We start from the raw sequence: 121,896 nt of genomic DNA, 5'->3' as shown, positions 1-121,896 counted from the left end.
TTATTATGGCATAAGCTTTTGTGGGCTCGATTCCACTTCATCCGATTCAAGAGTAGGACAAGGACAGCCACGGTGCCTCTGGAAGTTTGTCTGGTCAGGAGGAGCCCAGAGCATTTCTGTTTGCCGAAATATAAATACCCCGAATGTCTAACTATAAAATAAGTTCAGTCAACAAAACAACACATATGCAATTTTTAAGCCTCTTTCTTTTTTAAGTGCAGGGGGGGTGACAGATAGGGCTTCCCCCTAGAAACAGAGAGGCCTGGGCAGCCGACTATCAAAACAGTCAGCGGCATCCCCTTGCTGGTAAATGTCTTGCACTTCCTCCGCAGCAACAGCGAAAAGTTCACGAGGCTGAGCGCAGAATAACTTCTCCTGGGGGAGACAGGCCACTTCAGACTGAACAGACTAAGCAAAACTCACCGGCAAGATAAGTATATGATTTCTCTGCTTTTGATGATGGGCAGTTGAAATCGTTGGAAAATAATGAATTAACTTGTGATATGATATGGAAGTCCTGCCTTTGAATATTTAGTCACACGTGCAATTCCTCACGCGATTGCAGTGATCAAGAAACGAGGTTGGATGTTTAGGAGGAGGTCCCAAGTAGATGAAGCTTCCATTCTGTCCTTTCTAAATGGCAAAAATGTATGCTCGTACACATATACCAATCTAAGCGGATCACAGGGAAGACAGTACCTCTTTTCGATGGCAATGGGCTAGGACAGGGCTGAAATATCCCCACGCTTCAGCCCATGAAAGAGAAGAGACCTTTTAATGCCACAGATCCAACTGAATGACTGATGCGATCTTCTGGAATCCTATCAGTACATTTGCAGGTCCCCATGACAAGCTGATGTCGTCCTTTATTAATTCCGTTTTCAAGTATGTTATTTATTTTTACCCGGTTTCCACTTGTGATTTCAGACTTTTTAAAAAAGCGAACAAACAAACAAGACCCCCATGGTCTTAAGGTTTCTGGTTTGTTTGTTTCGTTTTAAAAAATCCGTTTACTCAAATTTAGTTTGGTTGCTTTTTCCAGTCGCGACTTCCCTAAATAAATTTCATAGGAAATAAATTATGAAATAAAGTTCATAATAAAGTTTTGATTGCAGATATACTAATTTCAACTCCCCCCAAATGGTCAATACCTATTCAGATTCAGAAAAAAAAATACTTCCCAAGTCAACCAGAAGCGGGCAGGTCGGAGGAAAGACGTTGCTCTTGAGCGCCACATAGCGGACTCGGATAAGTGGGCCCCAAACCCCAAGCAGTTCAGCTCGCCCCCCGCCCCGACACACGCGCGTCTTGGCCTGGCCTGACTTGCGCGAAGGGGAGGGCAACTCTCCCGATCTAACAGCAACAGCGGCACTTTTGACGGTGGGTGGATTGGCGGGAGTTCAGGTTTGGGGAATTTCTTTCCTTTATGACGTCTCTAGGCCTATGTATTGGTATTAAAGATCTCGATCCCAATATACCCAGATTAAAAACTTTTTTCTTTTTTTTATCGGCAGCAACAAAATCTCAAAAAGCGTTTGTGCGGCCGAGCTGGCCACCCGGATTTTTCCCCAGGTCGACCCAATCCGCAGCAGCGGCGGCGGCCGATGCCCCGGCGTGCCTTCGCCGGAGAGGCTGCTGGCAAGGGCAGGCGGAGGGCGAGCGCACGCGACACCCGGCGACGCAGGGCGGGGGGCCGGGAAGGGAGCCGGCCGCGGAAGCTGCCCCTCGCGCGGTTCGCCGCGTGCTTCCTGAGGCGAGAAGCCGCTCAAAGGAAAGCTCGCGCGGGTTCTCCGCTCTCCGCGGCTCGGCCCCTCACCGGCAGCCCCGGTCCGGCGGTGTGAGCGTCAAGGCTTGGGGCAGGGGCGGAAGGCCAGCGGGGAAGGCCGTGAGGGATCGGGCGGGTTTCGTAAAGAGCGCGGCTCCTCCTGCACCCCGAAGTCCACCCCGCTCCGTATGCTCGCGCAAGGCCCTGGAGAGGCACCTCGCTTCGGCCTCCGCCCACGCGCCCCCGGACGGGTCAGGCGCGCCCCCTGGACCGGAGGGGGGGAGGGAGGGAGTTCCCGGGACAACCAGATGCTCCGCAGCTCCCTCAGCCCCCCCAGCTCTGCCCCCTCCCCCCCTCCTCCACGGTGACCGCATACCCTGCATGGTCGCCATTAGGCGCTCCGTCAGGCAACCAACCATCTCCCCCACAAAAACGAGGAGGAGCTGCTGCTTTCCGGGATCAAAGCAACGCGCTCTCCCCGTGCATCGACAGCCAAGTGCGGCCGGGCGGAGCCGGAGCTGCAGCAGTTGCCGGACTTCCAAGTGATCTCCGCAGTGATGGCCGCGCCGCGCCGCGCCGCGCCGCCCCCAGCCCGCCTCGCATCCTTCGCAGAGCATGGATGCGGTGGCCGCCCTCCGAAGACAGGACCTGCCCGCGAGGGAAAGGAACGGCCCGGCGGGCGGCGGGCGCGGCGACCCCTGCTCCCTGCTCTGCCCCGGAGCTGCTGGGCAGAGGGGAGAGCCGGTTCGGGGGCGGGGGCGCTTCGAAAGAGCCGCCGCCGCCGCCGCGCAGGGCCGCGCCCGCCCCGCCCCGCCGCCACGGCCCCGAATGCGCCTGCCTCCAACCTCTTCCCGCCCGCTCAAGGACGAGCGAGCGCCGCCGGCGCGCCGCTTCTTGCGGGCCGGGCGGCCGAGGCGCCTTCCGAGGCTCTCGGGCGCGCCGCTCCCAAAGGCGCGCGGATCCCGTCCCAGGGGCGGCGCGGCAAAGGCCGGGGGCGGCGGCTGCGCGCGCGCGGGGCGGGGCGGGGGGCCAGCGGCGCCGCCCCGGGGCAGCGGCGAGGAGGGCAGGCGCGCCCGCCGCGCTGGCCGTCGCTTCCGGCCCCGTCCGGCCCCGCGCTGCCCGGAGGGCCTCCTGCGCGCATCGGTCCAGGCGCCGGGGGCTGGGACTGCCGAGCGGAGGCCGCGCGTCCTCTCCGGCTTTCAGGCCGAGCCGGCCAGACCTCCCGCGGAGCTCGCCGAGGTACTGAGCCCGCTCCGCGGCAGGGCTCGGCGCCTCGGAATGCTGCGCTGGCGTGCGGGCCGGCGCCGACTGAAGCCCGGAGCGGGGCCGCCGCCCCCACGAAGTCGGGGCCGCCAGCCTCGCCGGGGGCTGGGGCTGGGGCTGGGGCTGGGGCTGGGGCTGGGGCTGGGGCGGGCCCACCCGCGCCGCGCCGCGCCGCGCCGCGCCAGGCCAACGGGCCCGGAGAGGCCGGCGGCGGGGGCGAGCGGCGGGAGCGGCGGCCGAGCGGAGCGCCACCCGGGCCGGGCGGCAGGCTCGCCCCCCGCCGCATGCCGGACGCCCCGAGCGCGCCGGGCCCGCTTCGCCCGGCGGCCGCCCACCGCGGCGCCCTGAGCGCTGCGCTCGCGCGTGCTGCTCCCTGACCTCGTGTGCGCGGCGACCCGGCAAGGGCGCGCGCCTCTCGGCCGCCCAGAGACGGGCTGCCGCCGAGAGCGGGGCTAGACCGGCCAGCCGCTCCGAGCGATCTGGGAACGCGCTGCGCGAATCGCGCAGGGTCGCATTCGGGGCTCCGGAGCTCACCGAAGATCTCGCTCTTCCCGGCTGCCGCGCGGGGGCCTGCGGCCTCAGTCTCAGGCCGGTGCGCGAAATCCGCCCTGCCCCGGTGTCTGCCCTCCCCGCGCCCTTGCACAGGCTGCGACCAGCCACGCTTGCCTTCCCCTCGCCCCCGAGGAAAATTGGTGGGGGGGGATGTTGCTCCCCCTCTTCAGGTCGACGGGAGGGGTGCCGCGGGGAGGGGCCCTGCTCCCTACAGGATCCCGCCAGAGAGGAGGCACGAGGGCCCTGTGGGTGGCTTCGGCTCAGCCGCCGCCTCTCAGCCTTGCCCACCACCCAGGGGTGCTCTGAGGATAACCCATGGGCACAGCGACCCTGGGCGTATGGGACACATGGTCAGCTTCAGCGGAATGCTTTGTTCTTGGGGGGGTGAACTATGGGGCAGCACACCGCCCCCCTCGGAATGGCAGACTCCCCCCCCCAGGGGACAGGCCGCGCCTGTGGCTTGCCGCCATCTCTTCCCAGCCTGGGCAAGTGAGCACGCAGCAAGGGCAAGGCAGGGTCAGGTTTACTGTCGCCTCACTTGTGCACCAGTGTTCCTGCCAGGGCGGCCGCTCCAGCTCCTAGGAACCAGTACTGCCCATCCAGCCAAGCAGATGGCAGCCGGGCACTGCGCACCTTCCGAGGGATGGATTGCAAGGACTCTTGTCTGCAGGAGTGGGGTGGCAATCACCCCCCCCCCCAAGACAGAACAAGAGGTGGCTGCCCCACAAGGGATCAGGGGCCAGGGCGGGATCCTCCGAGGGGTGTGGCATCTGCCCAGCCTGATGCCAACGATGCTGATCCAAGGCTAGCCCAAAGGGCTACGTATAACGGGGAGGTGCGAAGCCATCCCCTGAAATAGTCAAGGGGGTGTGCCAGGCGCAGTAAGCCTGCATGAAAACTGTGTTTTTGAAAATCCTTAAGGCAGCTACTGGCTGCCTCTTGGCAGAAGTGACCAGCTACAGGCACAAACTCGGAGCCCGCCTGCTCCCTGGAAGCCTGGAACTTCACGTAGAAGGGGATTCGACTGGGAGGATAGGCACACTCAAGAGCACACCCTCTGACCAAGTCCCTCCCACAGAAGATCTCTGAAACTGCCTGGGAATGTCCTGCTGCAGTTCTAATGGCAGAGGAGACACGGGCTTTGGAGAACACCGAAGTATGTATCCTCAGCGCACCATCTCTCCCCATAGAGCACTTCCTGCTTTGGGCAGAGCGGTCTCCAGAACCCACCCTGACCCTCTGGAGCCAGGTGCCCCAGTCCTACAAAGAAGATCTGCCTGTGCAAACAGGCCTCCTTACATGCCACTTGTTGGATGTGCATCAGCTGAAAGCAATGCGGTGTGCAGTGAGCAGGAGTGAGCAGACTTTGGGCTTGCAGGATCTGCCGGGTTGTTTTTTTACTAGAAGCCCAAGGTACACTAAGCAGAGCTAGCTGCAAAATAGGAAGGCAGGGCAGAGGTGGTGAAGCCAATTGCATATTGCACCCCAGGACCCACACGCTCCACATGCAAAGGCACACCTGCATCACTGAGGGAGCAATCCCGTGGCCCGTAGGCATCGTCTGAGGGGCCACAGTATGCCGAGGATTCTCCCATCTGAGGTCGGAGAGAGCACTCCAACCTCGGAAGGGGGGATCGGAGATCTGACCCTTCTCCCCCACCCCCATCGCAGCCGGTACAGAAAGAACCATGTTGGCTGCGTCCGAGGTCAGAAAATCCACCTTGGAGAGGGGGGAAAGGGGGAATTCTGGTGGGCAGGGAGGGGAGGGGAGGGGAGCTTTTAATTTTGATTGTGTGTGCTGTTGTTAAACCCTTGCTGATCTACTGTCTGCGAACCACCCAGAGGTCTACTAGTAGGTCACAATCTGCCTTCTGCCTGCCCCAAGACAGATCATCTACACTGGTGGTCTATTTCTGGGCACAGTTCAAAGTGCTGCTGGTTATGACCTACAAAGCCCTACATGAGTTGGGACCAGATTATCTGACAGGTCACCTTATCCCCTAGGAACCTGCCTGTCTTTTAAGATTCTTGCATGAAGTCCTTCTTTCTGTTCCACCAACATCTGAACTTAATGTTCAGGGTCTTCTCAGTGGGTGCTTCCAGGCTTTGGAATTCCTCCCAGGGGAGGCACATCTCTCCCCATTTCTGATGACCTGCTAGCAGGTAGGTCTTTGGCCTCATAAGCTTACTGTTTATGGCCACTGTAAGCTGCTGTTGGTTTTATCAGTTTTATTGATTTTATTGTGTTTTACTTGTCTTGTTTTTATTATTTGATTGTTATTTTGGGTTGCATCCACAGAATAATAGTAGGGTTGGAAGGGGCCTACAAGACCATACAAGAGTTGCTTGCCATGGGACCTTACTTATCTTTGTTCTGAGTCTGTTAAAATTGCCTTTCCTAAAATCTAGGGTATGTGTTTGGCTACCCCTTGGCTTTTGCTTCCTTTAGAACCAAGAACTCAAGTATAACATGGTCACTTTCCCCCAGAGTTCCCGTAACTGCTACTTTACCCACTAAGTCATCTCTGTTGGTTAGGATCAAGTCAGGAATAGACGATCCTCTAGTTCCTTCCTCCATTTTCTGCAGGAGGAATTTATCAGCAACACAAGTCAGGAATTTCTTGGAGGGGCCATGTTTTGCAGAATTCGTCTCCCAACAAATATCGGGGAAATTGAAGTCTCCCGTCACTACTACATGCTTCCTTGAAACCTTGGCTATTTGCTTTTCAAGTTTCATCCTCATCTTCTCCTTGATTGGGTGGGCGGTAGTAGACTCCGACCACCAAGTTCCTTTAATTCTTTGCTCCATTTATTTTAACCCAGATGCTCTTGATGGGGCTACCAAGCTCATCCTCCTGTATTTCTGTGCAGAGATATGTATTTTTAATGTTAGTCAAACTTAAGTCCCATTCATTTAAATAGGTAGGACGAACATTGGATACAACTGGAGTACCATTTGGAGGAAAGGATTAACAAATAAAGCAATATGTGCATTTGAATGCACCTCCTATTCTCAGCCATAGGTCCTAATTCAGTAAAAGAAAAACAGTAGAAAGCCTGCTTCTGCAAGAGGACCTGCTTGGTTGGATTGGAGTGAGGAAATGTGGGGTGAGGGTGGAAGTAGAGAGGAAACTTCTCCTTTTTGCTTGCTCCTCTTCTCTGCTCTGAGAAAGTGCTTAATTTATAGGACACATTCCTTTCCCAGGGAATTGCGTAATTATCATTACACAAGTATGGTCATACAGGGAAAATATAGCAACATACAAACCATTTTTTCCTACATGTCCATACTTACGTAATGATAATGTTAATATGACAGTGGCCAGAGGTTCTGATTTCTCTGGTTCTAAAAATATCTTTTGTATTAAAATCCAAAGGTCAGACTTGAACTTGTTCTGCAAGTGAGAATGCTGCATGCTTACAGACACTCCTCAGTTACTCGAGGAGCATGATTCACACATTACGATTTCAGTGTGTACTTCTAAAAATGGAAACTGTCTATGTGACAAGCAGGTGCTTTGGAAATATGCACATCATCCATAATTGAGAGAACCAATATATGGTTGCAGCTCTCTGTCGAGCGTACACTGAATGTCAACGCTATGCTTGCTATGTAATGTGTGGAACAGTGCTAAGATCTGAGCAATAATGAACCATTTGAGAGCAGTCAGTGGTTCCCCCACTTCAGGGGTGAACAGACTTCAGGCTTGTCATATCTGTTTTGTTTTTTGCTTGTACCAGAACCCCAAGATCCACCAACCAGACATCAAACTTCAAATTAAAGAACAGGGTGCCTCTGAGCGCATTCTGTGCATAGGAATTTCTTTTTAGTACCAGAACTGAACCTACAGTCCCTCCACATAAAAGTGTACTCTTGGTTATCCCAAGCTTTCTTCATTTTAGCAGTCCATTTTAGGTGAAAAATAATTTTGTTGTTGCTGTTAAAAATTGGGAGACAGAAACAGTTGTTGATCTACTGCAACCATCCAGAGATCTACCAGTAGATCCTAACCCGCCTTTTGCCCATCCACTTTGCCGGGTGATTTATCAGAAAGCTCTGTATTTTAGACTATACTGCCGCCTGGTGATCGCTGCAAGCAACAGCTCCCCATCTCCTGCACTGCTGCAACCAATGCATTCTGACCAAACACATAAGGCCAACATCACAGAAGATCTAGGGCTGTAGCCTCAGGGAACAGGTCCTTGTCTAACAGAAACTTTTAGAAGGTGAGGAAGAGAGGTAATTTCCCCTCTCATCTTTGAATCAACAGGCAGCATTAGAGAGATTCAAATGCTATGCCAGAAGGCTATCCTATGGTTGCAGGTGTATACAATTTTTGGTACATGTTTAGAGTTTCAGTATGTAAACCTGGCAATATCCCATCACAGTGGTAGGCAGTAGGTGAACACAACTGAGGATAGCAGGCAGGGCTTCCACCAACGCATCAGTACAATGTATACAGACTAGCAGCTGTTGATCACATGGACCAGGCCTTAAGTAGGGCAAATGTGTACACTGCGACTCCATGGAAGCACAAAATGTGGCAGTGGGCTCAGAATTCAGGGTCCCAAGAACGTGAGCTTTCACGAGAATAACAACAAAGAGAGTAGCTTCCTGGTGCTTATGGCTGCAAAGATACGCTTCTCAGTATGTGGGCAATTCGCCTGCTGAAATCTCAGAAGGTGATGGTGGAGCTTCAGTGTTTTTGCCTCCATATGAATACCAGAACTAGTAGTACCCCAAAATAGCCAACACAGGACCATTATGCAAAAAGAAATTTTGCAGATTTGTATAATGTATACAGATTGCAGTTATTTTTCTTGGCACATAATTCAGTTTTCTGAGAATTTTATTTGTAGTGCTCCAACTTACTCCTTGTGCCAAAACTGTAGGGATAGAAGCCCAATACACTCTGTTCATTTATGTGTTCATCCACTGTTTATGTGTTCATCCGAAAATGTAAGAGCTCTGCAAGAAAGCCAGAGACTTTACTATCCAGCAACCAAGCTTGAGGGGACTGAGCCATTCTGATCACTGACAGCCCCACTGCCCTGGATCATCATTTTACACAGCAATGGTGTAAGTTTTATGCTATGGCTTCTTACAATGATGTTGCTTTCAAAATCTGCAATAATTTTCTCCAAGGACACACGTATCAATTCATTATTTTATTAGATTTTCACTCTACCCTCCTCCAAAGTACAGAACAGGATACATCGTCCCAGTTCTGAGTAATGCAAATCCACACCAGTGTATCCTGCGCTATTCCGCCGTTCAGCCAGTTTGGCTTGCCAAGCCAGTGCTTCAAATAGTCAGGCAGGTGTTTGCATGACCTGCAATGCTCATAGGTCAAGGTGCTTTTTGAGCCCTTTTTGAGCATCGGCTATTGGGCAGTATAGAAATGAAATGAATAATTTTTGGGGTGGAGGAGCTCATTGGTTGTTGGGAAAACCTTTGACAGCTGCGCAGGTGGGCAGGGCCAGGGTGGGCAGGGCCAGGGTGGGCAGGGCCAGACTCCCCCTGCACGCATGGTGAACTTGCACCCTGCGTGAGAGCAGTTTCCCTCACAAGCCCCTGCTGTAGCCTCCTTTGCCCTCTAGGGTGTTGCCACAGTGTGTGCTACCTATCTTTCCTTGACTGGGAATTCAAGGACTCCATCACTGAGTGTTTACATACTGCATCTTTAGCTGGTCATATGCTACTAGTTAGGATTTAAAATCTGATTACTTTCAAACCTATTTCCCTGCTCCAACTGTGCTCCTCTGTTTCTTTGGATTCTTGCCAAATGTCAACTGAATGTTCCTAAAATAATACCTCCCTTCCACTTGTTATTTGTAGCTAATTTGTTCTTATGGAGATGAATCTCTTCACTCCAAATCTCTAATGGTCTATTGATCAGTTATCGCCAAAATCAGAGAATATATAAACATGCATCCTGATTTTGGAAGTAGAAATTATAGGCTCACAGGGAAAGGACCACCACCAGGCTACATCACATTATAGCAGTATATATGCCATATAATTTAAAATCACACTACTGTAATGGAATTTGGGGACATCTAGCACTTACATTTTTGCCATACAACATATGGGAATAAAGGATGTGGACTAATACCTCTTGCTTTCAATCATCACACAAAATTTAAATGACTTTATTAGTTTCTATAATTTTGTCAGTTCAGTGATTGGTGCCTGTTGATTGAGCAGGAGAAGGTTGCCACTGTTCCATTATCATTTCTATCTTCACAACATCTCTAGAAAGAGAAAACAGGCACAGTGGTTCTCTCTCCACTGTGCTCTATAGCAGTGGTCTTCAAAGTGGGGTGCATGCCCCCGGGGGGGGGGGCACGACACAATCCACGGGGCTGCACGATACCCTGACGAGCTGCCATTGTCTGCAGTGATGGTGGCAGCAGAGGCAGCAGGACGAGCCGGGAGCCGGGAGGGAAGCTCCGTGGCATTCCTCTCTCGGCTCTGGTCCTATCCTGCCTCTGCCACGGCCACCGAGAGCAACTCCACCAGTCTCTGCCAGGCACGGCAGACGAAGGTGCAGTTGCCTGCTTGGCCATGGCACCAGAGCAGCTGCCATCCTGCTGAATTCGCTCCAAATTTACTGACCTTTTCTGTGATGAAACGTGGCTGTCAGTAGTATGCTACCTAGCAGATACTTTTTGAAAAAATCAGCAGACTTAATCTGTCCCTTCAAGGTAAAGGTGATGTTTCAACAATGAGTGGGAAAGTAACTGCTTTTTGAAAGAAACTCGTGCTACAGAGAGAGCATTTTGAAAATGGATGTTTGGAAATGTTTCTGTCAGTATGTGATTTTGTTGCCAAAAATGATGTGTGTCGCCTATAAAAACTCCCATATTTGCACACTTAAAAAACAAAGAAACGGAATTTTCTAGCCTGTTTAAAAATCTTCCAAACACAGAGTTTCAGTGGGTTTTGAACCCATTTGTTAAAAATATAGAAATGCGACACCTTCCGATTAGTTTGCAAGAACAACTGATTGACATCAGGGAAGATGGACATTCACTAGCTGAATTTCAACAAAAACATGTGTGTAATTGATGGATGGGATTGAAAAATGAGTATCATGATTTAGAAAGCGCAGCCAACAATGCACTTCTCCCATTTGGATCTATGTATCTTTGTGAGGCGTCTTTTTCAGCTATGACAGCCATTAAAACCAAGTATCGAAATAAACTGAACTTAGAACCAGACCTTTGAATTGCTGTATGACAAAGCATTAAACCAAGATTTTCAAAAATAATGAAGCATCTTCAATCACATTGCTCTCACTAAAATATATTTAAAAAATTAGTGAAAGCAAAAAGGTTTTTTTAAATAATATTTTAAAAATAATTTATTTTATTTCATCTTAACCTCATCCTTTTTAATTTCTATTTTTGTGTATGCTTATAATGTACATAATACATCAGTACAGTAGTACATGTATATTGTTTATAAATACATATACATATATTGGGGGTGCGTTCTCAAAAATCTTTTACTGATGGGGTGAGTGATCAAAGAAGTTTGGAGACCGCTGTCCTACAGCTGTCAGCCTCTAGCATGACATTTATATGACAATACAATAGGTGCAAAAATAGCTGGTGAAGATCATACAGTACAGGGAAAGCTCTGATTTGTTTCTAATGCTTTGCCAACTGTCACCTGCACACCTCATTCGGCTTTCCACATTTGAGACTGTTGCAGTAAATCGATGGCAGTCAATCATGACAGGGACATCTTTCTACAGGAGATGATCTTTGACCACAACTGTCAAAGCCAGTTAGCGAGCCAGCAATGAGTATCATTCTATTTTTGCAGGAAGCTGCGAAGGTTAGGCATCCTCGCACAGAAGAAAGAGTTCAAGTCCCCCCGTCCCCCCACAACACACACTTCACTGAGCCTGGATAAAGACCTCGTTTATCTTTGGGACACAGACAGTCACATGTGAGTAAGGGTTGCCAGAAGATCCAATGGAGACCAGGTGGGAGAAGCTGTGGCTACTTCATTTCCCATTTCATCTGGGATTTTGAGGGTACACATACATTCCTCAGGATATGACTTTGCATTGCTAGTAAATATGAGGATCTGAGCGCAAAGGGACCCGGGGCTGGTGTTGAACGGCGCACACATGAAATCTTAGCATTCCCTTGTGAAATATCCAGAGGCATGGAGCTGATCCTTTCCCAGTTGTCCCTTCTGTGTATTTTGGAGGAGTTATGGGGCACATCCATGCATTTCCTACATGCATATGCTCTATTACACTGAGATGAAATGTATTGTGAGTTCCCAGCAATCTGCATTTGAGTATAAAATGTAGCGTGAGAAGCTACCTTATGCTGCCAGAGAGGCAAACCAAAGCCAGTGGCGGGGATGACACCTGTTCTTCAGACAGCCTGATCGAGAGCTCAGGTTCACACAGGAGTTACTGAGAAGTCTATACAGACTTCGACAGGACATGAACTGGTGACCGCTGTTTGCACACATTCATTTTAGAGGAAAAAACAGATTCCCAAAGCAGCACAGTCGATCAAGCAGAGGTTGTTTTTGGGTCAGATCAAATACTGGGGGAGGGGGGAGCACATAGGGGTTATTGTTTCGTTTGGACTTCTGCCTTGTATTGTGTTGTACGACTGCCTTATTTGGCTCTCTGGAATTTCCCAGCCTGGCCCCATTAAGTTAACGTATATGAGTTAATGATCTGGCTACAAATCAAAGACAACCGGACGGCTTCCAGCAAGATAACAGGGTCAAAAAAACCAAGATTGGACTCAAATAATGAAAGCTGCCAGCTGCTTTCCCTTCAGGCTAGTGCAATCCCACCAGTCTTTTGACTTCCCAATATACAGGGGCTGCAAGTTCTTTGGCTTTTTCTGCTCCGGTCCATAAAACTTTCTCCAGGTAAGATCTGTCTGCTCTTAGTCTCTTGAATTCATTCCTGATTGGTGCAAATTTTTCAATTACTGCCTCTGCTACCACCGCCTTGTAATGAGCTGTATCAAGGCCAATGCTCTGGTGTACAACTTCCTCTTTGCTGAGTCCTGTTACAGCAGAGTGAATGGTCACAAGATTGGAGACGCCAGGGCGGTGATCTGGGTCATAAGTCACCTCAGAGGTGAAGTCTGTGACAGCCTTACGAAATTTCAGCTTTATTTCATCGGGACTATCTGTTATGCCCACTGTGGCTAAGTTCTGAGAATCTGATTTTGACATCTTGGATGAAGGATCTCTGAGGGACCTCACCTTCTTTGTTGAAGCTAAAATCAAGAGAGAAGGGGATTACACAAGCGAGCTAATTACACACGTGAGCACTGCAGCGGCTCAGAGACTAGGCTATGTAGCAGGGACCCCGTGCATCAAATCTCACCTCCACCATGAATTCACTAGGTGGCCTTAGGCAAGCCAAACCCGTTCAGCTTCACCCCCACCCCCACGCTGAAATATGGGGATAACACTACTTTTACCGACCTTCTTTACAGGGTCGTTGTAAGCATTGAAAGGTAATGTGTGAGGCCCTTTGCACATCTGAAAACACTACACGAATGCTGGCTATCCTGATTATTATATCACGGTTCATTGAGTACCCCTCGCTTTAATGATCAATTCCCCTTCCATCCCTGAATATCCAGCTCCTGCAATCCAGCTCCTAAAGTCGTCAGTCTCTTTATGAAGGCACCGTGGCCATTTCTCCTCCCATGTACAAATGCCTGTAAAGATCACAAGTTTCTCCTTTGCTTTTCTCTCTTGATCACAGTGGAGCTGTAGTGCAAGGCAGAGCTGCGTTTTCCCTAGAACAAGTATTACGCAGACCAGCCCTCTCTCTGTAGAGCACAGTCTTATCAGGCAGCCCAGTTTTTAAACATAAAAAGCCAGTTTCTTAAGTGACTGGATCAGGCTGAGTTCATGTCTATCTTTAGTACAGCCCCCAATAACTCCCAGCGTTACCACCACATTTGCTTACTTATAGCTGTGCTGCATCTACTATTTTTTGCTTTCTTTAGCAAAAGTTTTAAAATTTATTTTAATATAATTTTAAAATATAGTTTTATATTTTATAATTTTAAATATAAATTACACATATAATAAGAGCAATACAATACTACCAGAACAAACAATGAGGTAGCTCTTCTCTGCATTTCTAAAGTATATGGATTTTCATTTATATATATTATGTTTCATATGCAAAATGCAAAACAGTTATCAATAAAACTTCTTCCCTATATATACATATAGTTCATAGTAATTAAAAACAAAATTGATTATTTTGATATATTGCTTTACTTTTGCAAACATTAATAAAGCATGTTGAGTTTTCTGCAAATAAGTCTATTCTTTGTCCTTTTTCTGCTGTTCCAATATGTGTTAATTTTGCCCAAATCCCATATTTTATCCAACCATTCATCCCTTGAAAGTATTAGTTGCACTCTAGTCTTTTTGTATAAAATATTCTTGCTGCAGACAACAACATAAATATGTTAATTCCTTATGTTGTTGACTAATAAATTCATCCATAAAATTAAGATGATGAAGGAATCTAATAGGATTTTGTAACTCAGTATTTTCTCCATAGTTTTATTAATCATTCTCCAATACTTCTTTTGTTCCCAAAGGACATTCCCAACATAAATGCTGAAAAACCCTGTATTTGTTTCTGGCATTTTGAACAATTAGATAATTCTTATTTATTTTAACTGGTCTCATATACCACCTTGTCATCCACCTTGTACAGATTTTCTCTGATTGACATGTTTAATGAAAAGTGTGACCCTTACTCCATAGGTTCTCCCATAGCCCAGGTGGGGAGCTCATGGCATCAGCTCCTGAAGAGACCTTCAATTGTCCTGAGAGAACTATATTCTGATGGAGGTGGCGGTAACATTTGTTGTTTGTTTCAATATTTAAAAACTGTAAAATAAATGCCTTGGCTGCCTTGGCAGAAAGGCAGTATAGAAATGTAATTAATTAATTAATTAATTAATTAATTAATATTTCCATTGGAATATTCTTTCCAATACTTTGTGGCCACTTAACCGTGCATTCTTTAACCAACTTCTGATTTTGTTTCATATTTTAAAGGTAATTTATAAAGCTTAGATAATGTTATTTATGTCTCATTATTAGTCTTTCAAACTGTTCTTTAGCAAGATTTTATTACCTTCAACAGCTGAAGATTACATTATCCACAAACACTTATGCCATAATAAATTTGTTCATCTTTAAGGTGCCACAAGATTATTGTTGTTTTTGAAGATTCTCTCAAAAATGTTAAGTCAGATTTCAAAGGCAACACATTCTGTAAGGACATATGTTCTGAGCATAGTTTTAGATATTAAGAAAATAGACAATAAAATTGTTTTCCCATCAGCAAAAGTATATAGTATTTTACTGGTAGGGAGTCTTTATATAGCTTTCATGGGCCGTACAAAATTTTCACAACTGGCTCAATGAAATACACAGTGTTCTTGAGAGTTGTGAGTGCTGCTGAAAAGTCTCAGACATAGTAGAAGTAGAGGCTATGTCTAATAATAAAATAGTAGGTACCTGAAATGTGACCTATTTTTTTCAGAAAGCTCAGTTTCCCAGCATCAACCTCCTCATTTACTTTGATATTTGTTATTCCCTCTGCTCTTTCTTGTATAGATGCTTTCCAAGCAGATTCACTTTACTCAACTTTAAGCCATTTGTGATAGGTTTACACTTCTTACTCACTCAAAATGGCTTTGGGCACTGGAAAGAATTCCCCATATTTCTTGTTGAAACGGCGGGCCGTATCTTGGGTCAACTCCAAGTGAAGGACTTGATCTTCTCCAACAGGAACATGTGTTGACCTTCCAGTAAAGAACATATATAGGTGTGTATTCACATCTTCTCACTCAGATTATTTCAGCAGGACTGAAGAACGAATGCTGAAGCGAGCAACTAGATGTATTGGTAGTTTACACATTATAAACAACACTAGCTACAATCATGGGATGATAGCCAACATTGTACAAGCAGACTTCTGCTCATGCAGTGGAACTTTCTGTTCTCTTTCCCCCTGCAGCCTTCCCAAAATCTGCTACAGAGGGTCTCCCAACCCTTCAGAGCAGATCTTGGAGTGGGCAGAGGGTAAAGGGAATCTGCTTTGCTGATAGATCCCATTCTGTTAGGGGAAGATGCTAGTTAAATACCACCCATAATGCCCACCAGATAACCTGTCAGTGAGAACATGACATGGATTAACTAGCAGACCAATGGACAATGACACCCTCACCAGGCAGGCCCAAAGCCCTCCATTCCCAGCCACCTCAGCTATTCATTCCCCTTTGTTATATCACAGCGACTTTCATTTGCAAAGAAACGAAATAGGCATTCTTACTTGTAAAGAAGAATATCCGCAGCTTGAAGGATAGGATAGGTGAACAGGCCAACTGTTCCTTCATTCATTTGGTTGGCATTCTTTATCTATTTGCAGAGGGAAAGAAATCATATGTACATTGCTAATATCTTTATTTTTTTAATTCTGGACAAAATAACTGTAATTATGTTCTTTCATAAACAAATATGTGCCATGTTGCATATGGAGTTAAAAAAGTCACCAAACAAGTAGTTAAAACTTTATTTACTGCATGTTTCCTTTAAAATAGATACAGCATATAAGAAATGCTCAATACCCAATTCCCAGACAATATGATTATTAGACAATGCAGAGGAGTTTGTAACTGAGGGCAGCATTGTATTGCGTCCATGCGCCAGTGGGACCCACCACTAGCGCAACAGGGAGCAACAGAATGAGTGGAAGTGTAGCAGCAATATCGGATACTGCCCTGAACATTCCACTTTAGCGGTCTTGTATATTATATAACATCTAGGCTTTTACGCACCCTGAACCTAAGCAGATAGGCAGGGCCACCATTTAAAAAATAAATAAATTGTGGCTACAAGTGCAGCACACAAACACTGACATATGCTTCTGCATCCTGATTGGAAAGCTCCACATTGGTACTACATCAAGAATTAGAATGGGAAATGAGTGTCAGCTCATTGGGACAAGTCCCACTATGAGGGGGAAAGGGTGAGTAAAGCAAGGCTGCCTTTTAGCTCCCCCATTTTTTAAGAGGCACCATTTCAATTTATTGGGCTATGGGGGTTGGAGGAGAAGTCAAAAAGATTTCAGTGTGTGTTGTGCCCCTGTTACCACAGAAGCAGCAAACTCAATCCAGCACAAAAAAGTTATGTGCACACTCTGAAAACGTCACAGAAAGATGATGCCAAGATTGTGTTTGGAACTTTGATTTGACAAAATATTGGATAAAACCTAGTCCTGCAAAAGGAAAAATTTAAGGTTCAATGAAGCCCTGTTCCTCCACTCACTCCCCACCTATGCACACATATGTGCACAGGCAGCACAACAGGCCATTGGGGGCAAGGGGAGGTCTGTCTGTGCCTCCCACAATCCCATCTAGCTCTCTCTACCCTTTGCTTGGCACAAGTTACTCATGCTCCAATTATGAATGATTTGTACTGAATAGAGGGGGAGGGCTAGATGGAGATATAAGAGAGACCTCCTTGGCCAGTTTAGCTATGACGTACTCACTGGAACCTTACCTTCCACTGTGGAAAGTGTTGCAGACGTGGCATGCTTGTAAAACACCCCAGGATCCAGCTGAGTTCTGTATGTTCAGGCACCTGAAATAAATAACATATGAAGTTATGTGTAGTGTGTTTTTACGTAAATACAGCATTAGTAGAGAGCCCCACTTCCAAACAAGGCAAAAATACCTGAAGCTACCACACATGAATACATGAAGCTACCTTAGAGTCCTAGTTTGGCTGTCAGGAACATGCTATGGGCTCCCTGCTTTGTGGTAATCATAGCTTGCCTGATTCAGATATTGCAACCAATTACAGTTACTGCAAACTAGAAAGTGGAGGGAATCAGCATGCACAAGAAGAGGTGCACAAATTCGTAAGTCCACATGTTCTCCACAACCAAGCCATGATTTGTCCATGGCATCTAAATCAATCCATTGGTCTATCTAGCCCAGACGTCTACTCAGACTAACAGCAGCTCTCCAAGGTCTTTCCCAACCATACCCATGAGCCTTTTTAAGTGGAAGTGCCAGGGATTGAATCTGAGACTTACTGCACTCAAAGCACATGCTCTACATTGAGCGATGGGCCTGTCCCCAAAGTAGTGTAGGCCATTTGCAATAGAGAAGCATTTCAAATTCCATACTACAGTTTGTCTTATTTTTTCCTAGACTGTCTTGCTATTCTGGCCCATGGTGACAATGATACATCCTCACACTTTTCTTAACCTTCCAGGCAACACTTTGAAGTGTCCAAATGTAGCACCAATTGTTGAAGCACACACATGGTGACAACAAAGCAAGTTTCAGACATGACAGAAGTGAAGACAGGCTTGGGGAGATAAAAGAGCCAGGGCAGTTCTACAGCTTAGAAGCAAGACAAGGATCTTAGCCAGGGCAAAGGCAACATGTTCACAAGAATCAAGGCAAGATTCAAGAATCAAGGATCACACACATGCTTCTCCTGTTGGTGCTCTGAATAGTCCCAAGGACTCATGAAATGATCTATGCATGACTAGACAGTTAGATGTCTAACTAGCCTTTCAATGCACATGTTGTATTATTTTGAGGCCAGCCCTGTGTTCCAAATCTTTAAACCCAGGAAATCCTCCAAACAGTGGAAAGTGAGACACAGGGACATGACATACACATTCCTGTACTGTAAAGTCAGTTCTTCATTTCCCCCCAATCATTGTCTGTCTCATTATTGTCAAAGTGCCTCCTTCCCCTTCCCCTAAGGGAAAGGCAAAGTTTTCTGTTTCAAAAGCAACTGTGAAATTGCATTCTAGTCTACCAAACTAACTAGGATGTTGATCTCAAATGCAAGATTCAAATCTAGTTGGAACAACTGCATCGTTCTCTCTCTCCGAACACACACCTCCTAATATTTGATCATGCTGCCTAGAACCACTACTCAAGAGATAATCTCCACCAAAAAGAATGCTAACATCATGCTTTGTACAAGCACTGTACACCACTTGCTGACAGCTGGTCCACGTGAAAGATACAACTCAAACTGCAGCAGTTTATTACTAAGTTCTACAAAATGTGAAGTAGGGCTGTGCACGGAACCCCCGATTTGCTTTGGAAGCCAATTCAGATCTTCTGAATCTGCCCCGATTCGCACCCAATCCAACTTGCTTCAGATTTGGATCTGAATCGAGATTCAGATATCCAAATTATTTGGATTTTACATTTTCCCATTGACTTGCATTGGAAAACAGAAATGACCATAACCTTTTCAGTTTTTACGATAAATACATGAAATTTGGGGACCTGGCAGCCCCACTGGAGGTGAATGAACCTGCCAAATTTCAGAGAGTTTGACTGGGTCATTTTTGTGCTAGTCTCAGGTAAAATTTGATTTATTCAAGGAAATCTCTCAAAGCAAAGAGCTATAACTCTTCAGTGCTTCTACAGAAGGGCATGAAATCTGGGCACCTGGCAGCCCCAGTGGAGCCAAACTTCAGACAGTTTGGTCCAGGAGTTTTTGTGCTACACATGCATAAAATTTCCTTTTCTCAGAAACAAAAACAAAAGATAAAAAAACTGCCAGCCACACAGGGGATTACATTCTAATCAGAAGGTGTTTAAGGTGGCAATTAGGAGGTCACTATCACTACTCTCTGGTGTAGGCTTTTTTAAAATGCAAAAGTACTTTCCTTTTGTCTTTCTTGAATCTGCCACTGACCTGAGGCTCTCATTAAGGAAAGAAAGAAAAGTTAAACATCTCTTTGGCTGCAAATTGCAATACACATTACCTGGAAAAGTCACACTGACTGAATTCAGTGGGACTTATTTATTAATTGCACTGCTGTGATTGCACTGCTAAGATGAAGCAAACATTAAAAAGATACATATAGCCTAGCCTGATCATATTCTTCTTATGGTCATTTGACGTACACAAGGGGAAACAAGCAACAGGCAGTGTCTTGGAAAATCAGCAAAAGTGATGATGCTTCATATTATGTGTATTGTGTAGTGCAGTATATACTGGACTTTGTATTAGTGTACTGCTTTCGCCACACACAGTTTGCTTGTGCACAGTAATGTGTATGGTGCACTCACACAGCATGCACACACACGACCAAAAGAAAAGCAGATACAGAAAGAAAAAACTACCTACAAGCTATGGGGTGAGGGGAAGGGAAATAACACAAAAGCCTAACAGATGAGAAATGCCTCAAAGAATGAGGTATTCTTCGTTTTTTTATAAGAATAGAGAGAGCTGACTCCAGCAAAAGAGATCGTTACTTTGTTGTGGTGCTGGAGCTTGAGCACCTCAATGACGCCATGAGCTAAACCGTGAAGGGACACCCAAGATGGGAAGGTCATGGCAGAGAGGTCAGACTAAATACGATCCCTGGGGAAGGCAATGGCAACCTACCCCAGTATTCTTGCCGTGAAAACTAAATGGATCAGTACAACCAGAGATATGTCGGTATACCAGCGGATGATGGGACTCCCATGTTGGAAGATGGTCAAAATGCTACTGGGGAAGAACAGAGGGTAAGTTCAACTAGCCCCAGATGTGATGACGCAGCTAGCTCAAAGCCGAAAGGACGGCTAGCGGCCGACGGTGCTGGTGGTGAACGACGAATCCGATGTTCTAAAGATCAACACACCATAGGAACCTGGAATGTAAGATCTATGAGCCAGGGCAAATTGGATGTGGTTGTTGAGGAGATGTCAAGATTAAATATAGACATTTTGGGTGTCAGTGAACTGAAATGGATTGGAATGGGCCACTTCACATCAGATGAGCACCAGATCTACTACTGTGCACAAGAGGACCACAGAAGAAATGGAGTAGCCTTCATAATTAATAATAAAGTGGCTACGTGCTAGGCTTGATAAATCCAAGGCTGGAGTTAAAATTGCTGGAAGAAACATTAACAGTCTCAGATATGCAGATGATACCACTTTGATGGCTGAAAGCGAGGAGGAGCTGAGGAACCCTATGACGAAGGTGAAAGAAGAAAGTGCAAAAGCTGGGTTGCGGTTAAACCTCAAAAAAACTAAGATTATGGCAACCAGCTTGATTGATAACTGGCAAATAGAGGGAGAAAACGTGGAGGCAGTGACAGACTTTGTCTTTCTAGGCACAAAGATTACTGCAGATGCTGACTGCAGCCAGGAAATCAGAAGGTGTTTACTTCTTGGGAGGACAGCAATGACAAATCTTGATAAAATAGTTAAGAGCAGAGACATCACACTGAAAACAAAGGTCCGCATAGTTAAAGCAATGGTATTCCCCATAGTAACCTATGGCTGCGAGAGCTGTACCATAAGGAAGGCTGAGTGAAGGAAGATAGATGCTCTTGAACTGCGGTGCTGGAGGAAAATTCTGAGAGTGCCTTGGACTGCAAGAAGATCAAACCAGTCCATACTCCAGGAAATAAAGCCAGACTGCTCACTTGAGGGAAGGATATGAAAGGCAAAACTGAAGTACTTTGGCCGCATCATGAGAAGACAGGATACCCGGGAGAAGATGCTGATGCTAGGGAAAGTGGAAGGCAAAAGGAAGAGGGGGCGACCAAGGGCAAGATGGATGGATGATATTCTGGAGGTGACGGACTTGACCTTGGGGGAGCTGGGGGTGGCGACGGCTGACAGGAAGCTCTGGCGTGGGCTGATCCATGAAGTCATGAAGAGTTGGAAGCGACCGAACAAATAAACAACAACAACAGAGAGCTGAAAAATGGGAAGGGAAGGAATAGTAATTGAGAAGGGCAAGGAGCCAAAAAACAAGCAGTACAATGCAAGGAAACAAACTTTTGGGTTAAAAGTTCAGCCCAATTAGCATCTAAAAGTTCAGCACCAATTAGCATGTCACTTGCCAAGGCTCAGTTCCCCCCACCCAACTCCCCCTCCCTTGTCTAGCAAGTTGTTACATTTGCTCAGACAGGCTATCTGGGCTTCAGAATTGTCAGAAGCAATCCAAAGCACTTTGGATCCCTCCAAGCTGCTTCGGACCCGCTTTGGATTCAGACCAAAGCAATCTGAACCACCCCAATCTGCTTTGGAATTCGGGATTTGGATCCCGAAGCAGTGCACAGGCCTAACATGGAGTAATTGGTAGAGGCCAATTGAAGAGATGCTTCACATTCATTAAGGAGCAGCATTAGTGCTGGATACTGGCCATTCCAGACAGTGGAAGGCAGTGGAGTGAACGTACATTGGCCTCAGGGGTGCACACTCATCCCAACACTTGCTGCATCTGTTCACAGATTCCTCAGAGGGTTTTTTCAAAAGCGTCAAATACCTGTAAAACTTGTTTGACCACAACAATAGTGGGACAAAGTAAAAGTGGTTTTATTATGAAACCAAGGCCTACAACAGCAAGAAGAGAAGAGTAGTAGTGGTGGGAGACTCCTTGCTGCGTGGGATCGAAATCCAAGAAGATCCGTGGACTCGGCAAGTATGTTGTCTCCCGGGAGAACGGATAAGAGACATGACTGAAGGGTTGCCTGAACTCATAAAGCCCACTGACAGGTATCCCTTTCTTCTCATCCATGTGGGAACAAATGATACCAAGCAGAGCTACAAAGAAGTCACGTCAGACTTTGAAGCTTTGGGAAGGAAACTCAAGAACTTTGGGGCCCAGATAGTTTTCTCATCCATCCTTCCAGTAGTTAGAAGAGAGATAGAAAGGGACAGAAAAACACTCCGGGTGAATGACTGGCTATGAAGGTGGTGTCGACGAGAGAGATTTGGATTCTAGGACCACGGGCTATACTTCCTGGAAGATGGACTGCTGGCAAGGAATGGGTTGCACCTCACAAAGACTGGGAAGAATGTGTTTGGCCACAGCATGAAGAACTTTATCAGAAGGGCTTAAAATTAAATCGTAGGGGGAAGGGAGACGTAAAGTTGGGGGTAACAATGGATGAAGGCTCATGCACCGCAATGGAGAGAACAGCTCTAATAGCGCCCAATAATAGTCTTCAGAAACATGTAGGAAGAAAGCCAGACCATGAAGCACATGGTCTTAGAAGTCTATATATTGATGCCCAGACTATGGGAAACAAACAGAACGAACTTGAACTCTTAATACAGGAGGGAAATTATGACTTGATTGATGTAACTGAAACTTGGTGGGATGACCCTCATGACTGGAATACAGCAATTGAAGGATATAACTTGTTCAAAAAGAACAAGAGGAAAAGAAAGGGAGGTGGAGTTGCACTATATGTTAAAAAATACATATCTCTGCACAGAAATACAGGAGGATGAACTTGGTAACCTCATCGAGAGCATCTGGGTTAAAATAAATGGAGCAAAGAATTAAAGGAACATGGTGGTCGGAGTCTACTACCGCCCACCCAATCAAGGAGAAGACGAGGATGAAACTTTTGAAAAGCAGATCGCCAATGTTTCAAGGAAGCATGATGTAGTAGTGACGGGGGACTTCAATTTCCCCGATATTTGTTGGGAGACAAATTCTGCAAAACATGGCCCCTCCAAGAAATTCCTGACTTGTGTTGCTGATAAATTCCTCCTGCAGAAAGTGGAGGAAGGAACTAGAGGATCGGCTATCCTTGACTTGATCTTAACCAACAGAGATGACTTAGTGGATAAAGTAGCAGTTACAGGAACTCTGGGGAAAAGCGACCATGTTATACTTGAGTTCTTGGTTCTAAGGGAAGCAAAGGTCGAGTGTAGCCAAACGCGTACCCTGGATTTTAGGAAAGGCAATTTTAATAAACTCAAAACAATGGTAAGTAAAGTCCCATGGCAAGCGACTCTAACGAGAAAAGGGGTCCAAGATGGGTGGGAGTTTTTAAAAAAGGAATTTCTAAAGGCACAATTACAAACCATTCCAACAAGAAAAAAAGGTTGAAGACAACAGAAGAAGCCAATGTGGCTTCACAAAAAGCTTAGAGATGACCTGAAAATAAAAAAGCACACATATAGGAAGTAGAGAGAACGCCAAGCAACAAAGGAAGAGTACAGGCAGGTAGCACAGAATTCCAGGGATGGCGTCAGGAAGGCTAAAGCTGAGAACGAGCTGAGGTTAGCGAAGGATCCTAAAAGCAACAAAAAGGCTTTCTTCAGATACATGCATACTAAAAGACAGAGGAAAGAAATGGTGATTCAGCTATTCAATAAGGATGGCAAAATGATAACAGGTGGCAAGAAAAGGCAGAAGTGCTCAGTTCCTACTTTGGCTCAGTCTTCTCCCCAAAGAGGGTCTATGACCCCCCTGGCAAAGGTGAAGTGCAGGCTGAAGGGGCAGAATTGCAGCTTGAGACTGACAGGCATATTGTCAAGGAATACCTACTTACTTTAAATGAGTTCAAATCTCCAGAGCCAGATGAACTGCATCCTACAGTAATAAAGGAACTGGCAGAGGAACTCTCAGAACCACTGTCTATTATCTTTGAGAAATCATGGCGCACAGGTGAAGTGCCAGATGACTGGAGGAGGGCTAATGACGTCCCTATAATCAAAAAGGGTAAAAAGGAGGAACCTGGGTACTACAGTCCAGTCAGTCTGACAACAATCCCTGGGAAAATTCTGGAGCAGATGATACAGCAATCCATCTGGAAGCACCTTGAAAACAATGCAGTGATTAGTCGAAGCCAACATGGATTTGTCAAGAACAAATCCTGCCAGACGAATCTGATCTCATGTTTTGATCAGGTAACCTCCCTTGTGGACTGCGGAAATGCTGTGGACATAATATACCTTGACTTCAGCAAAGCTTTCGACGAAGTGCCCCATGATATCCTGATGAGCAAACTAGCTCAAAGTGGGCTAGATGAAACAACGATCCGGTGGATCCACTGTTGGCTACAGAATCGGACTCAAAGAGTGCTTATCAATGGGATCCTCTCAAACTGGGAAGAGGTAACAAGGGGGTTTTGCAGGGCTCAGTCCTGGGCCCAGTGCTCTTCAATATCTTTATTAATGACTTGGAGGAGGAGGTGCAGGGAATGCTGATCAGATTTGCAGATGACACAAAATTGGGCAGGATAGCCAATACCCTGGAAGAGAGAAACAAAATTCAAACTGATAGACCGGAGTGCTGGGCAGAAAACAACAGAATGACATTTAATAGGGATAAATGCCAAGTTCTGTACCTAGGAAAAAGAAACCGAATGCACAGTTACAAGATGGGGGATACTTGGCTCAACAACACTACAAGCAAGAAAGATCTTGGAATTGTTGTCGATCACAACCTGAATATGAGCCAACAATGTGATGCAGCTGCAAAAAAGGCAAATAGTATTTTGGGCTGCATTAACAGAAGTATAGCTTCCAAATCCTGGGAAGTACTAGTTCCCCTCTACTCAGCACTGGTTACGCCTCATCTGAAGTACTGTGTTGAGTTCTGGACACCACACTTTAAGAAGGATGCTGACAAGCTGGAGAGGGTTCAGAGGAGGGCAACAAAGATGATCAGGGGACTGGAAACAAAGCCCTATGAAGAGAGACTGAAAGAACTGGGCATGTTTAGCCTTGAGAAGAGAAGACTGAGGGGAGATATGATAGTGCTTTTCAAGTACTTGAAAGGATGTCACAGAGAGGAAGGCCAGGATCTCTTCTCGATCATCCCAGCATGCAGGACATGGAATAATGGGCTCAAGTTAAACGAACCCATATTTTGGCTGAACATCAGGAAAAACTTCCTGACTGTTAGAGCAATACGACAATGGAGCCAATTACCTAGGGAGGCAGTGGACTCTCCCACAATGGAGGCATTCAAGATGAGGCTAGACAGCCATCTGTCAGGGATGCTCTGACTTGGATTCCTGCATTGAGCAGTGGGTTGGACTCAATGGTCTTATAGGCCCCTTCCAACCTTACTGTTTTACGATTCTATTATACCACCTTCAATTCTATTAAAAACCATTGTCCGTCTCCAACATGAAATGCTAAGAAACAGCTGGATGCATCTGTATTTTGGTTGTTTTCAAAGGGGGATATCTAACTTGAAGAGGTTCTATTGTATCTAAAGTACCTCTAGTCTTTTTCTGCACTGTGAAGAAGCCACACTTTCAATCGCCCTACACTTTGGAGTTTTTGCATTACAAAGAAAGGTTGCTTACCTATAACTGAGTGGCCATCTGCGTGTTTACACATATGGGCTCTGTGCCTATGGAACCCCATTCAGGAACCTTCTATAGCTGAGCAATTTTGGCAGGAACCCACCTCCACCATCCCAGTGCACATGCCCAGAGAGCATGGTCCTGCCACTTTCCCTCAGTTCCATGAGACCACCATGATGCCACAAAATCAAAGAGTACCACCAGTTTCGGCACAGAGGAGGGGATGGTGGGTGAGTTGTGTGAATGCAAAGATGACCACTCAAAGAACTACAGTTACAGGTAAACAATCTGTCCTCGTGGTCTCTATGCAACACATAAATGGGCAACTGGCAAGCTAACTTAGTGGTAGCAAGTAGCTGCCTCCAGCAAAGACCGAAGAAAGAACCACCTGACCAAACGAGACAGCAGCTTGTGCACTGGAATTTAATTTTTTTTGTATGCAAATTTTACTGAATTTCAATAATATTAACAAAACAAAACTAAAATAAAATAAAAACTAAAATAAAACACATTCCATCAGGATTACATCTTCTTACCATACAGTTATATTTTAATGGGTATACAGAGTTCACAGGTAATTCTTGTTGGTTCTACTAGATGTTTTAACAGACAGGATTATTCATCTGTTTTCTTCCTTATAAAAGCCATAGGGTTTTATAGTGCGAGGGAATCAAATATTGATGTTCTGTTCCGTTCGTATATGCAAAAAAAGTCAAACCATATCACATGGAATGAATCATATTTGCTTTGACCCCTGGCCACCTTCAACTTGTGTGGTATTTTTTCCATTATGGCAATTTGCCAGACCATAGCATACTAATACTCTAATCCCCGGAAGGTGAATCTGCCCTGGAATTTAATCTATGATGATCATAGAATCATAGAATAGTAGGGTTGGAAGGGGCCTACAAGGCCATCGAGTCCAACCCCCTGCCCAATGCATGAGGGAAGGTAGAGGGTTGCAACCATACAGCAGCATAGTACAGGTCCAGAATTGGAATGCCCTGTCAGAAACAGTGTCAACATAGACAGCTTTTAAATAGAACGTGCCCGTACTTTCATTACTCCTGTAATGAAAGACCTGCAAGCCAAATAACTTGCACCACCCATACAGAGAAGAAATTGGAAGTCCTTTACGCTGTCCCTCATAACAGAAGAGCAGTCTGTAGGATTTCTGAAATCCCTCCGGACAGGACATGTAAAACACAAGAGCTCATCTAACATCAAGGCAGTGGAGAGGCAAATCCAAGGGAGTCGTTGGATTCAAGGAAAAGGTGGTTAGCACAAGATATTGACTGAGGTGGGAAGCAGATACCACCTTGTACAGGAAAGCCATGTCAGGTCATAGCACAACCTTGTCTCAATGAAAAATAAGGTATGCTGTTCCATGTGGAGTTCACAAAGCTCACTGGATTGACAAGCCGAGGTAATGGCTACTAAAACACCATTTTCCAAGTCAGGAGGTGAAGGTCACTGGTCACCAACAGCTCAAAAGGTCTAGACATGAGTGCCTTCAGCACCACGGAGAGGCTCCATGCTGGTGTCGGGCAAGTTATGGAGACTCTTGAGAAAAAGCTTGGCCAAAGACAGTGAGAACCGTGGGATTCTCAATGACAAATACACCTTAATGGAGGAAAAAGCCACGCCCTTCAAATGGAAGGAGGGGAGAAACTGCAACAAGCACCAAAACAGATCAATGCCTACGTTACAGGCATAACTGTCAAAACAGTTCTACAGTTCTACTTAGCCACATATGATTTGTGGGATGAAAGCTTTCTGGTCGCCTCTAGCATTTGATTTACATCTTGTGGTACGGTGGCCAGATCCGCCATGCCATAAGTCAAACCGTGTGTCGATCTGGATGACAAACCCTGACCCAGTCCAATGTGAGCAGATCCAGGACATGGAGCAACAGCAGAAATCCCCTGCAAGACATTCTAAGGAGGAGAGCAAACCATGGCTGGCAGTCACCATGGCATCAGAAAAATGCAGTCCACATGTTCCCAACAAATTGTGACAAGGACCTGTGTGCTCAGAGGGAAAGGTGGAATGATGTGAAGGAGCATTAAAGGAGCACCCCAGCATTAAAGAAATGCATCTCTCAGCAATCCCACATCTGGTTCAGCTCTACTGCAGGGCTTGCGGCACTGGCAGCAGTGCACCCTGGCAAACACGTCCATTCACGGGGGCCTGCTTGTCAAATAGAGGAGAAACGGGAGGGGCAAGTGGAGGTGGTGACTGCTGTAGTCGCTGCCATCCATCCAAGCAGTTTCTGGACACTGGCAGCAGTGGTCTCCTAGTGTGACATGTGCTTGAACATGCAAATGCTAGCACACTGAACATGCAAATGCTAGCACACTGTCAGATGGTAAGCACCCCCACAGTTAGTGTTCGAATCCAAGATGGCCCCAGTGAACTGGATATGTTGGGATGTTGGTGTCAAGTGCAAGCATAATGAGCAGTGCCAGAGCAAGGTGGTGGGTGAGGCACACCAAAACTGGCACCATCAGGAGCCAGTTGTCAAAGTGCAGGTATATCGAGATCACCTGGAGAGGACATGGGCTGTCACAAATAGCATGCAGCTTGTTATTATCCTCGGCAAGGTGTTCAAAAAGAGTGACAACTGTCTCCCACAGAAAAAGGTTGTACCAGGTCATATATAGCTGGTAATTAGCGACCATTAACCTGAGTGTCGCTGAGAACACAGCTTGCGGCCCATAGCATCCAGTTTCCTGCCCTCCTTATCTACTGGAGCTGTATGGACCTTCTGGGACTTTCCTTGGGGAAAGTTGGAGACAGGATGCTGGAACAGAAAACCACACTCTTCCTCCTTCTGTATTTCTTGACAGAATTGGATGAAAATTGCAGCGCTAGCTGTCCCATCTGAGGGGATCAAGCCTGCCAAATTTCAGAATGATAGCTGCAGGAGTTTTAGTGCACAAGCAGCCTTGACATATAGGGGTCTCCAAAAGAGATGCACTTATCCCTCTATGTTCCTTGTGGAGCATTGTTCTGAAAATGATAGACACCCTAGAGGTATCCCCAAGTAAGAAAACTGCAAAGCTTCAGAAGGATAGGTAGAGCGGTTCATGTGGCAGGGGAGTCCTCATTTTTTGGGAGGGGGAGTAATATGTTTCCCCTTCCCTCCCCATATGGTTTTTTCAGCAATCTATATGAAAATGGGATACAGCGCACAGATGTTGCCAGGCAAAACACCTGCCGTGTTTCGGAAGGATAGGTGCACAGGCTAGGGAGTTACCATACTTGAAAACCAGTTTAAGGCTTTTTAAACAGTGAAGCCTGGTGGCATTGGAAGAACATCCATCTCATAGTCCCACCCTTGCCCTCCCCCAAAACACAGAGATTGGAGCACCTGATAAAATGTACTCTAGGAATAAAAGGTGGAGCTATCAGTCACTTAACCTTCCGCACACCATCTCGCACACCATTTTAGAGAAACGAAACTTAAAAGACACTAGATTTGAAGGAAAGTTTCTGCAGCTCCCATGTCACTGACAACGAAGCCTCATTCTGGAGTGGCTTCAGTTTTGCTGGCTTTGGAGGGAAGCCCACTTTGCCTAAGGAAGCAACAGAACCAGAATGAAGTGCTCCAATTCTGCTTAGGCTTTGGGCTTCATCTGAAACTGACACACATCCCTACTGGTCAGCCTTCCCAACAGAATGGTGAGACATATGAACACAACATAAATCAGCATAGCAACAGTAGTAAAAGAGAAGAATTAATTTTACAATTCATGGTTATACCTCACTATCATTCTGGTGCGACAGCATCAGGTTTCACATGAGCAGTTTCAGTGTTAGCCACCAACCAAGTAAACACTGCAGCATTATGGATAATAGACTGGCCTTCCCCACTTGATAAAACATTTGATTTAATAAGGATTTTAATGCGTTGTGTTCTTGGTGGTTTCTTATATTTAATATGAAGCCTCTGAGAACAGAAAACAACAATCCCCAATCAGGCTTGCTGATCTCAAACCCTTGTCCCCAGAGCAAGGTATTATTCAGAATTTAATTCTTCGTAAAAGCACCATGCTGAACTTAAGTCAGTATCTTAAATCACTGCTAAGTTCAAAGTTAAGACATAAAGCTAGGGCAATTTAAACACCAAAAGTAAGAATGTGCAAAATTAACACTCTAAAAATAGCTGGCACTGACTGATGGCAGATGGCAATCACTAGAAAAAGATTATATACACAAATAAACATTTATGATATAACTAACCACTGAAGGAAAACTAAGTGAACAAGAGGAAGTATCCACTACTGATGGGAATAGAGAAAGAAAAAGCTAGAAAAATTTGAAATTGTACACAACACAAAATAGAAACAGTTTAAGAAAATATTGTTGAATACTTGTGAATGGGACTAGAACGAACATGGTTCGAAAGAGGCTTATTTCAGATGATACTACAAATCATGCACTCTTCCCCCTCAAGCATGTATTTGTTGTTGAATTATGGGTTGTTATGTGGAACCCTGCACTATGGTTTAGCTATGGGTGGTTAATAACCCATAGTTAAACCATAGTGTAGGGCTCGCACCTAATGACAACCCAGGACCCATACTTTGTGTTGTTGTTACATGCGAACCAGGTCAATGTCTTTACATTTCTACAACTATTCCAATTAAAACAGCTCTATAATTTAACACTTAAATCACATTAAGTGTGCTTTAATTTTTTTACTCAAATATTTCAGGTCAGATACTTGTGGTGTACTGAGACAAAAAAAATATGGGTAGTTTTTATTGTGGTGTACTGAGACAAAAAAAATATGGGTAGTTTTTAGCTTTGTTGTTTACTAAATACAAATAAAATAAACATGCCAAATTTGTTCACTCTAAGGCATCAGAAAATTTTCCAATGCAAACTGAACGTTTTCTGATGCAAATTACCCTATGAAAAGAAACCTAATTTGCACGGGGTAATTTGCATTGATGAACTTGAGTACACTCCTGGAGAGAGCGGAGGACAGGAAGGCCTGGCGTGCTATGGTCCATGGGGTCACGAAGAGTTGGACACGACTTAACAACTGAACAACAACAATTTGCATTGACTGCTCATATATGAGAACATTTTTCTATGCAATAATTTGCATAGGAACATTTTCTGGAAATATGTCTATTAGATTTTCTGATTCACAGTTTTCCGAAAACCTATGTCACTAGCTTTTATATACAAGTATTTGCCGATATTCAACCAGCAATAGGCAGAAGTTTTTATAGTAGTCAGAAAGATGTCAAACCATACAGTCTTAGGAAAAAGTATTATCTAAGTTGCATTTGTAATGAACAAATAGATATAGGTTCTTTACCAATCACACACATTCTATAGAGTTTTATCCACAATGACAAATAATAGACTAACAGTGCAATCCTATGGATGCCTACTCAGATGTAAGTGCCACTGAGTAATACAGGATTGTGTCCTAAGTCTGAAATGCTACATACACTTACCTTAAAAGATAAATAAATCAGATTTTTAAAATTTAAATTGAATGTTTAAAAATCCTAAATATTTATAAAATACCAGATTTCTCTCAAAATAGCATAGTTATAATTAAGTCTCATCATAAACAAGCTAAACCTACACTTGCAGTCTCATAAAAATGAATTAATGGCTCTGGCAAATTTATACAAGACATGGTGATCCATCCAATTTGGATGGCTTTAAAAGGGGATTAGAAAAATTCATAGAGGATACAGCTATCAACAGCTACTAGTCATGATGGCTATATGCGACTTTCAGTACCAAGGGCAGTATACCTATTCAGAACAGTTGCTGGGGAACCCAAGTGGGAGGGTGCACCTGCACTCATGTCCTACCTGGAGGTTTCCCACAGGCATCTGGTTGGCCAGTGGGTGAACAGAATGCTGGACTTAAATAGGCCTTTGGTTTGATCCAGATGGTTCTTATGTTCTTATACACGCTGGTAGGAAATTCAGTCAAACAGGGACATTTATTTTATTTTCTCATTTCATGTAAACGGCTCTGTCCATTTTTTTCTTGAAAATTCTGGGGGTTTTGTTCGTGTTTCTGCAACTAAAGTCACATTTGCAAAGACACCGGCTGGATAGGATTGTTGCTATTCTGTACGTCTGTGGTGGGGGGGCCAGGCCAAGCAAGGCAGGGAAGTTAGTTCTCACAGAGCACTGGTGTTTAAAAAAAAAAAAATCAGAAAAAACATTTTTTCTTTAAATCAGATTTTTTTTAAAGTAAATTCTAAGTTTCTCTTAAATAATAATTAGGTTAACATTAAATAATCTGGATATAAGCATGTTAGCTGTATAGTTAATTTCTAAACTGAGTCAATGCCACTACCAGATACACTGAGTTAAAGGAGGCTTTTCTGTCCAAATGAAGGACCAATCTGATTAATTCTCAAATATGAATATTTATACTCTACCTAAATATGGGCATTTTATTTTCCCCTGATGAAAATAAACGGAACTAGTGTGCCTAGTTCAAACCTTATTTCAAACTATCAGTCATGAGCATTTCATTTTTGTTTCCTACTTTGTTTTTTTTTAGGGCAAGGCTGGGCCGAAGCAGAAAGGAGCAAGACCGGAAAGAAAAATAAGACAAAATTGTCCTGTATGCATCTGCCTGTATCCCCATATTTAGGCTGCACTCGTAAAACCACCTGAGTGGGAGTAAACCTCATTGAACTCAATGGAACACATTTCTGAGAAGCCATGTAAAAGATTGCATGGTTAACCTCAAACTGTCACGGGGGCTTGTCATAAGAATGTGTTAAAAACAGTTCCTCTATAGGCAAATAAGAAAAGCATGCTAAATATATACAGTGAGACAAAGAGATGCAAAGCCTGCTTGTAACAATGAAACAATGTAAATAATACCGTACTTAGTTGTAAATTAACAAAGTTTAGTGGTCAGATTCTGCGGGAAATATATGAAAAAGTTTCAATGGCAAACTTGATTTAAATCAGCCTTTTTTCTTGCTGATTTAAATTGCTTTGATTTAAATCAATCCATCCTGACTGGGAGGAAGCTCCACTGAACTCAATGGGATTTACTTCTGAGTAGATGTATAGGGTTGCACTGTAAAAGATGCTGCTGGTAGCATACTAGCTAAAACAAACTCTTCACTAGAAACCTGAACCAGGGCAGTGATCTAATATGTAGCAGCTCAAAAACTTTCATGTCTCCTGATGGAAGAGGCTGTTTTCTGTATAGATATTATCTTCCTCTGAAAATGTTTCCTGCAGCTTAGCTAAAAATACTTGGAAGAACATCAACATTACAAATACCACTATTTATTGTTTCCCATAGGAAGCTAGCTATGTCCATTAGCTGATCACATTTCCCCAAAGATGTGATCATCCAATATGTTGCACTGCCCTACTGGTCTCCAGAGCTCTCACTGGGCACCAATTCAATATTTGTTGTTCATATTGAGAAGTCAGATTCTGTTTCTCCTATTCAAGAAAGTCTCTTTCCTACAACCACTTCATTCAGTTATTCCAAAAATTCTCAGTTTTAATCTGTCAAATTTTGGCTCGGCCAGCCTCCTGATAGAATTCTGTGTTTCCCTTCCCACCTATCTCCAACCACTACTATTGAATGAAATTAGCATTACACTGGACAGGCTTGCACAATCAATTCAAGCCACCTTGGCTTGCAGAACGTGCCGGGCACGGAAAGGCATCCATTCCGTAACCCAACCCTCGCTCGTAAGTTCTTGTGCCATCTGAATCTAGTGAGGTTGGGTTGTTGGCATGATTAACAAACCATCCATAAACCTAGAACAGCCCAAGGGTTCTGGGTGGTTTGTTAACCACACCAGCAACCCACCCTCGCCGGGTTCAGACAACACAAGAACCTATGAGCAGGGGTTGGGTTGCAGAATGGGGCGCCCACATGCTGCAAGCCATCACGCAAACCCAGCCACTGTTTCTTGATGACTCATGGTGACTGTCCAGGACAGATAAGCAAAATCTCTTTTCGCACAGGTGTAACATTTCTTGATTAATATCTTTATTGTAATTTTAGATTCAGAGCTTAGAGATGTTTTGTTGTGTTATACGTATTTGCTTTACTTGTTTTCTTTCTTTATTGTTTGTCTATTGTTATCCATCTGGGGTGCTTTTTCTACAGAAATAGAGATACATTTTTAAAATCAGTAAAATATAATATACTGAATCTTGAATGAATTTCACATGTATGTCCCAACCTTCCTCCAAGGTGCTCAGGAAGCATTACATGGGTTTTCCCATTTTATCCTCTCAACAAATCTGACCACTGAGCTTCATGACCAAGGGGAGGTTCTAAATCCAGATTCAAGTCCAACATTCTGTCCACTACACTATACACCCCATAGACAGACAGGGTGCAGACATAGTTAAATAGAAGGTCTTGTTAGGAGCTGTCATCTTCCAGCTGTGGTCTTTCTTTACCAAGCTGATTGCTTGCTAATAGTCAGGGATGATAGTTGATACTGACCAACAGGAGCAAAGCAAAAACAAAAACCACCCTAATATTGTCCAGAGGGAGTTTGCAAGGTGACACCCTTCAGCTGGAAGGTAAAACTGAGTAACAAATTTGTGCCAGTTTTGCCATTTGAATCTGGACACACAGAGAGAACTTTTCTAGAGTTAGCTAAAACTGGCATGCAACCATAGCTAAAACAGTGGTGCTCTGGAAATCAGATGCAAGATCTGTCATTTTGCTGCCTATTTTTAGGAGTCTTAGCTCCGAAAGTGTTCTGCTTACGCATTTGTAAAACAGACATTCTAAAATATCCGAAACATTAGCTATAAAGGAGGGCTGGTGGCAAAGACTGGCAAGGTGAAGCTATTGCTGATGGGTTTGGGGCTCAGAAGGGCCCACCGCCAATTCGTCAAGGCTGCAGCTTTTTCAGAGACCTTTCCATGCTGAGCTGCAGCTTTGAAACGAAAGCAATTGCTGCGACTGCTGCTGCTGCATCCACGCTCATTCTTTCAACTTTCAGGACCAGGTCCCAGCCACAGCTCAAGCCTCCATCTGTGCACAGTAAAGCAAAAGATTACCCCGCGCACACCACGCGCTTCGGGAAGAGATATGGCTAGGCGGCGGCAGCAGCAGCAGGAGCTCACCTACTAGCTCATGGAGCTGCCAAATGAACTTTTAAGGTGGAGGTGGGCGGAGGATAGAGGCTGTGCCAGCAGCTGAGTTGCTTGGCTCTGCCCAAGCACGGCAGCAAGCTGGGTATTTGTAGCTGCTGTGTGTGCCTGCCACCCACCCACTGAGCTGTGTTGCCAGCAGGACCTGCAGGAGGAGCCAAGGTGCTGGCTGATGAGCTGCCCACTGCTGTGACTCAGCACAAATGAGGCGGCTGCTCCTGCGCCCCACACCAGTTAGTCATCCAGCCACTGCTTGCATCTTGTGCATGAGGAAGAACAGAGATGCTGCAGGCCGGTCCACCTGGCCAGTGAGCAGCCCGAGCGAGGAGGCTGCCCCATGAGGTAGCACAGAGTGTGAAAGCTGCCCCCAGCCCCCTCTCATCAAGCTGTGTGTGTCCAAATGAGGAAGCAAGAAGAAGGCATGAGGAGGAGGGGGGCACTAAGCACAGCTAGCTAGGCTGCAAGCAGATTAAATGATGCATTTTTTAAAAAAAAACAGTTTTCCAACACTTTTTGCCCATGGCAAAAAGTAGTTAATTATTAATAGTAATAAAATGATTACAATAATTTAATTATTTTAAAACTCTTACAGTGCAATCCTATACATGCCTACTCAGAAAATATGCCCACTGACGTCAATGGGACTTACTCTCAGGTAAGTGTGTACAGGATGCAGCCTTACTGTATGGCAGCATTTATGAGTAGCTGCAAATGGCTATAAATGGCTGCAAAATACTCAGAAGTAAACCCCACTGAATTCAATATACTTATTCCCAGCTAGGAGGATATAGGCTTGCAGCCTAAAACTACCAACAAGAAATAAAAGTGAACCTAGACAAAACCAATGACATACTTCTAAACCCCCACCCAATACCCTCTTTTTTTGGATGAACCTCTTAGCAAGGTGATTTTTATGTTGTTTTTAGCAACAGCTCTGAAGCTGTTGCTGACAATTCCAGTGTCAGTTGCATCAGTTGAAAGGAACTTCAGCAAAATGAAACTCATTAAAAACTACTTCAGATCACAAATAACTCAAGAACGACTAAATTCCTTAGCAGTCTTGTCAACTGAATCACAAGAAGAGGAACGTGTAGAGTTCGATTCTGTGATTCAACTTTTTGCTGCTAGAAAAGTAAGCCAGAAAGTGTTTTAGTTTCATTCCATATTAATTCTCTGGAATTCCTGGAATACTGCAGGGATGGGTGCGTTATATATTAGTCTAATATGCTGGTCTTTCAGGTTCCATAAGTCACATCAACGTTTTGTTGCAATACACAGCAATGAGAATGCATTTCTAACTGCAAAAAGGGATAACATTTAAGTTGTTTAGTTTAGATGCATGCATTTTTTGTTTATCCCTCCCTACCTTATATATTGTTCACAAAAAAAGTTAAAAAGGTAACCAGTGACGTTCAAAAGTTTCTATTGTTTTTTCTTTGACAATAAGGACTTGCTACATTGGCCAAGGCTTTAGTTTAAAAGGAGGGGTGTGATATGAAGAGGAACGGAAGGGGCCCACAAAAACTTGGAGCCAGACCTGCCTTTAAGGACTGGATCTACTCCAGTTCCTGTAAAGGCTGCTGAATTAACGTCCAATAAACTGGGTGATATAAGATACACACACACTTATTTTGGCAGTGTTATCAGACAGTTTAGCTTATCTATATATTCTCTCAGTAAATAACTCTTTTTGGTCAGGTTGGGTTAGAAATTCTCTATTTAGTAGAGTGTGTGTATTCCATAGAATCATAGAATCATAGAATAGTAGGGTTGGAAGGGGCCTACAAGGCCATCGAGTCCAACCCCCTGCTCAGTGCAGGAATCCAAGTCAGAGCATCCCTGACAGATGGCTGTCCAGCCTTGTCTTGAACGCCTACAGTGTGGGAGAGCCCACCACCTCCTTAGGTAAGTGGTTCCATTGTCGTATTGCTCTAACAGTCAGGAGGTTTTTCCTGATGTTTGGCCAGAATCTGGCTTCCCGTAACTTCAGCGCATTATTCCGTGTCCTGCACTCTGGGATGATCAAGAAGAGATCCTGGCCTTCCTCTCTGGGACAACCTTTCAAGTACTTGAAGAGTGCTATCATACCTCCCCTCAGTCTTCTCTTCTCAAGGCTAAACATGCCCAGTTCTTTCAGTCTCTCTTCATAGGGCTTTGTTTCCAGTCCCCTGATCACCTTTGTTGCCCTCCTCTGAAACCTCTCCAGTTGGTCTGCATCCTTCTTAAAGTGTGGTGCCCAGAACTGGACACAGTACTCCAGATGATGCCTAACCAGTGCTGAGTAGAGGGGAACTAGTATTTCCCGGGATTTGGAAGCTATGCTTCTATGAATGCAGCCCAAAAGAGCATTGGCCTTTTTTGCAGCCACATCACATTGTTGGCTCATATTCAGCTTGTGATCGACAACAATTCCAAGATCCTTCTCACTTGTAGTGTTGTTGAGCCACGTATCCCCCATCTAGTAACTGTGCATTTGGTTTCTTTTTCCTAGGTGCAGAACTTGGCATTTATCTCTATTAAATTTCATTCTGTTGTTTTCTGCCCAGTGCTCCAGTCTATCCGGATCACTTTGAATTTTGTTTCTGTCTTCCAAAGTATTAGCTATCCCGCCCAATTTTGTGTCATCTGCAAATCTGATCAGCATTCCCTGCACCTCCTCCTCCAAGTCATTAATAAAGATATTGAAGAGCACTGGGCCCAGGACTGAGCCCTGCAATACCCCCTTGTTACCTCTTCCCAGTTTGAGAGGATCCCATTGATAAGCACTCTTTGAGTCCGATTCTGTAGCCAACTGTGGATCCACCAGATCGCTGTTTCGTCTAGCCCACTTTGAGCTAGTTTACTCATCAGGATATCATGGGGCACTTTGTCGAAAGCTTTGCTGAAGTCGAGGTATATGATGTCTACAGCATTCCCACGGTCCACAAGGGAGGTGACTATCAAAACATGAGATCAGATTCGTCTGGCAGGATTTGTTCTTGACAAATCCATGTTGGCTTTGAGTAATCACTGTATTGTTTTCAAGGTGCTTACAGATGGGTTGCTTTATCAATTGCTCCAGAACTTTCCCAGGGATTGATGTCAGACTGACTCATCTGTAGTTCCCAGGTTCCTCCTTTTTACCCTTTTTGGAGATAGGGACAACATTAGCCCTCCTAATGCTTCCATAGAAGTTCTTTCTTCCCCTCTCTTATGAGGCAGCAAATATTGATCTGGAATCAAATGCTGCAAAGGCTTCGCTTCTGGTGTATTGTAACCATCCTCTCGTATGTGCTGTTTTGGTTTGTTAGGGAATTTTTTTAGCTATTTTAACCATTTTTTTATTTTTTTGCTGAAGTTGTAAAACCCCACGAAGGACTAAAAGCTTCCTAGAAATTCAATAAATAAAAACAAACAAGCACAGACTTGCACAAATTTTCCAATGTGATATTTTTTGTGTGTGTTCAATAGTTTCTCCTTATTTATTCCCTTTTAATTTCCTTTTACACTTCTTCGTTCATATACTACCCATTCAGAAACATAGGCTGGGTTCACATGTCACCCATGGTGGCTTATAAACTACACACAGTAGTTTATTTCCAATAGCCTACTGAGAGACTATCGGAAAAATAAGCTACTGTGCGCAGCTTATTCCCCACCCACTTATTCCCCTCAGTCCTCTAGCCCACATCCCAAAGGAGCTGGCAGCAGACCTGCCTTGTTTGCCACCAAGTCCCCTTTCCTGGCTCTGATCACAATCAAGGTCAGGTCCCTTTTTAAAAATGTTCCTAGTCCCGTTTTTGCACAAATCAGGACCAGGAACATTGCCACACTTCTCCATAATTTTTCCCATGTCCGCAAATGGGACTTCCCATTTGCACACATGGGGAAAATTGTTAATTTTTTTCCTTCGGTTTCTTCGTCCTGCGCAGGTTCGCACCAGCGGAAAACTGATCGATACCGGCTCCCCCCCGCTTGCATCCCTGAATGTTGCCCAAACATACAGGGGTGCAGACAGGGACAACTGGTATCCAGACCCTGTTGCAATCATTGCCTCCGCGTCGGTTTTGACAGCTGTCAAAAATGACAGCTCCCAGGAGTATGCTGGAGACAACCAACGCTACAGGAAGCTGTGAAAGCGCTCCTTTTCTTTAATGGAAATGAGCATGCCAGGCACAGGGAGGGGTGGGTGCGTGGAGGTGCCTGCACCCTCTTCCACTCCTCCCCATGCCTGGCACCCTCACACCCATTTCTTCTGAGGAAGCAACAATTTTTGTGTGCCTTTGTTCCATTATCCATTGCATAGCAGTCCAGTATCCATTCGTTTCCCACTGGTGTGCACCTGCACAAGACTGGGACACCAAAGGGAAAAAACCATTTTCCCCATGTGTGCAAATGGGAAGCCTCATTTGCAGACATGGGAAAACTTACGGGGAAGTGTGGGCGAGGTTTCCAGCGCAAAAACAGGACCAGGAACATACCAATAATGGGGACCCAACCCCAATTGGAGCCGGGAAGGGGGGGCTTTGGCACGATCGCAAATGGCAATCGCAGTCCCACTGGGCAAGAGCGGCAGGGATTTCTGACGCTCTTGCCAAGAGGCTCGCTGGCCTGCCCTTTACCTATGATGGGCTGGCAGACAAGTCAACCCACTGTGTGTAAAATAACTCACTTTGCAGACCATGTGTTCCCAGGGTGGCTTATTTTGGGTAAACAAGCCACCATGGGTGACAAAAACACCACGCAGACGCCATGCTACACCTACTAGGGCAAATAAACCATCATGGGTTAATGTGTCATCCAAGCATCCAAATCTAGTCACATACACAGTCTAACAACTTATAAACGCTATAACAGTGCTACCTACTTACTTATCTGATTCACTTCTTTCCATTAACATTACCCATTGGAATAATCTCATAGAACTCCTCATAAAACTTCAAGATACTGAAGCTAGAGAGGGGGGTTTCCAAAACTGCAGCATACATTTACTTCAGGTTTTCTCTTTTGCAGACTCTGTGTGTGTGTGTGTAAAATTGCCAAATTCTGTACTTTAAATTCTCACCTCATTCATCTATGGAAGGAAAGGATGTCAATAAAGCATGCCAGAGCTTCATCGCCAACCATTATTTTCTATTATCCAAAAAATCCAATTTTTACTGATTTATGCTGTTTTATTGTACTGCTTCTTTTATTATGAGAAGGTTCCACGCTTAAAGGCAGCCTAAAAATGTTAAATAAATAAAATACCACCATAATACTACTATAACAATGAGATAATTTCTAGAGTAATTGGACAGAACTGGAAAGCAATGTTTAAAACTTAATTTTACTTAGGGGGTGGGGCTTGTAAACAACTGGAATTTGGACTCATTAAGTGGGATTTACTTCCAGTGATGTAGGTTTTCTGGCAACTTTGAACTAGAAAATATTCCTATGCAAATTAGGCCAATTTTCAGTTTGCATCAGAAAAAAATCCATTTGGATCAGAAAATCACTTGTGAGTGATCTAATTTAGCATGTTTACTACATTCAAGTAAAATAAAGAACAACCCCCCCCCCCAATGTACCCCGTGTAATTTTTTTTGTCCCGATACATCTGTATTTCATCTGAAATATTTGAGGGGGGAAATTAAAGCACACTTAATATGACTGAAATGCTATATTATGTAGATATTTTTATTGGAATACCTGTAAAAAATTTAAAAGTAACAGCATGTACTTCCCTTAAGTTATTTAAATTTAGAAAAGAAACAAAGGTACTGAAAACTGTTGACATACTAATTCAACCATTCCCAACCTGGTGCCCTCTAGATATGTTGGACTACAACTCCCAGCATCCTTCTATCAGCATGAGGAATTTGGAGAGTGGTGTCACCAATATGTGGATGCCACCCAGATCTGTCTCTACATTTCACCTGAATCAAGAGAGCCTGTACAAGTTCTGGAGCAGTGCCTCAAGACAGTGGTGGACTGGATGAAGGCCAATAAACTGAAACTGAATTCTGATAAGATGGGAGGCTCTGTGGGTAGACGGTTTCTGGGCCCGGGAATTAGGCAAAAGGCCCATTCTGACTGAGATAGCACTCCCCTGATGGAACAGGTACATAGATTTGGAGTATTCCTTGATTCAAAGCTATTGCTGGAGGCCCACATAACCTGTGGTGAGGAGTGCTTTTGCCAGCTTTGGCAATTCATGAACCAGGATAATCTGGTGACTGTAGTCCACACTCTGAGAACATCCCAAATGACTACTGCAATGCTCTCTACATAAGGCTTCCCCTGAACATGGTCTGGAAGCTGCAGCTGATGCACAATGCTACTGCCTGTGTGCTGACAGGGACAGTGGGATGTGAGCATATCACACATAGAATCATAGAATAGTAGGGTTGGAAGGGGCCTACAAGGCCATCGAGTCCAACCCCCTGCTCAATGCAGGAATCCAAGTCAGAGCATCCCTGACAAATGGCTGTCCAGCCTCGTCTTGAAGGCCTCCAGTGTGGGAGAGCCCACCACCTCCCCAGGTAATTGGTTCCATTGCCGTATTGCTCTGACACTCAGGAAGTTTTTCCTGATGTTCAGTCGGAATCTGGCTTCCTGTAACTTGAGCCCATTATTCCGTGTCCTGCACTCTGGGATGATCAAGAAGAGATCCTGGCCTTCTTCTTTGTGACAACCTTTCAAGTACTTGAAGAGTGCTATCATATCTCCCCTCAGTCTTCTCTTCTCAAGGCTAAACATGCCCAGTTCTTTCAGTCTCTCTTCATAGGGCTTTGTTTCCAGTCCCCTGATCATCTTTGTTGCCCTCCTTTGAACCCTCTCCAGCTTGTCTGCATCCTTCTTAAAGTGTGGTGCCCAGAACTGGACACAGTACTCCAGATGAGGCCTAACCAGTGCTGAGTAGAGGGGAACTAGTACTTCCCGGGATTTGGAAGCGATGCTTCTATGAATGCAGCCCAAAATAGCATTTGCCTTTTTTGCAGCCACATCACACTGTTGGCTCATATTCAGCTTGTGATCGACGACAATTCCAAGATCCTTCTCGCTCGTAGTGTGGTTGAGCCACGTATCCCCCATCTTGTAACTGTGCATTTGGTTTCTTTTTCCTAGGTGCAGAACTTGGCATTTATCCCTATTAAATGCCATTCTGTTGTTTTCTGCCCAGCACTCCAGTCTATCCAGATCACTTTGAATTTTGTTTCTGTCTTCCAAAGTATTAGCTATCCCTCCCAATTTTGTGTCATCTGCAAATTTGATCAGCATTCCCTGCACCTCCTCCTCCAAGTCATTAATAAAAATGTTGAAGAGCACTGGGCCCAGGACTGAGCCCTGCGGTACCCCACTCGTTACCTCTCCCCAGCTTGAGAAGGTCCCATTGATAAGCACTCTTTGAGTCCGATTCTGTAGCCAACTGTGGATCCACATGATCGTTGTTTCATCTAGCCCACTTCGAGCTAGTTTGCTCATCAGGATATCATGGGGCACTTTGTCGAAAGCTTTGCTGAAGTCGAGGTATATGATGTCTACAGCATTCCCACGGTCTACAAGGGAGGTTACTTGATCAAAAAATGAGATCAGATTTGTCTGGCAGGACTTGTTTTTGACAAATCCATGTTGGCTTCGAGTAATCACGGCATTGTTGTCAAGGTGCTTCCAGATGGATTGCTTTATGATCTGCTCCAGAATTTTCCCAGGGATTGATGTCAGACTGACTGGTCTGTAGTTCCCAGGTTCCTCCTTTTTACCCTTTTTGAAGATAGGGACAACGTTAGCCCTCCTCCAGTCATCTGGCACTTCCCCTGTCCTCCATGATTTCTCAAAGAGAATAGACAGCGGTTCTGAGAGTTCTTCTGCCAGTTCCTTTATGACTCTAGGATGCAGTTCATCTGGCCCTGGAGATTTGAACTCATTCAAAGTAATGAGGTGTTCCTTGACCATATGCCTGTCGATCTCAAGCTGCAATCCTGCCCCTTCAGCCTGTACTTCGCCTTTGCCAGGGGGGTCATAGACCCTCTTTTGGGAGAAGACTGAGCCAAAGTAGGAATTGAGCACCTCTGCCTTCTCTTTGTCCTCTGTTATCATTTTGCCATCCTTATTTAATAGCTGAACAACCATTTCTTTCCTCTGCCTTTTACTATGCACGTAGCTGAAGAAAGCCTTTTTGTTGTTTTTAGCATCCCTCGCTAACCTCACCTCGTTCTCCGCTTTAGCCTTCCTGACGCCATCCCTGCAATTCTGTGCTACCTGCCTGTACTCTTCCTTTGTTACTTGGCCTTCTTTCCACTTCCTATATGTGTCCTTTTTTGTTTTCAGGTCATCCCTAAGCTTTTTGTGAAGCCACATTGGCTTCTTCTGTTGTCTTCCACCTTTTCTTCTTGTTGGAATTGTTTGTGATTGTGCATTGAGAATTTCCTTTTTTAAAAGTTCCCACCCATCTTGGACTCCTTTTCTCGCTAGCATTGCTTGCCATGGGACCTTACTGATCATTGTTCTGAGTTTATTAAAATCAGCTTTCCTAAAATCCAGGGTACGCGTTTGAGTACACTCGGCTTTTGCTTCCCTTAGAACCAAAAACTCAAGCACAACATGGTCGCTTTCCCCCAGAGTTCCTGTAACTGCTACTTTATCCACTAAGTCATCTCTGTTGGTTAGGATCAAGTCAAGGATAGCCGATCCTCTAGTTCCTTCCTCTACTTTCTGTAGGAGGAAGTTATCCGCCACACAAGTCAGGAATTTCCTGGAGGGGCCATGTTTTGCAGAATTTGTCTCCCAACAAATATCGGGGAAATTGAAGTCCCCCATTACTACTACATCATGCTTCCTTAAAACATTGGCTATTTGCTTTTCAAAAGTTTCATCCTTGTCTTCTCCTTGATTGGGTGGCCGGTAGTAGACTCCGACCACCAGGTTCCTTTTATTCTTTGCTCCATTTATTTCAACCCAGATGCTCTCGATGGGGCTACCAAGCTCCTCCTCCTGTCTTTCTGTGCAGAGATATGTATTTTTCACATACAGTGCAACCCCGCCTCCCTTTCTGTTCCTCCTGTTCTTTTTGAACAAGTTATATCCTTCAACTGCTGTATTCCAGTCATGAGAGTCATCCCACCAAGTCTCAGTTATACCTATCAAGTCATAATTTCCCTCCTGTATTAAGAGTTCAAGTTCGTTCTGTTTGTTTCCCATACTCTGGGCATTAGTATATAGACATCGAAGACCATGTGCTTCATAGTCTGGCTTTCTTCCTACCTGTGTCTGAAGACTATTATTGGACGCTATCAGAGCTGTTCTCTCCATTGCAGTGCATGCGCCTACGTCCATTGTTACCCCCAACATTACATCTCCCTTCCCCGTAGGATTCAGTTTAAAGCCCTCCTGATGAAGTTCTTCATGCTGTGGCCAAACACAAGTCTTGAAATCTCTACACTGGCTGTCAGTGAGGTACTGGGCCCAATTCAAGGTGTTAGCACTAATATAAACCTAAATAGCTCAGACCCTAAAAACCCTAAAAGACCCTAAATAGCTCAGGACCCAAGTACTTGATGGATCACCTTCCCCACTACCAACAAGTAACCAGCTTCAGCACTGTATTGAAAACTGGCTTTGACTTCTAAAGTAGATATCTAGATACTAGCACAAAGAAAAAAATGGTCTTCCCTGGAGCTATACTTTGCCCCAGTGAAAGATGTGGGCGTCTCAAAAGGGCTTAGTAAATCAGAGAGACATACTGACCTGAGATTGCTGGAAAAGGAGACTTTGCTGTGGATTTATGCCACAGGCAAGGAGAGCTGCAGTGATGTCTAGGATGCTTGTGCGCAAAATGGTAGGCTCTCTTGGTATCGTGAGGGAGTGGAGGTCTACAATGCTGTATAACACAGAGTTGCATTCTTCCTGTAGCTTCACCCAACTTGTGATAGCACCAAGGTAATTTCCCAGATGAGGGATCCCAGTCGGTTGAATACCCGAGAAAATCCTTTTCAGGCCTTTATTCTGTAACCAAACCATAATTTAAAATCATTTGTGTACTACTCAAGCTCCAGTGTACACATCTGTGCACACACGGGGCAAATATAGGTAGTATGGACAGAGCTGAGCATATGACAAATACTGTTGTTACTATGAAACATCACACCACAATAAAGGCATTTACTCTTTAAGGTGTCACAATACTTTTATAGTTTTAGTGCTCATGAACTCCTGCTCATTTCAACTTGACAACTTCCTAAGGATTTATGCCTTAAGAGGACCTCCCTGGATCCAGAGGTATGTGAGAACTACTGCTCCATCGTTAATATCCCCTTTTGGGGCAAGGTGCTTGAGCATGTGGTGGCTGGGCAGCTTCAGACGTTCTTGGAGGAAACTGATTATCTGGACCCATTTCAGTCTGGTTTCAGGCCAAGATACGGCCTTGGTTGCTCTGACTGACAACCTACTTCTCCTTGTCATCAGAGCTAGCTAGGGCGGTGAAGATGCTGGACCAGTGCCTGGAGACTGCAATAACCTGGATGAGGGCCAATAAACTGAAGCTAAATCCTGACAAGACGGAAGCTCTGTGGATTGGTGGTTCCCGAATCTGGGAATTGGGTAAGCGACCTGTCCTGGATGGGGTTGCACTCCCCCTGAAGGAGCAGGTGCATAGCTTGGGAGTACTCCTAGACCCATTCCTATCACTGGAGCCCCAGGTGGACTCTGTGGCCCGGTGTACTTGGAGCCAGCTTCAGCTGATCCGCCAGTTCCAGCCTTTCCTGGACAGGGATAAGCTAGCCACAGTAGTACATGCGCTGGTAATTTCGTGATTAGACTACTACTGCTCCAGCTGGTCCAGGGACTACAGAAGCAGGCAAGCTCCCAGAGAGCGAGCAAACAGGGGGAGCAAACAGGAGTTGGCCAGGGGAGTTGCAGTGGTTGAAGAGACAAAGGAGACAGAGGCTAAGAGGTAAGTGGGTTGCAGGAAGCCCAGGGGGCTGCCCTTTATCCTTCTGATTGGCTGTGAGCTCACCAGGTGCTTCTGAGAGCTCCAACTGAATTGGAGGGGTGTGGCCTGAGTACTCCCAGCAGCTGACTGGGCGGGAAGCTTCAGTCTGTTTCCCGCCTCCCAGCTGAGCAGAGCAGAGCAGAGCAGAGCAAGCTGCTCCAGCTGGTCCAAGGACTACAGAAGCAGGCAAGCTCCCAGAAAGCGAGCGAACAGGGGGGGCGAACAGGGGGAGCAAACAGGAGTTGGCCATGGGAGTTCGGCAGGGGAGGTCAAGGGGGAGGCCCCTAACATTTTTTTTTAATTATTTTAATGTTTTATTTTTTTTAACTAACTTTTTTCCATTTATTTGTCTTGTAACACACACTTCCACACCAGTGGGACTCTGCTTTTAACCTCTACTGAGTAGAGGAGCAGGCACAGGCTAGTCTAGAACAGTCACAAAGCTAGACACAAAAAGGGAAAAGAGGCAATGGAAGAACAGGACTCTCCAGTGGTGGTGACCTGCAAGGTGTGTGCAATGTTTGTTTTCTTGCCGGGGAACAACATGGCCTACACCTGCAACAAGTGCAAGTTGATCACGCTGCTGGAGGAAAAAGTAAGTGGACTGGAGCGGCAACTGTCGACCCTCCCGGGGAATAAGAGAACACGAAGAGTTCATGGACAGAATGGGGGAACTACAGCAGCAAAGGGCAGACCAGAAGCTTGAAGAGCAACAGCAAGATGAGGCAGTGGGAAATGCAGAGATGAAGAAAAATGGAATAGAGGATACTCCTTGGAAAAGGGTGACAGTTAGGAGAAGAAGAACTAGATGCCACTCTGCACCGGTGGAAGCAGTGGAGCTGTGGAACCAATTCCAGGTACTTGCAGATGAGACTGGAGGACAGCCTGCAGAGGAAGAATCACAGGGGAACCTGCATGAGAGTGAGCAAGAGGCTGAAGGTCAGTCAAACAGAGGCGATGAAACCCAGGCCTACAAGAAGAAGAAGAGAAGAGTGGTAGTAGTGGGAGACTCCTTGCTGCGTGGGGTCGAGACCCAAGTATGTCGCGAAGACCCATGGACTCGCCAGGTATGTTGTCCCCCGGGAGGACAGATTAGAGACGTGACTGAAAGGTTGCCTGCACTCATAAAGCCCACTGACAGGTATCCCTTTCTTCTCATCCATGTGGGAACAAATGATACCGCCAAGCGGAGCTACGAAGAGATCACGTCAGACTTTGAAGCTTTGGGAAGGAAACTCAAGAACTTTGGGGCCCAGTTAGTCTTCTCATCCATCCTTCCAGTAGTTAGAAGAGGGATAGAAAGGGAACGAAAAATACTCCGGGTGAATGACTGGCTACGAAGGTGGTGCCAACGAGAGAGATTTGGATTCTGGGACCACGGGCTATACTTCCTGGAAGATGGGCTGTTGGCTAGGGATGGGTTGCACCTCACAAAGGATGGGAAGAATGTGTTTGGCCACAGCATGAAGAACTTCATCAGGAGGGCTTTAAACTGAATCCTACGGGGAAGGGAGATGTAATGTTGGGGGTAACGATGGACATAGGCGCATGCACTGCAATGGAGAGAACAGCTCTGATAACACCCAATAATAGTCTTCAGACACATGTAGGAAGAAAGCCAGACTATGAAGCACATGGTCTTCGATGTCTATATACTAATGCCCAGAGTATGGGAAACAAACAGAACAAACTTGAACTCTTAATACAAGAGGGAAATTATGACCTGATAGGTATAACTGAGACTTGGTGGGATGACTCTCATGACTGGAATACAGCAATTGAAGGATATAACTTGTTCAAAAAGAACAGGAGGAACAGAAAGGGAGGTGGGGTTGCACTGTATGTGAAAAATACGTATCTCTGCACAGAAAGACAGGAGGAGGAGCTTGGTAGCCCCATCGAGAGCATCTGGGTTGAAATAAATGGAGCAAAGAATTAAAGGAACATGGTGGTCGGAGTCTACTACCGCCCACCCAATCAAGGAGAAGACAAGGATGAAACTTTTGAAAAGCAAATAGCCAATGTTTTAAGGAAGCATGATGTAGGAGTAATGGGGCACTTCAATTTCCTTGATATTTGTTGGGAGACAAATTCTGCAAAACATGGCCCCTCCAGGAAATTCCTGACTTGTGTGGCGGATAACTTCCTCCTACAAAAAGTTGAGGAAGGAACTAGAGGATCGGCTATCCTTGACTTGATCCTAACCAACAGAGATGACTTAGTGGATAAAGTAGCAGTTTCAGGAACTCTGGGGGAAAGCAACCATGTTGTACTTGAGTTCTTGGTTCTAAGGGAAGCAAAAGCCGATGTAGTCAAACGCGTACCCTGGATTTTAGGAAAGCTGATTTTCATAAACTCAGAACAATGATCAGTAAGGTCCCATGGCAAGCAATGCTAGCGAGAAAAGGAGTCCAAGATGGGTGGGAGCTTTTAAAAAAGGAAATTCTCAAGGCACAATCACAAACAATTCCAACAAGAAGAAAAGGTGGAAGACAACAGAAGAAGCCAATGTGGCTTCACAATAAGCTTAGGGATGACCTGAAAACAAAAAAGGACACATATAGGAAGTGGAAAGAAGGCCAAGTAACAAAGGAAGAGTACAGGCAGATAGCACAGAATTGCAGGGATGGCGTCAGGAAGGCTAAAGCTGAGAATGAGATGAGGTTAGCGAAGGATGTTAAAAACAACAAAAAGGCTTTCTTCAGCTACGTGCATAGTAAAAGGCAGAGGAAAGAAATGGTGGTTCAGCTATTAAATAAGGACGGCAAAACGATAACAGATGACAAAGAAAAGGCAGAGGTGCTCAATTCCTACTTTGGCTCAGTCTTCTCCCAAAAGAGGGTCTATGACCCCCCTGGCAAAGGCGAAGTACAGGCTGAAGGGGCAGGATTGCAGCTTGAGATCGACAGGCATATGGTCAAGGAACACCTCATTACTTTGAATGAGTTCAAATCTCCAGGGCCAGATGAACTGCATCCTAGAGTCATAAAGGAACTGGCAGAAGAACTCTCAGAACCGCTGTCTATTCTCTTTGAGAAATCATGGAGGATGGGGGAAGTGCCAGATGACTGGAGGAGGGCTAACGTTGTCCCTATCTTCAAAAAGGGTAAAAAGGAGGAACCTGGGAACTACACACCAGTCAGTCTGACATCAATCCCTGGGAAAATTCTGGAGCAGATCATAAAGCAATCCATCTGGAAGCACCTTGACAACAATGCCGTGATTACTCGAAGTCAACATGGATTTGTCAAAAACAAGTCCTGCAAGACAAATCTGATCTCATTTTTTGATCAAGTAACCTCCCTTGTAGACCGTGGGAATGCTGTAGACATCATATACCTCAACTTCAGCAAAGCTTTCGACAAAGTGCCCCATGATATCCTGATGAGCAAACTAGCTCAAAGTGGGCTAGATGAAACAACGATCCGGTGGATCCACAGTTGGCTACAAAATCGGACTCAAACAGTGCTTCTCAATGGGACCTTCTCAAACTGGGGAGAGGTAACGAGTGGGGTACCGCAGGGCTCAGTCCTGGGCCCAGTGCTCTTCAACGTTTTTATTAATGACTTGGAGGAGGAGGTGCAGGGAATGCTGATCAAATTTGCAGATGACACAAAATTGGGAGGGATAGCTAATACTTTGGAAGACAGAAACAAAATTCAAAGTGATCTGGATAGACTGGAGCGCTGGGCAGAAAACAACAGAATGACATTTAATAGGGATAAATGCCAAGTTCTGCACCTAGGAAAAAGAAACCAAATGCACAGTTACAAGATGGGGGATACGTGGCTCAACCACACTACAAGCGAGAAGGATCTTGGAATTGTTGTCGATCACAAGCTGAATATGAGCCAACAATGTGATGTGGCTGCAAAAAAGGCAAATGCTATTTTGGGCTGCATTCATAGAAGCATCACTTCCAAATCCCGGGAAGTACTAGTTCCCCTCTACTCAGCACTGGTTAGGCCTCATCTGGAGTACTGTGTCCAGTTCTGGGCACCACACTTTAAGAAGGATGCAGACCAACTGGAGAGGGTTCAGAGGAGGGCAACAAAGATGATCATGGGACTGGAAACAAAGCCCTATGAAGAGAGACTGAAAGAAATGGGCATGTTTAGCCTTGAGAAGAGAAGACTGAGGGGAGATATGATAGCACTCTTCAAGTACTTGAAAGGTTGTCCCAGAGAAGAAGGCCAGGATCTCTTCTTGATCATCCCAGAGTGCAGGACACGGAATAATGGGCTCAAGTTACAGGAAGCCAGATTCCGGCTGAACATCAGGAAAAACTTCCTGACTGTAAGAGCAATACGACAATCAAACCAATTACCTGGGGAGGTGGTGGGCTCTCCCACACTGGAGGCCTTCAAGACGAGGCTGGACAGCCATTTGTCAGTGATGCTCTGACTTGGATTCCTGCATTGAGCAGGGGGTTGGACTCGATGGCCTTGTAGGCCCCTTCCAGCCCTACTATTCTATGATTCTATGAATGCACTTTATGTGGGGCTGCCCTTGAAGATGACTTGGAAGTTGCAGCTAGTGCAAAATGCAGCAGCTAGACTGCTGACAGGAACATCTCAAAAAGATCATATAACACCACTTTTAAAGGAATTGCACTGGCTGCCAATGAGCTTCCGGTTCAGAATTCAAGATGCTGGTGATGACATTTAAAGCCCTAAGAGGCTTGGGACCTTGCTATTTGAGGGAGCACCTCTCCCTATATATGCATGCCTGAGGACTGAGATTTGTTGGAGGGGCTCTCCTCTGCATCCCACCAGTGCAAGACATACACTGTGGTGGGACATGGGAGAGGGCCTTCTCTGCTGTGGGACCCTAATTGTGGAATGCCCTCCTCTTGGAGGCCCAATTGCCATAGATGTTGGTTTCGTTTCAGTGCCAAGTTAAACCGTGGCTTTTCACCAAAGCCTTCAAGGACTAAATGCATTCCCTAAGTTGCACACTCTTTTAACTGTTTTATTGTTTTAGATTTTTTAAAATTTATATCAGCTTGTTTAATGATTTAATATGCTTTTGGCTGTTTAAATTATTTATTGTTTTATACTGTTTAAATGGATTTTATTGGTACGCCGCCCTGAGATCTTAATGATATAGGGCTGGATACAAATGTTTTAAATAAACAAGGGATTGTGCCCTTACAGCTACTCATCTACAAATTAACCAACTTCCAATATATTTTCTAGGGTATAGTTAAAGTCTTAGGGCAGTTCCACGCTTTTACATGGTTACTGAGAAAACAGCAGTATAGGGAGCTTCGGCTATTGGGCAATATAGAAATGTAATTAATTAAATAAATAAAATAAAATAAAATATACATACATCATGGACAACTTAGCCACTTCTTTAAACAGCCATGTATAGTATTCTGGAATTGTAATTGGGCCATCTTTAAACATGGAAGCCTATAAGATGCAGGTACATTGTTCATCGCCATAATCAGTTTATTTGTATGCCACTTTTTCCATGATAAAACCACGTTCAAATGGCTTACAGCAACATCAGAGAAATTTACATAATAAAATATAACAACATTTCCAGAGAACTCGCTAAGAGTTACAAGTCATAACAAGGTTTAAACAGCCATTCACACAGGTTAAACAAAAACATCTCACATTAATAAGTATCTACTAAGATTAAACTATCTGATAATAATTCATACTAAGGCCAAACAAAGAAAATATAACAGCAGAAGCAGCAGCCTTCCCGGCTGGGCAGGGTCCTGCCCTCCCAGGCCAGGTGGAAATGAGCTGGAAAAGCAGGGACCAGGTCCTGCAGGGACAGTGTAAAAGCTGGAACGGCATCGGCTGGAATGGACCCTTTATTTATTTATTTTTAAAAAAACATGCAAAAAACAATGGCTTGTATTAGAGACACCTGACAATATTTTAGGACTGAAACCCTTCAATATTATATCATCAATAACCCCCATAACACCCAGAACACATCCGGAATAGAACAGAATGGCTCAGAATGCCAACTCCTAAGTTAGCCAAACCAACCAAATTCACAAGACACACATTAGATGAGAGCAACACAATAAACCACAAAATTATACAGAAGCCACATTCCAGTACCCATTCCAGGCAATAGTCCATATTCCAGAAAATGGCCCAGTAAGCCAAATCAACCCAATTCACCAGCCACACTTTAACTGTGTAGTAGGGATGCCATCAACCACAAACCTTCCACAGAAACCATGTTTTGGTACCCATTCTGGGCAATGAACTGTACGTAGGGAAAATCATTCAGAATGTAAACTTCCAAGTGAGCCATATCAAGAAATTCAACAGTCATACATAATTGTATGGGAGGGATGCCAGAAACCTCCACATAAACCACACTCTGGTACCTGTTCCAGGCAATAAATGGTATCCAGGGGAAATGGCCCAGAATGCCAAGTGACAAGTGAACCAAATCAACAAAAGATGAAGTTCTCAACCTCATTGATAAATTGAAAGCAAATAAATCACTGGGCCCAGATGGCATCCATGATAGAGTTCTCAAACGCAAATATGAAATGGCTGATCTTCTAACCAAAATATGCAACATGTCCCTAAGATCAGCCTCTATACAAGAGGACTGGAAGATGGTCAATGTAACACCAATTTTCAGAAAGGCGTCCAGGGGGATCCAGGAAATTACAGGCCCGTTAGCTTAACATCTGTTCTGGGTAAATTGGTTGAAGGCATTATTAAAGATAAAATCAGTAAGCATATAGAAGGACAAGCCCTGCTGAAAAAGAATCAACACGGCTTCTACAAAGCTAAGTCCTGTCTCACTAACCTTTTAGAGTTCTTTGAGAGTGTCAATAAACATGTAGACAGGGGCGATCTGGCAGACATTGTTTACTTGGACTTCCAAAATGCTTTTGACAAAGTCCCTCACCAGAGACTCCTGAGCAAACTTAGGAGTCATAGAATAAGAGGACAGGTCCTCTTATGGATCAGTAACTGGTTAAAAAACAAAAAGTGGAGAGGAGGAATAAATGGTAAATTCTCCCAATGGAGGGAAGTAAATAGTGGGGTCCCATAGGGATCTGTATTAGGACTAATGCTTTTCAATCTGTCCATAAATGATCTGGACCTAGGAGTGAACAGTGAAGTAGCCATGTTTGTGGGTGACACCAAATTATTTAGGGTGGTTAAAACAAAAAGGGATTGTGAAGAGCTCCAAAAGGATCTCTCCAAACTGGGAGAATGGACATCTAAATGGCAAATGTGGTTCAATGTAAGCAAGTGTAAAGTGATGCACGTTGGGGCAAAAAATCCCAACTTCAAGTATAACCTGATGGGATCTGAGCTAGCGGTGACCGACCAGGAAAGAGATCTTGGGGTTGTGGTGGCCAGCTCAATGAAAATGTCAACCCAGTGTGCGGCCACTGTAAAAAAGGCAAACTCTGTGTTAGGCATAATTAGAAAAGGAACTGAGAATAATACTGCCATTATCACACTGCTCTTATACAAATCTATGGAGCAACCACACTTGGAATACTGTGTCCAGTTCTGGTCACCACACCTAAAAAAAAGATATTGTAGAGCTGGAAAAAGTGCAGAAAAGGGCAACTGAAATGATCAACGGGCTGGAGCATCTCTCCTAAGAGAAGGTTACTACAGCTGGGCTTGTTTAGCTTGGGAAAAAGGAGGGTAAGTGGAGACATGATAGAGGTCTACAAAATTATGCATGGTGTGGAGAATGTGGATAGGAAGACATTTCTCTCCCTCTCTCAAAACACTAGAACCTGGGGTCATCCCGTGAAGCTGATTGGTGGGAGATTCAGGAGAGATAAAAGGAAGTACTTCTTCACGCAGCGCATAGTTAAACTATGGAATTTGCTATCACAGGATGTACTGATGGCCACTAATTTGGATGGCTTTAAAAGGGGGTTGGACAAATTCCTGGAGGAAAAGGCTATCAATGGCTACTAGTCTTGATGGCTATGTGCTACCTCCAGAACCAGAGGTAGTGAGCCTATGTACACCACTTGCTGGGGAACATGGGTGGGAGGGTGCTGTTGCGCTCATGCCCTGCTTCTGGATGCCTGGTTGACAGCTGGTTGGCCACTGTGTGAACAGAATGCTGGACTAGATGGACCCTTGGTCTGATCCAGCATGGCTCTTCTTATGTTCTTACCATCACCACCACCACCGGGTCTTAAGAAAGAAAGAAATTGATGCCAATGGAGCAGGGTTTGGGGGTTGTTTTTTTTGTTTGTTTTTAATGTTTTCTTCTTTTTAAAATTATTCTATCAGCTGAGAAATGCTGAAAAGGGAAAAAGGTTGAGTCAGAGACCAAAATCCAGGTGGAGCAAGACAGACATCGTGAACGAGATGTGTGTGTGTGTGTGTGTGTGTGTGTGTGCTGTGCTCTTTCTTCCAGCTGGCTGCAACAAAGCAAGTGTGATCCATGCTTCACAGATGTATCTTTAAAAAAATAAGGAGCCATTGTGGGCTTTACATCTTCCCTTACAACAAAAAATGCCAGAGTTTGTTTGCAGAGCGGGAGGAAACCTGTTTAACCCTGAATGATTGCATTTGGGGAAAACGGTTTCCAATGGGAACTGTGGGATTCTTAAACTGGGGGTTGTTTCTTCCACCTAGCAGAACCTCTTTGCTCACCAGTCTGAGAGTTCTCCAACCCCACCTTATATGTCTACTCAGAAGCAAGCCTCACTTAATTCAATGGGACTTACTGCCTGTATAGGATTGTAGCCTTACTCACTTCCTCGTTACCAGTGTTCTTTGCTCTGAGAAACACCCCCCTCCCCCAAGTCAGAACAAACACATTCATTTTTCTGTCCAGTGCAAATAATCAGGCTGCAGAGCCAGGGGAGTCTAGGCAGTCTGCTCACCCAGGTTTTCCAATGAATCAGGACACAGGTAATGCAGAGAATACCCTTAAATCAAGGACACCCTCAAATTCTGCCTTGCTCCTGCCCTCTCAATGCAGCAGCAACCCCTCAGAGCCAAAAAGAGTGGGAAGGGTGACAAGCTGATTATGGCCCAAGGAAAACAAATGCACCTGCCATCCTAAGTCGTTTCCCTCTCTGCTTTGCCAGCAGCTTGAGGTAAAAAAAAAAAGTTCCTATCCTCCCCACCCACTCCTTCTCTTTAGATTGCTCTCCAGAATCCAGCCCCAAATATCCCCAATGCATGTATAGTTGGCTCTCAGCCTTGAAATTCTAGCATTTCTGCATGTAAATAAACACTCTCAGGAGTTTCCCAGCAAGTTGTGCCCATTGCAGTGTACTCACAAATATAATTTAGAAGGCAAGAATACCCAGAAATTTCTAATGAAGGTCAGATGATCATGACAGTATTTAGTAACATGAGAGGCTTCTGGGTTAGAACTGGGTTTCTAATTCCTTGCTAAAGAACTAGAAGTCCTGAGTTTTTGGCGTAACTTGTAATTTGTTGCTCCCTTTTCTTTCGTCCCCATTTCAATCCCCACCCTGTCTAGTCTCTCTCCTTTTCTTCTCTGCATTTTTTGTACTGCCCCGAGTCTTAAGGACTGCCCTGACCCCAAAGCAGGTAAAACCAGGTTAGTGAGTGTGAGGGATGTGTGTGGAAGATATTCAGAGCAATCCTGTGTAGCTCTGTTTACAGTAAATCCCACTAAATATGCATAGGATTGCAGCCAAGGAAGGAAATAAAAAAGGCAGGAATTGGATTAGCGGTGCTAATCAGAAAATCCTGATGGCATCACATGACAGGAGGAAAAAAGCTGACACAGGAAGCCAGCCCTCAGCGTGACAGGAAGAGCTGGCTTATGAAAGGGAATAACAGAAACATAGAATAGTAGGGTTGGGAGGGGCCTACAATGCCATTGAGTCCAACCCCCTGCTCAATGCAGGAATCCAAGTCAGAGCATCCCTGACAAATGGCTGTCCAGCCTCGTCTTGAAGGCCTCCAGTGTGGGAGAGTCCACCACCTCCCTAGGTAATTGGTTTCATTGTTGTGTTGCTCTAACAGTAGGGAAGGGTTTCCTGATGTTCAGCCAGAATCTGGCTTCCTGTAACTTGAGCCCATGATTCCGTGTCCTGCACTCTGGGATGATCAAGAAGAGATCCTGGCCTTCCTCTCTGGGACAACCTTTCAAGTACTTGAAGAGCACTATCATATCTCCTCTCAGTCTTCTCTTCTCAAGGCTAAACATGCCCAGTTCTTTCAGTCTCTCCTCATAGGGCTTTGTTTCCAGTCGCCTGATCACCTTTGTTGCCCTCCTCTGAACCTTCTCCAGTTGGTCTGCATCCTTCTTAAAGTGTGGTGCCCAGAACTGGACATAGTACTCCAGATGAGGCCTAACCAGTGCTGAGTAGAGGGGAACTAGTATTCCCCGGGATTTGGAAGCTATGATTCTATTAATGCAGCCCAAAAGAGCATTGGCCTTTTTTGCAGCCACATCACATTGTTGGCTCATATTCAGCTTGTGATCGACAACAATTCCAAGATCCTTCTCGCTTGTAGTGTGGTTGAGCCATGTATCCCCCATCTGGTAACTGTGCATTCAGTTTCTTTTTCCTAGGTGCAGAACATGGCACTTATCCCTATTAAATTTCATTCTGTTGTTTTCTGCCCAGTGCTCCAGTCTATCTAGATCACTTTGAATTTTGTTTCTGTCTTCCAAAGTTTTAGCTATCCTGCCCAATTTTGTGTCATCTGCAAATTTGATCAGCATTCCCTGCACCTCCAAGTCATTAATAAAAATATTGAAGAGCACTGGGCCCAGGACTGAGCCCTGCGGTACCCCACTCATTACCTCTCCCCAGTTTGAGAAGGTCCCATTGATAAGCACTCTTTGAGTCCAATTCTGTAGCCAGCTCTGGATCCACCGGATCGTTGTTTCATGTAGCCCACTTTGAGCTAGTTTGCTCATCAGGATATCATGGGGCACTTTGTCGAAAGCTTTGCTGAAGTCGAGGTATATTATAACTACAGCATTCCCACGGTCCACAAGGGAGGTGACTTGATCAAAATATGAGAGCAGATTCGTCTGGCAAGACTTGACAAATCCATGTTGGCTTCGAGTAATCACTGCATTGTTTTCAAAGTGCTTACAGATGGATTGCTTTATCATCTTATTCAATACATTTTTAAACCATTATTTGCTTTGTGCATCCCCACACCCTTTCAGCCTTGAACCATTCTGCAAAATGTTGATGTACCTAATTGTTCTCAGGGGCTGGCCTTCAGGCCTGTGCCTTGAATCTTTTAAGAGCCTAGCAACACCCCTGAGGGCTAGGATTTCAGTTTAAAGAGACACTGCTTGCTGGCTACTTCCTCATTTACCCAGCTCCACTCTGCCCCCAACTGAACAGCTTGCTTGAAGGGCTTGCTAAAAGGGCACCTCTGGCAGCACAGCATTCTGAATTTAATGTTCAACACACCACTGGGGGGGGGGGTGCTTTTCCAGGACTGGGTTGCACAGAAGTACCAGATCACATTTCAGACTTTTACTTCTCCACATACATTACAGTTTTATGACTTAATTGCAAGCTATATGCTATTTTCTATTATTCTTGTTACACTCAGCATGTGAGTATATCCATTTTACATATTTAAAAGAATTTTCCTATCCCCCCCTCAGTTTTGCATTTTTTATGCAATGGGAGTTGCTGCTGAAGCAGAAAAATGTGGTTTTAATTTGTGAACCGCACAGAGAGCTTCAGCTATTGGGCAGTAAATAAATAAATAAAGGGAGCCAAAGGAGTGGTTTGGTGTTGCTGTGTGGCTTTCCCCCCTCTCTGCTTTGTTTTTTTTACTTTACAAGTTTATACAACATATTTTAAACATCACATAAAAATATAAATGCAATGCACACTCACAGAAAATAATGAAATTTCAGCTTTGGAACTTAAAGATATCCTATGGTACCAACAAATTCAATAATCCCTCCAAAAAGACTTTTCGATCTCTGGAGGCATGTATTCAGGAACTCTCTGCTTTGGAGAATTAAATTGCATGCCTCAGTTTGCCCTTTCTGTTCAATGGCTTCCTTCTGTGGAGCAGACCCCTTGGTTTCGCCTACTGTGACTCCCCGGTTCCATTTACTGTTAGTTGCCCTGCATTTGACCCCAATGGGCACCAGCTGCCACTGATGCCTGTCATTCTCTCCCAGAATAGCCACGTGACATTCTCTCCCTCAAAACCACAGTTCCAAACCCATTTCTTCCTGAAACTAAATAAAGGAAAGAAATTCATAATCAACACCAATACCTCTACCACAAGTCTTTAGCTCAACCCCACCTGCTCTCATCTTCAACTGAAACAAAGCCTAAGTACAGCTGCATTTGTTTATTTCCATCTGTTCGTTTATCTATGTATCTCCCTCCCTCTAAATTTAGACTGTAAGATCTTTGGGGCAGCAACCTGTCTTTTTGCTTACATTATACTATAAAAGACCATCACAGTGCTATTTAAAGTAATAATATGCACACTGCATTTAAGAACACTGAGTTTTAAAAAAAACCCTCTTAGGGCACAATCCTATGCATGTTTAGACTGAAGAAAAAGTCACACATCTGGGAGTTGCAGGGCTTTTTTCCCATTTAAAGATGCATAGGATTATGCTTTTAGTCATCTTTATATGGTGACAATTTGTGATTTTGTTTAAAACCACAACCAGATTTGAGTGGAAAATAAACAGGTGGGGACAGGAACATAATTCCTAGGATCTCATACAAAAGTATATAGCCACTCACATTTCAGAATGGTGCATTTTGAAGGTATGGTAAAACACCAGCTACATATTGCTGTTCAAAGACTGCAATTCTAAACATGGTTACTTGTGTATAAACTCTGATGAAGCCAATGAAACTTTCTTCTGAGCTAACATGCATAGTACCAGTCTGTTAAGTCTCAAAAATAGCTGAAGAGGTTATTCAGCTAAAACCTTCAGAGAAAATGGGATTAAAGTTCAGGAGAGAATGTTGTAATGTCTTTAACAAACTATAAATATTGGTAGCATCACCATTTCCCCCTCTGGTTAGTCAATTTCTTTTTGCTAAACCTTTCATTCTCTGGTTGCCAGAATGTTTTTCAGACATTAACTACCTCCCTTACTCCCATGAGAAACAAGTATTCTTGTTGATACAAAAAGGAAACCCTAAAGTAAGATTGTCCAAACAGAGTTAGAGTATTCAGTAAGGCTTTTTAAAAACAGAAAATGGAGTTATAACCTAGTATTAGGCATTTTAAAGAATTGGCTTAAATCATCAATCATAAGTAAGTTTTGACAGTTTCATCTCAAAAGAGGGGAGCAACTTTCTGGGTGGCCGCTTTAACTCTACTCTCCACATCAGATGGCTAACCAAAGCTCACATTCAAATTAATCATTTCTTCTGCTAAAATTGTGTTGCTGAAAAAAACATTCACAAAATTCAGACATAGCCATTTCTCACTGTGACTACTAGAAACTAAGGGCAAAGCTACACACTGCCAGAAAACTAAGGACTGCTGCCAAAAACTGCATCTCAGTGTCATGTTCACCCACACCACAACTCATAGTTAAAATATACCTCATGTTCTTTGAACACCATCATCCTGTACCCCACCCCAACCTGTGACAGCCAATGTTGCAGAACGGAGACAGGGAAGTGCACGCACAACGACATCAGGACAGGAGGAACATTTACTGGATGTTATGGAGAGGGGAGAACTCAACTCAGGGGTGCCATTTGTGGCAGCATCCCTGGGTTTCTCCTAGCATATAGGTTCTGCCCTTAAGGTGTGCCCCAGGGCTTTCACAGACCCGGTAGAATTTGTTTTCACTTTTTTTCTTTGAACAACAGGTCCCATGCCATATCACAAACTGCTTTTGAAACTCCACTCAGTTTCAAAAGTAGCTTAGTATGTGGCATAGTGGGAAGGGCCATAGCTCTGTCATAAAGCATATGCTTTGCATCCAGAAGATGCAGTCCCAGGAATTTCCACTTAAAAGGTTGCAGGTACCAGGGCTGGGAAATGCCACTCACTGAGACTCTGGACAGCCCCTGCTAGTCAAAGGACGCAGGCCTGAACTAGCTGGATCAATGGCCTGACTTCGTTAACACGTGAAGATGTCTTATACTAACGCATACATGTATCCTCTTTCATTCCAGAAAAAGACTGTTAATCGTATTTATACTGCATTTCCACAACACATTATGCTCAAAGTGATTCACAAAACAAACAAATACAATTACAGTACATTACAATACAATACAACATTAACTTTAATACAGTTCACTTAAAACATATAGAAATTTAAATAAGGCAAGTGTTTTAACAGAAATCTTAACTTTAGAATAAAAAATGGGTTTCACTAAATTTGTGCAACAGTTACACTGGAGCAATTTGTTAACTGAAGGTGCAGTATGGAATAAAGCTTTAAAAAAATAAAGGAGTGATCACATTAAAGTGCACAATCAAAAACTACACCTAAAACACTGTGACTCGTTATGGGTACCTCAACCACAAAAAATATGTTGACAGTCTGGAGAGAGTTCAGAGTAAAGCAACTTAAATGATCAAATGCTTGGGAACAACTAGCTTCTGGGGGGAAAGAATTCTTTTAAACTGCACATGTATAGCTTAGCTAAACTACAACAACATCTTGGAAAGTTTGCTTTCTTCCCTCCCAGCCTCTCAGGCTAACCAGTCTCTCAGCAACTTAGGCTGTCAGAGTTTGATCTATTACACTTCAGACATTCCCATAGAGCCTGAAATCAACTGGAAATATATTTTAAATATTTTCTATGTGCCAATGTTTAAGATCACGAAGAGAAAGCATTACTACTAGGGCTTCTAATGAGAATCCAATTTTTTCTAGCAATCTCCTCCAAATTACCATTACTATCTCAGCCCTATTCAGACCTCTGCATCATCCAAGAAACTATTTATCCACCCACTAAAGACTGTGGATGGGAAGCTTCATAAATGCAAATAGTTACAGTGTAAGCTGAATCACAAACAATATTTCCCATACATATGCAGCAAAAGTGTCCCTTCTCCCTACCCCAATATTCTTTATAAAAATCGTGAGCTCAAACTAGATACTGATGAAGGAAACTTCATATGCCCCAACACAGCACCACTGCAAGCCCAGCTCTCCAACTATTTAAGGATAAGAGCAAGAGGATAAGAAGAATTTCCTTTTGTTTTAAGCAGAAACAATGAACAAAATATTGTGTCAGCAGATAATGTGAATAATGGAAAGCCCCAAGAAAAATAAACGGCAGTGACAACACTCTTTCTTAGGAACTAGCCATCAAATGGGAGGCAACAGACTGAATGACAAACTTAACTGATCAACAGTGCAGTCCTACACGTATCTACTCAGCGTATATAGGTATATAGGCAACCTAAAAAGTTCAACTAGAATGGAACTCAGTAGAAGTACTAGAATATGTATTTCAAAACAGCAGTTCCGCATTAGCTCCTAATGGACAGATTAGCTAGTGGCAAAAATGGAATGAGATTTAAAACTTATTTACCAAAATAAAACTATCAAAATTAAAAATATGGGTGCCATTTTTATATAATGAAGTACTTAAAACTGGCACATATATCACAGTTGAGGGAAGATAAAATGAAGCATACTTCCAGTACTTCCAAGTACTAAGAAAGGAATAGTAGCCTGAGATTAAACAGTTGGGCTGATATGATACAATAGGGGAGCATAGGTTTTAAATTATGAATAGTTTTGGTAAACTGATGGGATGACTGACTGTAATAATGAAGTTTGTCCTTGTGCTGATTGCTTTTAACTATTTTTCTGAATGGCTCAACATTATTGTTGCATAATACTTTTCTGTGTTTTTGATACTGTATTAATAAAAAAAATTGGTAGCATGAATAATTTCATTTAACTGACAAAATATTTCATTAAAAATGGGAATTCTGAAACCATAGTAAAAAAAACCACACATAAAATACTGAACTTCTATGAGCATTGCTCACTGTTTATTCATCCTGCAAGAGTCAGAAGGCAGCATAGCAGGGAGTTCAGCCTGGTGTTATGAAATCATGGGGCTGGAATGTGCTTCAGTGAAATTTTGAGGTCAGGACATCAGAGCTGAATGCTCAAAAGATCTGGAGTTAGTAAAGGATTAAAAGAGAGAGAGTGAAGAGCTCCCAATGGGGGAAATATAAGCCACAAGAGATGCAAACTGAGACTAGAACCACTCAAGACTTCGCAGTTTTTGTCCAGTGAAAATGTCTTATGAATTCTAAAATTCTATACAATGTTCTTTTAGGACTGGTTCCTCCATTTTTTCTGTAAATAATATGATAAAAATATACACTATGGACTTACTAGAAAATAGCAACAAATTCCACAAACTAATTCTGTAGCGTGAGAACAAGCGCAATATTGCCATCCTCACAAGAAACTGGCTGGGAGGCAAAAGAAGCTATCACCTTTCCTAATGAAACTCACTAAAGTTTAGGATTGAATAAATGCTTGAATGCCCATCAAGTCAAACTGTTCAGATGTATTTCGTGTGGTTTTACTGGATGGCTTCCTAATCCTTGGATAGGGCTTACCAACTTAAATGCCCCTGCTCCTCTGCAAATTTCTAACACAGAGCTTTGGCAGCTGAAGCTTTCCCCCACTTTCTTATCTCCATGCCATGAAAGCCTTGGCTGTTACATTTCTGTGTCAAGATACAGATAAGGCACAGGAGCAGGAATAGTAAAACAAAATAATAAAGTAAATAAAGGTGACAACTCCATTCATGCTTTTACAAGATTCTTGTTTATTTATCTCATCTAGCAAACAAACAAAAACTATCACTGATGGAGAATGTAACTGGAAATACTAGGAAAAAGCATGCAACTATTAAGAACCTTAGCCATAGCAACATCTAACATATCGGCCTTTCTATAAACAAATTCTGAACATTGTCAAAACTGCATGTATGGTGCATGCAAATTAAATTAATTGTTCCAACCTAATTTTGTTAAAATCATGTTATAAGTACAGTAATGACACCCTTGACTGTTAATTGTCAAGATAATCTGAAGCTAGCATTATGTGACTGTGCAGGTTTCCCTTTGCAGAGGTTAATAAAAATTCTGTATGCCATTGAATTGGCTTGTATTTTGGAATAGCAGGCTACAGTTTACGCATATTTCTCTGGAACAGAGCAGGTGAGGAAATGACAAGTTTACCAAAGCTAATTCTAAATACAGGTGGTGTGTGCATGTGTGCGCGTGTGTATGTGTATGAGCGAGAAAAGAGAGCAAACACAGGAAGAGAGGAGCGAATCACTGCTGACATGTGTGACAAGGAAGATTGATGGTTTCCCTCTCTAGTTTTTCCTACTGTGAAGGCACACAGGGGGTGGGGAAAGGAACGAAGAAGCTGCTCTGCCAGCAACAAAGCAAGCTGCTGCCTTTATACCATTCAAGCACTGATTAATGAGGCGGCAGCAACTCAGGAAATGGAGAAGGATCATGCTTAGACTTCCCCCTTACTTTACTTAATTATAATTTGATCCATAGAATTCCACATAGCTTCTGTTATTTGCTAGTTATGATTTTTAAGCTGGTACAACAAAGAGAAACAACTAAGACAGAAAAGAAGGCAGGCAGAACAGAAAAACTGTTTACAAGGTCTTTCCTTGAACTGAAGAATATGAATTCTAAATCTTTTTGCAAACACGGTTCAAACAACTCAGGCATACAAGCATAGCCCACTTAAAATTCACTGCCTTTTATATGCCCTACTCTGCCAGAACCTGGAAAGAACCTCAAGCAGTTCAGTGTACAGATAACCTGCAATTTGTATCCTTTTACCAGTTCATGTGTTCTAGCATCACATACTGTATCATTATCAAGAAAATGCCACGTATATGCAGACAAATTGACTGAACTAATTAAACTGAAACATTCGGCTAGAATTTGAGGGAATACCCCCCCCCCCGAAAAATTAATTGGCTTCAAAAAATCCCAACTGCTATCTTAGGCCCTAGACTTTTTCCAAATCTTATGTTGTACACAGATAAGTAATAATGATGCCACTGGTACTGATGAATGGTACATAAGACCACTTCAACTGAAATCCAGTTAAGTCTTAGCGTATAAGACTAATACCCACTTATCTGGGAGTAAGCCCTATAATGTATTGTTCTCCACTCTATACCTGTAGATAAACTTCATCAAGTAATGCATTAGAACTATATATGCCAGAAATATAATAATATTTATAAAATATTTATATTGAATATTACTATTCTCAGGGCTGGTGTCAAAGGTAGGCATGGTTGGGCACCTGTTGAGGTGCCCAACCATGACAAGAGTCTCCTGGCCTTGCCCCTCCTCTTCATCACTGGCACCTGCTTGTTAACCTGCCTCTCATGCTGGCCCAGACAATGGTGGTGGCGAGAAGGAGGAGCAGGAGATGCCAGGGCCTGCTTGCTCACTCGCTCTCTACCTATGAAGGAAGAAAGTGGTGGCCATGATGAGATGGAGAATGAGGAGCAGCAGCACCTGGTGACGATGGTAGTGAGAAGGTAGACTTGATGGGAGAGGGGGCCCATTTAGGGCGTGTTGCGTAAGGGACCTCACAAACCTGGAGCCAGCACTGACTATTCTATATTTCTAAAAAGCAATTTCAGTTAATACAGATTGTAAGGACTGAGAGCAAAGAGGGAGTAAAATGACACTAGAGAAATCACCTTCAATATTTTCAGGCTTGAGGCTCACCTTTGGCCCTAACCTACAACATGGGCTCATTTCAATTTTTTCACCATATGTCCACCTTTTCTTTCTTTCTCTCGCAATCCTTCCCCACTGCCTTTCCAACTAATTCCTCCAGTTTTTCTTTTCTTTCTCCCATTCTCTTAAAAGCACCATAAACAAACAAAAAGAAGAAAACAGCGATGGAGCTACTGGTGGGACCCACCTTAGGCAGGAATGTGATGAAGTTTGTGGGTTTCAACCCAGCAACTGAAGACCGACACACTAAAGGGGAATCCACTAGAGAAGATCCCTAATAGTGTCAGGAGAATAGAATGGCATATGCATTAGAAGTTACAAAACTTACACTAAAATTGCAAAATCTTAAGTAGAGAGTTTGAAGCTCCAGCCACATCCAAATACATACAAAACATGTGTTTGCATGTGGCAGGATGCTCCAAACTCTGAAGAAATCAACTTCTGACTGATTGCTAATTTTGATAGGCATGGTCAACATTTCTACAAGTGCTAGCTTGCTCACTTTTTTCCTTAACACAATTAAGATTTGTGTGCATTCACAAGTTGCACAAGTACGCTAAAGATTAAAGTTACGCAAATGCACATGGAAATATTTCTGGGTAAGATTAAATTGCCACAAGCCTAGAAATTGAAAACAAGCAAAACTACAGAAACTGCAGGGTTGGCCACACAATACTTTTTTGGTTTGAGTCTCAGTCACATACCTACTGTGTTTGGGAAATGCAATGCATGAACTAGGTATCACCAACAGCAAATTCAGACACTGCCTCAGCAGCTTATCAAGCCAGTGCAATCACGGAAATTGCCACCAGCTGCAGCCATGCTCCAGACAGGTGCATGCCTGAGGATGGTCATGACAGCTCCTGTGTAGGAAAGATACAGTGTGAACCTGATCTTAGAATAATGGACATCTGGAGGATTGGGCTTTCACTCCTCACCCTGAGGATCAGTGAGACTATCTTCTATGATAGCATTTGCATGATTTGTATGGTAGCATTTGCTGGTTTAAAAACCTGAACTCTGAAATCTTGTTGCATTAACAATGGCATCTACTGGGACACTAATATACATGCCAAGCCCAGATAAAGGCATTCGTCTTAAAATCAGGGCTGGATAGCAATCATGTTTTCTAACAAGTAGGAATAAGTAGACACAGAAGACAATAACCAGAGTATCATAACTCATGAAATAATGTTGCTTGCCACATGGATGTATAGATATGTTTCAGGTTTCTGGAGCATTTGACTGAATGCACGCAACCCTCCCAATACATGCTACCCTATGGGAAGGAACAAGAGAGCAAGGGAGGCAGTCAAAGAAGATAAACACCTGCTTCGACTCCAGATAGACTGTCCCCTCATCCACCTGCGTGACTTTGAGTATCTCTACACCAGCCTAAAATCCCACATTTAAAATGGGACTTTCTGCTTCTGTTTTAAATGTAAGATCACAATGGACTCCCTTTACACGTGCTTCCTTTCCCCCCACCTTCTCCCCCTTATCTGAGTCTTCCATATGTTTCACTGGTCTAGCTCTTCTTCTTGCAGCTTTTCCTTTTTCATGGAGGAACACAAGCAGGGTAATTTGATACCTCATTATCTCTGCTCTATTTAAAAATGGAATAAAAGTCATTTAGTGCAGGAGATGCCCCGGAGGTCATCTACAGGGCCCACAAACTTCCCCTAGTGATCAATCTGAATAGCAGGATAAAGCTCCTTGTGAAGAAGCCCTATGTATCACTAACTTTCCAGCGAGAAAAAATAGAAGAAAAAGTTTTAAAAGTACATCAGACCCTGTTCCTGCTGCTGTCCATGCATGTATGGGGGGAGGGGGTTCCTGAAAAGGGAAGCCTGCTCTACAGCAGCAGATTCCCCTGATGATGGCAGAACCCTGATCACGCAGAGTTCTATATCATGAGGGGAGTCTATGTGCATAGAGCAAGTTCCCCTCTTCAGATGTTCACACACACACACACACACACACACACACACGGACAGTGGGGCCAGTGGAGACATGCCAGTATGCACAGCCCTGCTTTCCCCCGCTCACGATCATATTATTGTATTGTATTTTACTTGCAAGTCATCCTGGAAAGATTTGTATCTTTAAAGATGGGGATTAAAAACACAGGAAAATACTATAATAAATAATAACAAATAGGAAGCAATGTCTTAGCGTATGGTTTCTCTGAGACTGCAGTTTCGGTGTTCTTTAAGCCCCTTGTTTCTGTCAATATGTGAGTACCCTCAACATTGCATCGTCTACTCCAGCAAGCTCTAGGTTGTTTTAACTAGCTCCGCCATTTAGGAGTCTGCTGAAGTACAAATTCTCAGAATCATAACTGACTGATAACTACCTAGCATTGAGATTTAGTTTTTAAAAACCCTATTGGCTGGTATAGTTCCTGCAGTTTATAATGAACAAGGTGACACTATACTTAGTCTGTATTGAGAGAGAAAGCAAGAGAAAAGTGGACTACGGTCATCCAGCCAGAGGGAGAGGGTGAAAAGAGAAATAAGAGAAAGGATGTTCCAACATTCAGATTCAGAGGCACTAAAGCTAGTTTTTCCAACCCCCCTAATAACAACACATGATGGGCTTACATAATGGAATGCTCTTCCATAAAGTAAAGTAAACTAAAACATCCCTGCACGTAGAAAAATAGCATGTCAGGGAGAAGGCTAGGCTACAATCCTTTATTTCTCTCTCTGTGTATCATTATATGTAAATGCACTGTGACTCCCAAGTACCAAAACCACTTTTATTTCTGCTGCATCAGAAACAAAGATACTCTTGTGGCACCTTAAAGACTAACGGATGTATTATGGCATAAGTTTGTTAGTCTTTAATATGCTATAAGAGCCTGCTTTCTTTCTTTTCTTTATTAGCTACATTTTTACTCCACCCTTTTATCAAGCTTTACTTCTATACAATTATTCAGTGCAGCAGCGTCAAAAACGAAAATAGCTGTAACGATAACTAACCTCCGATCGGAGCTGGCATCTTAAGAAGAAGACACCAAGGACCTCAGAACAGTATTCATTATCTCTCTCTTATGGTCATAGCAAACCTCTGGGATGGGTTAGGGCGGCTGAGAGACGGTGAGGAGCCCGAGGCCCCCACCTAGCCACAATACTCACTGGGTATTTGAGCCCAGTCACTCTAACCACTGCGCCAGACGAGCTCCCAGCTTTGCCAACTCCTCAGCCAGGAGATCAACAACTAGGGGCAGAAAAAGAAACGACGACCAGCCCCCATTAGACAAGTATCGCGAACAAGGCGAGGGCGGGGAGGCCTGGCGGGCGGCAGGCGGGCCGCCGCGACGCCACTGCCACGGTCGCTGCCACCAGCTTAAGGGGTGAGCTGACCCCGCTGCGCTCGCGCTGCTCCGCCCCGCCAGGCAAGGAGACGAAACCGCGAGCCAAAGCGCCACTTCCCGCTCTTCGAGGGGGCCGCATCTCCCTCCTCCCCACCCACAGGCTCCGGGGCCGGGCTACCTGCGCGAGGTGAAGCGTCCGAATGGAAGAGCTGGGCGCGGCCATATTGGAAGGACCTGGGAAACGAGCGTGTGGTGCTGCGCCTGCGCACTGCGGCCCGGCAGTCAGCTCGGCCCCGAGTTCCCCGGCCGAGCACCTCCCTCGCGGGGCGGGGCTGCGTCAGGGGAAGCGGGCGGGCAGGCAGGCAGGCAGCCGGAGCGGGGACTCCTGCCTGCCTGGTTAGCGCCGTGGCAGCCCGCACAACGCGTTCGGAAAGGGGCTGCGTTCTTTTGATGCAATTGCTACAGCCCTTGTGTAATTGTTATAACTCACAGTTAATCATAACAAATTGAGCCTGCGGTAAAATATTGCAGTGTGAAGTGCTCCTATTTAGAGTTCCAGCCAGTACCCTTTTCCAGGGTGCCCCATCCCCTTCTTCGCCCTCCCCTTCCTCGACAGTCAGTCACCTCTCACTCAGTGGCCACCGGCATGCCCTGTCCGCATCGGGCTGCTTTGGCGGTCCCCGGCCGGGGTTTTTTCTCTAAAGAGGCTCTTTTAATTAAATTCTACAAACGGGGGTTTCCCTGAGCTTACTGATACCTCCCGTGTGCGTGCGTGCGTGCGTGGTGCTCCTTCGGTTACATAATACTAACATTAGTAATAAATAATGTTATTCATAATATAACACTAATAATACTAAACCCAAATTGCAGATGAGGGGATTTGAGGCCGAGAAACAGTGGCTTACCTAAGGCCACTGTCTCTAACAAGCGCATTTCTAGGCAGTTAAAACATTTGGGACCCAGGCCACTAGGACACAAATCTGCATTTAATTTGCATATGCTAATATAGATAGATGATAGATGGATAGATAGATAGATAGATAGATAGATATGCAATTTTTGAAATAATTACTAGCATTTATATTTCACTGAAGGCAAAGTCAGCCAATTAATTTCTCATCCAAATTGCCTCAAATAAACTTCTTCAATCAGTTTAGAGCCTCATCTGGAAGCACTGCTGTCTTTCTCTCATGATCTACCCTGGTCTCCCATATTCAAGCAGCTACAGCAGGTTTTCTGGCACATTGTAGTGGTGGTGGGGCACTCTTCTTATTTCAGATTTCAACTGGGAGGAAGGCTTGCAATTGGCCTTTCCTTCTGTATTGACATATTGCTGTTTAAACTTCTGTTGAACATTACCACTTATTTATTGATAAACAAAAAGAACAGTGGTTGCTGTGTGCCTCCGTTCCCTTCCTCATCAGGACAAGTCTTTTGGTAATTTGTGGGCATATTTGGGGAGGAGGAGTCTCCTCTAGTGCTGTGCGGAAAATTTCAATTCCATTTTTGGCACGGGGGGGGGGGCGCTCTGGAGAAAGAAGCTGGGAGACCTGAGAATTTCTGAACTCCCAGGAGACCATGTGACCTCTCCCCCTCCAATAGGCATTCAGGAAGAACTCCTGGCTGGAGAAGAGTCCTGGGCTCCTGCAAGTGCAGGGCGTGTTTAAAAATAAATAGAAAGAACACCCATCAAGAATCACCTACACTTAAATAAGGTATGTGGAAATCCTGTCCCCCTCGCCAAGGAGAAAATTCTCTGAAATTCTCCCCCTCCCTGCGAAAGAGGCAGAAAAAAACAATGCCACTTTCGCAGGGAGAGAAAAAGTTCCTGAAAATAGGGAGCAGGATTCAGCACAGCACTAGTCTCCTCTGTGACTTATGCTCTTGACTGCACATCACTGATACAAACAGCTGCAGAGGGATCTTGGAGAATCCAAAAGTTAAAAAGTGTGTGTGTGTGTGTGTGTGTGTGTGAGAGAGAGAGAGAGAGAGAGAGAGAGGGTCCATCACCTTTGGGCTGATCTGCTCAATTACACAGAGTGCGAGGACAGCCGGTCTGAAGTTGGTCTAAGGACATATGGTGCGTTGAGTTCCATTTTCTTGGTGGAAAGGTGGACTACAAATCAAATACATAAAATCCAACGTGCATAGTGGATTCCCCATAAAATATCTGGAGAATTGGCTTTGTGATAGAAGCCAACACATATAGGTTGACTTTGGACATGCCATCCCCATGTGCATGTGCTATTGACGTCGTTGAGTTAAGGACAAATATCTTTTTATCTCCCACTTTCCTATTCTGAAAGCATTGAAGGTGACTTACTAAAACAATATCAGAAATATCTAATAAACAGATTAAAAAGAATGTAAACAAACATAAAGCTGCAGCAAAAATGACAATAAAATCAGTTAAAGTCACTAAAAATTAATCCTATTGCTGGACATGCCCCCCCAACAGGTTTGCTCACACGCGCATGCACACGCCCCCATTCACATACTCAGCCAGAGCAGCCTCCCTCTTTGCAGCTGCAGCAGGAACTGAAGGAGCAAAGACAGCTTGAAGCCAACAGAAAAGCCGAGTGTTGCATGGAGCCACAAAGCATCTCCACTTCAAGGTGCCTGGAGCATCTGGAAGTGGTGGCTCCCAAGGACACTGTGTGCATGCACCGTTTGCCATTCCTAATGAGTCAGGAGAAGGGGTGCATGGAGCTGGATCTGCCACTTCAAGGTGTTCCAGACAGCAAAGAGGGAGCTACTGCCGGTGCATGCGTGCATCTCCTACCTGAAGATTCCAGGGAATGGACCTGGGACCTTCTACATGCAAAGCATGTGCTCCACCACTAAGCCATGGCCCCTCCTTAACAACTCTGTTCTTGAAACAACTGCACTGGCTTCGTGTTTGTTTCTGGGCAGAATTCAAAGTGCTGGTGATGACCTTTACAACGCTGAATGGTTTGGGACTGGGATACTTGCCTTCTCCCTTATGAGCCTGCCCACCTATTGAGATCATCTTCAGAGGACCTCCTCAGTGTCCCAGCATCCCCAGAAACACACTTAGTTGGGACTAGGGAGAGGGCCTTTTCAGGAGCTGTGCCTATGCTCTGGAACTCTCTTCTCAGGATGATAACCACTCCCTTCTTGCCTCTTCTCTAATGACCTTCCACAAGAAAACATCCTTTTTAGGAAGGCATTTGAGCTTGAACTGCTGTTGTACTGAATTTGGTTTTTTAACTGTCTCTAGTTCTTTTAAAATAATTTTACTGCTGTATTCTGTTATTTTCTGCTGCTGTTTTAGCCTTTTATTGTAAGGGTTGTTTTAAGTTGTTAATTTATGTTTTTATCCTATTTTTTATGTTTGTTGCCTTGTGATAAAATACTAAATAAAAATACAATTTTACCTTCCCTTTCCTATGGAGTTCTTCCCCACCACAGTCACCAATATGTTTTTAAGGTTAGTTTAAACTACAAAGTCTGAATTTCCATTTTGAAACAAACCTATTTTGAAACAAAGGCTCTTTTGATTGCACACACATGGAGGCTTTCATACAGCAACATCTTCAAACCACAAGTCTGGTAGCAGAGGCCAGGCTCAGATTACAGGCAACCTGCCGTGATGGGTCCCTTCCCTTATGTTTAGGTTCTACCTCACGTTTTCTTTAAAAGCTCTAGAAAAAGCTGACCCCCCCCCCGCCATCTTAAGCATTTAATCGTGCACCAAGTCTACTATTAGCTCCCCTCCCCCACTGCTCCTGAAAACACCCACCTTAAGGCTGAAACACATTTCTACCAGAAATACTTGCCCCTTAGATATTATTTATTTTAATATCCAGCCTCAAGAAGTCTTCCACATAACTTGAAAGCTTGCATATTAAATTGTAAACTTTGGTTGTTCCTAATAAATATACTGGTTTAATGTCCCTGAAAGTCAGAAACTGTTCTGAAGGAACCTTCATCCAGACTCCTGTATGCAACTCACTGACCAACGTGTGTCACTACAGCAGATAACTTACCCAGAGTATCTGGCTGGGGTACAGGATGTGGGGGGAGTTCACCACTGCAGTTGGCTGCTGTACAGAGATTTGTAGATGCACGTACAGTGCTGTTCTCCTTGAATAAATTCAAGGAAATCCTGTGCAGATTTTATTGTCCAGTGATCCTGCTGCCCTCGTCTCTCCTTATCGCATCTTCTCTCCTATGTATACCTACCTCCAGGTGCCACATCATGGTTTGCATATCCTGTGCTCCTTATTTGATTCTTCATTAGCAGAAGCTGGCCAGCATATGCCTTGTGCTCAGCAGATGTTCAATCACTCCAAAACTTGTGCCTGAGATTCAAGGAAGGCAAGAGCAACAGAAGGCCAAATGTTAACCATCTACTTGAAGCATTTTCAAATCTGCTGTTCCATCATTTTCCTCATTTTTACTCTGCCTGTCTTTTGTCTTCTCTCTTCACCTTTATCTATAGAATACAAGTGTCACAACTGTACACAACAAAAGATGGAGACTGATAATAGGTTTTAAGAGATTTGAAAGTGGACTGGAATGAAGGAAGCAAGTTTGCCATTGATGTGCATACATCATACATTTCTTTTGTCCTCTCAGATATTGCAGGTTTTGAAACACTGAGAAAAACTGAAAAATGTGTTGACCAGTGGCAGGACTGGGATGATGTGTGCATCACAGGCAGTAGTGGTCAGAGCTGCTAAGATGATAACCTTAAAGAGCAGGCAGGATCATATGAGAGCCAATATTCCTTCAGATACCCTGGGTCCTCGGCCCTTTAGAGCTTTATAAGTGTCAAAATGAGCACTTCCAATTTAGCCAGGAAAGACACTGGAAGCCTGTGAAGATTCTTAATCACTGGTGGTGAAAGGAGTTGATTTTAACAAGTCCCCAAGTTAGCAACCTGACTGCCATATTCTGAACAAGTCGAGGTTTCCGAGCAGTCTTCAAAGGCACCCCAATGTACAACACATAGCAGTAATCTGACCTGACTGTGACCAGAGTATGAATAACTGGGGCAATGCTGTCTCTATCAGGGAAGAGCTGCAGTTGGTATACCAACAGAACCTGTTAAATGGCACTTTGTCACACAGGGACCACATCAGCATCTAAAGCCATGGCTGAATTTAACAGCACTCCAAGCCACTGATCTTTCTAATACAAGGTGATGCACATCGGGGCAAAAACTTCAAGTATAACCTGATGAGATCTGAACTAGCGGTGACCAACCAGGAAAGAGATCTTGGGGTTGTGGTGGACAGCTCAGTGAAGATGTAAGCCCAGTGTGCAGCTGCTGTAAAAAAGGCAAACTCCATGTTAGGCATAATTAGAAAAAGGAATTGAGAATAATACTGCCAGTATCATACTGCTCTTATACAAATCTATGGAGCAACCACACTTGGAATACTGTGTCCAGTTCTGGTCACCACACCTAAAAAAAAGATATTGTAGAGCTGGAAAAGATGCAAAAAAGGGCAACTGAAATGATCAAGGGGCTGGAGCATCTCCCCTAAAAGAAGGTTACTACAGCTGGGCTTGTTTAGCTTGGGAAAAAGGAGGGTAAGTGGAGACATGATAGAGGTCTACAAAATTATGCATGGTGTGGAGAATGTGGATAGGGAGACATTTCTCTCCCTCTCTCAAAACACTAGAACCTGGGGTCATCCCGTGAAGCTGATTGGTGATTCAGGAGAGATAAAAGGAAGTACTTCTTCACGCAGCGCATAGTTAAACTACGGAATTGCTACCACAGGATGTAGTGATGGCCACCAATTTGGATGGCTTTAAGAGGGGGTTGGACAAATTCCTGGAAGAAAAGGCTATCAATGGCTACTAGTCTTGATGGCTATGTGCTCCCTCCAGTACCTGAGGAAGTGAGCCTATGTACACCATTTGCTGGGGAACATGGGTGGGAGGGTGCTGTTGCACTCATGCCCTGCTTCTGGGTTTCCCATGGGCAGCTGGTTGGCCACTGTGTGAACGGAATGCTGGACTAGATGGACCCTTGGTCTGATCCAGCATGGCTCTTCTTATGTTCTTATGTACTTATGTTCTTAAGGCAGATCAACACCCTCATGTGGCATCAAGTCCGGGATGATGTTGTTTTTGAACATACCAACCTGGCATTAAGCAACAGCACCTGGGTTACCCTGGCTTGGAGAAGGATAGGAAGATTTGTTTGGCCTCTTCTTATTAATCACCCTGTCCAGCCCCCACTGATATCTCTTCCTCACTCCAGAGGAATCAGAGGAATATATGATAAAAAGATTTTTTTTTTAAATAGACCCATCAAAAGTTCATCAAATTATCAACATAGTTGATAATTGCACAGAAGAACTTTCTGGTGGCTTGTGCCCCATGTTAATTACTGTGTATATATTGGGGGACTTCAACATTTGGATTTTCCAATTTAGTTAACAAAATGCTTTATCCTGGCCCTGAAAAGGATGTTCCTTCTGTCCATAGAAAGTGTTTGTTGGAGTCAAAAGGGTTAGGAACTGGAGAGGTTTCAGGCACAATAATTCCATTTTATGTATAGATCAATGTGGAATTGGAGTTCACCACAAATGCATAGCCTGGGGGATCAGGAGAACCACATGTCATGCCTCAGGAGCATGCAGATGTCTGCTTAATACTCTGGTTCTGTACACAGAGGGAGCAATCCTATGATCCCAGGAGAGCATCCCAGATACCATAGGATTCTTCGGCATCCCCCCTCCAAGGCCATAGACAATACCATGATTTCAGAAGGGGGAATCCTATCTCTCCCCCACCCACTCCCCCACCCCCTCACAGCAGCCGCAGAAAGAACTACTCCAGCGGTTTTCCAAGGTCGCAAAAGCAGCCTCGGAGGACCTTGGAGAGATCTGCAAGAAGGCATTCCGGAGGGTGGCAAGAGGAGAGGCCAGGAAATGATGTTTCCTATGGCCTCTCCAGTCCCTGCCCTGTTCCACCCTGCCAGTGCAACTACTCTAGACAAGCTTGGAGGCCTGTATAGAAGAAAAAGTGGTTAAAAAAAGGAGGACTGAGAGGTGGAAATCACCTCCATTGTGCCTCTCACCCTCCCGGCAGCAGCCCGGCAGGACACTGGATACTCAGAAGCCTCCAAAATCAGAGGCTTACATCTAACGAGGGCACAACCCATAGAATTGCACCTCACTGGCTACTGTTATAAATAAATGGGCCTCTGTATCACAAAGGCACAACTCCCTTTCATTAAAAGTGTGGCCGTTGGATGTCCTGTGTATGTCTGTGCTGAGGTATGTAAAAGTAGCTGCAACAAATCATCTTAAAATATACAGGTTCATGTATGTATGTATGAGAGCCTTCAAAACTTGTTGAGAATGTTGTCCCTCAGTGAAACTGGAGATGGCACCCCTTTCCAGCTCATCATTGCTGCAATGCTGCTGCAATGTTATTGCATAACTTTTGATTTCAAACAAGTCCTTGGATATTGTGAATCATGAAAAATCCACACACCACTCATATAACGTGTGTTGTGGGGAGTGGCAATAGCAACAATAATAGTTATTTAAAGGCTACTGTCATTTTTGATTAAATATCTCTGATGCAGTATGGTGTATCTTGATATTTGAAGGTGCGTAGACTCACAGGATTGTTGGACATTCTTTCTGATCAGATATGATCTTAATGTAATAAGATATTAATTTAAAGCAGTTGGCTTTATAATTAAATTACAGATGGGCCACAGTATTGATACAGGATATGCGGTGTTTTTCAAGCCCTGGATATAATAACACACACTGTTCTTCATGCTGATAGAAAGTGTTTCACAAAGGCAAATGGTATAAATTCTAACTTTTAATTGATTAACTAATGGTTTATTTTCATAACATAACAACTGGATATTCCTGGAACCCAGTATAAGCTGCTGCTGCTGTTGCTGCATCTTAAAAAAAAAAAAAAACATTAATGTAAGCGCTGGCTTTTGAATAGACCAAAATAACCTAGGTATTATTTTGCTGATATTAGCTATCACAAAGTAGCTAGGTAATCAGAAGAGTCTCTTAACTGCCATTGATGAGTAATCCTGATTGATTTCTACTGGCTAAACTAATCTTCTCATAAGAGGCTCTGGCTACCATTGTTTGAACTGCTCTGACCCTAGAGAGGGCATGTAGAGGGTCTTAGGAAAAGGTGGGTAGAAGAAACGGGGGCCTGGGAAATAAAGATTGGAAGAGGGATTGATTCTGAGGAATGAGGTCAGAAGGAGGAGTTACAGGGTCAAACTACATAAGACATGGGAAATCTGTGATCAGATCTCGTGATGTCCTTTTCTTTTCCTAAAAGCAACCCTGTATGTGCGGCAATTTTGAGTGGGACTGCAGTATGGAGGAAGGTTGTTTTTTTTCACTCTTTCCCCCATGTTGATTCCCCAGTGCAAATCTCCCTGTCTTGGTGGGACTATTGCATGGAGGAACGTGCACAGGGGAAAGGGTTAAAAAAAAATCAACACCTCTCTCCATGCTGTTGTAGATTCGGTCCTGTTTAACTTCAGAACCTGCACCAGATGGGTCCGAAGCACCCCAGTCGGTAACCAAGCTAATCCCAAAAGGCAAACATCACTACAGACAAAATTGTGAATTGAAATCTATTCAAGGCTTTATTTCAGGAAAGTACAAAATAAAGACAGTGGCATTGGTGGTTATATGAGCATTAGGAATGTTCTCTACAATTACAGGGAAAGAGAATGCAACAAAAATAGAAGATTAATTAAAAGAATTGCAATTGCCAAAGCTGGTATTATGAACTTCGCTAATAAGATAACGGCTTGGGCTTCTAATATTGTTATGATTCCTCCTTCCAACTTTCTCCTGTTTACTACTTGCGACTCAAAGCTAGACTAAAACAACCTAAACTAAGTGTTAACCCTCCCGTTACCTCCTCCTGCTTCCTATTTGAATACAAAAGCTACGCTAAAACATTACTAAGTTCCTCTAGGCATGTGAAGAATAGGGGTAGGAGTTAGAGTGAAAAGAAAACCCAAGACCTGGGAATAATTCCATTTGCCACTTCTGAAGATGGGATTCCAAATCCCCTTCTCAGAAATAACCTCCCAGTCTCAAGCTTAGAAAGCACTCTAAGCCCCAAACTCAGAAATAATTCTAAGTTCTACTTTCTACGTTCCATAGTCTACATTCCAAAGTCTAAGACTCTAAAGAGGTTCACAGTTACCCAAATCCTTGGGTTTGGTGGTGACGCAACAGCAGCAGGAACAAGAGCAGCCAGGAGCTCCCATTCCCTGGGCTTTTATACCCCTGCACTGGTCAAAGGTGGGGCCCAAGGAGCAATGAGACGATCATCTTCCAATCAAAATGGGGTGCACATGGTTAGAGCATTTGCTCACCAATCAGAAGCAAGGTGTCTCATCTATCTCCCACAATTTCATGTGTCTGGGGAACATATCTGGCACCATTACAAACGGGTTACTTTGAAATGTCCCAAAATATGACCCAAAGTCTGCTATCTGGGCATGTTAACTTGATTGACACATTTCTCTCTCTGGTGTATCTTCTTTGATCTCCCTGTCATCTCTGGCCATTTTTGGTCATATCTGCCCAAACACTTCTTCCCAGTTGTCACTCATGCTCAGGGCTACAGTTTCCCTGCCCAACTAGCATGGAGTAAGGCCATTCTCTTATCAGCAGGTGTACACCATGAGATGTCAAAACAGTATTTTTCCTCCTCTTAGTAGGCATCTGAGCATGCTCAGTTCTTCTGTTCATTTCACTTAGACACTCTGCCAGCACATTGTGGCCTTGAGCAAGCTCTGTGAAGCCGCTTGTAAAGACAGCTGCGTGTTTTTTCCCCTTTCTTCAAAGTTGTTGTTGTTCAGTCGTTCAGTCGTGTCCGACTCTTCGTGACCCCATGGACCATAGCACGCCAGGCCTTCCTGTCCTGCGCTCTCTCCCGGAGCGTGCTCAAGTTCATATTCATTGCATCGGTGATGCTATCTAGCCATCTCATCCTCTGCCGTCCCCTTCTCCTTTTGCCTTCAGTCTTTCCCAGCATCAGGGTCTTTTCCAGGGAGTTTTCTCTTCACATTAGGTGGCCAAAATATTGGAGCTTCAGCTTCATTATCTGTCCTTCCAATGAGCACTCAGGGTTGATTTCCTTTAGGATGGACTGATTTGACCTCCTTGCAGTCCAGGGGACTCGTAAGAGTCTTCTCCAGCACCACAGTTCAAAAGCATTGATCCTTCGGCGCTCAGCCTTCCTTATAGTCCAGCTCTCACAGCCATACATTACTACTGGGAAAACCATAGCTTTGATTAGACGGACCTTTGTCGGCAAGGTGATGTCTCTGCTTCTTACTATGCTGTCTAGGTTGGCCATAGCTTTCCTCCCAAGGAGCAAGCGTCTTTTAATTTCATGGCTACAGTCACCGTCTGCGGTGATCTTGGAGCCCAAGAAAGTAAAATCTGTCACTGCTTCCATTTCTTCCCCTTCTATATGCCAGGAAGTGATGGGGCCAGATGCCATGATCTTCGTTTTTTTAATGTTGAGTTTCAAACCAGCTTTTGCACTCTCCTCTTTCACCCTCAACAAGAGGCTCTTGAGATCCTCTTCGCTTTCTGCCATTAGGGTGGTATCGTCTGCATATCGGAGGTTGTTGATAATTCTCCCGGCAATCTTAATTCCGACCTCTGATTCATCCAACCCGGCATTTCTCATGATGTACTCTGCATATAAGTTAAATAAGCAGGGTGACAATATGCAGCCTTGTCGTACTCCTTTCCCAATTTTGAACCAATCGGTTGTTCCATGTCTGGTTCTTACTGTTGCTTCTTGACCCTCGTACAGGTTTCTCAGGAGACAGGTAAGGTGATCTGGTACTCCCATCACTTTAAGAATTTGCCACAGTTTGTTGTGATCCACACAATCAAAGGCTTTAGCGTAGTCAATGAAGCAGAAATAGACGTTTTTCTGGAATTCTCTTGCTTTCTCCATGATGCAGCGAATGTTGGCGATTTGATCTCTAGTTCCTCTGCCTCTTCTAAACCCAGCTTGTACTTCCGGTAGTTCTCGGTTCGCATACTGCTGAAGCCTAGCTTGTAGGATTTTGAGCATCACCTTGCTGGCATGTGAAATGAGCGCAATGGTGCGGTAGTTTGAACACTCTTTGGCATTGCCCTTCTTTGGAATTGGAATGTAAACTGACCTTTTCCAGTCTTGTGGCCACTGTTGAGTGTTCCAGATTTGTTGGCATATTGAATGCAGCACTTTAACAGCATCATCTTTTAGGATTTTAAATACCTCAGCTGGAATACTGTCATCTCCGCTAGCTTTATTGTTACTAATGCTTCCTAAGGCCCACTTGACTTCACTCTCTAGGATGTCCGGCTCAAGTTCAGTGACCGCACTATCATGGCTATCAGGGACATTCAGATCTTTCCTGTATAGTTCTTCTGTGTATTCTTGCCACCTCTTCTTAATCTCATCTGCTTCTGTTAGGTCCCTGCCTTCTTTGTCCTTTATCATGCCCATCTTTGCACAAAACGTTCCCTTGAGATCTCCAATTTTCTTGAAGAGATCTCTAGTCTTTCCCATTCTGTTGTTTTCCTCGATTTCTTTGCATTGTTCACTTAAGAAGGCCTTCTTGTCTCTCCTTGCTATTCTCTGGAACTCTGCATTCAGTTGGGTATATCTTCCCCTTTCTCCCTTGCTTTTCGCTTCCCTTCTTTCGTGAGCTACTTGTAAAGCCTCATCAGACAGCCACTTTGCTTTCTTGCATTTCTTTTTCTTTGGGATGGATTTCGTTGCTGCCTCCTGAACAATGTTATGGACCTCCGTCCATAGTTCCTCAGGCACTCTGTCTATCAGGTCTAATCCCTGAAATCTATTCCTCACCTCCACTGTATATTCATCAGGGATATGATTTAGGTCATACCTGAACGGTTTAGTGGTTTTCCCGACGTTCTTCAATTTAAGCCGAAATTTTGCAAGAAGCAGCTCATGATCTGAGCCACAGTCAGCTCCAGGTCTTGTTTTTACTGACTGTATGGAGCTTCTCCATCTTTGGCTGCAAAGGACATAATCAATCTGATTTCGATATTGACCATCTGGTGACGTCCATGTGTAGAGTCGCCTCTTGTGCTGTTGGAAAAGAGTGTTTGCTATGATCAGCATGTTCTCTTGGCAAAACTCTATTAGCTTTTGTCCTGCTTCATTTTGTACACCAAGGCCATGCCTGCCTGTTATCCCGGTGATTTCTTGACTTCTTACTTTAGCATTCCAATCCCCTATGATGAAGAGGACGTCTTTTTTTGGTGTTAGTTCTAGAAGGTGTTGTAGGTCTTCATAGAACCGATCAACCTCAGCTTCTTCGGCCTCAGTGGTTGGGGCATAGACTTGAATTACTGTGATGTTGAATGGTTTGCCTTGGATTCGTACTGAGATCATTCAATTGTTTTTAAGATTGTACCCCAGTACTGCTTTTCCCACCCTTTTGTTGACTATGAGTGCTACTCCATTTCTTCTAAGGGATTCTTGCCCACAATAGTAGATATGATGGTCACCTGAATTAAATTCGCCCATGCCTGTCCATTTTAGTTCGCTGATTCCCAAGATGTCGATGTTCAATCTTGCCATCTCATGTTTGACCACCTCCAGCTTACCTTGATTCATTGATCTGACATTCCAGGTTCCTAAACAATATTGTTCTTTACAGCATCGGATTTTCTTTTCACCACCAGACACATCCACAGCTGAGTGTCCTTTCGGGTTTGGCCCAGCCGCTTCACTCTTTCTGGCGCTACTTGGAAATACCCTCTGCTCTTCCCCAGTAGCATATTGGACACCTTCCGACCAGAGGGGCTCATCTTCCGGCGTCATATCTTTTAGCCTTGTGATACGTTCCATGGGGTTTTCTTGGCAAGAATACTGGAGTGGGTTGCCATTTCCTTCTCCAGTGGACCTGCAAAATCTCAGTTAAAGTCTCAGTTAGTGAAATAATATCATTTAGCATAGAATCAAGGTCAAGGTCTTCTCACCCAGGGGTCAAGAGTCTGGAATATAACTCTGGCTTTGAGTCTGGGGTCTTCTAGGGGCTCTTCTTGTAGGTCTCCCCCAGATCAAATCAGCCATCTTTACTCTTTGTTAACCCTTTTAGTACCAGACTAACAGCTGTGACCTCAATCCAAATTTTTACCCCTCCCCACAGTTGCTTTTAGGAAAAGAATAAGAGCATCTCTACACCAGCCTAAAATCCTGCATTTAAAATGGGGCTTTCTGCTTCTCAGCCTATCTCAAGGAGTACCTGCAGCAACACCAGACAAGCCACTCAACAAGATCAGCCTCGGATGGCCTTCTCTCTGTCCCATCAACCAGGACAGCTAGGCTGGTGAGGACAAGGGAGAGGACCTTCCTGTGGTGACCCCCACTCTGTGGAACTCCCTCCCTAGGGAACTCCGCCATGCCCGCTCTTTAATGAGCTTCCGCCATGTATTGAAAACTTGGTTGTTCAGGCAGGCATTTGGGGTGGGTTAGGGTATTTTTAGAATATGGTGTTTTAATGTTTAATTTTACTGTTTTAGATTGTTTGTATTGTTGTACATCGCCCAGAGTAGCCTGGTGACTGACCAGATGGGCGATCAAGAAAATAAATAAATAAATAAATGCGGGAGTGTGACAGACTCCCTTTACATGTGCTTCCTCCCCCCCCTGCCTTATCTCAGTCGTCCATATGTTTCATTATACAGCTGCTAGGTGGCGCTGTGGTCTAGCTCCTCTTATTGCAGCTTTTCCTTTTTCATGAGTGAATTGAAGCGTCACTCAAGCATGGTAATTTGATAGCTCATTATCTCCGATCTATTTAAAAATGGAATAAAAGGTCATTTATATGCAGGAGATGCCCTGGAGGTTAATGTTGTCATCTAAAGGACCCACAAACATCCATGAGTAACCAATCTCAATAGCAGGATAAAAGCTCCATGTGAAGAAGCCTTAAGAGTTCGGGGCATCTCCCACATCACTCATTGGTCTTGTGACCCACCTTCCTTTGAATGGCCATGTCTATTGCTTTAGTTGTAAAGCACACAACTAACATTTCTCTTCCCTCTCACTGCAACCACCATTTATGCTATACAACTGTTACTATATTCCTGATCATGATAGAGTAAAATAAAATAAAAAATCAAACCAGACAATTCTGTTAAAAATGAAATACTCTGACCATGTGGAGTTTTGCATTGTAAATTCACTTAAATCATAACACCACCACATCACCAGGAATAAATTAAGAGTTTGTTTCTACTGCCCTGAGCCTAAATACATGTACTTTGAAATAAGCACTACTTTGTTATAGAAATGAATAATATATTTTTAAAGTAAAATAATAAAAATACAAATCTGGGTTACTGCAGATCAGGAATTCTAACAGCAAAGCCTAAAAATGCCCTGAGACAGCTGCACAAATGCCTAATCATAGACAACCAAGAAGCGAATTAATGCCACCATTTTACAGATGAGGAACACTGAGTCTGGAATCACCAAGCCACGTTATTACCAGCACGTTTATCTTAGTGGGAAGGTGCCACTGTAACTTCCTTTGAGCATTTCTACACCAGCCTAAAATCCCGCATTTACAATGGGGCTTTCTGCTTCCGTTTTAAATGCAGGATCATGACGGCCTCCCTTTACATGTGCTTCCTTCCTGCTTCCTTCCCCCCTCCTTTTCCCCCTTATCTGAGTCTTCGATATATTTCATTATATAGCTGCTAGTCAGCGCTGTGGTCCAGCTCCTCTTATTGTGCATTTTCCTCTTTTCAGGAGGGAACTCAAGTGCTGTACTTTGATAGCTCATTATCTCTGATCTTTTTAAAAATGGAATCAAGGTCATTTAGTGCAGGAGATGCCCTGGAGGTTGACAACTTCATCTAAAGGACCGGCAAACTTCGGTAAGTTATCTCAATAGCAGGATGAAATCTCTGGTTGAAGAAGCCCAAACCAGCTGCAAGCATGAATGGAAAAGAGGGTTGAAGAGATACGTAGGTGAGGAGCTGAAATGCTATCACAAATGCTGTGATAGGGGGAGTTCTCCACATTTGCCTGGGAGTGAGTTCCATTGAATTCAGTGGGATTTACTTCTGAGTAAACATGCAGAGGCTTGGGCTGCAGCATTTCAACAGGAAAGTGGGAGAAAAGGTGCCTGGGAAATGGGGAAACAACAACATTAAGGAACAGGGTACGGTGGGATGATGCAACGCATGTATTTCCTGGTGGATAACTGAGAAAGATGGCTCTGCTGAGCTGCATTCCAAGAAGCAACTGGGGCAGCCTATTTGGGTAGGTGGGGGATTAAGGGCTGCTTCTCCCTCATTAGCCCTCGCTCAAAAACATACCTTGGGGAAGGGAAGGAAATGAGGGCTGCCCATTCTGCTATTACCTTTGCAGAGCTGCTACATTCCTCCAGCCCGCGCTGCTCAAACCTCTGCTGTTTCCTGTCTTCTGGCAGATGAGAGCCCAGTCTCCCTTATGGGGAAGGGGCTCATTCATGCAAAGCCTGTATTGCTGCTGCTGAGATCTGTGTTGGCAATGCAGGTGAAACCACACGGACGGGCTCCGTTTGCAGGAGCACAAAGCAAAAGCAGCGGAGGTGAAGCTTCTCAGCATCTCTCATTGCTGCTGTCGGGAGGGGGGGTGTTCTTAAGTGACACGCCTGCTGCACGGTGTTTGCGAGCCCTCCTACTGAGCTGCAGGGATGGACATTTGCCCTTAGGTCTCGTAGAAATGGCACCACGGGGGTGGGCAGAGGGTAGAGCAGGATCTACTGTTAGATCTCTGGATTATTTGCTGTAGATCACCACAGGTTTCTGACTCTCAATTGGTGAACAGCAACAATAACAAAGCATTCTCCCTCCCTTTCTAAATTAAGCTGTTGTGTTGGAAGAAAGTGGGTGGGGAAGGGAACCATAAGTGGATTCGTGACTGGACTGTCAGCTCAGTTCTGGTACCGAAAATAAATTCCTTGACTGAGCATGTGCTCAGAGTCACCCTTGCTTCTTAATTCTAAGAGTATGTTCCTGCAGAGAGAGAGAGAGAGAGAGAGAGCCTTCTGGCTGGTTGACCTCAGGGCTCTAACATAAAACAAACCAAAAAAGTTCCTGCACACTTTAAATCTGCCCTCCCTTGTGATGGGGGTGAACTTTGGGGCTAACTGCCAGTCCAACACTGAGCGTTTTATTGCTATATAATAGCTCTGGAATGGGAAAGGCAAAATATGTCCTTTTCCATTTGCCTCTTCCTGCAATTTCACCACATAGCACAGGGAGGAGAGTTTTAAATCTCATTTTATTTATTTATTTATTATTAAATTTATTAATCGCCCATCTGGCTGGTCACCCAGCCACCCTGGGTGATGTACAACATACAATAAAAACAGTTTTAAACAATAAAATTCTACAATAAAAACATTTTCTAAAATACCCTAACCCACCCCAAATGCCTGCCTGAACAACAACGTTTTTAATGTATGACGGAAGCTCATTAAAGAGGGGGCATGACGGAGTTCCCTAGGGAGGGAGTTCCACAGAGTGGGGGCCACCACAGAAAAGGCCCTCTCCCTCGTCCCCACCAGTCTAGCTGTCGTGGCTGATGGGACAGAGAGAAGGCCATCCAAGGCTGATCTTGTTAAGCGGCCTGTCTGGTGCTGCTGGAGGCGCTCCTTAAGATAGGCTGGGCCGGAACCATGTAGGGTGGGTTTTAAAGATCAAAACCAACACCTTGAATTTGGACCGGAAAACAACTGGTAGCCAGTGCAACTCCTTCAGCACTGGAGTGATGTGATCTCGCCGGCGGCTGCCTTTAATCAGGCGAGCCGCCGCATTCTGTACCAGCTGCAGTTTCCGAACCGTCTTCAAGGGTAACCCCACGTAGAGCGCATTACAGTAGTCTAAACGAGAGGAGACCAGGGCATGTACTACCGATGGGAGCAGATGGTCGGGAAGGAAGGGGCGCAGCCGCCGTATCAGATGGAGTTGATACAGCACTGTCCGGCTCACAGCTGACACCTGAGCCTCCATGGACAGCTGGGAGTCCAAAATGACCCCCAGGCTGCGGACGGTCTTCCAAGGGTAGTCATACCCCATTCAACACCAGGTCAACATCCCCCAGCCTCCTCTTGTCTCCCACCAAAAGTACCTCGGTCTTGTCAGGGTTCAGCTTCAGCTTATTCCTCCCCATCCAGCCACTCACCGTCTCCAGACATTTGGACAGGGATTCTACAGCCAACCTTGGTGAAGATTTGAATGAGAGGTAGAGCTGTGTGTCATCTGCATATTGATGACACTGCACCCCAAACCTCCTGATGATAGCCCCCAGCGGCTTCACGTAGATGTTAAATAGCATCGGGGAGAGGATGGAACCCTTGTGGCACCCCACAAGTAAGTGGCCACGGGTCCGAAACCTCCTCTCCCAGTGCTACCCTCTGGTACCTGCCGGAGAGGAAGGACCGGAACCACCGCAATACAGTGTCTCCAATGCCCAACCCCTCCAGGCAGTCCAGGAGGATACCGTGGTCAACGGTATCGAAAGCCGCTGAGAGGTCGAGGAGAACAAGGAAGGAGCATTCACCCCTATCCAGAGCCCTCCTCATATCATGCCTCATGGCATGCTTTTCCTCAGAGCGACCTGCCCTCCCCTTGGATACTTGCTATTAGCCATTAGAAGCTTGAACAGGCCAATTTCTGGAAGTGATAGCTGCCCATAAAAACAATGGAGAAATGTGGGGTTTCAGCATAGCTGTGATGAGGCAGTAGCTGTCCCCCTTCCTATATAAACCTATGAAAAACTATGAACCCAGAAATTTTCTTTCCAGGCAGAGATGAGTTGCTCTATAAATTTCTTACCTCTATGCCCTCAACATGCCATAAATCCTGGAAGCAGACAGGTCCTTCTTCAGGACTTATAAAAATATCTTTTTTATTTTATAAACTTACATGTTTCTGCATACCTAGGGAGTCCCCCAAGTAGAAACTGGTCTCTTGTTTTTGGTTTGTCCCATTTCACTTCCTGATAGGCACTTGATCACTCACGTTTGCTATTAGAGGGAATTCTGATAATATAGTTGATCATAACATTTACATAGATGGGCAACTTGTGGCCCTCCAGATGTTGTTGTACTGCAACTCCCATCAGCCCTAGCCAGCATAGCCAGTGATGAGAGATGATGGGAACTGCAGTTGGACCACATGTGGAGTGTCATAAGCTGCTACCCCTGACACAGGCAATGATTCAGAGGGAGCTCATAGGTAGACCTTACAGGCTTCAAAAATTCTAGAGAATTAAAAGCATCAGCTCTTGAAAAAATAGTTCAGACAATTACACAACAAAAGTTTGTTGTTGCTGGCAAAGAAACCAAGCCATATCAGGCCGATGAAGCCAACCAGTTTGCTGTTAGCATTATCTCTATGTATTTTCCATCTTTATTTATTTGTGGGGAGAGTGAAGTAAGGAAAGACATCTTTCCTACATGCTGTTGTTTTATCATCCATTATGCTTTCTCTGTTCTTTCTATTCGTTTCAATCTGTGTTTCCTGTCATATGTAGATTGGAAACAGAGCATTGCTGGGTAAAAGTTCTCTATTGCAAACATCTGTGTCTGAATAAGGATTGTGTTTCCATGTCCTGGAACATCAAGGGATTTTTTCTTTCCCCAGATGCACACCTTCAGTCTGGAGGAACTGAGAATTCAGAAAAAGTAAGTTGTGGGAACAAAATGGATAACAATGATAAGAATGAATATTCGTGTTTATCAACACTGTTGTGGTGCGGGTGGTTATATAATGACAAGCTTTTGTTTTCTCAGTGTCATATGTTTTCAAGCTGGTGATGTATCTGTTTCGGAGGTCGAGTGCTGAGGACCTAGCTTTTCCTCAGATGGTCAGATTGGATTACCTGTGCCTATGTATATGAATGCACTTAGACATCTTCAAAATGCATTCATGGCCAAATATCTAAGAACAATATGTATAGGCCACTCTTACATCCTAATTGTATCCTTAAGGACAGTAGCCCAGAAAAGGCTTTAGAAGTGAACAATGGACAGAAAATGGTTTCTGTGTACTGTACTGTTATGGAAGGTGACAAATAATCCATTGTTAGGCCAATGGCTTGCTAATAGTTCAGGATGATCAGCTTATTTTTCATCAGTAGGGATGGACAAATGTGTCAGTTTCAGTTTCTCCCACATTCAGATTTTTAAAACCTCAAGGTCTTTGTGTCCTGAATATAAAGGAATTTGCAAATTTTGGTAAATTCTTACCAAAAAGGAACTGAAATGAAATTCTCACGCATCATCTGTGCTGGCCAAATTCCATAGGTGCAGCTCTCCCCACCATGGAGAAGACTGTGCCTGCTTGCCTTATAACTGCTAAAGATGAGGAGCCAGTCAGAGAAAAGAGGTAGCAGCTCTAATTCAGCACCACAAACTTGGTTGAATACACATGGATTCAAACACAGACTTCCAAGAGCTGAGCACTCAAAGCCCTGGTCTGGATGGATGAATCTGTCAGTTTTGTTTTCTCCCACATTCAGTGTTTTTTGACTATCAAATTCTTTTCATCCCAACTATGAAGAAATTTGTGACTTTTAGTAAATTATTATCACGAAATTGTGACCCATCCCTATGCATCAGTGGGAGCTAATCAAAGTATGTTCTCCTGATAGCTGGAAATGACTTTCCAGCTTTTGAAATTTGACACCCAGCATAGTTTGACAACATGGATTCTGACAACATGCCTCAGTTTATTGTGGGTTATTTAACCCACGACAAGCTGCTGCACCCATAGGTACCAGGTTGCCTATCCAACCCATACTCTGGGTTTGTCATATTGTGCAAAAATGGTGAGCATGGGTTATGTGAGGGTTAAACAACCCTCGCATAATCATAAAACAGACTATGAGCTTTTTCAAACGACCATGGAGGTGGGTGGGGTAGACTATCCCTGCGGTGAGGGCAGGGCCTCTACCCACCGTCATTAGCTGCCCCCCCCCGAGCCACGGCATGGGTGGGCCACCACTGTGTGCCGCGCGACCCAGTTGCTGTTCTGCCCATCTCCACGGTTCCGTTCTTGAGGCCATGCATCCCTGCTGATACAAGCGCCCAGTCGCTTCCCGAACTGGCAGTTGTTGGAATGGCATGGCCTATCCCAAGCCGCTGCCAGTGCTCCCAGCCTGTCGCTCCCCTGGTGATGCTGTGCGACAACCCCCAGGCCCACCCCTCACTGCCCTGTGCCCCCTCCCCACCCACCCCCTCCATTGTCACAGCCAGCATCCCAACGCCCTCAGCCCCACCCACCCATTCCCCCCTACAGCCGTCTTCTTCCCGCCTGCCCCATACTGAAGGAGATGGCAGGGGGTGGTCAATGAGAAGCAGCCCAGCAAGGCAAGCAGCCCTAGCCCCTTCACCCCCACCCCACGCATCCATGGCCCCCATGGGCGGCAGCCCCCAAGCAGCCCAGATGTCAAGGCATCGTGACCTTCAAACCCCCACCATGGCTCCTGCCTGCCCACTATGCCCTCCGGACTGACCAACCATGAGGACATGGCCCCAGCCCTGTCCCTCCTCCCCCCATACCAAAGCCCCCTCCCCCTCAGGGGAGAAGAAGAAGGGAGAAGTATAGAGTAGCAAATGCTTTATTTGCCAGTGGAAAAAGCTGCTGTGTGAGTGTGATGATTACTGGTCAGGCCTAGTACTGAGGATGGAGGCCTGGGCAAGAGGCAGTAAGGCTCTACTTGGCATATCAAGGGGCAAGGGGAAGTATATATGGCCAGCTTGGGAGAGGACAGGGTGGGTGGCATGAAGCACTGTGGGGGGAGAAGGGCAGACAAGCAAGTGGGGCAATAATCCAAGAGCAGTGCCGGCACAGTTCCATCAGCCACGGGTGACACACGGGTAGTGGGCCCAAATCCGTTAGCAATGTGGGTGTGGATGGCTCATGCATTGTTCTGGATTCCTGGCACCAGAGGAGGGTTGTGGGCTGAAAGGACAGGGGCACAATTTCTGCTGTTCACAGGCACTGCATCAGGCTCGGCTCCCAGGCCCAGGAGGCCGGGGTGCTCCTCTAGGAGCATGTCCCCACAAGACTTGTAGACGTTGTGCGGAATGCAGCAGACCACTAGCATGTCTGGAACATTGTTCTCCTTCATGGTCAGGAGGGAGTACAGAGAGCGCCACCATGACTTCAGCCGCCCAAAGGCATGCTCCACCGCTATCCCCATACGGCTGTGGTAGTAGTTGTAGTTCTTTTGCTTGGGCTGTCTGGGGGTGTGGTATGGGGTCATCAGCCAGGTCTGGAGCGCAAATGCCTAGTCCTCTAGGATCAAGGGGCCCAGGGGCTCATCACACACTCTCATAGGGGGGCTGGTCAGGAACATGCCCCTGTCCAAGCAGTCAGCCAGGGGGCAGTTCCAAAAGATCTCCATGTCATGGCAATGGCCGGACACCTCTGCAAACACATCCAGGCACTTCCCCTCCACATCCACAAGGGCCTGCAGGGTCATGCTGAAGTAGTGCTTGTGGTTCGTGACCTCCTTGCCACTCATGCAGGGGACACGGATGCGAACGTGGGTGGAGTTGAGTGCCCCCACCGCCCGTGGGAAGCCCACATCCTGAAACCCCTTTATGTTCTTCTCATCCCCAACCTTGATGATGTGGGCCAGGTACAGCTTGTTCAGCACACACAGCATCTCCTGGAAGATCTCGCAGGCTGTGGACCTCCCCACCTCAAAGGTCATGCTCAGAGGAAGGTAGCCCAGGTTGAAGGCCAACTTGTACAACATCAGGGCTAGGCCGCACTTCATGTCGATCGCAGGATACGTGATGGTGTTGTACCGTTGGATCCAAGATCTGATCTCCGAGGCAATAATGTTGAAGGTGGTACGTGACATGCGGAAGGTCCCCCTGAAGTGCACGTTGTCCCAGTCATCCAAATTCTGCATCTCCAGCCACACAGCATTGGTGCACAGAAGGACCCAGTGGCACTCGGAGAGGTGTTGCTTGTTGAGATCCTCTGAGGCAGCTCTCAATGCCATGCTCTGCCACTCCTCCTCCATGCAGAGTAGCATTAGCATGTCATCCATCCCACACGTTGAGATAGCGGCGGACCGGGCGAGAGCAGCCCTGTGGAAGCAGGCCGCACCCATCGCTGTGGTGACTGCAAGGTCCTGCCATAGCTGCAGGTGACCTGCCACAGATCTGTGGAGCGCTGCAGCTGGGTGTCAGCAGTGGGCCAGCTCATCCTCTTCCGCACTGCCACTGATAGTCGCATCCAGCACAGCATAAAGGGCCACTGCGCACTGCATCTTGTTGGCCAGGCACTGCGATAACTGGAACAGTGCTCCAGAGAGGAGGGGAGGGGGGCGGAGAGAGCAGGGGGAGGTGCCAGCACAGGCATGGAAAAGTGGCGACAGGGACGGGAGGGAGGGGGAGGGTGTTGCGGCAGACAGAGGATGCTATGCGGCCATAGCAGAACTAGGCAAGGGATGTGTGGCCGTTATGCTGGCTGCTGAGTAACTAGGAGCATCATTTGGGTTCCCTCCGAATGAGGGGTGGGGCTCAGAAGCCGCACCAGAGCACAGCCCGCTGCAAGTGCCTGTAGCACCACCGCTCCCGGTGCAGAAGGGCCCTCAGTGCCGAGGAACACATCACACTCCGATGGAACCGACGGTGGAGCCTCAGGGAGCAGAGGCTGTTAATCTGGTACTGGAAAGGGTTAACAAAGAGTAAAGATGGCTGATTTAATCTGGGGGAGGCCTACAAGAAGAGCCCCTAGAAGACCCCAGACTCGTAACCAGCTTCATATTCTAGACTCTTGACCCCTGGGTGAGAAGACCGTGACGTTTGATTCTATGCCAGATGATGTTATTTCACTAACTGAGACTCTAACTGAGATTTTTCAGGGCGGCCTTTGAAGAAGGGGGGGGGGATGCAGCTGTCTTTACAAGCGGTTTCACAGAGCTTGCTCAAGGCCACGACATGGTGGCAGCGTGTCTAAATGAGATGAACAGCAGAACTGAGCATGCTCAGATGCCTCCTGAGAGGAGGAAAAGTGCTGTTTTGACTTCTCGCGGTGTACACCTGCTGATAAGAGGATGTCCCTACTCGATGCTAGTTGGGCGCGGAAGTGTAGCCCTGAGCACGAGCGACAACTAGGAGGAGGCGTTTGGGCGGATATGACCAAAAATGGCCAAAGGTGACCAGGAGTTCAAAGAAGATATACCAAAGAGAAATGCATCAATCAAGATAGCATGCCCAGATGGTAGACTTTGGGTCATATGTTGGGACATTTCGAAGTAGCCCGTTTGTAATGGTGCCAGACACGTTCCCCAGGCACATGAAATTGTGGGAGATAGATGGGACACCTGGTTTCTGATTGGTGAGCAAATGCTCTAACCACATGCACCCCGTTTTCTATTGGAGGCTGATTGTCTCATTGCTCCTTAGGCCCCACCCTTGACCAGTGCAGGGGTGTAAAAGCCCAGGGAATGGGAGCTCCGGGGTGGTGCTTTTTGTTCTTGCTGCTGCTGCTGCTCCACTTCCCTCTTTCTGCCGCACCGCCAGACCCATGGATTTAGGTAACTATGGACCTCTTTAGACTCTGGGACTTGGAATGATTTCTGAGTTTGGGACTTGGAGTGTTTTCTAAGCTTGGGACTTGAAGGTTATATCTGAGCAGGGGGTTTGGAATCCCATCTTCAGAGGTGACAACTGGAATTATTCCCAAGTCTTGAGTTTTCTGTTCACTCCAACTCCTTCCTCTACTCTTCCTATGCCTAGAGGAACGTAGTAACGCTTCAGCATAAGTTTTGTATTCAAGTAAGAAGCAGGAGGAGGCCACGGGAGGGTTAACACATAGGTTGGATTGTTTTTGTTTAGCTTTGAATGCAAGTAGTAAACAGGAGTAAGTTGGAAAGAGGAGTCATAACAATGTTAGAAGCTCAAGCCCTTATCTTATTGGCCAAGTTCATAGTACCAGCTTTAGCAATTGCAATTCTTTTGATTTATCTTCTGGTTTTGTTGCATTCTCTTTCCCTGTAATTGGAGAGAGAATTTCTAACACTCATAACCACCATGCTATTTTCTTTGTATTTCTCCTGAATTTTCAGCAATAAAGCCATAAATATGGTTTCAAGTTACAATCTCAGCTGTAATGATGTTCTGTGGTGATGTTTACCTGTTGGGATTAGCCTGGTTACCCACTGGAGTGCTTCGTACCCATTTGGTGCAGGTTCTGGGGTTAAACGGGACCGAATTTACAGAGGTGGCCTTGGGGGCCTGTGCCCAGAGCAGAGGAGAAGGGGAGCAGCAGAGAGGAGGAGCAGTACTTTGTTAGCAGCCTGTGGCAAACAATGGCATAAGGGTGGGTGCCCAAACACACACACCCTCCCCCACTGCAGCTAACCTAGTGTGCAGAATTGCTGCATTTCATGGCAGGTGCCCATCAGCAGATCTCCGAGGACAAAGGGCACCTCTGCAGAGCTCCTGTGTATCCATCCCTCACTGGCAGCTAGCCAGAAGAATGCTGGCGAATGCCCCAGTATCCCCATTCCCAGTCAATGTTGTCATCTGTTGGGCCTGCAGCAGCCTTGAAGGCCCAGTGGACAGGCAGCCTTTTGTGCACAGTGGTTGGGAAGCAAGGGAAAGTTGGTGGACAGGAGGATGTGAAGTGGAATGCTTGGGGGTTGCTCTCTTGTGGACAGCTCCTGCCTCTGTCCCCCTCCACCTCATTCCTGGCCTCCAGGCAGCCGTGGCCACAACCTCTGTGGCAGAGAGCTGGGCTTGCAGCAGGCACTTCTGGTGGTGGACTCAGGACTTGTGGACTGGGGCCGGGCCCCCTGGCGAATCCACTGGTTAGGCCGGTTGGGCTGGCACTACAGCTGGCAACTTGGGGGGTAGGGCTGAGTAGGGGCATAAGGGAAAGCCATGTACAGGGCGGGCCCCTGCTGAGGCTGGTTGGTCGTTTGCATGGCTGCTTCCAGGCTACAGAGTACTTCATTCTGACGTTTCAGGGCAGCCATGTGTGTCAACATTGTGCACTCGTGCACCTCACTGGAGGCAGCCAGGCCATCACGCAGGTCTCAGCCAGACTCATGGCCTCAGTGCAGGCCCCCTGACAACTCTGTGGCAGCCACTTGATCCCATGCAACTCGGAGCCGGTCGGCCTTCCACTCGTTCCAGAACCGGGCTGACCGCTGTGCGTTGGCTGGCAGCTCCTCTGCCAGGATTTTGGGCTCATGCTGCAGCTGTATGGCACTCGCTCCTCCTGCTCTGCCAGCGGCTCAGCAGGCACGGGCGGCACAGGTGTGGGGGTGACTGCCCCCTCTCCCTCTTCCTCTTCATCCTCTTCCTCCCCCTCTTCCTCCTCGTCTTCCTCATCCTCTGTCGGGACGACCCCAGGGATGGCAGGACACTTGCGTGGTGGCTTCGCAGGGCATAGGGCAGGCAGAGGGGCCAGTGGGGCCAGTGGGGCCCTAGGGGCTGGTGCAGGATTGGCTGGGTGCCTCTGGACCAGCCCAAACACAACAACTTCTTGAAGGCTTTCCCCCTCAGGGACTCCATCACGCAGCGATCCAGATCAGGCACCTGCTGCTCAGCCTTCTCCCTCTCCTCTTCCATGCTCAGCACCCTCCTTGCCACAGGACACAGAGGCTGCCTTTCCTCCTCCTCCTCCTCCCCCCCCCCAGCACCGGCAGGGAGTAGTCATGTTCAGCTCCCCCGAGAGGCTGGCGGGGGGCAGGATGGGACATGTCAGCAGCTGTGTCTTGGCCAGGTGCTGCTAGATGCCTTCCTGGGGGTCCTTGGTGAGCACAGGAGTGAAGAAAATGGGGCTGCTTGCACCTGAAGAGGCAGAGGCAGGTGAGCCAGTCTCTGGTGTGAGGCAGAGCAGCCTTGGCATAGAGGTCAGCTGCTGTGGCAGGAGTGATGGGCTGGGGCTCTGGCCAGCAAGGTGTAGGCTGCCTTCTTGCCCTTGCTGGTGGGGGCCTCCTTGGGATAGGGCTGTGGGCACCATGAAGTCCCCGGGCTGGAGGGGGACTCCTGGGAGGAGGGCACCTCATGGCACCCAAGTGATTGCCTTCATGGGCCGCTGGCATGTTTGGGCTGGCTGGCTGAGGGGTACCCTGCTTCCCATGGTGTATCCCAGGGTGACATCCCATCATTCGCTGAGGATGTGGGTGAGAGCATCATACAAGGGCATGGTGCATGGCTCAACCCTGCTGCGGTGGTTATGGGTGGCGACCTCCATGAACTTTTTCTTGAGCCCTTGCATCTTCTTGCACTGCTGGGAAGTGCGGTTGTAGCCACGCTTCTGCATCTGCTTGGAGATCCATAGGAAGCGGTGTTCATGCTTGATGGTGAGGAGCATCTCCTGGGCTTCGGGGCTGCCCCACAGAGCGATGTAGTTGCCCACCTTGGCCTCGGACCAGGCGTGTGCCCGAACTCTCTGGTGGGTGTGGGGGTGCTTCACTGGGAAAGGGAGGTTTCCCTGAAGAGGTCATCAGAGAAGAGGCTTGGGGACTTGTCTGTGGTGCTCTCCTCCAGGGGAGGGCTCCAGTGTGTGTGGGTGCAGGGCCTGCCATTTCCCTGGCTGTACCTGGTTGCAGTTGTGCTGGTGATGCACCTGGGGTGTGCGCTATTTGCCCTGTGCCTGGACCTGCCAGCGGTGCTTCAAGATTGTGAATGCCAGGGACCCATGGGTGGTGATGCACAAACCCTGCATTGTCAAGTCTGGGGGCGGGGTCTGTGGAAGGGCCATCCATGCTGCTTGGGGCCCCGCGGAATCCTCAGGAGCCCAGCCACGTCCGCTGCAGTTCGCGGAGTGGGTCTCCTGCTCCCTATAAGGCACAATATGCTAATGGCAGCTATTAGCCTATCGCAGGAAAAAACACAACTGTAAATGGCTTATTGTACACCATTTGAGGCTGTAAAGCCCTGACTTTGATGTAAATTGCAGCCATTTACGGAAAATCCTCCAGACCCGGAGGTAAGTGCATCCGCTCCACCTCGGACTCCGGAGGCCGTATTCTTTGGAATCCAGCCTCACTGGAGTCCACGTCAGAGTTCTCCAACATCCTTACCCATGGGGAGGTTTGGGGGGGCATGGGAGTGCAGGGTGCCTCTGTGTGGGAATTTGGCGGGGCTGGGAGGACTGTGGAGGGGGAGTTCCCCATACTGGCACGCTCCTGCAGCACTGTCTAGGGCTTCCTCCTCCCTGCTGTCTCTGCTGTTTGGGCACTGTGGCTGCTCTAGGGTTGGGGGCTTGGCCCCATGGAGCTCGGGATGCCCTTGGTGGGAGTTGCTGCCCACGGCGGGGCATGGGTGCTGGTACCTTGGGGTGTTGGGGGGCCGCCAGTTTGGGGGGGTGTTTTTGGCCAAGAATGTTGCCACTGGGTGAGTGGCCAGTCAGGAGGGGATATTTTGGTTGGCAGCTGCAGCCAGGGCAGCTTGTGCCTGGGAAGTGCACTCTCTCAAGGCTGGCTATGAAGTTCAGTCCTGATCCTGCAAACCCCCAAGGCATTATAGGCATCTCACCCTTTTTGGTGCATCTAGGATTTTCACTGCTGTCAGTGTCAGGGCGCTGGGTCTTGATGATGCATCAGGTGCCTCCTGGGTAGGGGAGGCTGGCTATGAGGTTTGGTCTGAATCCGGCTCATCCCCCCTTCCCCCATTTACACTGCTGGCTTGGTCACTTTAACATGTTCTTAAGTGCTAAGCCAGCGAAGAGCAGAGTGGCGGCAGTTTTGACCACTCTTCCCGCACAGTTCCATAGCCAGCCAAATTAACCCACGGTGACCGTCAGATGACACAGTAACCCACGATGGGTTAATTAAGTCATTGTGGTTTAATTAACCTATCATGGGTTACCATGATGTCCAAACCTAGTCTATTTCAAGTGTGGCAGCACAATGGATTTGTAGAAGGGCAGTATGATATTGACAGTTTTCAATTCCCTTCCTAATTATGTTTAATATGGAATTTGCCTTTTTCACAGCAGCTGTGCACTGGGCTGACATTTTCATCCAACTGTCCACCACAAACCCAAGATCTCTTTCTTGCTCTGTCACTGCTAGTTCAGATCCCATCATATGTGAAGTTGGGATTTATTTATTTTTGCCTCAATGTGCATCAGTTATACTTGCTTACATGGAACCTCATTTGCTACTTTGATGCCCATTCTCCTAGTTTGGAGAGATCCTTTTGGAGCTCTGTGCCATCTGTTTTTTTTTTAACTACTCTAAATAAGTTGGTGTCATCAGCAAATCAGGCTACGTCAATGCTCACTCCTAACTCCACATCCTTTGTGAACAATTTAAAAAGCACCTGGTCCAATACAGATACTTGTGGGGTTTCACTGCTTACTCCTCTCCATTGTGAGCATTTACCATTTATTCCTGCTCTCGGCTTTCTGTTCTTTAACCAATTACTGATCCATAAGAGGACCTCTCCTCTTATTCCATCACTGCTAAGTTTGCTCAGGAGTCTCTGGTGAGGGACTTCGTCAAAAGCCTTTCAGAAGTCATACTGGAACATCCCTGTCCACATGTTTATTGACACCCTCAAAGAACGCTAAAGGTTACTGAGAGGACTTCCCTTTGCAGAAGCCATGTTGATTGTTTTTCAGCACAGCTTGTCCTTCTATATGCTTACTAATTTTATCTTTAATAATGCTTTCTACCAATTTTCCTGCAACAAATATTAAGATGACTGGCCCGTAATTTCCTGGACCCCTCCTGGATCCCTTTTTAAATATTGGCATGACATTGGCCGTTCTCCAGCCCTCTGGTACAGAGGCTGATCTTAGGGACATTACATATTTTTGCTAGAAGATCAACAATTTCACATTTGAGTTCTTTAAGAATCTAGGATGGATATCATCTGGGCCCGGTGATTTATTAGCTTTCAATTTGTTAATAAGGTTGGGAATGTCATATTTTGTCACCACTGTTTGCCTCAGTTCCTCAGACTCTTGTCCTGAAAACATCAGCTCAGGCACAGTTATCTGTCGTATATCTTCTGCAGTGAAGATAGATGAAAAGAATTCATTCAGCTTCTCTGCAATCTCCTTGTCCTCCTTCAGTACTCCTTTAACTCCATTGTCATCCAATGGTCCAACTGCCTCCCGAGCTGGTTTCCTGCTTCCAATATATTTAAAGAATTATTTATTGTTGGCCTTGATATTGTTAGTGATATGCTCTTCAAAATGCTTTTTTGCATGTCATATTGTCTGCTTGCATTGCCTCTGTGCAAGCTTGTGCTCCCTTTTTTTTCCTCACTTGGGCAAGACTTCCTTTTTTTGAAGGAACCACTCTTTTCTCTAATAGTTCCCTTAACAATCTCCTTATCCTTCTTTACTACTCCTTTAACTCCATTGTCATCCAGTGGTCCAACTGCCTCCCTAGTTGGTTTCCTGCTTCAGATATATTTAAAGAATTCTTTATTGCTGCCCTTGATGTTGCAAGTGATATGCTCCTCAAAATGCTTTTTTGAATCCCTTATTGTCTGTTTGCATTTCCTGTATCTTGTATGATCCTTGCATACAAGCAAAACTAAAGGGATTTTGTTGCGTATGTATGTGGGGCTAGTAAGTCTCAAACTGAATAATACGTAGTATTTATATTTATATAGTGCTTTAGAGTGTCCAAAGCACATCACATAGATTAGCATAGTAATAATCCCATCAGTCTTGTAAAGTAGTTCATAGTTATTATCCCCACATTCTTGAAGGGGAGGAGCTGAAGGGAGAGAAAGCAGCATGTTTGAGGCCAATGAGTGCATTCATAGCTGAGGCAAGATTTGAACCAGCTCACAGCATAGAGACAGAAAAAGGATTAGAATCACACACAAAGTCACAAATTGAACTCCCAGTAAAAATGGAACAACCACTAGATGTCCTTTGGCATCTCTATGATGAAATGTCTAAATCCTTTGCACTGGACGTTAGAGTGGGAAACTAGTTCAGTCTTGAAGCAGAAATGCTAAATAGGACTGCAGTGGTGTGTGACAGTATCATTTATTTCTTTATTTACAACATTTTTACCCTGCTCTTCAGCTGAAAATGGCTCCCAGAGCTGCCTACACAGATGAATAAAAAGACAGTACCTGCCCAATCTCTCTCTGTGTGTGTTTGTGCTGTGTGAGTGTACAATACACATTACTGTACAAAAGCAAACAGTGTGTGGCCAAAGCAGTACACTAATACACCATTCAGTATATACTGTGGGGCAAAGCACTACACAATACACATGATGCATCATCACTTTTGCTGATTTTCGAAGACACTTTGCCTGTTGCTTGTTTTCCCTTGCATACATCAAATGACCACAAGAAGAATATGATCAGGCTAGGCTATATGTATTTTTAATGTTTGCTTCATCTTACCCTTCCTGGGGAAAAGGGCTGCCAAAATGATCAGGAGGCTGGAACAACTCCTCTATAAAAGGCTTCAATGTCTAGGCTATTTCATTTAGAAGAAAGGCAAATAAAGGAGGGAGGTTTATAAAATTATATGGAATAGAGAAAGTGCAGCAGTGCAATTAATAAGCCCCACTGAGTTCAGTCAGTGTGACTTTTCCAGGTAATGTGTATTGCAATTTGCAGCCAAAGAGATGTTTTAACTTTTCTTTCTTCCCTTAATGGAATCAGTGGCAGATTCAGGATAGACAAAAGGAAAGTACTTTTGAATTAAAAAAAAAAAAAGCTACACCAAAGATTAGGGATAGTTGTCACCTAATTGTCACCTTAATCACCATCTGATTAGGATCTCTAGTCCCCTGTGTGGCTGACAGTTTTTTACCTTTGTTTTAGTTTCTGAGAAAAGGAAATTTCATGCATGCGTAGCACAAAAACTCCTGGACCAAACTGTCTGAGGTTTGGCAGGTTCATTCACCACTGTTGGGGCTGCCAGGTGCCCACATTTCATGCACTTCTGTGGAAGTACTGAAGAATTATAGCTCTTTGCTTTAAGCAATTACCTTGAAAAAGTAAATTTTACCTGTGGTTAGCACAAAAACTACTGTGCCAAACTGTCTGAAATTTGGCAGGCTCAGTCACCTCCATTGGGGCTGCCAGTTCCCTAAATTTCATGTATTTACCATAGAAACCAAAAACGTTATAGTCATTTATGTTTTCCAATGCAAGTCAATGGGAAAACGTAAAATCTGAATTTGGATATCCAAATCGTGATTCGGATCCAAATCCAAAGCAAATTGGATTGGGTCCAAATCAGTCCAAAGCTAATCAGGTCTGATTCAGAAGATCCAAATCAGCCTCTGAAGCAAATCAGGGGTTCTGAGCACAGCTCTACTGGAATGGAGGGAGGATTTCACTTATCACTTTCCAGGGGAGGCACTGAAATTCTCCAACAGTACAGAGGGAGCCCCCAAAAGAAAATTCTCAAAAATGTATAAGAAAATAATTCTATAACATAGATTTGAAGTGCTGTCATACACAAATGCTACAATTATGTGCTCCCCAAGTGTTTAGTTTTGTAAAGTTCGGTTCAAATTCTATGTTTATAGGTGGGAAGGGTTTTTTAGGGGATTTTTTTTTAAAGTAGCATAAGAGTTTAAATTTGTAGGAAATAGGTTTTAAGAACAGCATAGAAATGAAAAAGAATGGGAGATTCCAGCCTTCCATTACAATAATGAGGGCTTCTCCACATGGGGCTTATATCGTGTGATCAAGATTGGTTACTCACGGACGTTGGTGGGTCCTTTACATGATGTCATCAACCTCTGGGGCCCCTCCCACAGTTTATGACCTTTATTCTACCTTTGTAAGGCATGGGAAAAGTCCATTTTTTCTCTAGAAAGTACTATGAAGTGATTTACTTGCTGGGTATACTTCCATAATGGCGCTGTAACAGCACCTCCATCTAGTGGCCGTAAAATGAAACATATAAACTTGCCAAGAAATAAAAACAGCATATGTCAGCCTGTGTAAAGGAGCCAGTCTTAATTCTGCAAAGAATCCGGAAGCAGAAGCCTTGGTAAGGATGCAGGATTTTAGCCTCATGTGGTGAAGCCCTGAATAACACACATTTTGAAACAATGTATCTGGTCCCATGGGCAACATTAGTGGCTCTATAGAAGAGTGACCCTCTATTACAGCCTTCCCCAACCTGGTGCTGTCCAGATGTGTTGGATTGCAACTCCCATCATTGGCCATGCTGGCTGGGAATGATGGGAGTTGCTGTCTAACACATCCAGAAGGCACCAAGTTAGGGAAGCTGCCATAATAGATCTGCAAGTGCAGTTTTTGCAGGAGGACTTTCGCCCTCCATTCCCCTCCATGTTGTGTTGTCTTTACTGAGATTTTTAGCAACACAAAGCAAGAAATAGAGGAGTGGGATTGTAAGACACAGAAAGCTACTGCCTATTTGCAGCACGCTCCAGCTCTGTCCACATCTGTAGGACATTTAGCAGCCTGCATCTGGTTGTGTTTGTGCAAATACAGTTCCATATTCACCAATAATTCCTGAGGCTAAAGACCCCTCTCCTGTAACCTTGTTAATATTCTCACCAGGCCTGGTGTGAACGGCTCACCGCATTGGAGCAGAATTCAATCTGGTGAGACTTTTTTTCTATCCTCATGTCTCTCTCTTTCTCGTATTAGGGTGGCCTCTAGCTTCCTGGCCACCCACATGACGAGACATTCTCCCTCCCTCTCCATTCTCAGTTTCAAGGAATTTCCTTTTGTCAAAGGCAAACTGTGATTGACATATTTTCCTCCTCTTAAAGTGCAACCTTGTTAATACTTGATTTAACTATATCCTTATGGTGTTCATAGAATGATTACCTAGGTGCAAAGCAGACTCCCTGCTCAGCCAACACCACCCATTCCTTGTCCTTAAAAACAACAACAGAAATCACACTTTCTAGATTTTTAAGAGGCATTTACCAAGATAGTTCAGTACTTGGAAATGACTCCAGATTGACATCCTCAGGAGTGAAGGCTTTTACACAGCTCAAAAAATCCTAAGGTGTTGCTTACGAGAATTTATGTAACACGGTGGCTAGGAGTGTGAGCTTGGCGATCACATCAAGGCCTCCTCCCACCATTTGCAACATGTGGATAATATCACTGGCCTTCTTTTCAGGACTCTTGCAGTGATTCCTGAGATAATGTATGTGAAGTAGTTTAAACAACCGAGATGTAATACAGTGTGGTAACAAACAAACAAACAAACAAACTCCACTGCAGACTTCAGTTCTTTTTGGCAACTAGTGATTGGCACGCGCAGGCTTTGGGGGAATCTGTTCTGTTTTGGAAGGAAGGGAATTAAGTCCCCTTTGCCCAGTCATCCTGATTGCTATTTCCCCCTTAGTTACTGAAACTGTCAACAATTAGCACTGTTAGAGGCTATTTTAGCTGCAGCATCTTGATGTACTTTCAGCACATCTTGAAAATAGCCCAGCACTGGGAGTGTCTGGACTGGTTTTGTGAAATGCAGAACAAATAAACAGTGGGCATGATGGAATTCAGGGGCTGGGCAGGTGTCTAGATTTGCTGTCTGATTTTGCTGGACGAACTCAGCCAACCATGCATGACCTTATAAAATAGCATAGAGAGAGCCTCTGCTCCGTCCTCATGATGCTTTGTAGGTTTCTAGAGGTCCCAGTCAATGACAGTGAAAGCATGAGACAGGGCCGTTCTATTGCGCACTGCAGCGCTTCTGAAGGCACCCCCCCCCCTGGGTTTGTTTGGTTTTGGGTTTTGCCTCTAGACTACTGGGCCAAGGAACAGGCAGCAGCTCACCTCTCGGGTAGCTTTCATCTTTTGACCTAACCCCTGTAACTGTGCCTTTCACAGAAGTTTGATCTGCAGCAATTAGCAGGTGATGGTATTTATCTCTTGCATATCAAGCTGCTTCTAAAGGTACAGAAGCAAACCAGGCTGAGGTGTATGTTTTCTGGCCTGTTAGCAACTCTTAGCTCCTGACCAGACATGCCACAGTTCATTGCTGCCTATACCAAAAGTAGCTGCTATTGGCCAATAATACTATAAATAAAGTTGGCACAGCCATGAAATCAATCATTAAGATGTTAAAGCAAAGATATGATGATCACAAGTATTTAATCTATCACAGTCCAGATCTGGATTGTTGTGTAGTTTATGGGGTGCAATGTACTGAAAGACAAAATTGTGATTCTGGATTTTAGACAAGCAGAAATCTGTGTGGCTTGACTTAGAACCATGTCTGGCTAATATTTTTAGTACTCCAGACTTTACTTAACACTTCTGGTTATAACTCTGTACACATACCTGATAGTAAGTCCCACTGAATAAAGTGGGACTTCTGAGTAAATGTGAATAGGATGAAGCTGAAGTTATGAATTATACTCATAAACAATATCTTATGCATTTTTTTTCAAAGTCGTCCCAGAAAACTTAGGACACAATTTACCTAACAAATTGCATCAGACCCATGACAATTAAATAGCGCAACTCCACCAGCAGAGTGGCCAAAATGAGGCAAAGGCATAGGTGTGACAGGGGAAGAGCAGACATATGCCAAATCTATACTCCCTCAGAACCTGATTCCACACCTGACACTGGCATAACATCACACCAACTTCAGAGCTGGGGTAAGTAATAAACCACCCATTAAATTCAGTGGAGGGCAAAACAAACAAACAAACAAACAAAAACCCTACTGCCTCATCCCCTCCTGGCCCACCCACTTTGCCACAATGGAGCATAAGGTTCAGACTAATTCTATACCCAATCATAGCATAGCAACAGCAGCATATAATAAACTTCTGGTAGGGAGACTATATCTCAGATGACAGGGTGCACAGCACCTTGCACAAACAGCCTGGCAGCTGAATGACCGTAGAAACAGCATATTACTAACACTTTCCTCACAATGTTAACAGTTACTCAGGGTGCTTCCAGACAATGGTTTTATTGTGCAATCACCCTATTTCTTTCACTGAATTTCACAAGGAGCCAGCCAATGTTACTTTCACTTGTAATCCTCCCATGTTTTCCCACTGCTTTTTCATTCCGCAAAAAAAAAAACCCATTAAGGGGGGAAAGATGGAATAGCTTCACAATCTAGGAGCCATCTGTGCAGAAGCACCCTCTGCCTCAGAACACCAGACACAAACACTCAACAGCAACCCACACTTCATTCCTAGAACTGGGGGTGCAAGGAGAAAGCACCCCATATGGGTAAGCAAGGAAAGGGGGAACCCATGCTACAATGTTTAGCTGTAGCAAAAACCTCATGTGACTCCTTCCCTCCCCCACATGTGGAAGCTGTGTCTCAGCTAAGCTGTATTGGTGAAACCATCATTTCCCCCCACCTTCCACTTCTGCTGTCTCTTGTCTCTCCTCCTCTTCTCTGACTGTGCCCCACCTTTCATAGGTTCCGCTGGTGGCAGTGCTCTGCCTCTCTCTACAGCTGCTGCACTTCCTCTCCATTGTCTTCGGTGGCAAGCAGGAAATGCTCAGCATTGGTGTCCAAACCGAGTGTCAGTGCTTGCCATTGCTCTGCCAGGATAAGTTCACTGAGTGGACAGAGGCAGGCGGTCCCAGGGAGTCCTGGTTGGTCATAAGAGAGTTTCCCAAGAGGGACTCCCAGGAAGCACCCGAGAGAGCATCTCACAGGCCCTCTTGAGAAAAGAAATTGACATCAGTATGTCAATGGCCATGATGACAGGATAGAGCGAAGGCAACAACTTGGAAGGCCAGGTATCAGTGGGTCAGTCAGGGATTGGAATCTTCCAGCCACTGCAGCCATTGTTGAGAGGCGTGATGTCTACATGATCTCTCCAGGGAGAAGGAAGGCAGATATAATGGTGAAGAACTAAGATAGCCCACCTGACAGCTAGGGCTTCCCTCTCAGTCATGGAATACTCCTGCTCCTAGAGTGTGAGCTTACTGCTCAAATACAGGACTGGGTGCTCAGCTGTTCTATCACTTTGAGCTAATAGAGTTCCCAATCCAGTGTTGGAGGCATCCATCTGCAATGTAAAGGGATGGATAAAATGCCAGCAGGGGTGCGGACTGACGTGAGTACTCCTTTAGGGTGAGAAAGGCCTCTTCATAGCTGCTGATTATGGGACTTTGCAGGGTAGGTTTTCCCTTAATCAGTTCCCTCAACGTGGAATAAAATGTCTATAATAGCAGGCCAAGCCTAAAAATTATTGAATGTCTCCTTTTTTGTTTGTGGGTGGGCCAATTGGTTCAGGGCTTCAAAATTCCATGAAACTAGGCGAATTTTCCCTTCTTCAGCAATGAAATTCAGGAATTGTATTTCTCGGGCTATTATAGACTTAGCCAGATCCTGTAAGCCTTAGCACTGTCACACACACACACACACACACACACACCCCTTTTAGATGCAGTATATGGGTTTCCCATGAAGGGTTGAACAAGACTATATCATCAATAAATGCTGCCGCACAATCCGATATTGGGAGGAAGATGTGATCAATAAGCTGCTGGACGGTGGCAGCAGCCCCACATAAGCCAAATGGCATTTAAATAAACTGATACAGTCTGTCTGTGTGTGTGCGCGCGCGTCTGTGCATGTGTGTGCGTGCGCCTGTGTGTGTGCAGTCTTTTCTTTGGATGAGGTGTAAAAGGTATTTGCCAATACCAGTTCAGCAAATTTAAAGTGGTCAGATACATGGCATTCCCTAGTTCAGCCTTCCCCAACTTGGTGCCTTCCCCGATGTTTCAGTCTTCAACTCCCATCAGCCCCAGCCAGCATGGCCAATGGTCAGGAATGGTGGGAGTTGTAGTCAAAAATATTTGGAGGGCACCAGGTTGGGGAAGGCTGCCCTAGTCTTACAACGTATCCATTCAAGGCATTGGATGTGTGCCAAATTTTGGCATGGCATTGACACGTATAACATTTATACCAGGGGTCTCCAACCTTTTTGGGTCAGTGGGCACATTTGGAATCCTTATAGAATGTCATGGGTGCTCTCACAAAATGCCTGCCATGTGGGCTTGCCCATTCATAAGATGCCCACCATGGAGGTCATGGTCAGTCACAAAACACTCATTTTCCAGAAGGCAAACTGATGAGACTTAAAGGAAAAGAAAATTTGCCCAAGAACCTAATTAGAAGGCAGAGGTGGGAACAGCTCCAAAACCAAAACCACTCTTTTATACCCAAATAAAGATGGCGCTGATTGTCAGCACTTCACTTTGCAGTATCCCAGTTTCCCAATAAAAAATAATAATTGGAGGGAGCAATCCTGCCTGGATTGATGGTCGCCTCTGACCCCGGAGGCACCCGCCTATCCAGTGCGAGGCGGGAGGAGTGGTGAGGAGCGGATCTCCTCCTCGCTCCCCCCACCCAGCTTTCACAGCTAGACAGCTGATTTCAGCTGTCTAGCTGCGAGACTCTTGAGCACGGGAAGCGGCAGCCAGGCAACACATGGGATGTATCGTACTGGCATTTCTAACGGCCCCGCCCCCAGGAATGCCCCATTTTCTCTGCTCCGCACTGCTTTCATTGTGGGGCTGATCCACACTGCCTAAGGTGGCACGGGGGGGGGGGTCAGTTCTCCGGAAACCAACCTCGGAGCGCAGGCTCCAAGGTCAGTCCTGGAAACCGACCTATCCTATGGCCATCTAGCCACTGATTAGCGGCCATAGGATTATGCCCTAAAACAATAAAATAAAATTCAGAAGGAACAGGGAACTTGGCAGGTGCCAAAAGCAGTCCTATGGGCTCAAATGTGCCCATGGGCACTATGTTGGAGACCCATGATCTATACAAAATCTAACACTACCATCTGGTTTAGGGCCAACACAGGCTGACCCCTCCAGGGGCTAAGGGTCTCTTCATCAAGTAGAAGGGGATGGGCACTGTCAGTGAGTCATTATACTAAGACAAAGCAGCAGATGACATCCCCCACCTCCATCATGGGCCGTAGTAGCCAAGCCTCAGTCCTAGGGTGGCCAGATACAAAAGAGGACAGGGCTCCTGCACTTTTAATACTGGTGTCAAAGAGGGCATTGCAGCAGGTTTAGCTTGCATGTACAGGAGTCCTGTCCTCTTTTGCATCCGGCCCTACCAAACTGCCTGAGGTCAGCCCTGCTGAACCCATGCATGTCTGCATATGTTACATAGGAAAATACCTGTGTGGAAGGCATGTGCACACAAACACACCCAAGACCCCCCACACACACACACAACCACTCCCTCTGTTGAAAAACCCTTCAGTTTATACATTTTAAAATCCTGACCATTAACAAGGAAGAGGCATGGGCCTATTCTAACTGTCCAGCTGAAACGAATACGGAAAAAAGGGGTGGGGGCTTAGAAGGGTTATTGTCAAACAACTACAGATCATAAGCGTCTTACAAATCATAACCAGTAGTTTGCATAAACCAACTTTATTAAGAGTTGCTTTGGGACTTTAACTATGAAATCGCTCCTTGTATTGCTTTTATTGTAATTGGGATTGTTTTTAATATTGTATTTTAAATGTGATTCTAATATTTATATGTGAACTGCTTAGGGATTTTATTATATTTAGCAGTATATAAATATCCCAAATAAATAAATAAGGAATGCCCCAGTTTGAATGAGCTCACTCAGGCTGCAATCCAGTGCATCCTTATTGGGAAGTAAGCCCCATTGAACTCATTAGGACTTATTTTTGAACAAACATGCCTAGAACTGGGCTTCACTTAGCCTTAGGCAAGCTCAGATTTCCACCTGCAGTATTGAGATAATGAGAATACTGACCTACCTTGTAGGGTTGTTGCAAAGATTACATAGATAATGTATGGAGAAAGCTTTGAAGAGACAAAAGTGCTATATATAGGGTTAATCATTATTCTTTTTTCAAAAATCAACCAAAAAGTGAACCATTAATCACGCGACTGCTGTTACTCCCAAATTGCTGCCTTTAGTAGCAAATTAGGGGGGAGCAACAGAAAAGCAGTATTGGGTCCCAGTATTGGGAAACAGGCGGGATATAAATCAATATAATAATACTATAATAATAAAAGCAGCACGCAAGAGATGAAATGAAAGGAAACTCTACCTTTGGCCATAAGATGATTTTCCTCTTTCTGTACCTCAAATTTCCTGCTGCAGAGGAATGAGAAAGAGGACGACAACGATGATGATCAACAAAACAAAACCCAGCCAAGAAAAAGAGAAGTACATTTCCTTTGCAAAACAGAACCTCAAGCTGGAGGAGGAATGTGGCCACATCTCTGCATTAGGCCTCTTTTCCCCCTTTCTGGGAAAGAAAACTCCTGCAAACCATACTTTCCTGGCTGCCCAAAGCCCCTTCTTTCAGCCCGATGGACAGAAGTGGGCAGACATTTCATTAGGGGATCTTTAATTTATTTTGCACAGGATATGGGCTTCTCCCAACTATGCATGAGCTGAATCATGGGTAATCTGGCTGTTCTTCCCTACTTTGGCCCTCTTCACATGAGGCTTTTATTGTGCACTCATAGTCGGTCACTCACGGAAGTTTGCGGATCCTTTTCATGACATCATCAACCTCTGGTGCTTCTCCTGTCATTTTTAAGCTTTATTCCGCCTTTTTAAAAAAAATCAGCAAAAGTGCAGTAATAAATATAGACTGCCACCAGAGAGGTGGTGTATTTCTGGAATTGCGCAATATCACAGCACCATCTACTGGCTGTATAAATGAAGCATACAGAACGTGGCCTAAAAGCAAATGGCCAATAAGGGGGTGGGGAAGTGCATGTATTGTGCCTATCGTAATCCCGCAAAGACTCCGGAAGAAGAAGCCCCAGTAAGGGTGTGGGATTTTTGCTTCATATACAGATGCTCTTTAGCAGCCACAGCCAAATGGCATCCAGATTTCCCTTTGAATGAAGCGCAGGTAAAGTCAGCATGCTGTTGCATGTTTGCTCAGCCACTCTCCCAGTCTACCACCTCATCTAAGAGGTTCACCTTAACTCATGGTCAGGCCAGCCTTGCCACCCACATGCAGGTAAGCTCTCTCACTGGTGAATGCCAGGTATTCCGCTCCAATGGTTACCGCTAGCCAAACACTCATGAGCACTTCTGCCTTCCAATATCACAGCCTGGCTACATAAAGCAAAACAGTCACTGCACACAGAGTCCCCGTATTCATACATATCATTTAAGGTAGTCGCCTTCATAATATGGAACGTTAGGGTATGGAGATGTCGCTGGGTGAGTGGTGCAGCAGAATCCACAGCTTATCTCTGATGGAGGGTGAGCGGCACAGGGGAATCCCTTCATTATCTCTGATCTGGAGATGACATGTAGACAGCTTTCCCCACAAGGACTGGGAGCTGAGGAGGGGGAGGGGCATGGGCATGGGCAGGGAAGGGAAGGCGATAAGGTCCAGGGAGGATGCTCAACCCCCATGAGCCAGATGGGGCTCCAGCCAGCCCATGGGCTGGAGGCTGCGCTCCTCTGGCTTACACAAGCCATGGATTGTTGTGAATGAGCTGGAGCAAGAGAGTGTGCTGGCTGCCGCCCACCCCACCCCATCACTCCCACTACACTAAACAACCCAGGGACATACCATCCCTGGGTTGTTTAGCATGATGTGTGAACCCAGAACTGTAGGTTCTTGGGGGAGGAACAGCCCAGATTTAGAAACCATGGTGAGTTGTTTTGACATCCAAAGCAGGGCATTGACAGCTATGATGGCACATAGGCTTCAGGTTCTATTCCCCACTCTTCATTCAGTTCCAGCTGGGTTTACGTAGCAATTGATGTAGTGGCCTTATCTCAAAATAAGCAAGATCCAGATTCTATCATCTCATTGGATACAGAGGAATCCTTTGATATGGTACATTGGGTTTTTCTATCATATAACTTGACTAAATATGGATTTCCTCAAAGTTTTGTATGTTAGATAAGTGTTTTATATACAGCCCCTCAATCATGAGTGATCAGTAATGGTGTGTTGTCTCCTTCAGTTAAGCTGTGTAAGCAATACACATCAAAGGTATTCCTTACCATTTTCTTTATAATATACTTTTAGAGCCATTTGCTTGTGCTGTTAGGAACTCTGAGAGTATAGCATTAGGTGAGGTTGAGTATAAGATGGTTTTGTATGCAGACAATACTATGTTTTATTGATACACCAGAAGTTTATTTTCCTAATTTCATTTCTTTAATGCAACAGTTGGTATTTTATCTGATTATTGTATAAATTGGGGTAAATCAGATTTTATGCATTAGATTTTAACTGCACTGCTGACATGTTCAGGAGTTAGGGGTTTGGGTGGTATCCAAACTCTTTTGTTTATCTTGGTATAACAGTCTCTAGAAAGTTTTTTTTTTCAATTTGTTAATTAAAACCCATGATTTAGACAGGTGCTCTAATGTTTCCTTGAGTATCTGAAGTAAGATAAAAGTGATCAAGATTAATTTAACTCCAAGGTTGATCTATATTTTAAGACATCTCCCTATTTTTATACTTTCATGAGTTTTTAGGTAAGTTTAATCATTTTCTTTTGCAAGGACACCCATGTAGGTTTTCAATATGCAAATTGCAATTACCTGCAGGAGAAGATGGGTTTAATCTTCTATATTTCCAAGCTTATCATTGGGCATATATCTTTGGTTCTGTTACAAACTAGAATAAAGAGTCTCTGAATTCAGTTCCTCTTTAGGCTCATCTTGAGAGTTATTACCTAATTCTGTTGAAATCTTGGCAGATACTAGGTTCTGTATTTGTTCAGGGATCTAGTTTATCACCAGTGCTTAATGCCACAAGATATATATCTTGGGTCATAGATATTCTTTTGATCCCTCTACCCAGGAAAAGTTTACTTTGTGGGAGAATCTTAATTTCAAAATAGACTGTAAATCTTTCTTTTCGTTTCTTTTCTTTAGAGGGGGCGGGGTAAATTGGGTCTCCCATAATATTGCCACTTTGGATCAGCTTATCTCCTGTGATGACACTTTTAGAAACGTTGCCACATTAAAAGCTGAGTTTGATCTATCACAGAGTGCTTGTTTGGGAACACGAAGCAGGAACAAATGAAGCACACTCAGTCGGCTCTTGCAAGAGCTCCTGCAATCACCAGCCAAGTGTTCAGCACTTAGTACACCACTCCCCCATGGGAATCCCCTTGTTATCTCCAACCACAGATTGGAGATAACAAGGAGATTCCTCTCTGCAGCTCTTCCCCAAGCCCTGGTAGCCTCTGAGCGAGGAGGTGGGGCTTGTGCAGGGAAGTGGGCAGGACCCACAGAGGGAGCCCAAACTTCCATGGGCTGGCTGGGAAACCTCCACTGGCCAGAGGTTCCCCATCCTTATCTCAGGCTATATCCCTAGTATACTGTATGGTGTCTATCCCCATAATAAGGATTATGGATACTTTGAGTATGAGATGTAGCTAAGATAACTATTATACAGCACTGGAAGGACAGGTCCACTCCTTATTTACAGATAGCTTCTTCGTCAGCATTTGAACTGACCCTTTTTTGACTGAGTAGCAAGGAAGAGGACTTTCAAACAATTTGGTCTAATTTCATTGAGTTGTTCCTTTTGTAATTAGTAGATTGCTTTTCTTTTCAGTCTCGCTCTTTCCATTTTTATTCATATTAATATATTAGATATTGAGTTTATAGTCTTGGTTAATTTAGATTATATTATCCAATACTTGTAATGCCTTGAAGCTGATTTTTATATTTATTATTTTTTCTGGTTTAATTTTTCTTTTTTGGTAAGTTTAATTTAAAAAATGGATGGATGAGTGGGAAATACCTAGCATGAAAACATAGCCATGAGGGACAGAGTTTTGGGTGTTTTGTTTTTGGAGTGTTTTGTTTTTGGTGTGTGCTAGTTGCCACAATCTTCCACTGCATCATCTGTGGTGCAATGGAGCATTCCTGTACTGTAATTGTCTACCACTATTAATCAAAACTCAAGACATGCTGTAGCAGCTTTGCCAGTTCCTCTGCACACACTACAGTTGCCCTGAATGCACACAACAAAAGAACACATTACAGAGAGAGAGAGAGAGAGAGAGAGAGAGGGTGGTGGTGGTTCCAGATAAGGCTTTTATGGTGCAATCATCCTGCTTCTTCTTACAGGATTTTAGGAGGGGGGTGTTTCCAGATGTTGTCATCCACTTGTAAGCCTCCCATGTTTTCCCACTGTTTCTTCTGTCTTTTTTCTTACTGCAGGAGATCTGTTAAGAAAGAAAATATTGAATAACTGCACCATGCCTTCTGATAGTTAGTGCTAGGACCCCTCCACCTGGAAGCACCAACACACGTATAACGAGGCTGTGCTTTCTGGAGAGAGCCTGCTATTGTCATATATTTCAGACCATTATTTCACAGAGAACACTGTTAGGTTTATGTTTGTTTGTTAGGTTTTTGGTCAATTGATAATATATTTTGGAATTGTGCACATTTCCCATACAATTTGCTGCTGTTTTCTGATAGTGATTCCTTACCAATTAGTGTGTGTGTGTGTGTGTGTTTGTGTGTGTGACAATACATGTGCCAGTTTCCCCTCTTTGCAGCATAACACAGAATCTCCCCCTAGAGTGAAAGTCTCCATTCCTGTGCTGTGAAACATGTGTGCTCCTTCTCTTACATCCCCACTCTGACAAAAACAACAACAGTAGTGTGCTGAAGAAATGTGTGTTAACCTGCCCTTATTGGGCTTTCTGATTTGGGGAGGAAAATTACTAATATTAGACAAACTCATTCTAAAATGGGTCAAAATGATTTCACCATCAGTAGTTGTTAGAACCTGGGTTTGGCTTGGTTTTGTTGTTTTTTAGCCCTGCACCATTCCATTTTCAAGTTTAAATACTCTCCATTACACATATACACACGCACCTCATTGCAAAGAAAAAGTTATCATGTCAGGGTCTAAGTTAATCTTCTCTTCAATGTGCTAGTTTTGTATGTGTAACTCATTATAAGTAGGCAAAATGCATGTTCAAAAGTCAAGCAGCCAAGGGGGGGGGGGGAGTGGGGAAGAGGTACAACAACACAAAGTAACAACTGTATTACTGCATCCCAGACCCAATACCTTCCATTCCCTATCCTCAAAGATTTCTTCCCATAATTCTAGAGCATTAAGGTTGTAAACAACTGATGAATCCTATGGTTAGGCTGTTAAGCAGGCTTCAGTACACCTATACATCTCTTGAACTTGACTCATGTACCAGAAGTCTGTTACTGCTGCTGTTATGAGGCAGATAACGGGTTGGATCCAAATTTAGTCAGAGTAGACAAATAGGCTACTTGCCTAACAAGACCCATTGATTTCAATGGGTTTACCCTAAGTCTGACTAAATCTGGATCACATCATGTCTCAGGCTTTAAACAAGCAAGACAAAATCATCCTATTTTGCGAATGGAATTTGGAATTCCATTTGGAACTGCATATTCCAAGAATTCCATATTCTTGGAATATGCAATTTTCAGGCTGGGAAGAATGTGTTTGGCCACAGTATGAAGAACTTCATCAGGAGGGCTTTCAACTGAATCCTACAGGGGAGGGAGACGTAAAGTTGGGGGTCACAATGGATGAAGGCTCATGCACCGCAACAGAGAGAACAGCTCTAATAGCACCCAATAATAGTCTTCACCAACATGTAGGAAGAAAGCCAGACTATGAAGCACATGGTCTTCGATGTCTATATACTAATGCCCAGAGTATGGGAAACAAACAGAACGAACTTGAACTCTTAATACGGGAAGGAAATTATGACTTGATAGGTGTAACTGAAACTTGGTGGGATGACTCCCATGACTGGAATACAGCAACTGAAAGATATAACTTGTTCAAAAAGAACAGGGGGAATAGAAAGGGAGGTGGAGTTGCACTATATGTTAAAAATACTTATCTTTGCACAGAAATACAGGAGGATGAGCTTGGTAGCCCCATCAAGAGCATCTGGGTTAAAATAAATGGAGCAAAGTATAAAAGGAACATGGTGGTCAGACTCTACTACTGGCCACCCAATCAAGGAGAAGATGAGGGTGAAAATTTTGAAAAGCAAATAGCCAATGTTTCAAGGAAGCATGATGTAGTAGTAATGGGGGACTTCAATTTTCCCAATATTTGTTGGTGTCAGGAGCGCTCTAGCTGCCTCTTGCAGTCCCCTCCAATAGCCAACTCAGGACACAGATGACGAGGATTCTTTCCAAAGCTTTATTCCTTTATTACTTTATGACTCTTACAGATACTAATCACTAGTGACTAAGCAAGGAACTGCACCGGGGATAGATAGCAGAGTAGCCTAAGCTCCAGGTAAGGCAGTTGGTCCCTGTTTGAAGGAGAACTGCGGGAAGACTCTGAACTTATGGGCTATGGAGAGATCCTCCCTCTTTCCCTTGGGTCCTCGGGACGCGACCATTGTTTGAGCACCAAACAAGCGGAGCGCCTCCTTTCGGCACCCTCCATGTCGTCGCTCCCTGCGTCTGCGCCGAGTGTCCAGCAAGCCCCCCTCCAGCGCTCTCTCACTGCCAGGGTCACTATCTATCCCAGGAATGCTGGCAGGAGGAATCTCTGCCAGCTGCTGTGCTTGTCAGAGATGAGCGAGCTCCTCTCCCACGGATTGCTGTTCCTCCTCAGAATCAGACCTGCTCTGGGGCTCTATGGGCTCAGTTTCCACCCTGGCAGTTGGGAGACAAATTCTGCAAAACATGGCCCCTCCAAGAAATTCCTGACTTGTGTTGCTGATAATTTCCTCCTACAGAAAGTAGAAGAAGGAACTGGAGGATTTTCTAGCCTTGACTTGATCCTAACCAACAGAGATGGCTTAGTGGATAAAGTAGCAATTACAGGAATTCTAGGGGAAAGTGACCAAAAACACTTGAGTTCTTGGTTCTAAAGGAAGCAAAAGCCGAGTGTAGCCAAACCTGTACCCTGGATTTTAGGAAAGGCAATTTTAATGAACTCAGAACCGTGATAAGTAAGGTCCCATGGCAAGTGACTCTAATGAGAAAAGGAGTCCAAGATGAGTGGGAGTTTTTTTTTAAAAAAACGAATTTCTAAAGGCACAATTACAAACAATTCCAACAAGAAAAAATGGTGGAAGACAACAGAAGAAGCCAATGTGGCTTCACAAAAAGCTTAGAGATGACCTGAAAGCAAAAAAGGACATATATAGGAAGTGGAAGGAAGGCCAAGCTACAAAGGAAGAGTACAGGAAGGTAGCACAGAATTGCAGGGATGGTGTCAGGAAGGCTAAAGCTGAGAACGAGCTGAGGTTAGCGAGGGATCCTAAAAGCAACAAAAAGGCTTTCTTCAGATACGTGCATAGTAAAAGACAGAGGAAAGAAATGGTGCTTCAACTATTCAATAAGGATGGCAAAATGATAACAGGTAACAAAGAAAAGGCAGAAGTGCTCAGTTCCTACTTTGGCTCAGTCTTCTCCCCAAAGAGGGTATATGACCGCCCTGGCAAAGGTGAAATACAGGCTGAAGGGGCAGAATTGCAGCTTGAGACTGATAGGCATATTGTCAAGGAACACCCAATTACTTTGAATGAGTTCAAATCTCCAGGGCCAGATGAACTGCATCCTAGAGTAATAAAGGAACTGGCAGAACTCTCAGAACCACTGTCTATTATCTCTGAGAAATCATGGAGGACGGGTGAAGTGCCAGATGACTGGAGGAGGGCTAATGTTGTCCCTACCTTCAAAAAGGGCAAAAAGGAGGAACCTGGGAACTACACACCAGTCAGTCTGACATCAGTCCCTGGGAAAATTCTGGAGCAGATGATAAAGCAATCCATCTGTAAGCACCTTGAAAACAATGCAGTGATTACTCGAAGCCAACATGGCTTTGTCAAGAACAAATCCTGCCAGACTAATCTGATCTCATTTTTTGATCAGGCAACCTCCCTTGTGGACTATGGGAATGCTGTGAACATAATATACATCGACCTCAACAAAGCTTTCGGCAAAGTGCCCTGTGATATCCTGATGAGCAAACTAGCTAAAAGTGGGTTAGATGAAACGACTATGAGGTGGATCCACAGTTGGCTACAGAACCAGACTCAAAGAGTGCTTATCAATGGGATCTTCTCAAACTGGGGAGGGGTAACGAGTGGGGTACCGCAGGGCTCAGTCCTGGGCCCAGTGCTCTTCAACATTTATATTAATGAGGAGGAGGTGCAGGGAATGCTGATCAAATCTGCAGATGACACAAAACTGGGTGAGTTAGCTAATACCCTGGAAGAGAGAAACAAAATTCAAAGTGATCTTGATAGGTTGGAGCGCTGGGCAGAAAACAGCAGAATGAAATTTAATAGGGATAAATGCCACATTCTGCACCTAGGAAAAAGAAACTAAATGGACAGTTACAAGATGGGCGATACTTGGCTCAACAACACTACAAGCGAGAAGGATCTTGGAATTGTCGTCAATCACAAGCTGAATATGAGCCAGCAATGTGATGTGGCTGCAAAAAAGCCAAATGCTCTTTCGGGCTGCATTAATAGAAGTATAACTTCCAAATCCTGGGAAGTACTAGTTCCCCTCTACTCAGCACTGGTTAGTCCACATCTGGACTACTGTGTCCAGTTCTAGGCACCAAACTTTAAGAAGGATGCAGACAAACTGGAGAGGGTTCAGAGGAAGGCAATGAAGATGATCAGGGGAGTGGAAACCAAGCCCTATGAGGAGAGACTGAAAGAACTGGGCATGTTTAGGCTTGAGAAGACTGTAGGGAGATGTGATAGCACTCTTCAAGTACTTGAAAGGCTGCCACAGAGAGGAAGGCCAGGATCTCTTCTCAATCATCCCAGAGTGCAGGACATGGAATAATGGGCTCAAGTTACAGGAAGCCAGATTCTGGCTGAACATCAGGAAAAAGTTCCTGACAATAGAACCAGTTACCTAGAGAGGTAGTGGGCTCTCCCACACTGGAGGCATTCAAGATGAAGCTGGACAGCCATCTGTCCAGGATGCTTTGACTTGGATTCCTGCATTGAGCAGGGGGTTGGACTCAATGATCTTATAGGCCCCTTCCAACCCTTGTTATTTGTTCAGTCGCTTCCGACTCTTCGTGACTTCATGGACCAGCCCACACCAGAGCTTCCTGTCAGCCATCGCCACCCCCAGCTCCCCCAAGGTCAAGTCCATCACCTCCAGAATATCATCCATCCATCTTGCCCTTGGTCGGCCCCTCTTCCTTTTGCTTTCCACTCTCCCTAGCATCAGCATCTTGTTCCAACCCTACTGTTCTATGAGTCTATGATTCTACTTTAATTATTTGATTTTGATAACTCACATCCAATGATCTTGTATGCACAGGAAACAAGGAGGAAACATCTAGCAACGTAGCTGTTTGGAGGTTCATCACACAGAGCTTTTCTCCTGCTATTGAGATGGCTCTCTCTCAGAAGTCTGTGGGCTCTTTACATGACACTGTTAATGTCCAAGGCACCTCCCGCAATTTTCCCCAGCCTATCTTGTGTTTTCCCCAAATGCAAAAAAAAATGTTGTATTTTTCCCAGCCCACAGAACAGGAGTGCCATGACCTCCCCATGAAATTCTCCAAAAGCGGAAGAAACCGCTGTGTCTGCTGGCTGTAGGCATTTGTTTTCAGTTGCTGGGATGACGAAGGCATTGGGGATGGGAGCGGGGTTGCATGGAAGGAGACCCAAGCAGATTTGACAGGTGCGAGGGCAAGAATCATCTGCTGATTGTGACTCCTGCCTCCGCATTTCTCAGTTGGAGAGAGAAGACGGTTAAATGCCCCTCTGCAATGAAGGGAGACACATCTGATCCCCCACTCCACCAAGTTCAGAAGCAACGTCCTCTGTTGTTTCAGAGCACCCCATTAAGTTCAATGGGGCTTGCTCCCGAATAAGTGTGCCGAGGGTTTCAGACTTACAGCACAATCTTACATTTTATGCCTACTCAGAAGTAAGTCAGAAGTTTCCTAGGGGCTGTGAGAAAACAGTACAGCAGAAGTTAAGCTAAGAAAACAAGAGTCCCCTCGCTCCTTTGTACACATGCCAGGGAGGGAAGGAGGCACTCCCTCAGTTCAAACCATGTGGCTGCCATGTAAAGAAGCCCTTCCTAATCCCACAAAGAAAGCGGAAGCAGGAAGCTTCAGAAAGGAATTTTTTTTGCAGGTTTTTTTGCTTAATGTAGAGACATCCAGAGTCACCATTTCATCCCATTTGTAAGGAAGTGGCACCAGCCTCAGCAGACCACCTACCCTGTACTTTGCCCACAGTTATTAAGGAAAGAGCAGTAGCATGGCTGTAATTTAATTAGCACTAATGAGATTTACTTGACTACACTGAAGGTATATGAAAAGACACTCCAATAGAAAGAATAAAAAACTCTCCCCCCCCCCATTCTATTGTGAAGGGGTTATCCTATAATAACTAAGGAATTCATGCAAAGTCCTGGGACTTAACACTACTGAGTATTATTTGACTGAAACACAAATACAATGGCAGCACTGAAGAAGGCACAACACTCCCAAATCCCTGTTTATTTTCTCCAGAGACAGAAAGCAGGATTGTGGGTCAGCAGGACTCGCACATTTTGACTGGTATTTATTGACTCAGAACTTCATGCTGACAGACGGATGGACAGGCAGACAACAGTTCCTGTTACAGTGACTTCATTCCCTTAGCTTTCTTTGCACCAAAGCTCTGACACGTCTGACATCCTTTCCACACACTGCCCCAGATTCTGCAGAACAGCAGGAGAACGGCAGCTGCCTCTCATCCACTGATGCCGGAGCATCATCTGATGGTGTAGAATGCCATCACCCTTCCCAGCTGAATGCAGTGCAGAGAAGAAAATAATCTCGCACATCTGCCCAGGTATCATAACCCAGTGCAGTGGGGCTCAATATTTCCAGTGTGATCTAGCCAAGTACATATAGGTGGGCTCATTGGTGATTTCCCAGTCTGTAGTGTACATGGCTTCATGCTAGTAATGTGCTTCTGATTTGGCTGAATACCAAGTAGAATCAAGCTGCTTCAGAGAGATTCTGTGGCTCTCTGAGGCAAAGTGGGATTCCCTCCGAAGCACCCAGAACCAAATCTGGGCCTTCCCATAACTTTCTGAGCTTCCCCCATCTCATGGCCCCTTATCTTTGCTGCCATGCCAGTTCTGTGGAGAGCCCTGCCAGCTGCTCTCTTGCTGTGGCAAATGCCATGGTGGGAGGGAGGCTGGTGAGGTTCTCTAGAGCAGCCACTGGAGGAGGAGGCACCATAGCTGTATGTGGGAGTGGTGCAATTCACTGCTCCTCCAGCTCAGCCATCTGATGCGGGTGCCTCACCCTGCTTCAAGAGTGGGCCAGCCCTGGTGTCACAGATTAAGGTTTCTCTGTTACACATGACCATATAAGCAATGAACTTAATTTTGCCATTAAACTAACCCATGTAGTCTAGTGTAGTGTAACCACTGGACTAGCGCAGTGTATTTGGACTTGGACCGTGGATGCCCAAATTCAAAATCCCACTCAGCCATGAAACTCACTAGATTATCTTTGGACCATCATTATCTCTCAGCCTAATCTACTCTGCAGGGTTGTTGGGAGGATAAAATGTAACAACTTCTGTATCTCACCCAAAGCTTCTCTGTCACCAGAGAAGCTTTGGTGTACCTACAGGAGAGTGTGGGGCAGATTCTTGAGCACACTCTGCTTGTACTGGATGATGGTGAGCCCAACTGGTCTAGCCAGTGCTCTACATATTTGTCCTACATGACTGTGCGCCCTAGTACAGCCTTCCCCCAACCTGGTGACTTCCATATGTTTTTCACTTCAACTCCCATCAACTCCAGCTGGCATGGCCAATCATCAGGGGTGATGGGAGTTGTAATCCAACACATCTTGAGAACACCAGGTTGGGGGAGGCTGCCCTAGAATCATCTGCAATGCACAGGAGGTTGCATGGCAGATGTGCAGGGGTTCCTTGGCAGAAAATCCATATGGAAAAGGTTCCCCAAAGGTAGAAAGCTTGAAAACCAATGATCTTCCATAATAAAAAGGAATATAACATGTGTTAACAGTTGAAGCCTTGGAAGACTGCCACCTAGTATACAATAATGCTTGTAGGGGCACAGGAAAAAGGAATCCCAGGAAGGCTGATGGGAACTAATCTTCATATAATGGGGTAGACCCAAACTGAGTTAGTCGCATTTAGTTCCCATTGAAATTATTGGGACAAGCCAAACCAGTTACATTAGCCTAGATTTAACCCAATTAGTTTAAGTTTCTTGTTCTAAGAGCATTAATGGCAATGTATAGTGTGAATTAATGTTATATTACTTTGTACCATGGTTGGGGACAGAGTGTGGGTGTTTTGCATGCTGGCTAACATGATGGAGGGAGCAATCCTACCTGGATTGATGGTCGCCTCTGAGCCCGGGGGCGGCCGCCTATCCAGTGCAGGGCGGGAAGAGTGGTGAGGAGTGGATCTCCTCCTCGCTCCCCCCTCCTGGCTTTCGCAGCTAGACAGACGATTTCAGCTGTCTAGCTACAGGACCTTGGAGTGTGAGAAGCAGCAGCCAGACAACACATTGGATGTGTCATACTGGATTTCAGACTTCCTCACCCCAGCCTGCTCCCTGGAACACCCCATTTTTGCTGCTCTGTGCTGCTCTCATGAGCGCAAAGCGCGGGGCCAATCCGCATTGCCTACAAGGCAGCACAGGAGGGGGCGGGGGGCGGTTCTCCAGGAACCAACCCATCCTATGGCCGTCTAGCCACTGCCTAGCAGCCATAGGATTGCACCCTAATTGTGTCTAAGCTTTTTGTGTCAAAGCTCTGAGGGCAAAGTCATAGGAAGATGAGAGAATGTTGGTTAGCACTCTGGTGTCAATGCTATTCTTTCTAGAGATTTTGGTATCAATAAGAGCTGAAATTGAACATATGTAGTTTTGCTGCAACAGTAAACTAGGACACAGTTGTAGTTTTCTTGAAGATCAGAGACTTACCACTTAAGAAGAAGCTGTTGATTGCGTCCAGGCTGGGAGCTGCTCTGCTTGCTTAAGGAACTGAGATCACTCTCTTGATGGAGCTACAACCCAGGGTGAAATGGTCTTAAAGGAACAGGAGCCCAGCAACTGGTGGTTTCTGGAGCCAAACCTGAAAGGGACAGTACCTCCTAGGTTTCTTTGGAGTTCCCAAGTTCTGGCTCTTGTCACCTGTGGCCAATCAATTTATGGACACCTGAGGAACTCTGTCAAGCTATTCAGATGATTGAGCTTGGCTGCTCAGTCAGGGACTCAGCTGCCCCTTTAATTCTTTATTGAGTTGGATGATTACATATAGTTAATGTATTTGCTCGATCAGTCTTCTGCTAACTGACATATCCTTATAGGCAGTGAGGCCTGGTTGTTTTAGGTTTTGCTCCCATCCCAAATTCTTACCCCAAATTGTTGGAGAGTTAGTATGTTAATTTTGTATGAGAAGAAAGCAAATGGACACTCTCAGTTCTAAATGTCATAGTTTGTTATGGAGCAGCAGTTGGCTTCAGTGACTCACTGATTTAATGTGAGCTTGATTTCCCTTGATTAAATTTAAAACGTTTTATATCTACCCCATTATATGATCTCCTCTGGTTTGAGAAGAGGAATTCGTAAAATGTAGCAAGAGGCAAACATATATCTTGCCATTTCTGTAAAACATGGGAAAGAGTGAAAAATCTGTCCTGATATTTCTTGCCTGGCAACAGTTATTCTTCCTAAAGTTTTTTTACTTCCAGAATATAAATGGAATTAAGTAATTAGCTCCCTGCCTAAACTTAAAGGAAAGCCAATATCATCATCAACAACAACAGTGATTATTAGAAAAATCATTGTCAGTGCCAACATTTTGCATGGCAGAAGCCCTCAGAGAAGTAGTTGAGTGAATGTTTTAACTTTATTATATATTACATAATACAGACTTGCTAAAGACCCACTTGTAATATAATCAGGTTGGTTGAAGGAAGTAAAACCAAAGGGTCATATATTTATATGGAATATATTAGCCATATATGAGATTTCTTTGTCTAAACATTGGAAGTACTATTCCTGGTCAAACAGAATAGTGAAAGGACCCCATGCATGTTTACTCAGAAGGAAATCCTGTTGCGCTCAGTCAGGCTTACCAGTGAGTGAGTTTAGGACTGCAGCATCAGTCAACCTTGGGCTATAGTAGAAATGGAAAAGAACTACTGGTGCTTAAGCTTGCTAGAAATAAGAAGGGCAAACTTAAATGGGTTGAATGTAAGCTGACCAACAGAAGGGTAGCTGTATTAGTGTGTTACTGGAGCCCACAAAACCTGATGTTGCACTAAGTTTGTCAGTCTTGAATGTGTCAGAAGTTGTTGGTTTGTTTTTAACATCAGCTGGTCTTCCTTGATTAATTGTTTTGTACACAACCTACAGACAGTCAAAAAATATCGGACTAAAAAAACCTCTGCAACATGAAAATCATTTTACTTTCAGCCAAAGAGATTGCAATCCTGGAAGTAGTGTGTGCGTTACTGCGCCCTAGTGGCTAGAGGACCATTAATTTAAAATGCAATCCAGAATGTTTCATAGGGATCTGTATTCTTGAATTGGAGAGGAATGCATTCTGCTTACATTCATCCAGCAGACCAGTCAGCATTGCTTTGTTACATGGAATGCTGCCTATAATGGCTGTTGACTGCAATGGTTCCCTGTTCTATATAGGATGGAAGATTTTCTGAAAGCCATCAATGAAAATCTCTGCACACATTTTTATTTACTGGGTTTTTTTCCCCCCTTGACTGAATAGAGGTGTAAACTGAGGATGCGCATCAGTATGGGATGAAGTCGAAAGCACAAACAGAATCAGGGCCATTGGGAACATTAGTGGGCATCCCTCCAAAGCCACCAGAACTGAAGGTGGGCCAGTTTCATCACTGATTCATGTTCAGAGATGCAGACATTCTGGGTGTGTTTGGTCATCATGAGAAGCCACCCTGAAATCAAACCATGGTGGCTTGTTTAATCCGTTGCTAACCCATGCTGCTGCCAACAGACGATCAGGTGCTCCTCTGTTTGCCATGGTTTGTTTCCCCTTGGCCCTCCCACCTGCTCCTGGCATGTATCCCAGTGTCCTCTGTGGCAA

The 121,896-nt window shown here is 45.0% G+C and overlaps 1 protein-coding gene across 1 annotated transcript; it reads right to left on the bottom strand.

Moving 5' to 3' along the window:
- Window positions 1-7,446: 7,446 nt before the first annotated feature.
- On the bottom strand, window positions 7,447-68,114 carry WARS2 (tryptophanyl tRNA synthetase 2, mitochondrial). Its single transcript, XM_084835261.1, has 6 exons — window positions 68,021-68,114; window positions 44,571-44,828; window positions 17,181-17,261; window positions 15,952-16,037; window positions 15,303-15,421; window positions 7,447-12,850 (listed from the first exon to the last, which is right to left on the bottom strand). The coding sequence occupies exons 1-6, from the start codon at window positions 68,063-68,065 to the stop codon at window positions 12,402-12,404; spliced, it is 1,038 nt and encodes a 345-aa protein (XP_084691387.1). The 5' UTR covers window positions 68,066-68,114; the 3' UTR covers window positions 7,447-12,401.
- Window positions 68,115-121,896: the final 53,782 nt, after the last annotated feature.

Source organism: Heloderma suspectum, chromosome 2, assembly GCF_057233095.1.
Source record: "Heloderma suspectum isolate Gila_16-S chromosome 2, 16-S_ref, whole genome shotgun sequence".
Lineage (NCBI taxonomy): Eukaryota > Metazoa > Chordata > Lepidosauria > Squamata > Helodermatidae > Heloderma > Heloderma suspectum.
The sequence above is the reverse complement of the archived record's forward strand: the minus strand, read 5'-3'. Positions and strand labels throughout refer to the sequence as shown.

Bases quoted from the DNA above. Each gene is read 5' to 3' on its own strand.
- WARS2 (XM_084835261.1), bottom strand. From the start codon at position 68,065: ATGGCCGCGCCCAGCTCTTCCATTCGGACGCTTCACCTCGCGCAG. The intron at 15,422-15,951 runs GTAAGAATGCCT...CTTTACTGGAAG, and splicing joins GCGGATATTCTTCTTTACAA to GTCAACACATGTTCCTGTTG. The intron at 12,851-15,302 runs GTGAGTAAGAAG...TCTTGATTTTAG, and splicing joins AGTGCCCAAAGCCATTTTGA to CTTCAACAAAGAAGGTGAGG.